Source organism: Macadamia integrifolia, chromosome 14 (genome assembly GCF_013358625.1).
Source record: "Macadamia integrifolia cultivar HAES 741 chromosome 14, SCU_Mint_v3, whole genome shotgun sequence".
NCBI classification, from domain to species: Eukaryota; Viridiplantae; Streptophyta; class Magnoliopsida; order Proteales; family Proteaceae; genus Macadamia; species Macadamia integrifolia.
Window position 1 is genome coordinate 12,128,724 of NC_056570.1, and position 124,878 is coordinate 12,253,601.

A 124,878-nucleotide genomic window follows, 5' to 3' on the forward strand; every position below is an offset into this window, starting at 1 on the left:
AATTTGTTATGTAAAGTGAAATTTATTTTTCTTCTTTTTCCGAAGAAAAATAAATTTAGATGTTTAATTGCAAGGGAAATATATTTTACATGTGAAAAAAATTTCACTTAAACATTAAAATTCCCTTTTATTGTTTCCCAACCAAAATAGGAAGAAAAATAAATACCCACTCTCACGATCTCTTTCTCTCACCCTCTCGCGACTCTCACCCTGCCCTGCTCGCTACTCACTTTCCATGGCCGAGTAGGAGGAGCAAAACTTCTCTGGTTTTATTAGGTTTAGGAGGGAAGAAAGACCTGAGACAGAGTGACAATCGGAGATGACTCCATGATAGCTTCTCAACATCCTTCTTTCTCACTACTACTATGAAGACTCGCTTCAGTTCCTTAGTCCTCAACGAGCACAGAACACAAATGACTCCATGATAGCGTCTCAACATTCTTCTTTCTCACTCCTACTGTGAAGACTCGCTTCAGTTCCTTAGTCCTCAACGAGCACAGAACATAGATTTGAATTGTTTTTGAGTTGGGTGGATTTTTAGGGCCAAAATATCTCTCCATTCTCACTTGGATAATGAAGCTTTAAATTTGATTTCTTTCTCTATTTGTTCCATATTCATTTTCTTCCATTTTATTTTGTTGTTTCACTTCCTTAGTCCTCAACAAGCACAAAACTCACCTCAAGTGTTTGATGAAATGTGTCATAGAGATATTATATTCTGTAATACTATATTAAGCATTTGTGATTCCTGTTATGGCATTCAAACTTCGATAATCAGATAATTAAGAATCAGAATTACTGTACGAAGTCTGAAATGTGTCATAGAGAGTAAAATTCAAGGATTATTATACCATCCAAATAAACACTAAAGAGGTAGGATCTTTAGGTTGCTGCAATCTTGTGCATAATCCATGATAAGCCATTGGCTCGATTATGAAGTAATGTATGTTTATTAAGCATTTGTGATTCCTGTTATGGCATTCAAACTTCGATAATCAGATAATTAAGAATCAGAATTACTGTACGAAGTCTGAAATGTGTCATAGAGAGTAAAATTCAAAGATTATTATACCATCCAAATAAACACTAATGAGGTAGGATCTTTAGGTTGCTGCAATATTGTGGTGTTCATAGCTTCTTCCAAGACGACCTCTGTTTAACTTTTCTATCGCAAAGGAAGTCCTTGCAGAGGCAAAAAGGTGATAAAATCTAATAATTTTCATTATATGCGATGAACCTCGATTGTTTTCGAAATGGGTCTCCTATTTTGAATGATCAATTAGCCTTGCTGACGGCTCAGGATGAATCACATGATTTTAGTATCTTCTGGTTTGTCTCTAGTCCAAACATCTGCCATCCATTTGATTTAATTGTTCAAATTTCATGGGATGCTTCCCATTATCTTTATAGCATTTCTGTGTCGTCCAAGTATTTGGGTCCTTATGACCCATCTTTTCACTGTGTCCTTTTACATCCAAGGAGCAAAGGCAGGGTCACTAATTTGGTGTAAATGAGCAGTTCTGTTTCAGTCTCTGTTTCATAGGCTCAAAATAACTGGTTCAGTTTGAATCCTCTCAAGTTCAATGCTTGCTTGCATTTGAAATTAAGAAATTCTTGTATTATATGATAATTAAAACATGAATATGTTATAATTAAAGGAGTGATGTGTGTCTTGATTCATCCATATATATGCTATATGTACTCTGTCCTGAGATGATTGAAATACTACTGTATATGCTTTCTTTCCCAGTTGCATGTTCAATGGGGTTTGAGTTTCTGATTGATTGTGCATTTGAATCAATTGTGTCAGTATCCATGAAATACTTACCTGCCTTGTAAAAAGAATTGGCTCTTTTAATTCAATCCAAGAAGTTTGTATGGGCAAGCACTGGCTTCATATTTGCCACATATGTTGCTACTTGTTTTTCATTGCTATAAGCAAAACCCCAAACTCTACGGAATAAGATCAACGTCATGGCCCCAATAATGACCATGACTAACACAACTAGCATTGCTAAACGTGCAGCTTGAGGATGCCCAGCACCAATTCATTGGAAACTCATACTGAGAAGGAAAGGATAAAATGTCGTAAAAATATTCGATGAATAAAGAAGGGTCACTCGTTTAGCTCAATGCCCTCTCTAGCTCAGTGGCAGGTCTGCTAGGCAGTTGGGTTATTCTCTAGATCAGAAAATATTTGATATGATCTTTCAGGGATTGTTAGGCTCTGTTTAGGACCCAAAAACGATTTACATTCTGATAGAGATGAAAGAACATTATTACATAATATTTGATCTGATCTTTCAGGGAATATATTCTACTGTTCTTGTGCCAGAAACATGAAAGGGGTATAACTGGTTAAAATTTAGTAAGTTAGGTTGGATTACTAGTTTTTTAAAATTTTACATCCAACCAAACAACTCTAGTAAATTAACTTCACTTCACTTCTGTTGCAACCAAATGACTCAAAAGGGAAAAAAAAATTTCCGTCACTTCCCTTCACTTCATTTCCCTTCCCTCCCCTTTCCCATTTCCCTTGCAACCAAATGTAGCCTAAGGGATTGTCCAATCCCATGAATTGTGCCGGCAGAGGCAACCAAACGTGGTGTGAGCGAGAACTTCCCATTCGTAATCTATGGGACGCATACAATGAGTGTGCGACACAACATATCAGGATGAGCTACCACATGACAAGTGAGATCTCTACGCAAGACCAATGAGATGGACACCGATGGGATCTTTATCTTCCAAGCCGATTCACCTAGTGCATGCTTGAGTTAACCACTCAATGGGGATCTGCGATCAACGGGTCTGAGATACATAACCCACCGAAAGCCAATTCACCTAGTGCACACTGGAGTTAACCGCTCAATGGGGATCTGCGATCATCGAATCTGAGATACATAACTCACTGAGAGGGGAACTTTTTTGGTCCTCCTTAGGGACATTTGATCAAACATGTCACAGCCACAAGTGCTTTAGTCACCAAAAGGCCAAAACCACATGCCCAAACCCCTACCTTGGCTGCACCTCTCGTGCAAGTGGTGTGCACATCAAGCCAGCCCTGGGTAGCTGTTGTTGCGGCTGCATGTGGGAATGGTTGCGTGCCTCATGCGGCACAGCAGGCCGTGTGGGCATAGCTGCTACTGTTGTGCTGCAGTCGTGGGCGGCCATTTGCAAGTCAACTATAATGGCTGCCTTGGCTATCACCCATGTGTGGCCAATGTTGGCTGCCACCTGTACTACCCTGTGGCACTCTCCCACATCATCAACCATGTTGATGTCATCAAATGCGTCCCACACTACCAAGTATTAAATGTAACCCCCATGAGACATTATTTGGGCATTTCGGATCATAATCGCAATTCCAAAGTCCTATCAATCCCTCAATCAACTAGACATCCTGATAGGGACATCAAGACGTACAGTCGAAGAAAGAAGAAGACCCATCCTTCTTTATGGTTGGAGGATTAGAAAAAAAAAAAAAGAGGAAGGCTCGGTGTAGCCTTCCCAGCGTTGGATTGAGTCCTCTCCTTCCTTTCTTTGTCAAGATTGTATGGCCCCCACCAAATCTGATATGTAATTTTAATTCTCAGTATTTTGCCAAGATTGTGTGGCCCCCACCAAATCTGATTTGTTAGTAGTTTTATTCCTAGGATTTTGTTTATTTAGGTCATTGAGTTAAGTAGGAAACTAAATAACATTCCTATTTGCTTTTTTTAGGAAGCTTCTTTATTTCTGAGATTATGTTCCTAGATTAGCCTTTTTCCTTTTAGTAACTATCCTATTATTTATGTAAGGCCATTGGCCACAATGAGAATTAATGAATGAAGAATATTGACGGCAAAACAACCCCCAAACCCCCCCCCCACGATTTCTCTCTCTCCCCTCTCCCTCTTCTCATCTCTCACTCTCGACCTCCCTCTGTTTCATGCCTCCTCTCTCTCTCACGGCTCTCTCTCTCTCATCCTCTGTCTCTCGGTTACTGCTCCTGCTGTATCCACTATTGTGAGCTATTGAAAGCCCCATCACTCACGCAAGCTCCATCGGCAACAACAAGGATCACTACACAGCAAGCTGGATTTTCTTCATCAACCAAGGTTGGACTGCAACTCTTTATTTTGGGAGGACTTATACTTCTTCTTTACTCCTCAGAGCAGGACAGCAACAAGGTAACTAATTAAACTAAACCCCTCCCCCACCTCCATATATCCCTATTACATGTTGCAGCCCGTTAACATTGAAACCAACCTATGCCCTTTTGCTTATGTCTATTTTTACCCATTGTTTTAAGACATTTCGTCACTGTTATGTTTCCAAAACCTTTGCTGAGTTTTCTATTTTAGTTGGCTGCTAGAGGACATTGATTGTTTGCATATCCTATTTGGTGTTTGGAATGATTTGTGTTGAACCTAACATTCGTATGACGTTTGTTCCCTTCCCCATGTCCCCACTTGAAGCTTAAGTAAGAGTTTATGTGTTTTTCTGCCTAGATTATTATTGTTTTTTGCTACTTTGTTTATTAGTCTCATTCTATTTCACATGCTTAATCTTGTTTGCTAAGTTTATTTTGTCCTATCTACCCAAGTCCCTTGAGTTAACCCTACCTAGTTAGTCAATCTTGTAGGAGACCTAGTCACACCTAGGAACCCCCTACATCACATCCTCTTGATGACATCAATTCTAGAGATTTCAGGTGCAAAATCGCAATGCCAATTCCTATCAATTCCCTCAATCAACTACTCGAATCAACAAAGAAGAAATCAAGGAGAATGACCAGAAACCAATGTTAAAGGTTTCCCCTAAATTTTGCAAAATTTCACGAAATACTTACAATTTGCATAATGTCAAAATGAAACTCCATGAGATACGTAAAAAGTGAAAGATTTCTGTTGAAATTTCAATAATTTGTGTAGTTTCGGTATCATTCCAACCATAATGATACAAACCTATAAAGTAAAATGAATAGTTTTGAATGGAAGTGAAAGATTTCCGTTGCAATTCCAATACATTGTGTAGTTTCGGTAACCTTGAAAATAAAATGTACAGTTTTGAATGAAAAAATAGGTTTCAACCCATTTTGTTGGTTTTGCTGGTTTCTTTACGGAAACTTGTTTTTTTGTGGTTTTGGCCAAATCATTCCCATACAAGCGTGGAATAACTGCCCAATAACTTCAAGCATTTCTTCTAACATAATATATGACAAAGCCAGCATTTCTTCGGAGGACTACTAGCTTCGGCAACAGAATAACATTCTGTTTTGATCCTCTGTGTAACTTGATGTGGTACACAGAATCTAAGATAGGGAGAGGGGTAACTTGCTTGTATTCTTTACTCTCATATCTTTCTCTTTGTAATGAATCATGCATAACATTTGATAATTATAAATGATTTATTATTTTATGTTTATTTATCTTTATGCATATTTTGTTGTTTTAATTGAATTATGTGTGTTTTTAGTAATAAATTGTATGTGGAATAGGCCATATTAGAGAATGTATACAACATACAACGTATCCTTGTTTCTCCTCAGGTATTGATCTTTTAATCCCTTAGTTTTTCTTCTTAACAAATCTCTATTCTCCTCTATTTTTCCTTATTCCCTGTTGTTTTTTTCTTTGCTTGAGGACTCTGTTTCTGGGTAACAATTGCAGCCCTAAATAGTGAGTTAAATCTTCTACGATCCTTCTTTCTCTCTCCAAAATTCAGGGATTTAGCTTCCTCCCCTAGGGAGATTCAAACCCTAGGAGCACAGATGCAAAAGTCACTTTTCCATAAGAGATCTGAACTAAGTTTTCAAATCCTGGATTGCATCAGGCAGTCATGTAAATTGCAGAATAGACAAGGAAACTTTTAAAGAGGTGAACAGGATTGGGGATAAAAAAGTAAGGAAGGAGGTTAGGTATGCCACCAGCATTCCTAGAGCTAGTGGCTCAACCAATGGGAAAGCTGGGATGGGAGGGGCATAGGGGACTTTTTCAATGGAAGGAGGAGGGAGAGACACAGATTTGGGTATACCGCTAGCATAGCCAGCCTTTTCCCAAAGAGTAATTAGATTAAATGAAAAGGCTAAGATGGAAACTCAGTATGACTAGGGACAGAATAGAACAAAACTCATAAAGTAAGGTATGGAAATTAATTTCAGACTTACATTGTTACATGCAAATAAGAAAAACCAGTATCCTTTTCTTCCTTTGATCAAATAGAACTCAAAATGGAAAGAACAACAGTCTAGGGCTCAGTTAGGACAAAAATCTGTAGCTCTCAAAACCAGAGCTTGGATGAAGCTGAAATTCCAGGAGAGTAGGGTTCCTAGTGGGTACCAACTATAGATGAAATTTCACGGAATACCACCCATAGATGTTGTTGCGACAAGCTTACAATAGGCTGCAGCAAGAACAGAGCAGGGTGTTAAGTTGGGTATAAAACCAGAACTGTAGATAAGGTTTAATTCTTGCAAATAGTAGTGAATAGTATTCAGTGAAAGCAGGCGAAGTTTGAAGACAGACAGAGAAGTATTTAAATGAAGTTATCAAGAAAACTTGCAGGATGGAAACAAGACCAAGAAATAAGGTATCCACAGGTGAGAGTATAACTAACCTCAGAAATGGATTTTGGTTGTGAAATCTGGTTCTGTTGGCTGCAGTAGATCACAGCTAGATAATGATAGAGGAAGAGGATCTGATTTAACAGAGAATGAAGAAGAAGGTTTCAGTTGACCAACACCAGGCCACAAGAAGTAGAAAATCAATTCTATTCATTCCGATCCAATTCTCCTTACATAGGTAACATCCAAATATGTAAAAGAGAAAGAAATACTCCAACCATAAGACAGGGAAGAGTTCACCTAGACTAGAACTCTTCAAAACAGAATTTAAAAAAGGTGTGGAATTGTTTGATGTCGATCCCCATCACGGGCTACACTATCGCAGGAGAAATAAGCAGCCATCGAACCAGCCATTGGGCTGAGTTCAACCCATCCCTATTGATGTAGCAACGCTACGATGGATCGACCCAAACCCGGTCCAGAATCCAAACCCAAAACCAAATCCAATTTGGGATCAAAGAAACTAATTTGGGTTCAAGATTATTAGGATATTCTAGGATTTTATTTTATTTGAGAATATTTGTTTCCTATATGAGTCCGTATCTGCTTCTAATTCTGTTAGCCTAGGTTTAGGAGCAAGGATAAAAGTATCGGTATCGATCGTCGTATCGGTCGGCCAAAATTTAGATACGTATCGGAGGGTATCGTATCGTATCGGAGATACGCTAAGATACGCTAAAGATACGCACATAAATAGATAGGAAACACTTTTTTATATACATTTGCATAAAAAAAATAGTTAAAAAAAGTTATATATAACATGTATTATGCATAAACAATAAATTGAGAGTATCGCACTAAGAATCCAAGGTTTGTAATTGTCCCATAAATGTAAAATCTTTGTTCCCAACCTTGATTTCCACTTTAGTTAGAGAGAAAAATGGTTGGCAGCAACTTTGGAACAAAAACACCTCAAAAAATTATGTTTTTCTAAAAAATTACCCATTTTGGCCATTTTATGACCGTATCGGTCGTAAGTACCGTAATACCGATAACTACCGATACATACCGAAACGTACATTTCACTTCAATTTTGAATTTTTCATAGAATATCGGTACGTATCGGTGAGTATCGGTGCGTATCAGTGGTGTATCAGTGCGTATCGGTGTGTATCGTAAGATACGTATCGATACATAAGGGTTTTAAAATTTTCATGATACGTATCGGTATGTATCGTGCCGATGCCTACCGATACAGATACGTATCGGCCGATACGGCATGATACACACCGATACTTAAAACCATGTTTAGGAGATTTTATTTCTATCTTAGTCTTTGACTTTAATTAGAAAGTTTTAATTTTATTTTATTATAAATTAGACATGTAATTCAAGGGAAGAGTTAGTTGATTAATGGACAAATGAATGAATGAATTGATTGGGAAACACCCCCACGTGGCTTTCTTCCCCCCCCCCTCTTTCTTCTTCCCTGCGATCTCCCTATCTCTCCTCTTCTCCTGTCTTTCTTTCTCCTTGTTCTCTCTTCTTTTTCTGGTTCTCTGTTACTGCATTCTTAGTAGTCCAGCAAGGTTCAGGTAAGCTTCCTCGGGTCATCAACAGAGGCCGATTGGACCTGAAATTGGAATCATTGGTTCCTTTTGCTGTAGAGATTCATACCTTATATTCCCTTTCCCCAGTTCCTTCCATCCAGCGAACAATAAACTTGCAACAGGTTCAGTTCTGAGCTTGCATACTACAGTTATTGCTCCCTGCTGAATACTTGATCTTAGACCTAAATTCCTTAAGCTCTTAAGTGGGCCCTCAGCCATCCTAGTTGGGTCTTTTGGGGCTCACCAGCCCTGCATCACCTATGCTGGCCCATCGGCCCAGCATAGGAAGTTCTAGTAGCTATTATTTGTTTCCTAAATTAGAAGTTAGAGTTAGTTTCTAATTTTTCTTGGTTACTATTTTGAAGTAGTTACTAATTTCATTAGTGTCCTAATTTGAGTCCAACTGCTATTCTTGTAGCTACAGACCTCTATATAAAGAGGATCTGTTGTAGACACAATTCAGACTTGAAATAATAAAGTTTATTGCAGTTTTTTCTTGCTCCGTCTCCTGAGAAAGTAAAAACCCAGGCTGAGATAGCCATTCCCACCCACATCTATCTTGTCGAACGTATTCTTCTCTTTCTTTTTTCTGTTTTCTGCTATTGCTTTCTGTTAGGGACGTGTGAGTGGACTAAAACAGATTTATATGAAGATATAACACCAGAATCAAAGCTGGTGGAAGATTAGAACAGATCCTCAAGATCGATTGCAGGTTAGTAGGGTTTTAATTCCAATCGGTTAGGGTTTTGAGTCCAACCGGTTAGGGTTTTCTTCTCCTAATCTGTCCAGCAGTTTCAAAGGGCCTTTGGAGGTTTTGAAGACCACCTCAGGGGAGGTCTTCGACCAGGGTTTCAGCCACTGGTTCTCGGTCAAGTTCCAGCCACAGGTTTTCTCCCATTCTGGCCAAAACCCAGCTGTGTCTGGGAATTGTTTCTGCTGTTGAGGATTTTACAGTTGGGTTATTTCCTGCTGCTATAATTAAGTTTGTTGGGTTATTTCTGGTTCTTTGGGGACAGGTTTGTTCTTCTGAATTTCTGGTTCTTTCTTCCCTTGTTTCTGCTCTTATTTCTGATTTCTGTTGAGGCTGGTTTGAGGGGTCAAGATTTGAATTGGTTTGTGCTTAAACATATAGGATGTTTGTTACCAAGTGTAACCTACTTCTACATTAAGTGGTATCAGAGTTATGGCTGAAGGGAGCTCCAACCAATACTCACTAGCTGATGTGATGAAATCCCTCCAACGTCTGAACACAAGGATGGACACTATGGACCAAAAGTTTGAAGAGTTGAAGGAGACTGCTGCCTAATCTAATGCTCATCCTATGGTAAATAATAATCCTAATGCACCATGAAGGTTTTCATTCCCTGCTCAAAGGAACGTACCAGCCGTACGTATGGTGGAAGTGAAGAGTTTAATAAACATGATGGACCCCAATTTCACCATGATGACACACATAAGGTGAATTTGGACTTAAAGGAGTATAATGAAAAACATGACCCTCTCTACTTCCATGACTGGCTGAATGCATTAGATTACTATTACCATGCTACCGCATGTTCGAAGAAAGGAAGGTCCAACTTGCTATCAATAAGCTTACAGGTGGTGCTAAGGATTGGTGGAAAACTGAAGAGAGCAGACTTATCCGGAGACGGAGACCCCTAACATACCGACGCCGTCTCTATAACATGCTCAATACTCTTCGACAAGGGACCATGACTGTAGAGGAATACATTGATAAGTTTAATGATTTACTCAACATACAGGTGCTTATCATGAGGATGAGGAACTGCTTATATCCCGATTCAAGTTGGGGCTACAACATGATATCCGTGACAAAATTGTGGTGGAACTTTCATCTTTGAATGTATATATTGAAAAATCCTTAGAGGTGGAAGATTTGATCAATTCAGCCCCTAGAAGGTATAATCAGCCCACTGAAAGTAAGAGGTCTTTTGCATGAAATAAACTAAGTGGCCTACCCGAGCTCCACAAGTCACACAAGATAAGGGTAAGAGTCCTATGGTTGGGGGAGAGACAGCGACTTTGAAGTGCTTTCATTGTGGTGGTATCGGACACTATGCCAAATTATGTCCTAAACGTGGAAGAGCCAATTCCATCATCACCGCAATTGAATCCAACCCGGATATGCAAGTCCATGAACCCCAAGATGATGATTGGGCTGTGAATGTCCTTGTTGAAGGAATGGAAGAAGAATATGAAGCTGAATATGCACAAGAAGATGAAGATCCATATGGTACTATTAATGTGGTCACAAAAATTCTGGTAGCTGAAGCAAAGGGAGAAGATTGGAGGAGGCACAATATCTTCTATACTTTGATGTCTAGCGGAGCTCACAAAGCTCAAATGATTGTGGACAACGGGAGTTGTGTGAATGTAGTATCTCAAACTTTTGTGATTAAGGAAAAGCTCAAGACTGAACCCCATCCACAACTCTGCAAGGTGTCACTTCTAGACTAACACCATGGCTGTAAATCAACGATGTTTTATGTGGTGTGAATGTGTGATGTCATCCCAATGGTGCTAACTGATGTGTTGCTTGGAAGACCGTGGATATATGACAATAATGTCTTGGTTGGTGGTACCAAGAACCAATGTTTCTTCGATTATAAAGGCAAGCCATTTACATTAAAATCACTCAACATACCTCAAGTTAAAGCTAAATTGAGGGTTGTTCAGGTAAGAAGACAACATGTTTTGAAGAATATTGAGAACACCCCTTTCCAAAGAAGCTATTGAACCAAAGAAGCAACCATACAAAGCAAACACAAACAAGAAACACATGGTGGACAAGAAATTGTGTGTGCTGCCCTATAGAGAGTTCTTGGCTACAAGTGAAAAAACCTGACTAATTTTAGCCCTAGTTACAAAGGAAGTTGAACCGATAAAAGAGGTGACACATCTCAACACATCAGAGACTTGCTAGCTAATTTTTCAGATTTGGTGCCCGATGAGCTGCCGGACGAGCTACCATCTATGCGGGACATACAACATGCTATTGATCCAGGAAAATCTGCCCACTTATCGTCTCAGCCCCACCGAGCATGCCGAGCTCAAGAGACAAGTGGATGAGCTTTTGCGAAAAGGATTTTTGTAAAAAGCATGAGCCCATATGCCGTACCAACCCTATTGATGTAGTACCGACAAGGGTCTACAAGAGAAGAACCAAGACCAAGGTCGACCCAAGTGGCTGACTAGGTAGACCAGATCTGGTCCAAGTCAGCCCACGATTTGGGTTGTTGATGGGGCCCACGATTTGGGCTGCTGATGGGGTTACTGATTAGTTATTTAGTTTTTATTTTTCAGTCCTAAATTAGTTTCTAATTTCAAGTCATTGCTAGTTTCTAATTTCTGTTTAAGTTAGTTTCTAATTTCTTTAGATTACAATTTTCTAATTTTAGTAACTAAATGTTAGTAGTTTAATCAGTCAATATTTAGAAGCTTTGATCTTCTATTCTTTGTAATTTAACACCCCATCATTATAAATAAAGTAGCAGCCCACGATTTTGACAATTAAAAAAAAAAAAAGGGCTTCATGCTGCTGCCGCTGGGTTTTCTCCATAGCTGTACCTTTGTGTTTGATCAAGGATTAAAGATTGGTGTGTGATCCGATCGATACTCTGCGGCGGGAAGTCCGGGTGGGTCTCTTTGTTATCTGGTTTTCTTATTGGATTCTCTTCTCCAAGAGTTCAGGTAAGTGCTCTAAACATTCTGCAGAAATTCTAAATTGCATTCTCTGTTCTTCTTCACTCTCGGCCTCTTCTGTTTGGGAAGTTTTGACGACCTGATGGTCCTGAGATTTTGATCAAGTGTTAGGCTGAACCAAAAGGGAATTCGATCCCAGTTTGGTGCTGATCAAACCATTTTCTGGTCTGTTTTCTGGGTTCTTATAATTCTAGCCGATAGGTTCTCTGCCCAGAATTTGATTTCTGTTTTTAAATCTGTGTTGAAGATTGACTGCTGCCTTTGTTCTCCAATGGACTGGGACTTATAATCATTAATTAGGTTTGCTATTAGTTCCTTAATACTGCTCTGTTGAAGTTCCTGAAGTGTTAGAATTGATTACCAGATTTCTGAACTTGCTGTCCAGATTTGAGTTCTGATTTCTGTTTTGTGTTGCTGTGAATTTCCGGACTGCTAGCATCTGTTGATCTGAACCTAATGGAGATCTTATATTGTTATTAAAGTTCCTGGTTTAGTCCTAAGACTGCTGCTGAATTATTTCAAATCTATGTTATTGTTCATTGAGATTGATTGTCAATTCTGGTTTGTTGTTGAAATCTGATTTTTTGCTATATGTTGCTGCTGAGTTTGGTTGTTCTTTGGTCTAAAAGTTCCTGCAGTTTTGGGTCTAGTTGGGTGTCTAATCTAGTCCTACATTAAGTGGTATCGGAGCTGCTGCGTTTTCTCCTTTGGAGTGTTTCTTTGTGTTGCTCTCCCCAACTTGAAAACATTCGACTCCGACGAATGGATAAGGGACACGTAGCACTCATACAAGTCGGGATCAAGCCTCTTGAAATCATCAGCAGAATCCAAGTATAATCACTACGGGGACGGCCTTTCCACTTGACAAGAAAAGTGTGATAACCAGTGCCACGGAGGGAGGTCTTGTAATTATCATCCAAGATGTCTTCAATAACTTCAGAGGTAGGTGGCTTCAGTTGGGTAACCTCAACATTTGCTTCATGTCTCAATCATCCGAATGGTGCCCAACATAAAGTGAAGATCAACCACATTAAACACGTTGCTTATGGTCATGTCATCAGGCAACTCAAGCACATAAGCATTAGGTCCTATATGTTTCAGCACCTTGTAGGGACCCATTTTCCGTGGATGTAACTTGGTATTGACACCCGTCTAAAACCGTTCATTTCTCAAATCATCACCATGTCCCCGGGTTTGAACTCCACATGACACCGATGACGATCAACAGAAGCCTTATACACCTCATTGTTCAAGGCAATATGTCGTCAGATGTTGGCATGCACCTCAATAATATGATGCAAGAACTCATCAGCCTCAATACTAACTCGACCTTGGGGTGGAAGTGACATAAGATCAATAGGCCGCTTAGGTTGAACTCCAAGCAAGATCTCAAAAGGAGTACAACCCGTTGTCTTATTCACTGAGCTGTTGTAGGCAAATTCTGCTATGTCAAGAATAGAAGGCCATGTCTTCTCATAGTCTCGAACCAGACACCTTAACAAGTTTCCCAAGCTACGGTTCACCACCTCTGTCTGTCCATCTGTCTGTGGATGGAATGCAATTGAAAAGTTCAGTTTTATGTTTGTCTTCAACCACAATGTCTTCCAAAAATAACTCATGAACTTAACATTATGGTTAGACACAATACTAGTTGGCAGCCCATGTAGTCGCACTACTTCCTTGAAGAATAGCTTTGCAACCTGATAAGCATCAAAAGTCTTTCGACAAGGTATGAAATGAGCCATCTTAGAGAAACGATCTACAACCACCATAATGGAATCATATCGCTCTCTAGTAGGGGGTAGTCCAAGAACAAAATCCATGCTAACATCAAGCCACGGTGCATGAGGAACAGATAGTGGAGAGTATAAACCTGTGTTCTGTTTTTTCCCTTTTGCCAACTGACATACACGGCATCTCTTGATCACATGATCCACATCCTCTGCTATGCATGGCCAATAATATCGATCAATTACCTATGCAAGAGTCTTATCTTTCCCAAAATGTCCTCCTAATTCTCCTCCATGTAACTCCCGCATGATGTGATGATATAGGGAAGAGTTTGAGATACAAAGCCATGTGCCAAAGAACAAGTACCCATCATGAATAGAGTACTTTAGGTGTTGTCCACCTTGTTGTAACTCCATAAAAACAGTGCTGAAATCAGAATCAGATGCGTACTCACCTCGTACCTGATTAATGTTAATAACATGTGCTGAAAATATGTTAAGTGTGAGCACTTTCCGGATAAGTGCATCAGCCATGTATTCTCTTTTCCCGCCTTATACTTCATAGATAATGCAAACTCCTGCAAGTAAGCTACCCATTTGGCATGCTTGAGGCTAATCGACTTCTGTGAGTGAAGGTGCTTCAAAGCCTCATGATCAGTGTATAAAATGAACCCCTTACCAATGAGGTAGTGTCTCCAATGGCGTAGCACTTGGACAACTGCATACAACTCCAGATCTTATGTCGAATAGCATTTCTTGGCCTCATTCAATTTCCCGCTATAGAAAGCAATGGGGTGTCCACCTTGCATTATCGCTCCTCCTAGCCCATCATGTCAAGCATTTGTAGCTACCTCAAAAACTTTGTCAAAATCTGGTAGGCGTACGATGGGTGCCCCTGTCATCTTCCTCTTCACAAGAGCGAAGGCTTTGGTCGCTGTATCTGTCCATTCGAACTTTCCTTTACTCGACTTCATACATTCAATGATGGGTGCCATAACTGCATTGAAATTCCGAATAAACCTCCTGTAGAAGGAAGCCAAGCCATAGAAACTACGGACTTCTGTTAGTGTCTTAGGTGTGGGCCAATCAATGATGCTCTTTATCTTCTCCAGATCAGCTTCAACCCCTTTTGATGACACTATGAATCCAAGGAATACAACCTTGGGCAGCATGAAGGAACACTTCTTGAGGTTAATATATAACTTCTCAGCTCGGAGTACTCTCAAAACTTGCCTCAAGTGATCCATATGTTCTTCTTGGTTCTTACTGTATATCAGAATATCATCAAAATAAACAACCAAAAAGCAACCAATAAAAGGATGAAGGACCTATGTCATAACCCTCATAAAGGTGCTAGGTGCATTCGTCAGACAAGGCATGACTTTCCACTCATATAAGCCATCATTGGTCTTAAAGTCGGTCTTCCACTCATCTCCGGAATGGATACGAATCAGATTATAGCCACTCCTCAGATTTAACTTGGAAAAGACCTTTGCCCCGGACAGCATATCCAACATATCATCTAGTCGTGGTATAGGGAACCTATACTAGACTATTATCTTGTTAATAGTGCGGTTGTCCACACACATAAGTCAAGAACCATCCTTCGGCATGAGTAAAGCTGGTACTACACAAGAACTTAAGCTCTCCTCAATGAAGCCCTTCTGTAATAACTCATCTACTTGCCATTTCAGCTCGGCATGCTCAGTAGGACTAAGTCTGTAAGCGGGAAGGTTGGGTAGAACCGAACCAGGTATAGCATGCTACATGTCTCGCATGGGAGGTAGTTCATCTAGGAGTTCATCAGGGACTAAGTCAGAAAAATCAGATAGGAGCTCTCTGATAGGTGCACACTGTGTTACCTCAGGTTGGGGAGTGACTTCCCTAGTAACAAGAGCCATAACCATTCCAGTCTCATGACTTGTGCATAAGAACTATTTACAGGAAATAGCTAGCAACTCCTTTGTGGGCATAGCTACTACCTTCTTCTCCTTGTCAATGTCCTTTTAATTTGACCTTATGGATCTCTTTTGCCATATCTCAGCCAGCACATTTACCAGATAGAAAGTCGTAAGAACACCCTTCTATTTGAAAGTACATAGATTTTTCTTCCCTCCAACCACGACATCATTGTCATACATCCACGGACGACCAAGCAAGACATCTGTGAGTTTCATTGGGATCACATCACACCAAACTTTCTCTTTATACCGGTAAATTTTTAGAGGAATTGAGCACCTCTTGTTTACCTCCATGGTGTTACCATTCAGCAAGGATACCTTATAAGGCTGAGGGTCAGGATTAGATTTCAAGATTGCTTTCTTCACAAAGGCTTCAGAAACAACGTTGACACAACTGCCACCATCAATGATAATCTCATAAGTATGCTCACCTGATTTCATATGGCTGTAGAATATGCAGTTACGTCGCCAATCCTCTCCTTTGGTTTCAGCCACCAATATGCTAGTAACAATGTTTATTCTATGAGTGCCATCCTCATTAGTGTCTTCCATGTCATAGTCATATCCACCATCATCATCGTCATCATCCAAAGGGTAGGGGTAAAGAGTTGATTCATCCTCATTGGAATCTTCAACCTCAGCTACTGCATTAACCATTTGCTTATGTGGGCAAGACTTAGTAAATATCCTACCTCTTGGCAATGGAAACATTGTAACTTATTACTACCTATCATGGGTGCCTTTCCTTTGTGATCAGCCCGTGGAGGAAAAGTGGACTTTGGGGGTGCAGAGTTACTAGGTTTGGTTGCTGAAAAATTTTTCTTGACCTCCCCAGCTTACCAAACCTTCTAACTGGTTGTGCTATAAGCTCCTCTGCTTGTAGGGCTTTGACTAAATACACATCAACCACTCCGATTCCCCTGTTGATTTCAGCTCGCAATCCCAATCGAAATCGAGATAACAGTTGCCTTTCATTCTCCCTTATGCCTATACGGGAATAAAGTGCATCAAACCTGTTCATGTACTCTACAACAGTCATAGACCCTTGATGAAAAGAATTCAGCTAGTCTTGTATACGAGTTCTGAAGTTGCGTGGCAAGTATTTATCAGATAGCTCAAGCTTCATCTCCTCCCAACTAGTAGGTTCTCTACCATGGTGAAGTTGCATGGCAAGTATTTATCTGATAGCTCAAGCTTCATCTCCTCCCAACTAGTAGATTCTCTACCACGGTCTTCCAGTTCATGTTCATACGTCCTCCACCAATCACGAGCAGCCTCAACTAGCTTAGCACGAGTTAGTTTCATCTTCCGTTCCTCAGGTAAATCATAATAATCAAAGTAGTCATCCAGTGCCACTACCCAATTATAGAATAGTTGGGGGTCATGTCTCCCATCAAACTCCTTCAGATCGAGCTTGACCTTCTGTGAATCTCCAGAGTACCTCTGATATGTAGGACGTTCCATCTTAAAGTAACCCCTTTTCCTTATGTTTGATCAAGGAAGAAGGGCTTAGTGTCTGATCCAGGTGACTCCTTGCGGCATGAAGTCCAGGAGGATCTTATTGTGCTCTTTTTTCTCTTCTTTACAATCTAAATTCAAGTCCATATTGCTGCTACAACCAGGTACTCATTCTTTTACTCTGCTGCCCGGAAATTCTGCAGTTTCTGCACCATTGGCTCCTGTGACTTGAAGCACTTCTGGTTTCTGGTTTGGACTACAATTTCGGTCAAGTCAACCACCCCTTGAGGCCATCCTTCAATCCAAATATAAGGTCATTCTGACCTATGGTTATGGAGATATAAGAAATCTCCATATTTTCGTCTTGTAGTGATTTTTTTCTGCATAGGAATCAGATCCGATAGGCCTGGTTTGGTTTCCTGTTTCTCTGATCTGGGGTGACTAACTGTGACTTGTTTTCTGTCATTAATCTGTTGCTGGTTAGTTCTGTTTGCTGGTATAATTTCTGTTTTCCGACATTCCAGAATTCTGGGTTTGATATTTCTGGTTTTCAAAGACTGTTGACTGGTTATTTCTAGATATTGTTGCTGTCTTTTGTTGGTGAATACTTGGTTGTTCTTTGGTTTACAAGATCCTGTTGTTTGGGTCTAGTTTGGCTTGTCAAAACTAGTTCTACATTACCTATTGACACCTAAGAAGGACAGATAATGGCATATGTGTATTGATAGCCATGGCATCAACAAGATCATGGTAAAGTACAGATTTTCCATTCCCCGTTTGGATTATATGTTGGATATGCTAATGGGAGCAACTATCTTTTCAAAGATTGATCTACGAAATGGGTATTATCAAATTAGGTTCCATCCTTGGGATGAATGGAAGACAACATTCAAGACAAAGGAAGGGCTATACAAATGGAAGGTTATGCCCTTTGGCCTTACCAATGCACCTAGTACCTTTTATGCGAGTGATGACTAATGTATTACGCACTTTTATGGGCAAGTTCCTTGTGGTATACTTTGATGACATATTAATTTACAGCAAGGCACAAGATGAGCATCCTGAACACTTAAGGCGTGTGATGAGGGTGCTACGAGAATAGAAGCTATACATCAATTTGAAGAAGTGTACCTTTGTATTGTCCAAGGTTGTATTCCTTGGCTTTATTGTGTCCTCTCAAGTATAGAAGCCGATCCCGAGAAGGTTAAGAGCTTGGTAGACTGGCCAATTCCTACAACTTTGACGGAGGTTCGAAGTTTCCACGGCCTTGCCTCTTTCTATAGATGGTTCACACGAAATTTCAGCGCTATTATGGCACCTATCACGGAGTGCACGAAAGGAGGGAAAACGCCAATCCAATAAACCCTGGCCACCACTAAAGCATTCAATTTGATCAAACAAAAGATGATGGAAGCCCCGTTACTTAGGCTACCAAATTTTGATCTCATGTTTGAAGTGGCCACCGATGCATCCCATGTTGGGATAGGAGGAGTGCTTATGCAAACTAGCCATCTGATTGCCTTCTACAGTGAAAAGTTGATGATGCAAAAAGAAGGTATTCTATATATGATATGGAACTCTATGCCGTTATTCAAATTCTCAAGCATCAGAGACACTATTTGATCAGCAAGGAGTTCTATTCGGATCACGAAGCACTCAAGTACTTGCATTCCCAAAAGTCCATTAGCAATTGGCATGCTAAATGGATCTCGTATCTGCAGGATTATGTATTTACCCTCAAGTACAAGGCTGGAAAAGAGAATCAAGTGGCTGATGCGCTTAGTCAGAAGGTGCTAATGATGAATACCTTTACCGTACAAAGCATAGGGGTGGAACATATCGAAGATTATCAAAGATGAGTATGCTAATGATGCTGATTTTGTGGAAGTGTTCAGAAAATTACAAGGAGGTCGAGATGACAAGTATTTCATTCATGATGAATACCTATTTAAGGGCACATGTCTTTGTATTCCGAATATCTCTTTAAGGCACCACTTGGTTCGAGAGCTACATGGAGGAGAAATGGGTGGACACAAAAGACAAGACATATTCTATGATGGTGGATTTGTCCTATTGGTCTCACTTGCAAAGGGATGTTCAGCATGTCATCCAACGGTGCCGTACTTGTCAACTTGCCAAATGAGAAAAGAAGAACGCGGGTTTGTACACACCGCTGCCCATTCCACATGCACCTTGGCTAGACATAAGCATGGACTTTGTCCTAGGCTAACCGCCTACACAGGAGAGGTATGACTATATTTGTTGTTGTCAATCGTTTTTCTAAGACGGCACATTTTATCCCGTACAGGAAGACACTTGATGCAAGTCACCTAGCCAAGCTCTTCTTTAAAGAGATAGTACGCATACATGGTTTATCACAGTCAATTGTCTCTGATACGGATGTGAAATCCATGAGTTATTTTTGGAAGACCCTTTGGCTGAAAACCAACACCAAGTTAAAATCTTCTATGGCATTCCATCCGCAAGCAGACGATCAGACCGAAATAGTGAATATTAGCCTTGGCAATTTGCTCCGTTGTCTGGTTCGTGACTATGAGAAGATATGGCCCTCTATTCTTGACATAGCTGAATTTGCATACAACAATTCTGTGAACGTACCACCGGTCGTACACCATTTGAGATTGTTCTTGGTCTTCAACCACAACGACCGGTTGACATGCTACCATTGCCACCTCATGCCCGTGTTAGTGTTGAAGCGGATGAGTTCCTTAGGCATATCACGGAGGTACATGCTGATATTCACCGTCACATAGCTATTATTAATGATGGATATTAGGAAAATGCTAACCGACATCACCATTACGTGGAGTTTCAGCCTGGTGATATGGTTATGGTTCGAATTCCACCTAGGCGTTTTCCTTCCGGTACTGTGCACAAGTTCCATCCTCGGAATATGGGTCCATACAAGATCTTGAAGCACATTGGTCCCAATGCCTACATGTTGGAGTTACCGAAGATTAAAAATGTCTTCTATGTTGCTGATCTTACACTCTATATGGGCCATCATTTTGATGACAGAGATACGAAACATACATTAAGACTTCCCCAATTTGTGACCCCTACGGATGATGTTGTTGAAGAAGTTCTTGACAACAAGTTCACTACGGTCCGTGGTAGTAAGGGTTACTGCTCATTCCTAGTCAAGTGGAAAGGACGACCTCAGAAAGATAGCACTTGGATCCATGCCAATGATTCTCAACGTCTTGATACAGATCTCTACGAGCGCTATATGTCCTTCATCCATTCTTCAGAGACAAATGATTTTAAGAGGAGTAGTTGATGTAGATCCCCAATCATGGGCTAAACTATTGCAGGAGAAAGAAGCAGCCATCGAACCAGCCATTGGGCTGAGTTCAACCCATCCCTATGCTGGCCCATCGGCCCAACATAGGAAGTTCTAGTAGCTACTATTTGTTTCCTAAATTAGAAGTTAGTTTATAATTTGTCTTAGTTACTATTTCGAATTAGTGACTAATTTCATTAGTGTCCTAATTTGAGTCCAACTGCTATTCTTATAACTACAAACCTCTATATAAAGAGAATCTGTTGTAGACATAATTCAGACTTGAAATAATAAAAATAATAAAGTTTATTGCAGTTTTTACTTGCTCCCTATCCTGAGAAAGTAAAAACCTAGGCTGAGATAGCCATTCCCACCCACATCTATCTTGTTGAACATCTTCTTCTCTTTCTTTTTCCTGTTTTCTGCTATTGCTTGCTGTTAGGGGCTTGTGAGTGGACTAAATCAGATTTATGTGAAGATATAACACCAGAATCAAAGCTTGTGGAAGATTAGAACAGATCCTCAAGATCGATTGCCAGTTAGTAGGGTTTTAATTCCAATCGGTTAGGGTTTTGAGTCCAATCGGTTAGGGTTTTCTTCTCCTAATATGTCCAGCAGTTTTGAAGGGCCTTAGGAGGTTCTGAAGACCACCTCAGGGGAGGTCTTCGACCAGGGTTACAGCCCCTGGTTCTCAGTCAAGTTCCAGCCACAGGTTTTCTCCTGTTCTGGCCGAAACCCAGCTCTGTCTGGGAATTGTTTCTGCTGTTGAGGTTTTTACTGTTGGATTATTTCCTGCTGCTATAAGTAAGTTTTCTGGGTTATTTCTGGTTCCTTGGGGACAGGTTTGATCTTCTGAATTTCTGGTTCTTGCTTCCGTTCTTTCTGCTCTTATTTCTGATCTCTGTTAAGGCTGGTTTGAGGGGTCAAGATTTCAATTGGTTTCGGCTTAAACATATTGGAAGTTTGTTACTAAGTGTAACCTCCTTCTACATTATTGTTACCAGAGCTTCCCACCCGTACAACAACAACAACAAACTCAACCTTACCAATCAATACAAGTAATCAATAAATAAAGGGGGGCCCGACCTCCCCCTCCCCACACACCCACCCGCCGCAACCGCGAGGACAGGATTTCCTAGATCCCTTCTTCCAATGGCTGCTTCTCCTCTGCCTCTGCCTGGAACCTTATTCGTACCTCTACCCCTAAAGTCCCTTGGCACAATGTTATTTAGTTCAAAGGTCACATCCCCCGCCAAAGCTTTACCACTTGGCACACCTTCACTGACTGCCTCCCAACCCAATCCTTCCTCATCCATCGCCACATCCAAGTCTCCTTTTCTTGTTGTCTCTGTTAGAACAACAATGAGGACACAAACCACCTCTTCTTCAACTATCCCTTCTCCTCCACCATCTAGAAAAAAGTCCTCTGTCATTGTTGGCCTTCCTAGAGACCTATTCTGCCTTTTAACTGAGAATTGATCTGAATCGACATGACCTTTTCTAGGTCCTCCATCAGCGACATAGTGGAAAGCTTGCTTTTTGTACCACTATCAATCATCTTTGGTGGAGCGGAATCTTCGTAAATGGACGTCCAAATCCCGGTCCTATGATCAGATTTGGAATGCCATCTATTTTGATTTTTGCTCTAAATTAGCTTCCCTTAAGCAGAAACCAATTAGGAACACCCCAAGGAAGGAGCTCATAGTTTTTTCCTGGGGTCTCTCGTCTTCTTTCATAGCTTCCCCCCACCGCCATAATGATCTGTGTCCCCCTTAAGCCTCCTTGTTTTCGGCTCCCCATGAGGTGCTAGTCTCATCTTGCTAGCTTTTGCTTTGCCCCGCCCCCCACACCTTGTCCCTCCCCTTTCATTTGATTTTGTTGTTTTGTTGTTTTTTCCCTTCAGGGCTTGGTTTACCCTTCCCGCCCCCCCCCTTCCCTTTGTATATTCGTTCCCTCCGTTTTAGTGCATTATTTATTCATCCAAAATAAATAAATATATAGATAAAGAAATAACCAAAAGATAAACCTAAGACTAACCCCCATGATGGAATAATAGTAGTGAACCACCACTGGTTCAAAACCAAACCAGAAAACTAGTTTAATAAAAAACATAGGCTAAGAATAAGCCTGTTTCTTCCACCTACGTTGGTACTTGAGGGAGTACCTTGCATCTACATAAACTCTCCCACTCCTAAAAGAACTTGGCTCCGTTGAGCTAGGACGTGAACCCAAGATTCCCTTGTAATGATCTTGACGCAAAGGTGGCACGTATCTCGGGGAAAACGGTCGAACCGCTACTCCAAGAGTTGAAAGAATAGGCTAGCTCATGGTTGGACGAGAAAATTATAACCTTCGAAGCACATCTGCCAATGCATGAGGCAACATCAGAAACATACGCCCTCCTTGTGTTACCTTGATTGTGTTTTATGAACTGTCGTATAGAACACCAACCTTATGTTTCCATGGTCGCCCAAAGAAAAATTACAGTACAATATGAGGCTGACTAGGTAAGGCACTTGATAGGAAGAGATCAATACCATAGGTCAACTCATACAACAGCATTGCGTCTTCTGTAGCTTTAGGCCAAGATTTTTTTTTTTTTTTTCAAAATCTACTTTTGTGGGAGCTTCAGTGCTTGAACTAAGTTTGCAGATATGAGGTTGGCTTCCGCTCTTGTATCAGCAATTGTATGCACTGTCGTGGAATCCTCATCATATAGTAGATTAACCTTCTACCGAAGAGAGGGGCTCTCTCTACTATCCCATTGGTGAATGGAGTACGACTGGATGAGTTCACTTCGACCTCATCATCAAAATCATGAGTGGTGTCATCACTTAGATTAGGAGGGTAAGGATAATAATCACAAACATCATTATTGCTACCTTTCTCTACCGTCTCAGCAACATTCACAGGGTGAGTCTTCTACCATGGGCCTTTCTCGCCACAATTGTGATACAAAATGTTTTACATCCACTTGTTACCTTTAGAGACCTTGGCTTCTTTCCATCAACATTACAAGGCCTCTATCTTCCTTTCTTTAGTCTTAGGTGCAGATCTGTAGGCTAAAGAAGTCTTGATCATTTCCTTCAGATGACTATACTTTTCTTCAACGATCTTGGCTTATGCACCTGCCACAGTCCCCGCTGGCAAACTCTAACTGGATCTCAGTGTTCAGCCCACTGATATACCACAGTACTCATTGTTGATCCATCTCCTGGAGTCTACATCTAGAGGAAAATTAATGGAACTCCTTGGTTGTCCACAGTTTTACTTCCTTGTTGGAAATTGACCATTCTATGGAATATCATCTTCTCAAAATTAGGAGGAACAAATTTTTCGTTCAGTATCCTCGCCTCCCAATTTGTCACGGGTTCAAGTAACTGATGAGCCTTGATTGTATCATATCATCTCACCACGAACAAGAAAATCTGGAAAGGACTTGTGAGGGAAAATCCTCTCGACTTTAGTCAACCAATCAAGAAAATTCTTAAGTCCCTTCTCCCTGTCAAATTCTAGGACCCCAACCTTCAATGTCATAATCCCTGTCTGACAACTACCGTGTGACGTACTGGGGAATAATTGGCTGAGGTTGCTATCTCGGAAGTGCATCCACAATCCATAAAGCACTAAACTGAGTAATTATTGTAGTCGGTACCAAACTAAGAAATTAGTGTAGGCGTTCCTGCTTGGTCTCTCCTTTCTATTTAGGCTCTCAAAAATTAGATCCATCTTGGAAGCAAGAGTTTCTTAGTTTTTCGAATGCTCCTGAAATCTGGACTCAATCTTGGCTCCAGTCTACTGCTAACTCTCAGCGAGCTCCTTACATAACTTGTGCAGCTCAAGATTGGTAAGGTGAGAGGAACCTATCATTGTTAGAACTAGAAGAAATTTGGATCTGATAGCAATTGATGCGATTTTGGGTTTAATAACCTTGATTATGGGTCGCTAAGGGCCCATGGAAGTGACAAAACCCCAAATCAGAAGTAGTGTCAGTCTTGTAAATTTCAGAATAGATAACGAATCTTTTAAAGAGTAATTAGTTTAAATGAAAAAGTGCTAACCTGGAAGTTCAGTATGACTAGGGACAGAATAGAAAGAAAAAAAACTCATAATGGCTGGAAAGTAATTAAATACCTATGTCCTTACTTGCAAATAAGGAAAACTAGTACCCCTTTCTTCCTTCAATTAAACAGAACTCATTAATAGAAGGAACAACAGTCTAGGGTTTGTAGTTAGGAGAAAAATTTATGGCTCTTAAACCAGAGCTCGGCTGAAGCTGAAACTTCAGTCGAGTAGGGTTCCTAATGGGTCCTAACTATAGCTGAATTTTCAAGTTAGAATACCCCATAGATGCTGGTGCAACAGGCCTGCAATAGGCTGTGGCAGAATAGTGGAGGGTATTAAGTTGGCCAGCTGGGTATGAGACAAGAACTGTAGACAGGCTTAATGATTGGAACCAGTAGGGAATAGTATCCAGTGATAGCAGGTGAAGTTTGAACAAACAGAGAAGGATTTATGAAATTATGAAGAAAACTTGCAAGCTGGAAAGAAGAGCAAAAACAGGGAAACCACCCAAATTTCGAACTTTAGAATTTTGTAATATTATAGGGAACCGAAGATACAAGGATTATTCGTTCGCAATAGCTATACAAGATCTGAGTGGCAGAGAGTGTCGAAGGTAAGCTCTTTATAATATTTTAATACTGTATGTATATAGTTTTACATGTACATTGATGTTATAATCTCTTATATGTATTTATAGATATATATATATATATATATATACACACACTTAGTTTTGATGTTATGATTTCATTGTATTTTATGACATGGTAGTACTTCATAATAATTTTATTTAGTTATATTTACATATTTAAGCATCAATGTGACACTTGGCATTGTAAGCATGAGGTGTTGGGATCAAACCTCGACTAGTGGAGAAAAGAGAACATATTTTTGTTTTGGTCTCAGTGGAAAAACAGTAATTTATGAGAATAGTGAAAGACAAAGAGGATGTATCACATTTATGTTACTATTGAAGGGGTACCTTAAATAGTGATTACACTATGTGCACGCAAGAGAGTTTAGTGCAGGTGGTTGAGGGAATTTTGGGCATTTCACCCATGTGGTCTGCCTTGTTATTATAATTAAATTTAGGGAGATAGGTGTGATTACATTAAATATGGGCAGTACCGATACCTTTTCTAGCGATGCCGCAAAATTTTATGTCCTGCTTCCAATTACCATCATATATCCTTCATAGCTTGGATTCTCAGAGCCAACAGTTTCTTTGGTCCAATGGAGACAAGTCCTTTGCTGACATAGTTAACTGAAATGACATCCGCAAGTCTAAAAAATCCAGGGGACTTAATCTCAAAAAAGCTGCCAATATGAACCAAGCATTGTTGATGAAGAAACCTAGGGAGCTTCCCCACCCCTCACAATCCTTGTGGTGTTGCACAATGAAATCAAAATATTTTCCAGATGCAAACTTCTTACATGACACATCCCCCCCCCTCCCGTCTCTTGGGCATGGAAATCCATTTTCCGCACAAGATCTACCCTCCTCAAGGGGAATTTTTCATCCAGGTTGGGCACAGTCATTCTATTAATGGATTCCTGGAATCACCAGTTCAGCAGCTCAATTCCCTTCTTCATAGGTTGGTCACATCCACTGTGGTCTACAGCCGAATTTTTATCCATCTTCCCTCAAGGCCGTGGAATGCTGGCCTCATCTATCATTGGTGGCCACCAGACATTTCCCTCACTATATTATCTATCCCACTACCCCTATTTGGTACTGATGATACATACATTTGGGCTCTCATGGCTAATGGGTTATTGGTGGCCCAGCTTATTGTCTTACTTTGGAGTCAGATGACACTGTTGTCAATCCTATCTGAGAGAAGATATGGCATCTCCCAACAGCCCCCAAGATTAGGAATTTGTTATAGAGGCTCCTCCTTGATTGAATACCCCACAGTGGCCTTCTTGCTTCTTGGGATTAAACCATCTTATCCATATGTCCAATCTGCAACTCCTCCCTGCTTACTACTGATCACCTCTTTATGCCATGCTCTATTTCTTCATCAGGGTGGAGCTTAGCTAGACAATTCCCCTTCTTCTCTCATAGGGGGGTTTCTGTCTCCTCTTAGATTGAACATACTCTAGCTCTCAGGATTAATCGAAAGCTCAAGAACTGGTTATGTGCCTTAATGGCTAGCCTTCTTTGGCATTTGTGGTCGAATTATCTAGAAGCTGCTTTTTGTAATTCACCCACTAATGCCTAATCTATTCTGTGTAATAGTATGTGTTTTGCTTCCGAGTATTTTCATTCTCAGTCCGCAAAACTCCCCATCTTTGAACTACAGTTTAGATTTCATGGTCCCTGACCCCTCTAAACTTCATCAAAATTAACAGGGACGGTTCATCCCTTGGCAATCCTGGTTATGCTGGTGTGGTTGGAGTCTTTAGGGACTCTGATGGATGATTTATCTGTGGATTCGCTGAGCATATTGGTCTTTTACATGCCTTCATTGCTGAAGCTATGGCGGTTAGATTGGCACTTCAAATTGCCATCTCCAGACTTCACTTCATCGTCATTGAATGGGATAATCTTATTTTAGAGAAATCAAATAACAGAAAGAAAATTCTGATCTGGCTATAATTCTGGTCGAAGATCTGTTAAAAGAATGAATAACAAAGCATCAAAATTAGGAAGCAACAACGGCCAAATTTAAAGATACGGAAGAATCCTTCTTAAGATAGGAAAGTGAAATTCTGACATAATTCAATATTGATTTAGGAAGCTCAAAACAGAATCAGTTATGGACCGGTATGTTGATTAGACTGTTAGCAGAATGCTTAACTGAAATCAGAAATCAAAATCGAAAGCTAGATCCAGAAAATAGGAGTTTGTGAAGAAGCAAAATAATAATAGAATAATACTTGAAAACGATAGGATTTTCTTTTGGTTATTTAAAACTGAAACTAAATAGAAGAAAAATATGATCAAGAATCGCCACCACTACCGCAACCTTGGAATCACCACAGAACTAAAGGCAACAAGCTAAATTCTTTACTCAAAATTCGTGTACATGGCACAGCCCTTACATATGCTTAAATAGAAAACTCAAAACAGGAAGCAAACTAGGCCTAAAACTCCTCCAGCCAATATCTTACCTTGGAGTTAGCTACTGCTACTGAAACTCAGACTAAAACAAAGGAAAACATCTTAAAACAAGGAAGGACTCATAGAGACCTAACCCAACCCAACTCAAAAACTTTAAATAACAATTATAAATAAACAAATAGGACTCGAACTAAACTAATAAAGGAAATAGTCTTCAACTCTTCCTAATTGAAATCAATACAGCAATTACACATTTTTACACCATAAGGCCAATTTAATACTAGTATATCACATTTCTGTGAGGTCTTCCAATAGAAGTGAGAGGCTTTCAGAGTCATCCTGTTGTACCAGGCCCATCTTCATGAATTACGTCCTCGACTCTTATTCGTACAAATTCCTACATAAAGTGATCTCCTAGTCCTAGTTTAACCTATTAAATAGTAGCAATTTCCATCCATAATTCACTGGCACAAATATCCTTCAAATAATCATAACCGATCATTAAGTAGACGATACATCTAGAAATGTAATATTAACAAAAAAAAAAAAAACTACATGATCAAGAATTCCCTTCAATGTCAAGCTTTCTGATAGCAGCTGTTGCTTATTTACACCAATGCCTGAATATCTCTCAGCCCATCAAAGCCCAATCTTACAGTAAACAACAAAACCAAAAAATATCAATCACATGCTGAACTAAAAGAAACTACTTGAATTGCACCTAATAAGGTGATGGATGATCCTAGGTGGAAAAGTAACATCTAAAGATCTTTCCAAACATTAAAATCTGTGCTAGAACTGTTATAGGTTACCACATTGTCTTGACAACCCAGAATGAAAGTTGTTCTTGACAGATCCACATTCACAATAGCATGGGCAATTCCACTCGGACTACCAGCTACTGCCACCTCTTCTGCTCCAATTGTAACCTCAGCAAAACCCTTACCCAATATGTGATTGTTCTCCAGCTGATAAAAACCAGGGAAATGGCAACAAAGAACCAGAAAGCCAAATCATTAATGGAATTTTATCACCATATTCACAGATAATTTACTTTCAGTGAACAAAGCAATTGACCAACCCTTTAATAGGAAAGGGACATAAACATGATGATATAAAATGTTGTCTCATTCCAAGAAGGGTAAGCATACCCTAAATTTTGTTTCAGCACCCCATATGACTAATGTCTCATTGCAAGTATGATGTCTGTGATTTCCCCTCATACCACCAGGTCGAATTTCACCCACATGCACTGAATTACAAGATATCGCTCCCTCTGCAGGACTCCAATAAAAATTCAGGTTATTAATAGATTTACACTAGAACGTTGAATTAAAGACAATATGAAGATGACTGCATTATAAAATAAGCGATTACTTAGCAAAAATATCAATATATAAAATGGGGATCTGGAAAATAGCCATTATTCCTTGATGCCTTTTCTCATTTCCAAAGTCCAGAAAATAATCCATTAAGTACGAAGCAAAGCACAATTTTGGAGAAACTAAATTAATAGTGAAACCAACATTTAAGTAATGATAGAAATATCCAGAAGAAGAACAATACGGAATCAAAGAAAACCATAATAAAGATTGGTCACACAGAGATATTTAGACATGAACCACATAACTCAAGAATGAATAAGGATATTTCCGTATAGAAGCAATATGACCGAAGAAGCAAACAGAGTTGGAAAGTGGAACTGACAGAATGCACCCAAAATTGCCCAAAAGGAAACCAACAAAATAAACGAAGAAATCAATAAATATAAGAGTAAAACATCAAAAGAAGGGAAATTTATTAAGCGAATAATAGCGGAAGAATGAAGAGAAAATGAAACCAAGGACCTGAAATCCCAGCTTCAATGGCCGCAGCGACAGGATCGAGCAACCATCCCCTCTTATCCTTAGAGATTTGTGAAGGGAAACCACTGCGAAACCGGACTAGGTTAGCCTGTTTATCGTCTTCTCTCCTCCATTTCTGTTCCTCTCTAGATTGGGTTTGCTGAGGAGAGGGAAATTGGTGGAGGTGTTGCAATCTGAGAAAGACCCAAGTGAGAAGAACAAAGATTGAGAGGAGAAAAGGGAAAGCATGGGGCCTCTTCAAGAAGAAGATAAAAGAAGAGAGAGAGGGGGTTTGGGTGTGGAGTGGATTTGCCATCAAAACAACATTCTATTCTCTGCTGTCTCTTGGTCCTCGGGTCCGTTTGTTGGGTCGAGATAAAATCTTTACCCTTTTCCTTATCTGACCGTTGCGTTTTGCCGTGTTCGTAACTGTAACGGCGTTTGCCCGTGTGAATTCATGGATTAAGGAATCGGAATTGGATCGAACGAATCGCTCAGTTCGAATTGGAATCGGCTCACCCAATCCCGATTTATAGGGATGCAAATGACCTCCGAGTGGAGTGGGAATCCGATCCGTGGCCACTTGAATCATATATAAAAAAATTAAAAAAAAAAAAAAAAAAAAAAACCTACAGACCATAATCCCATCTTCCAGCTTCACCTTTGCCTCTATTTTCACCATCACCTTTTTCCACTCCTTTGTATCCTCCTCCTTGCCTATCCTCCTTGCCTCCGTCAATATCTTTCTGAAAGATATGGAAATGATAGAGACCTAGGGTTTACCTCAATGATTATTCACTCACAGCGGAATAGATTTGGTTAATGTACGTGTCGTCCCTACACAAACCATGACGATCGAGGGTTTTCAGCGATCTCACTAGGTGAAGTTAAACTTCCAAATCCAATGATAGTAATGGAGATCCTTAGAGACATACACTCTCAATTAGGAGAGACAAAAAGAGAATAGGGAGTGAGTGAGAGCTTTGACATTAGGTCAAAAGTTATATTCTATAATGAGTAAAACATGAACACATAGGTGATGTAGTCCCACGTGCTCAAATAAAACAACCATTGAAGCAGCAGTCATCAAGCTAGAGTTGAACTCAATATATCATGTAAGCATCATTTGAAGATCAATGTTGAAGTTAGCGATCATAGTATACAAGCTTCATTGAGCCACTGTTATTCAAGAGTTGATGAGTGCCAATTACTTAGAAGAAGCTACACACATCAGAGGGATGAAGTTATCAAGACTAAGCTTTAAAGTGCTCATAGGATTAGGATTTAACCCGAGTATCTTTCCGTAATCTTATATAACATCTCAAACGACCTTAATAGCATGTATTAGGTCACTTAAGAAGAAGACATAGTCAACCAATCTCTTTAGAGACATGTTGGCGATCATATTGTGACTTAACAGAGACGATGGTCAATTGGATGTAATAGATAGTGACCGACAATGCTTGGCATGACTATCCTACGCAATTTTATTTAGATGGGCGACCAACCAGACATACCATAGCTTGGACAATTAATGCTTACTAGATGGTCGATCAGACATCCCTTGTTGTGATTGGAAAAACTTCTCAAGAGGAGGAGTCTAATTTTAAGCTGCTAGGGGTAAATAGGATGCCCAAACAGTCAATATAAACACCACATTTTGTCAACCTGGAGGGAATGCATGATGATGACAAATGAGTCCCAGCATAGACATGGTTTAGCTTTGTGAGGTAGCTTTAGTCTCTCCCAGGTCTAACATTTCATGCAGGAACTATGATGGCATTCGATGGCGATGCAAGTGTCACATGTCATCCACCTCACCCAACAAGAAAAGTTAATTTCATGACAGCCCATTGGTGACTAGTTGAACATTTGGTCTAAGTATGAGTTTTAAAATGGTCCATGGAAGTTGTTAGGCACCCTAATTTGCCGGATTAAATCGGTATCTCTATGTTAGGCCAAACTAATTGTAGCATAAATAATCTAATTTACAATGAGGAGCTACAATAAATGATAGGTAGCAATAAGAATCACTTTGTAGGTACTAGGGATTTTCATTCATACATCCTCTCTTCGGTGTTTGATAATATGGTGTTGGGAAAGAGGGATAAAGGGATAAAGATTCTCCTCAAGGAGTTACCACCTACATAAGGGTCTAGACTCATAAATGTCTCTTCCTTTTCGAGGGCAGAGAATGACTCGTAATAGATAAGGCAAAGGTCTTACCATATCTTTGGGTATGCTCAAAGTTACTCCTAAGAAAGTTTCCCACACCTAGTCCTGTCCGATTGAAGGCCGTCTCTTTCTATTTGGACTATTCCTATTCGTACTAATCCTACGAACTAGCAGGTATATAATAAGCGCAATAAATCTAACCTATTCTAGGTATCTAGGACAAAAGTAGTAAAGCATATACGAAAGCATGCAAATTAATGTAAGCATGGTATTGTTTATAAAATAAAGCTACATCATATGAGTATTTAGGGGGGGGGATAATATATATATATATATATATATACCAAACTTAAACATCAAGCTGCTAACGTACCTCACTATGTATTAGGTCAAATGTAGTTCCAATTCAATTTGGTAAATATATGAAATAACCTAGAGGGAGTGAATAGGTTGTACTAGTGGATTTTTAAAATTCTTTGATTGAAATCTCTAAGTAGATGATTGTGAATGAAAATACAGAATATAAAATTTAATCACAATCACACTACACAGAGAATTTATAGTGGTTCAACTCAACATGAGTCTAGTCCACTCTCTTACAAGTTCCACTTGTATGGTATTCCCACTAGTTCTTCCCTTTCAATACAGTAAGTGGGAGGAAAGCCTTTATAAATCTCTTTCACGGTAGAGAGCGACCTTTACAATCTCATTTACAAGGAGAGAGTAACATTTACAATCTTTTTAATGGATAAGAGATCCTACATTGGCTTAAGTGCAATCTAGACAAGTATAAATAAAAAATAAAATGGAATAAAATTTTTAAATTACCACTAGCGGTGCATGATATGATATGAAATGATGATTTAAGAACATAGACCTTAAGAGTCTCCCTTGTGAATGAGATGTAGTGGAAGACTTGTACTTTGACTTGAGTTCTTGAGAATTGGGTTTGACCACAAAAGTTGAACTCAAGATAATAATACTTTTCCTCATTGTTTAGCTTTTGATAATGATAGTCAAGGCCCAGTTAATTGTTAATTAAATAACCTAATAGTGGGGTATTTATATAGGTGATGATTAGTCCTAAACAAGGTAGGAGAATCACCAATTTTGGGAAGAAAATATGCCTTAACCGGCAAATTTTCCCTCTACCTGTAATTACTGGTAGGATCTAGTAGTTACAGGATCATGTGACCATTGGACAAAATAGATTTGTTGGACTTAAAAAATATAGCTGTTGGACAATCTTAGACCATCCAGAAGGCATCCAATAAGCCAGAGATCTTACCGGAAGGCATCCAGTAGGGTGCAAGCAAAATCCGGTAGTTACCAATTTGCCTTTGTTGGTCTGGGTCTGATAAGTTCTCTAATCACAAAACTCTACCAGTAGTTAGCAGTTCCTAGTGGTAGTTACTGGCAGACTTCTGTCTTCTGTTCTGACTGTCTGTTGGTATGCAAATGGCCATAACTTATTCATATGTGGGCCAATTGTCCTGATTTAAGTTGTGTTGATTTCACAACTTAATGGCCTACAAATTTTCAGTAAAGTCTATCCTTTAAATGTGTCATTTGGAATGATTAAAATACTCTCAATGATGAGTCTTAGGTAGTCTTGAGAAAGACTCGAGATTTGGCATTGCCAACACACTTAGGGTCCTTAGGTAATTAAAATTGAGTGCCTCTTGGAGTCTACCTAACTTATGCATGCATTTATGTAGTGTAGTGTGTGCAGTGTGTGCAGTGTGTGTTGTTACAACCTATTCTATAGACAGTTCTTCAAGTATTCAATGACTTCTCGTATCCATATCTTCTCGTTCTTCTTCCTTGTCATCCATTAGTATTTGATTTGCATTAAGGTCTTCATGGCTTCATGATACATGTCTTGAGGTTTAGCACCATGCATTGGGTCCATATGAAGCCAAAGTTTTTTCCTTCATATAGCACTTGGTAGATAATCATTAGAATGTCCACTTGTTTGTTATCATCAAAACCAATATGGAGTTTGGACTCCGTAGGTTAGTGGGTATTTCCAACAATAGAATCCAGTGACACTCTAATGCGTCATATCTATTCCTTAGGAAATGGAATAGTATTTTGGTCAAAATTTTATTTTAATAGCATAAGTATATAACAAAAATAAAGGGTGAAACTCAAATATAGAATATGAGTACATGCGTAGAGCTTGCTTTGTCACGTGAACGACACATAATAAAAGAGTAATGAATATGAGCATATGATATATGGAAAACCTTAATGCTAGACATTATGAACGAATTGACAAAATTAAAGGATTCATATGTAAGTTCTTTTTTTTTTTTTTTTTGAAATGAAATGAAATGGAAAGAGGGTGATCCAAGGTAGTGATCATAGCCCCCAGGCCAAAGTCCCATATGACAATAAGTGCTACCATAGGACCAATGAGCGATAGTGGGGCGTGCCGACTCGAGCGATAATGGGGCAAGGGCTTCCTTCCACTTGGCTACCAACCCTGTTGGCATTCACATGTTAAGTTCAACATTAGATAATATGCAAGATATTCCTATCCTAAGGATGCAAGGAAGAGCATGCTAAGACATCATGTATAACCTATGTATAACATCATATATGCAAAAACAACATCAATGAAGGAGAGGGGGTGTCCACTATCTAGAGATATACGATCACTCCAACATGAATGCATACAACGACTACCTATGGAGGCAAGATCAGGCACAACATGAGTTCAGACAACCTCTACTTATAGAGAAAGGATCATATACAACAAAAGTGTGCAACCACTACCCATGGAGGTGGGATTACACTGTTCTTACATTTCCAGAAAGAGAAACAAGAAAAAGGTGCACAAAAAGCAAGAATCAATGAAAAAAATTTCGGAGTACTCTCTACTTAGAGATGCCACCAGAGTTGGAGGGTACTCAGAATGTGTTTTGATGTGTACATACTAAAGAAATACATTCCTTATGCAACTCACGTCATGACACATGTACCCTTAGAACTTGACACTCATTCGAGATATATGGAACATCCTAAAATGATTATTGACTGAAAAGACCACATTATCCGCAACTAGACTATTTCATATGTCAAAGTCAAGTGGATAACTCACTCAGAACAAGAAGCATCAGAACGTGAAGATGAGATGAAAGAGATATACCTAAATGTTTGGATTTCCAGATATGTTCAATTTCGAAGATAAAATTTCTTGTAGGGGAATGTTATACCCGAGCCCTAACTCACTTGTGTGTATTAACTGCAGACGAACCACATGAGGATGCCAATACCAGTTGTTATTGGATAGCACCAGTTTTCTCCCGAAGAGGGAATGGTAAACATACATGTAAATGCTACTCATGTCTGAAGAACAGAAAGGGATTCAAGCCACCAACAAGGACAAGGTAGGTCTTTTGCCTTGGAGGGGACTCACTTGAACTTAGTAATGAACACACAGAGGTATGGCCTACCCCGGTGCAGAACTGCAAAAATTTGTCGGGCATTGTCCACCACCACCATATCTCTATTTGCTACCATAAGATATTACGTTGATTTCCATCGTCATGCTCTATTTAGTTATTAATAATCATGTGCACGTTATGTGATTGGAGCACATTAGCCACAAAGATGATTATCCTCCCTGATGATTTCATTTGGATCATTCTTATCAACGTTGTAAGCTAGAACAAAAACAGATTTTTAGGCAAAATGAAACTATTATCAATCAATGCACAAGATGTAACAAATAGCTCAGACGAGAAAGGATTAGAAGAAACACTATAACATACATCATAGCGATACGAGAAATAGAAGTTAAATTCTAGGAAATAAGAAAAAAATCTCAAAGGAGATGGTTGAATTGTACAACTAGAAAGAAAATGTAGCACCTCATATGCTCCAGAATGTTATGGTCTGAACAAATTACCTAAATGAAAACACCCCCAAGATAAATGAAACCAATAACCCGTTAATATGCTGCAGACTTTGCACACCAGCCCAGATGAAACAGTTACACCAAGATGTTCCAAGAAATGTGAACATCCCAGATCTATACAAAGGGGAAAATAACAATAATAAATACAATCAAACCTGAATGGGGCATCAAAATCTCCGAGAAGGGAGGCCTTTCAGACAGGACTAGGGAACCAAGTTAATGTTGACAGATGATTTACACAATCCCAATTCAGAACTCCATGAAATATTGAAAATGGCCTCGAGAACTCTTCATATTGGGGCTTACTTTATGAGCAAATTTAAGCAGTCATAAAAGATGATTCAAAGTTCCCCAGAGAAAAATACAGCACACCCAACTGGAAAAGAAATGAGCCATCCATGTGCCGGTGATTACTTTCCATAGACCTCTATGGTTGAAGCGAAACAATCAACAGGAATCTGGACAGCTTTGTTAACCAATCGGAAAAAAAAAACTCCAGCCTGAACAACACTGTTTAAATCACTTCTGGTTTCAGAGGCCTCATGAAAATCCAAACATGTCCCAAACATTGGGAACTGGCATTGAAGAAGTTCATGAGGACTCGGTCTGACACTATAGCTACTAGGGTAAAAATATATATATATATATATATATATTTTAAAGGGGGAAAAAAAAACTACCCTGATGGGTCAACCTCCTTACCATGATCTTCTTCATGAATATTTCTTCTCAACCTTCTCAACCATATCTCAAAGTCCATATGATAAGGTGTACCGCAAAGACTGTCAACATAATCAGCAAAGGCTTTCAGCACAGCTGAAATGTCGCCAAGCTTTTGCTGAATCAGTCTTCTCGACCAAGAGGTTTCCCTCCACTGGAGTGCTCCCTCCACAGAATCCAAGTCTGGCAAAACCCCACCAGACGAGAAATAGATCAAGTAGACCAGACTCTCTGCATCTGAAGCTGAGCATAACTTACCCTCCTGAAGAGCATAAGTTGAAGAGTAAAGAAGATTCATTGCTGGGCGATCCCTTTCTTCTAAAATAGCATGCCCCCACCCAATAAGGACATAATAAGGATGCCTGACACCAGTGCTTACACGAATCACATTCTCTGGGCGGATGTCTCCATGCCGAATTCCAGCAGAGGCTGCTGTTGACAGTGCAGATAAACAATCATGGCAACACCTAAGAGCCTCATCTGAATTAAATCGTCCTTCTCTGAGCAAGTCTGCAACTGACTCACCAACTGGACTGGTAACAAGGACTGGAGTTCCACACCATGGGTGGTCACAATTCCCACCAGAGCTTGGTCTCCTACATTGGCCAGGGTGAATTATCCTGCCGGATGCAACCAGCTGAGGCAAATACTTGTTAGAGAGGCCCCTCTGTTTCATAACAGTTAATATTTTGGTCTGCCTCTGAACCTGATACCACAAGTTCATATCTTCCCATGCCGGTTCCAGCTGAGAAGGATGAGACCCAACATACAAAAATAAATCCTTTCTTGGTTCTTCCAAAGAAGTTGCACTGTAGAACAAAAGTTCGCCATCACGCAAAACTTCATTGATCTGAAAACCTTTTTGCCAGTTTGAATCCTCCATCAACAGAACAGATCCCGCATCCAGCTTCATTACCTCTTCAGATTCAACATTGATGGATTCATCCTGAACTTCAACAATTTCAGAGGTACCACCGTGATGCTGAAACCTGAATAAACCATTTCCGTTCATTCTGTTATCCCCCAATTTCCTTTCTGCTCTTCGGGTTTGAAGGCGAGAACAATGTTCTGCTGCTAAATCATCTACTGAATGTTTTGGCATTCCAGCTACTTGAACAATACAATGGAACGTTGCCAGAAGCACCTGAAGAGCACCTACGTCCCCCCAGTTGGCATTCCCAAGCTTGTTCCAGATCCTATCAATGGGTGAAACTGCAATTCTTGAATGTTTTCTGATCCATTCAGCAGCACATTCATAGACACTGCTCACATCATAGTCCAATTTATTCAGATCTCCTTCAACTTTTAAAACTCCCCCATATTGCGAATCAACAATAAGTACAAAGACACAACTAGAATTATTAAGGATACTAGATCTGCTGAGGCTTCTCGATAGTAGTATACGCAAAGCAAAGAAGAGTGCTTCCCCTAGGACAGATTGTGAAGGAAGCTGGTTACTTTCAATTGCAAAACTCCCAACATCGGGCCTCATCAGTACTAATTGAAGAACGTGGTCCCATTTTCCATGTGAATGTCGGGTGCTCTTCAGCATTACAGCAGTGGCACAAAGGCCTTCAAGCTTTCCACTAGCAATTGCCTTTTCTGCAGCATAGAATTTCAAATTTTCACTGTGCAGACAGGAAATCGAGAAAGGCAGAGGCCCACCTTGACTCCAAAATGCCTCCCACAACCCCTTCACACCTGCATGTAGGAAATCTTCGATGGCAAGATAGGCAGTGGCTTCAACAGAATCTGACGTTGATGCATAAACAGCACTTGGCATCCGAATCAATTGCTGAAATGAAAACCCTTCCAGTGCATAATCCAACTTTTGAACTTCCGACAACTCAAAAGGGACATCAAACACAGGAGCTGTACATGCCGAATTTTCTGATATTGCTGAAAACCAGTCTTCAAGCTTTTCTGTCAGGAATTGATGGTGTACAAACTTTCTGAGGAACTCTTTACGACCTCGTGATCTCCCTCCTGATGATGCACTAGACCTCTTTGTTCCAGACTCGACAGAATCACGGTCAGGGGAGTCCCCTGTCAATCAGAAAAATCATAATATTCGTCAAATTGTTTACAAGACAATTTTTTTTTTTCCTACTGCCTGTAGATATCCCAAAGAAAGATAAATTCAAGAAACTTTGAAATGTAGTGAGAACATGACAACATAAAAGGTCAAGAGTTCATAAATGCATCAAATCATATCATCCAAAATAAAAATTACAGTGAAACAGAGGCATTTCTATGCCTTGGAAAAGAAGGGGAGGGGGGGAACTGGAGACGAGTTTTAAGAAAAATCAGACCATAACATAATCCCATGAAGAAAACAAATGGTTTTTCTAGAATAATTATTATCTAAGAAGGTTGTAAACTGTCATTTTATGTATATGGATTTTAACATACACAATTCAAGTGAAACAAAATACGTCCATACCTCCTACCCAAAAAAAAAAATACATCCACACCCATTTTTTGCAGATCACTTAGAAAATTTTCGTAGGTTAGTCATTTTCAATTTGATGATCATCTGTAGTAAAGCATTTTATTTTTCTTTCCTTTTAGTTAATTTGCTTCATCTTTTCATCTTATCCATTTTGTCATTATTCACAGTAAATATTTTTTCCATTATTTGACAGGAAACTAAAGATAAGTGTCTTTCCAAGTGTGAATTACCCCAAAAACCAAGGTAGGAATATGAAAGGCCAATTTCTTTCTTATTAGAGGCCGACAAATTAAACAGTTTAGAATTGAAAGGTCTTGGAGTGGAGATTTTCGAACGTAGAACAGAGATATAATTTTGACCCATTTTCTAATTAATTATAACAGAGAACAGTCATATAAGTACTGTGAAATGTTGAATGGTGAAACAGGATTTACATACACAAACACAAACTAACAAAAGCTTGTGAAATACTCTGCACAAAGACAATAGTTTAACATAGACTAGGACATAATGGGGGTGAAGCAATTTTTATGAGAAGATTGCTAGGAGCATAGTTGTGTTGGAGCCATAGTTCGAGGAATCAGAATTGGATCACCAATTTAAATCGGAAACAACTGGATCTATTCCAATTCCTACCGATTTGAATCAGGATGTTCATACTGGATTTCAGGGGTTCAGGCTGATTCCGACTTACTTGAAACTTTGTTGGAGCATGGAACAGAGCAGGTAAGCAACAGCTTCTCACTTATTAATTGTATTTTGGATAGCCTTACTTCTCGCTTCTCAATTTGGTAACAAGGTTTGGACCATAATTTACACAAGCAGAATTTATTTCCCAAACACAAAATCTTTTCTTCATGAAAAAATTATTCCACAATCTAGTGAGGTAACATTACCCAGCTAACCCCAACTAAGCCATGTCCCAACTATTTGAGGTCTGCCACAAGGATCCTGTTTCTCCATGCCACTCTATTTAGGCCTTGCATTCAATGATTACGCACCAAGATTCCTAACTTCATCCTACGTCCTTTCGGCCTTCCGCTTGTCCATTTAAAAAGCCTTCAAATTGCAGCATATCACTACTCATAAGTTCAGTTCTCTCTACAAAAAATATTCACTATAGACTGTTCCAAATTTAAACTGAAACACCAGATCAATCAAATCATTGGTGGAGGTTCATCATTAAAGGTTCTTTCTAGGAAACGATGTCTTGCAAACCCATAGATAATATGTTGATCCACTGTAGGATGATTTGGCATCAATATTTTCTGTTTTGAAGCTTATGAGAGTGATAGAGGACGTACTCTATCAAAAAGTGAAGTATGACTTACTTTAACAACTGATAACCAGTGGATTCAGCCCTAGAAGCAAAATATATTGAGAGTTTACTTTTGAAAGTCATTGGAATTTTTGGAATATGAGGAACAAATACACTTTCACTGAAAAGCTAGACAATATGTAAGATTTATTAGATGCAATTTCATTTCAAAATAATTGTAGTCTTCTGGCTGCCCATAATCCTCAATGGTAAGAACTAAGAAGAGAATGAAGAACTAGCCAACTAGGATTGTCAATGAGAGAAGATTTAAGATTAAGAATCAGACACCACTTGGACAGTTGTTTTCTATGAAATCCCTCCCCACCCACAGTACCAGAAGCACTTTCAAAGATCAGAAAGGCATAACTTTAGGCTCGTCAAGGGTTTACAAGGGAGGAGTGTTATAAGGTACATCAATTCTTAAGGGTTTGATGGCTTTCTCAGTAATTTTCAGAGCCCTCTTCACTAGTACAGCAACTCCTCCTATCTGATATACTGTGTTAAGATATGTACCATGATAGGGGGAGTGTCCTTATCGTGGTTTCCTTTATTGCTTTATGTCTTTAATTGTTAGTAATGAGTTAGGAGGAGTTAGTTGTCAGTTTCCTAGTCTAAGTAAGTTTCCTGTTTAGATTACGTTTAGTTTCCTAGCATAAGTTTCCTGTAAACGGGTTCTCTGCAGTTGTTCCTGGCTGGTTATTCCTTTCTCAAGAACCATGTCATCCACTTCCATTTCCAATTCCAATGGGGGTAATCAGAGGCACATCTTCGACAATACTAGGCTCCCCTTGAAGAGGTGTAGGTGCTGGATAATAAGCTTCTGATTCTTGGAACACAACTTCCATGGTGGTGTACATCCATCGAGTGGGAGGATGATAACAACGATACCCCTTTTGAGTGGGTGACTAGCCAAGAAATATGCAACGAACCCCACGAGGATCAAACCTCCCATGTAATTGGTGATCTCAAGCAAAAGCCACACACCCAAACACTTTGGGAGGAACGATAAAGGAGGAATAACCCATCAGAACCACAACTAGACATTGGGAGACTAAGACACGAGAGGGCAGCCAATTAATGAGATAGGCAGCAGAGAGGACAGCATCATTCCAAAATTGAGGGGGGGCATGTCTCAAACATCAGGGACCGGGCCACCTCTAACAGGTGGTGGTTCTTCCGTTCTGCGACACCATTCTGAGCAGGTGTAATCACACAACTACTTTGATGAATGATTCCTTAATCAGTCCAGTATACTTGGAATTCCCCAGCCGTGTATTCTGCACCATTATCAGTGCGAAGAATTTTAACCTTAGCATCAAATTGTGTTTGTATCATCCCATAAAATTGCTAAAAGCAAGGGAAAACATCACTCTTCCAACGCAGCAAATACACCCAAATAGGACAGCTATAACAGTCAATAAATGTCACAAACCACCGGTAGCATGTGATGGAAACACGACAAGAAGGACCCCACACATCAGAGTGAATTCAAACAAATGGAACCAAACTTCTATCATCTGAAATAGAGTACACATACCTAGTTTGCTTCGCAAAAACACAAGCATCACAAAAGAAATTGTTTGGATTACATTGTTCAAATAAAGCAAGAAAGAGCTTGGCTAAAATGCCTAAAGGAAGGTGACCCAAACAACAATGCCACCGATAAAGTTTAGTCAAAGCAAATGTAGAGGAGGCTGGAATAGCGACATGTGTATTAATGTTGTGGAAGACATGTCTAGCAAGTATAGACCACCCACCACTTTACCACTGCCAATCGTACATTCCGTTACCCAATCCTGAATTAGACAATGAGTAGGAAAAAATGTTACTTGGCAATGAATATCCCTAGTAATACTACTAATTGAAAGAAGGTTAGTAAAAAATTTGGGAGCATGCAAAACAGATGAGAGGGATAACAATGGAGTAGGTGTAATGGAACCCTTTCTAGAGACAAAGGAGAGGAAACCATTGGCAACACAGAATTTTTGGTTAACAGAGAAAGGAGTGTAACCATCAAAGTGTTTAGAAGATCCAGTCATACGGTCAGTGGCAACGGAGTCGATAATCCAAGAAGAGGATTCAATCGACACACGATGTCCACTAAACAGAATACCTGAATGTGGAGGAGGTGGATTGAATGATGCTGGCAGGGAGGTAGCCGATGCCGTCGAGGAAGAAGCAATGCCGAGCTTGGTCATCAGTTGGCACAGAGCCTATAACACCTACTAAGAAACCGAAGAACCCAAGGGAGTATCATCAAAAGCCTAATTTGCAGCTGCATTGGAGCGTCCTTGCCCATGGCCACGAGTATTGGCTGGTTTGCCATGTAGCTTACAACAACATTCCCTAGTATGGTGTTCCTTTCCACAATAATCACACTTCACAGGTTCCTTGTCAGTGGTCCAAGGGATAAAGAGCAGATCGATCCTCCAACAGGGGTACGTATAGCAGTGTGACGACTATCTTCATATTGCACCATGGCATAAGCCTACTCTAGAGATGGGAATGGATCCTGACTCATAATATGGGATCAAGTCTGATCAAACTCAACATTGAGTCCAGCAAAAAACACATGTACACAGTTTATCCTTCTTTTTCTGAATTATAACAGTATCAATTTCACAGGTAGCAGCACTATCTTCATAAGAATTTAGTTCTTGCCACATACCACATAGAGTAGAGTAACATTGGGACAAGGAGAGTTCCTTCAATTTAGTTTCATGAATCTTCTTTCTTCACTCATAACATTGGGCATCATCACCAACCTGAGAAAAGGATCCTGATAGCTTTCCATATCTTTGTAGAAGTATTCAATAAGAGATATCCCTGAGCAATAGTCGGATCCATGGAATTAATAAGGTATGACATTAAAGTAGTTGTCTGCCTCTCGTTTTTTCTGAGTTTGATCAGCAACAGGGGGCTTAGGTGTGACCCCAATAATGCAGCCAGAATAGCCACGGGAACCAATAGCCAAGAAGTAGGAATGAGACCACATCAGGTAGTAGATCCCATCAAGTTTGATGGAGCTAGTAGGGAACAAAGGAAAATCACAGTGAGTATATCCTTCATGTCCAATGGATGCAATGGTTACTTTAGACATGGTTGCTAAGGTGGGAACAACTCACGCCACCGAGGGTGGAGAAAGGCAACGAGAGGCACTAGCAGAGAGCAGCGAGCGGAGAAGGCAATGGTATGTGCTAGTGGCAAGTGACGAACACTCTAGCGGCTAGTGGTGAAGGCGACGTGAGGCGCTAACTGCAAGAGGCAGAAGGCAGCGGGAGGTAAGTGGAGTCGAGCAGTAGTAGGGAAGAGAAACAAGAGAGAACTAGGGTTTCTTTTCCTTAGTCAAGGCAGTAGTGATGCAGCAGCACTCTGACGGATTGACCCAAGCCTGGTCCAGAACCCAGACCAAGACCCAGATCCAATTTGGGCTTCAAGAATATTAGAATATGCTAAGATTTTATTTTATTTGAGAATATTTATTTCCTTTTATTTTATGTTATATTAGGGCAGCTATTAGGTAAGTAGAAATTTTCAGTTGAGTTTTATTTTGTTTCTATTTTACTAGACTTTAGTTTAGGAAGTAATTAGGATTTTCTATTTGAGATTTTATTTTGATTTAGTATAAGTAATGCATGTAACCAAGGAATTAATCAGTTGATGAATGAAAAAAAAGGAAAAATTGATTTGAGTAGTGCTTGGCTGCCTCTCTCCCTCCCCCACCCCTCTCTTCTTCTTTCTTCTTCTTCCTCTTCCTCTTCCTCTTCCCTGCGGTCTCTTTATCTCGCCTCTTCTCCTGTCTTTCCTTCTCTCTCTTCCTTGATTCTTCATCTTTCGTTTCTGGTCTTCTGCTATTGATCTTTCCTCACCTGTGAATCCCTTGTTCCGGGCATACATCACAGCCCAAGGGATCAAAGGGATCTTCCCTCAACACAAGTCCTCTCAGCTTCAAACTTGGGGGCTAGCTTCACCACATTAGGGCGACTCAACTGCAGGGTTTTCTTGGCCAGAAACAGCCTATGCCATGAGCTAATACTCCACGAACCAGACCTGCAACTAAAGCCAGATCTGAGGCTATCGCTAGGTTCAACTTCAGAGTTTCAATACTCCTTGTCAAGTGACTTTTGCAACCAGTTCTTTCTGGAATCAATCGGGATAGATGACTTGATTCCCCACCTGAAATTTCTGGCCTCGTTGAAGTATCTTAAGGTGAGCTATTCATTCCCGCAGTGGCTTGGTTTTCGACTTCTGGTTTCCAATCCGAAGTTGAAGACGACTCCAATCTCTCCCTTGAATCGTGGCATGAAACCCTCAGTTTTGACTCTTAAAATCATTGCCCTCCAAATGTGAAAGGTCTCCTTTTGTCCTTTAACCATCATTAATTCCCATTTAATCTACTACCCCTCTCACCCTTGGTAATTACTAGTTGCCATTATATCTTGTTCCCTTCCTAATTTACCCTTGAACCATAAACCACAATACCTGCTATGTCCTCTTTCCTTTGCTCATCTATTTAAACCTTGGGAACCCTAGTTTATTACCATATTGCTATTACTGGTTACTTTGCCTTCACAAGGTGCTTGACTGCCATTGAAATTACAAAACTGCCATTATGTTTCAAGTTTCAAGCTATTACACTTTTGCCATTCCATTTAATTACCAAGTTACCATTGTTTCTAATCTTTAGTTCCTAAGTGTTTAAGTGGGCCCACTTCCAATAGGCTTGGTTTTCTTGGGGCCCATCGGCCCCTCTCATTAATTAGGGTTAGGATCCCAATGTTGATCCTAGCTCTGACACCATGTTGAATTGAGGAATTGAGATTATGTCCATTAGACATCAGCCCCCCTTTATTTACAGTGCAAAGAGGATTGTTCTAGAATATTACAAGGACTAAAATACCCTTAAAGATTAAAACACCCTTAAAACCCATATTACAATAGTATCCATTGCCAATGAATCCTGAATTATAAAAGCGAAGGCAGGTACGAGGAATGTAGCTATTATGAGCCACAAACACAAGAATTTCTGCTCCCAAAACTAACAAAAAGAGAAGCATAGATTAAAAAAAAAAAAAATCTGAACTGATGCCTGACTATGGGTTTACACACACTATAGACCATAAAGATGAATGTATTGATGATATGCCCTCACTCCACACTCTTGAAATGGTTTTGATGATAACAGACAAATGAGAACACTTGACTTTTGATTCTAAGTACCTGTTCTGCTATAGCGATGAGCTAAGTGATGGCCAGAGTTGACAAGTCATGTGAAGCTATACAAAGCCATGAAGACATATGAAGACATGACAAGGGCTTGGAGATAAAGTCGAGAAAGGAAGACAAAAGAAAATTGAAGATTGGAAGTGCAAAAGAAGACATGTGTTGCCTAGTGTAGTATAGTACACTGCATACACTTGCACTGCATTGCATTTCATTACATCACAAAACCTTCTTTTATCACGTGTATCTCGTGACATAGATTGACCTTAAGCCCAATCATGTGCATAATAGCCCGAACAAATTGGCATAGATGTAATAGATCCAAGTTGGTCTAATGTAGACTAGGATAAGGAGTCTAACCAAGTCTCAACTGCAGGAACTTTTAAACCAAAGAACAACCATAATAACTAAGGTAGGACAGCAATACCACAAATCACAATAAAGGGGAAAAAACAGATCTGTAACTTAGAAATTCGAATCCAGAAACTGGAATTTATGAGATCAGAATATAACCCAGATTAAAGAACTAAATCAGATATAGGAATAGGGTCATAACAGATCATAAATTGTGAACAAACATCCACAGAAATCAGGAAAAACCATATGTATCTATCGATCTCAGAAAACAGAACAGATTAGGTCAAAATATCCAATAATAATTAGAACAGATTAGCAGCGACCAAATTGGAATGAATCGGCAGTAGTATTAGGATGATAACAGCTCCAAATCAACAATAGACACTACAGAAACAGAATAGGACTGCCCAGAACAATCGATTCTGGTTCTGTTCTGGTAAAGTCACTACAGGACAAGAAAAGAGAGATTTCTATTAACTTAAGAACCACAGCCCAGATGGGGACCAAAACTGGATCGAGTTGCTCTTTTAATGAGGGGAACCTCTGGTCCAAATATCAGCCAAAGTGACCAGGGGTTGAATCAGAACAGAAATCGATATTCCTGCCCAGAAAACCTATTGCCTGGACAGAACTGTTAAGGGAAAAGAGGTAAATACTTGTAGCAGCAGTAGACCTTGAAAGTAGACTTGAAAGAAGAAAGATAAGAAAGCTCGAAAAGACCACTCGGGCTTTGCACCGCAGAGTGTTGAATGGATCAAACACCACCCCCTTCCACTGTGATCAAACACACAATCTACCCAGAAGATGCATAATAGCAACCAGCACGCAAGTTTTTTTCATTAATCGAATTGTCTCCCTACTAATGACAGCTCTCCTTTATTTATAATAATGGTGGGGGTTTACAAATAATAGAAACTCACTTTAGTTTCCAAAACTGAAATAGGAAACTAAATAAAAGCAAGTCCTCTAGCTACTAAAATTAAAAATAGAAACTAGGAAATAAGAAATACCGAACTAACTAGTAATCCCGTACTCAATCTTAGAGCCCCCCTTTTAGACCCATAAAAGTGATCTATTACACTCAAAACACATGGGATCAAAGGCCCAACATGTATGGAACCCAACCCTAGGTTTAATCCTAATAAAATAAACCTTTTTTGGTAATTAATCTGCATCATGGTCAAAATAACCCAAATCATGTTGAAAAACCACCAACCGGTACGAACCAGTTCACAATGGTGTTGTAGGGTTACAAACAAAGGCAAACCAATACAAACTGGATCCAACCGGATTGAACCGGTCAAGGCATTCGACTGACCGGTCTACTACTGCTTTGCCAAAAATCCTATAATGGCTAGTTTTTAATGGTTATATTCTCCAAAGGCTCTTTGACCATTATGAACTGCAACTATACAGGTCTACCGATTCACCTAGAATATGACAATTTGAGCTTCAATTAATCACCATAATTAGCCCCTAATCACACCTATAAAAGCCATTATTGTGGCTTATTGATTATATAGCTATTGCTATAAATTGTGAGCATTAAATAAGTATTTAGGACATCATTATTGAGTTTGAAGGATACTCTAGGGGTGTCAAAACCTAGCCTAAAGCGATAAAACCAACCGAAAAAACTTAGACCGAACCAAACCGATCCTTATTGGATTGGTTCTGGATTGAGGTATGATCAGACCAACTAAAAATCGGACCAAACTGAACCGACCGATAACCAAACCAAAACCGAACCAAATGAAACCAATAAAAAAAAGTGACTAGGAGGTTATAAATAGGTGAATTGATTATCCATTTTTTACAATATTAATGAGAATATTTTTTGTTGGAAGGGGACTTTTTACAAATCAATGAAAATGAGGTTATAAATAGGAAATTGATTTGTAAATTGTAACAATGCTTCAATTGATCTCCATATTCACTATACAAAATTAGTTCGATAGTTAAATGAATGATTTGATATTAGGGTTTATTTTTTTATTTCAATACTAGTTATCTTCTTAGTAATTAGTTATTGGTTTCAATATTAGTTTTTTTGGATAAATAGAGAATATATAAAACAGGAAAAAAAAAAGGAAAAAAGGGGAGAGGGATATACAAACCGGATAGGCTGAATGATACAGCCCTACTGCAGGGGGGGGGGGGAGAACAAAATAGATTGAGATAAGCCCCATGAAACAACAATATGCCTATTCCTTGGGGAGTCCATAACAGTCCTATGGGGAAGGGAGCCACGTTTGGAGGATACGCCTAATTAGATGGCTTTCCAAATCTTGTTGAAAGACCTAGAGCTAGAAGTCCATCTAAGAAGGTTGCGCTCCATCTAGATATGGGAGATAGCATCCCCGAAAGCAATCCGTGTCACAAATAGATTTACCAGAGAAAGTCATATCTATCCAATTCCATTCTCTTGAAAGGGAGAGGGGGAGTCCCTGGGCAGGCCAGCATTTGGCGAGGACAAACTTCCAAATGCAGGAGAAGGGGTCATCAAAGAAAAAAATGATTGGTATCTTCAATACCATTCCAACAAAGGTAGCAAACAGGGGAGATAGGAATGTGGTGATAGATGAGGAAGGATTGGATATGGAAGCAGTTGGAGAGAGCTCTCCAGAAAGTAAGGCCACGACAAGGGATGTGAGTTTGAAACTAGACAATATTGTGCGAGGGGATGGTGGGTTTGGAGGATCAAGAGTGGCTCCAAGCCGAGGAGGGGAAGCATCCCTAAGGGGAGGGGGACCATCTAATTTGATCGGACTAAAAGAAGGGGGAGGAATGGAGTTGAAGGGTTACCAGATGTTCGAAATAGAGGAGATGTTGAGAGGGGTCCAAGGTCCATTGGAGATAATCAAGGAGACAGTGGCAAATCTAGGGAGACCAGAGGAATAGACCGATCTATGGCCCACAATCAAGGATAGCACACCAGCCGGGTGCCAATTGTTACGCCAGAAAGAAGTATTCATACCATTTCCAATAAGAGATTTGATAGCAGTCGAGGCCTAGGGTCTAGCAAGGAGGATATTACGCCAAACCCAAAATGAGTTGGGGTCCAAGGTCCAAGAAGGGAAGAGTAGACTCACGTCACCCAGATGCCTGGATGTTTGGAAACCACCTTCCAGGACAACATGTGGATGGCAATAGAGTTGACATCCTTAATTAGCCTAATGCCAAGACCTCCTTCGCTCTTGGGAAGTCAAATAGAGGACTAGCGGATGGGGTGAAGAAATTTGGGCGAATCGGAACCTTTCCACAAGGAGCAGAAGAGGGATTCAATGGATTTGGAGCACTAATTGAATGAGAACCAGGCAACCCGCATAAGACAGAACTTGCCTTTCCAGAGCTGGAGCCTCTTGTGAATTTGATTGAGCATAATGCGCAGTGATGAACAGTAAGCCTAGAGGAGATGAGAGGAAGACTAAGATATTTAACAGGAAGAGTGCCAAAGGGAGAATCTAGTGAGCTCAAGAAGACGCGCTTTAGAGGACTCAGAGGTACTAGCTAGAAAAAGACGGGATTTTAGCAGATTAATATGGAGGCCAGAGAAGGACTTGATGGTAGAAATGGAGCCCTCATCAGCTTTGGAGAAAATCATAAGGTCATCAGCAAAAGCTAAGTGGGTTAGATTAGAAGCTTTGCATTTAGGAATGGGAAAGATACGGAGGTTATCAGTATGGGATTGGATGGATCTGGCGAGGACCTCAAGAGCAAGGCTGAAAAGGAAGGGGGAAATGGGACATCCCTGACAAATGCCAACAGAAGAGGAGAAGAACTAACCAGGAGAGCAGTTTACGAGAACAGAGAACTTGGGGGAGGAGATGCATATGTGGATCCAGTTGACAAAGGATGGGGGGGAAAGACATGGAGAGGACTCTTGAGATGAAGTCCCAGATGATAGAGTCAAAATCCTTGTGGATATCAATCTTAAGGAGGGCAACAGGGGAGTGATATTTCTTATCAGAACCACGGACCATCTCATGACAGAGAATGATGTTGTCAGAAATGTTGTGTCCAACAATGAAGGAAGATTGGTTGGCAGTGACAAGAGAATGATGACCACCTGATGCAGATACAACTGCACTTGCATGGTTGGACTAACATTACTGGATTTAGAAGCCAAGGGCCAAGAAGAACTGGTCCAGCCCAGGGTTTTGGTCCAACAAGGGTTGGAATTAATTAGTAGCTTGTTGTCTTTTATTTCATGTCTTTTATTTCCAGATTTGAATGTAGGATTTAGGATTTATTTCCTTGCATTAGTTTATTTTATGGTTGCTTTCTAGCTAAGGCTAGATACTATTCTAGTAGAGTTTCTAATTTCATGGCTATAAACGATGGGCATGTTAGAATGTTTTGAATATTGAATGAAATTGGTTGGATCCATAGTTTTTAAGGCGGTAAGGCGACGGAGGCGTTTGAGGGTCTTTCGGAGCGCCTTAGCGATAAGGCGGGCATAAAGTGTCGCCTCATTGACTAAAGCGTTCTTGTGTAATTTTTTTTTATAAAACCAATCTATTTAGCTCAAATCCTAGTTGAATCCTATTACTCATATGTTAAATAAATATTAAAGGTTCATATTCATACCAATGTAAGATATTCATCAAGAAAACAAATCAATAAAGTGAATAAACTAAGTTCATCTTCATCAATCATCAATCATCAATCATCATAACATATTAACATATAATATAAATACATAATTATGAAACAAAATTATAAATATAAAGAAAAGAAGACATAAAAAATACAAGTATTTATTATACTTACCTCTATGATGCCAAAAATGAGTGCTAAGCCCTAAGGTCATCCACTATATTTTTACTCCTGTCAAAGAAGAATGAAGCTCACCACTGCCAGAGTAAAATGGTCGCCTGGATCAGTAGTTCTTCCTTGTTCTTTGATCCTTTCTCAAAGCCCTCTCTTAAAACCCTTGACAAAATCCAAACCCTGTTTGTGAATTGTATTTTTGTTTTGTTTGTTTTGGTTATTTTTGGTGAGTAAAGCTGATCCCATACATCTCAAGTGTTAACAAAACCATACACCTACCAATAAAAAAACTATATTTGGAATCTTCATCAAGTAATTTTAAAATGTGTTTAAAAAAAAAACCATAAGGCGCCACTTCACGTAAAGCAGAGCATTGCCTTACCATCTCTAGACCGCATCAGCGCCAAGGCGCCGGTAAGGCGACGCCTTAGCAGCGCCTTAAAAACTATGGACTTGGATCTATGCAATATGTGATTGTGTGATTCCCTTCCTTCCCCCTCTTTACTTGGACATTCCCTTTCTTCCCAAAGGCCCTCCATCAACTTGGTATCAGAGCCGAAGGATCCTTCCTTTGTTCTCTCCTTATTCCACTTCCTTTCCTAACCCATCTCTATTTTACCGTCTCCCTCCTTCCATTGCTTACTTCCCAACAACATCAACAAAGAGGGAAAAAAATAAAAAAATAAAATAAAATAAAATAAAAAATAAAAACTATCTTTGTTGCAAAATAGAGAAGGCGAAACCCTCCCTACTAGGGTCGAGTAACCGAAAAAAAAAAAAGCTTCCTCTACAAATGCTCACTGCACTTAATACAAGAGTAGGTTACAAGTAAGCTACCCCAGCAATTTATAATCCCAAACAAGACAATTAGGACTAGGAAATAAAGAAATAAGACTATCAAATAAACCCCCAAGGATGCAATACCAATACAGGAGCAAAACCAACCCAAAACCCAACCCGATAGGAGAGAGAAAGACCTGCTATAGAGCTGGAGAGAGAGATGCGGCCAAGACTGTAGAGCTCCAATTGAGCTGCAAATTTGGTCGATTGTAGGACCAGGGAGAGTACAAAAACCCCCAAAGTTGAGAGGATTTCGATGGCTGGCTGTGAAGTTATAAGCTTTCTTGATTTTCTGACCTAGGAGAGAGAAAACTTCAAGATTCGGCAAAACATCTACTTGACAAATCTGGACAGTTTCAAGAAGAGGACTAAGTAGTCCTACAATGCCTTCTAAACAATCCTTAACAGTAGCTCCTTGATTAGATTCATAATAGAGGAGAAGAGAGAGATCGTAGACTTCAAGAATGGGGAATTCTTGGCTATCAATTCTTGCTCTGAAGACTTGGACAGATCTGAATTCTTCTTACACTATACAATTAATAACAATAAATAATTTGCAGAAAAGTAAAGGAATGATAAGGGGAATGTCGGAGAGGAGTGGTTATCTCAGCCCAGGCTTCTCACCCACAGCTATACCGGCTGTTTAAGCAATTGACTGCAATCATTCATTATTCAAATCTGAGAATTGATAGTACATATGCTCCTTTATATGTAGAGGGTTGAATAGCAATCAAAACCTAACTAGGACTAAACAATACCTAATAGGATTTGGACTCCAAATAGAACTAGGACTAGAACTCCAACATGGAGTAGGTAACTAACTAGTTATTCACTAATTGGGAAACCTAAACTGACTAAAACTAAAATAACAAAGGAAATGACTTAAAATAGGACTCTAACTAAACTAATGAATTAAATCCTGTTTTTCCACTTTCTACCCATATTTTAGGCTCATTAAAGTGGCCCATTACAAAGAAAACTCATGGGATCAAAGGCCTAACCTAAGGCTTATTTGCAATAAAATAAGCCCATTAACCCATTAAGTGACTTATCTGCATCAATTCTCCATCTCTTAGAAAAAATTCGTCCTCAAATTTCGTAGAGTGTGAGGGTGATTATATCATGGTGTACGTCCCTCATCAAGCCGTAGAAAAATTTAGATAACTCTTTGATAATAAGGATGTAGTCTAGAATGTAAGGAGCTCGATCTTCAAGATACTTTAATGAGATGACAAACTCCACATGCTCAACTTCAACATCTTCATAGGTGTCCATGGGATCGTCTTCTAGCTCATCTTCTACTTGTTCTTCCTTGAACCTAAGCTCTTCAAGTCCTTTGTCCTTGTCGTTCACAGTCTCCTTAATGGTTTCTCCAACCATCACTTCAATCTCGAACCCTTTAGGATCTTCCACTTGGTTGTCCATAATCACTATAGTTATTGTAGCACTAATCTCTTTGGGTTCAATCTCTTTGTCCACCATTGTGACCATGTCGCTTTCGATTTTATCCACATGAATACCACTAATAAGAACATCAATGACCAACTCTTTCTCGACAATAGCAATCTTGTGACATGTGGGTGACTTTTGGGAATCTAGTGGAAAGAAGTACATGCTTCATTGATGCTTACATAGGTACTTTTTTTGCATCTCATCCCACGTTTTAGGATTACGTCCTTGAGCTTAAAATTGCCTTTCACAAACTCGCTATTGTATTCGAACACAATCACTCATCTGGGAACATGCATATTAGAGTTTTTGTGTCTCTGTTAAGATGTAGTTGTCAAAGCACACGTCCAATTCATACACCTATTCAAGGAATTTCCCACGAAAATAATGTGGTTGAGCATTAGATTGGGTAGCAGTAACCTCCTTCAACTCTACCATCTATTTCAGACTCTCATCACCTGTGGGTGTCTTTTGGAGAAGTGTAGATGTATTCTGATGGGAATGTTGCTGATAAAAGAGACTTCTTTGAACATATGCAGGGAGGTATTGGGTCGCCAACTCATACTTCATATCTTCCCAAGTCCTAGGCTCATGTCCTTGAACTTGAAGTTGCTTTTCATGGACTCTCCACCATTCTCTAGAACAACCAATTAATCGAGAGCAAGAAATCGAAGTTTTTGTGTCTGTCAAGTTATAGTAGTCAAAATACTCCTCCAAAGAATCTATCCAATCAAGGACTTTGCATATATCCCTTTGTCTAGCAAATTAATGGACTTCTAGAGCCATATTTGGTTAGGATCTGATACCACTGCAAGAGTAGGTTACAAGTAAACTACCCCAACAATTTATAACCCCAAACAAGACAAATAGGACTAGAAAACAAAAAAATAAGGCCATCAAATAAACCCCCAAAGGTGCAATACCAATACAGGAGCAAAACCAGCCCAAAACCCAACCCGATAAGAGAGAGAAAGACCTACTATAGAGTTAGAGAGAGAGAGAGAGAGGTGTGGCCAGGTTTGTAGGGCTCCAATTGAGCTGCAAATTTGGTAGATTGTAGGGCCCAGGGAGTATACAAAAACCCCCAAAGTTGAGAGGATTCTGATAGTTGGCTGTGAAGTTGCAAGCTTTCTTGATTTTCTGACTTAGGAGAGAGAAAACTTCAAGATTCTGCAGAACAACTACTGGACAGATCTAGACAGCTTTAAGAAGAGGACTGAGTAGTCCTACAATGCCTTCTAAACAACCCTTAACAGTAGCTCCTTGATCAGATTCATAATAAAGGAGGAGAGAGATCACAGACTTCAAGAATGGGGAATTCTTAATTCTGGCTCTGAAGACTTGAGCAAATATGAATTCTTCTTATACTAAACAATTAATAACAGTAAAAAATTTGCAAAAAAGTAAAGGAACGACAAGGGGAATGTGGGAGAGGAGTGGCTATCTCGGCCCGGGATTCTCACCCACATCTATCCCGGCTGTTAAGCAATTGACTGCAATCATTCATTATTCAAATCTGAGAATTGAGAGTACATATGCTCCTCTATATATAGAGGACTGAATAGCAATCACAACCTAACTAGGAGGTAGTCTTCAAGTAGGACTAGAAAATACCTAATAGGAGTTGGACTCCAAATAGAACTAGGACTAGAACTCCAACATGAAGTAGGACCATTGTTAGCAAAAACGGGAATAGCAAAAAAACAGAGATGTATGGTACGGGTTTTAAACAAATAAAAACGATGAACAGTAAGGTAAAAAAAAAAAGGGAACGACAAACGGATGGAAATGAACGGTACGGGTATTAAACGTGTAGTTTTCAAAAAAAAAGAAACCAAAAAAAGGGCAGTATACTCATGTAAATTGAGAGATTATTACCTGTATACTTGCATCTAATGTTCTAAACTACAACATCAAACACTCATGCATATATGATCCAAAATATAGCATCTAATGTAAATTCCAAATTAAAAATTAATACACCATAATAAAAAAAAACATGTCCACCAGTACAGGAAAGCTTGGGTTACTAATAAAATAGATAAAATGGGGTTGATGTGGACATAAAGATGATGGATAAGGAAAGCTTTAGATAAGATGGGGTTGTCCCACATATAGTTATGAGTCTTATGACTTCCACCAGTACTTGAAACAAACACATGTAGACGTCCAGTACTAAGTTCTGTATAAAGCAAATAGCCCAACAATATAAAATAACTATCTCAGAGAATAGCTGTTAAAAGTTTCATAACAAATGGGTTGTTTGACATACTCTTAACAAAGTTCTTGACAGCCATCAATATCAGAGATTCAGAGCAGGTACCTGAAACTCTTTCCTTATCAATGCTGGATCAAGATTTGGTAGAAAGACAATTTGATTAGGAGAGAAGCAGCAAGAAGCTTGGACTGACCGATTATTGATTAGGAGAAAAGCAAAAAGAAGCTTGGAGTTTCGACTTTAATGGAGGATGCCGCGGACCTCAAGGAACGTCTCCTTCCCCTGAGACCCAGTTCTTTTCAATCCTCCCCGAAAGAGAGAAGGCAAGCTTCAGCACATTCGTTTACCCATCTACGATTCTTGGAAGAGATAAGGCAAGCAGCGAGCTGCAACTCATTATGTAACTGAGCTTCAGCAGTTCAGCACTTCAGCGGCGTTTCAACACCTCTGCGGTAGGAGAGGACGAGAGGTTGGGCGGGGGGCAATTTAGTGGGTTTGAGACTCTAAGATGAGAAAAAGTGAAAAAACAAAACCCTAGTTACCCACTTACCCTACGATTGAGTTTTTTTCATTCTACTAAATATGAAAAATTCTTATTTTACCCTTAAAATACAGGTACACGTTTAAAACGTGTTTTAAACCGATTTTTTCGTCATTTCCGTTTTTTCCCATATTGTATAGTACCATACGGCAAAACGCGTTTTAAACGTACAAAAACGGCAACCGCATTTTAAACGCATATTTGCTAATAGTGAGTAGGACTAGAACTCTAACATGGAGTAGGTAACTAATTAGTCATTCACTAATAGGGAAACCTAAACTGACTAAAACTGAAATAATGAAGAAAATAGACTCAAAACAGGACTCTAACTAAACTAATGAATTAAATTCCGTTTTCCTACTTTCTACCCATATTTTAGGCCCATTAAAGTGGCTCATTACAAAGAAAACTCATGGGATTAAAGGCCCTACACATACATAACCCAACCCAAGGCTCATTTGTAATAAAATAAGCTCATTAAGTGACTTATCTGCATCAGCACTCCTCTGCTCCCTGTGTTACCTACGATTGACACACGACCTATCCTAGGGTTATGCCAGAGCAACAGAAAAGAGAGAAAAAAAAAAAGAAGCAAAGCAGTAAAGAGAGAAGAAACAGAATCAAAAGAAGAAGAGAATACATGAAGAGAGAAAAGGAGAACATACCTGATTTCGGAAGTTTCCGCCGTTGGTAGCCGAAGCTCCCTGGAGTTCCGCCACTGCTTCCTGCTGTTGAAGTCGCGAAGCTCCTTTCCTCCTCGCATCAGAGCACCCACAAACTCCCACCTTTGTTGGCGTCTTTGGTTTCCATCTCCAAAAAGGAGAAGAGAGTCTCCTTTCTCGGTAAAACCCACCCCCACGATCCCTCTTTTGTCTCCCTCTTTAATTATCTTTTGTTTCCTAAAATACCCCTCCCTTCCTCCATTATCTTTTTTTTGTCCCATTGTTTTACTTACATCCAAATATATCCTTGGCCATTTTCAAATATTATGTTACTGCCATTCACTTAGGAATTTCATATTAATTACCATTGTGCCATTATTCTTTAAACCTCCTTTATTTACTATTTTGCCATCATATTTGAGTGTAATCTCGTTTGTCTGCACCATGGTAGCCAATAGTGAAGTTATCCAACAGTTGAATTCCCATAAGGGAGAAACTAATGCGAAAATTGATGCCCTCACTACTATTGTCACTTCCCTTAAGGCAATGACAGAATCTATGCAAATTTCTATTAATCGATTGGTGTTACAGACATAGTTCAAAATCTCGGCAAAATTTCAAAATTTCAGTGGTTTTTTTTTTACCGAAATGAAACTACATAAGAAATAAGATATATGCAAAGTTTTGGTCAAAATTTCGGTACCATTTCGGTATCTTGCCGAAACGGTACAATCCCCTTGTTATAAATACTCCATCTCGACGAGACAGAGTCGAAATTTCGGTGATTTCAGTTCCAGGAGGCTATTTTGAAAGGAAAACACTCCTTCCATCCTCTAATTAGCCACATCATCACACTCTTTGACTTCCATTGGACTCCTACAAGAAGATCTATACATTCAAAACCTAAGGAAGGTAAAGTTCTTTCTCTGAAACCATTTTTTTTTAAATAGTACATAAATACTTGTTGGATGCTTGTAGATTTTTTATATGTTAGACATTAGAGACCGATCTATGACGTCACGGAGTTGAAATTTTTTTTTGGTACATAAATATTTTTTTATTTTTCTGGTTTAAAAATTCATTTTCCATTAACATAAATTGTTACTTTTAATGCTAAATATTGTTTTGATGGTTGTCAACTATATATATGTTAATCACCAATGGCTGTTCTATGACTCCATTAGAGTGAAATTTTTTCCAACTGGTATTTATTTATTTTAATTTTCGAAAAATATGAATAATAAATTGATAATTGAAAAATAATTTTAAAACTAGGGAAAATTTTCTGTTTTGATTTTAAAAATAAAAGAAAAATAGAAGATTAATATTAGAGTGTTTTGGAGTGTACTATAAGCTTGTTATGTTATAACAACTTTAATTTTGTTATATTATGTCATTAAATTTTTTTTTAAAATTGATTAAAAAATAATTTTATGTAAAAATAAAATATAAGAATCTACTATATACTTGTAAGTTAATAATGACATTATTTTTTCTATGCATCAGCATCAGGATGACATAAAATGGCTAGAGGAGGCGATGAGGAAGGTGGGAGAAGAGGGAGAGGACGTGGGAGACATGATAGTAGTCGTAATAGTGGAGAGATTGTATGGAAACATGGAGAGCTGATTGATGGCGATAAGATGCATACCAAATGCAACTATTGTCATAAGAGGTTCATGGGTGGTGGGGCCACCAGACTTAAGCAACATCTGGTTGGAAATTCCTTAGATGTGGCTAGATGCAGAGAAGTGCCTAATCATATTGTCATGGCCATAGCCATAGCTAAAGACATGAAGGGGGGAATAAGAGAAAAGCGGCAAAGGAGAAGACGATATAATGATGATAGTGATGAAGACAGTGATGACCCGGTGTATGTGCCTAATGACATAGAAACTGAGCAAGAGGCTAGAGATTGGCGGCAAGTGCAAGCATTGAGACGACAGAGTCTTCATGAGGATATGGAAAGGCGTAGAAGTGGAGGGGCTGGTCCAATTAGAGTAGGAGGTAGTGGATCTTCACAGATCGCTTTGCCCTTTAGGAGATCACAAAGTACAAGGGCAGCCCCACCTCCAGCTCCAGTGGTTCCACCTCGTGTGAACCCCCGTTCTATAACAGGATCCCCGTGCGTTCAGGAAAAAGGGTAGTAAGCAGCATAAGATAAAGGGGATGTGAGAAAACATGAAGGCTTATGTTGGGGAGGCAGTGTCTAAGTGGATGTTATTTCATAGCATCCTAGCAAACACCACCACAGGTCCCTATTACCAGCCGATGCTTGATGTTGTGGCTGAGGTCGGTCCAGGGATAAAAGGGCCGACTGCATATGAGGTGATGGATGTATATTTGCCTAAGGAGAAGGCTAACTTGAAAGCATATATTGATGAGTTAAAAGTTATGTGGAAGAGCTATGGGGTAACCATAATGTGTGATGGCTGGACAGAGCCCACGAGAAAGTCCATCATCAATTTTATGGTTTATTATGATGGTAGAACCATTTTCTTAAAGTCTATTGATGCATCCAAGGAAAAAAAGGATGCAAAATATATTTACAAGCTTTTAAAGGATGTTGTGGAAGAAGTTGGTATACAAAATGTTGTTCAGATTGTGACTAACAATAGAAGTAACTATAAGAAGACCGGAATTAAATGATAAACAACCCTAGATTCCAACTCTTTTGGACTCCTTGTGCAGCACACTGCATTGAGCTAATGTTAAAGGACATAAAAAAACTTAAAATTGTGCAGACTGTGGTTGAAAGGGCTAGGCAAGTGAGCACATTTGTCTATAATCATGAGTTTTCATTGAACCTATTGAGGGAGAAGTGCGGGGGTGACTTGGTCAAGCCCAGTCTCACAAGATTTGCTACCAACTATATTGCACTCAAAAGTTTTGAATCCAAGAAAGTTGGTCTTCGATCCATGTTCGCATCTAAGGAGTGGTTTGGTTGGAATGAAGCAGGATCAGCTGGTGGTCGGGGGGCACAGACAACCATTTCATCAGAGGAGTTTTGGACACAATTGGGTAAAGAGGTTAAAATCTTGGCACCAATTGTTGGCATGTTGAAGTTGGTGGATTCTGCTTTCAAACCCACCTTGCCAAGCATGTGGGCTGCTATTGCAATGATGAAGGAAAATGTTTATGCTACCAACCCACGGGGAAGTAGAAAATTTGTGGCAATAATATAAGACCATTGGGAGCGCCAGATTTCGCATCTGTTGCATAAGGTTGGTAAGCAAAGCTGAATACATTCTTTTATGTGATAAAAAAATGCATTAATGTTTACATTGACAATAATATGTTTTGTCACATTTCAGCATATTATTTAAACCCTAGGTATCAGTACAGCAAGAGACTTGCATTAGATCCGAATCTTCTTGAAGCAGTGAAGCAGGTGGTTGCCAAGTTACAATCAAACCCCGATCTACAAGCCAAAGCCAATACTAAGGTTAGTTTTGTACTACTATTACTATTATACTATAAGAATCTAAATTTCACTACAATGGTTGTTAACTAGGGTCCTATTTGTAAATTTGTTATAAACAAAAGAATTCAGTGATGCATTAGGCAGCTTCGGGTCTTCCGCCGCATATGCGGGTCGTACGAATACTGATCCTGGTATGAAATCCAAATTTTAGTATATTACTTATATAAGTGTTAAGTGTTTTGGAACATAAATAATCTTGTACACTTGTTGTAACTTATAATGCAGCTGAATGGTGGGTGTTGTAAGGGGTTCGTCTCTGGAATTAAGGAATATTGCCATCAAAGTACTCTCCCAGACATGTTCTGCATCTGGTTGTGAGAGAAATTGGAGCACATTTTCACTCATCCATTCGAAAAGACGGAATCAATTGGGTTCACAACAACTGAATGACTTGGTGTATGTGTATTATAATATGAGACTGAGGATACAGCACATACGCATGGGTCAGGATAATGATAGGGGCTAGATCGAGCTGGCTGATATTTTCCAGATCAACTCAGATGATGAGGATCCCCTAGTGGATTGGGTGAGGGATAGAGGCAAGCCATGGATGGATCAACCAGGAGGATGGTCAAACCCATATCTAGTGTAAGACATGGCGGTCGATGTTGATGATTATATAGCGTCAGATGGAAGGATACATTCACAGACCCCTCGACCATTCGAGCCTGCACCTGGTAGGGATGATGATGATGATGATGACGACGAAGAGGATTGGTCCATTTCATCGGGTGGTCGTACCCACACCCAGACTCAGACACAGACATATGGTGATGGTGATGGTGATGGTGATGGTGATGGTGATGGTGATGGTGATGGAGATGGAGATGGAGATGGAGATGGAGGAGGTGATGAAAAGGGTGATGATGGTGGCGACAATGATAGTGATGACGATGATGATGGTTATGGTGGTAATGGGGGAGGTGGTGGTGATAGATTTGAAGGAGTTCAAGAGCAGTATGAGCAAGCCGATCCACAGCTGGAGCTGGTGCGATTCACTGGGGAGAGTCAGTTTGAGTATGCCACACAAGATTCTCATCATGGTGCACGTCCATCAGGTGGAGGGAGGAGTTCAGGCTACAATAGAGGGCCTTGTCGCCGATTTGGTGAAGGGCAACAAGCTTGTATGGACATTAATAGTCAATCTACTTCTATTGGTAGAATGAGTTTGAGTGGAGGGGATAGTCATCCGGACAGTGAGAGTGAGAGGGAGTGGGCAATGGCATGTCCCATCATTTACTGGAGGGAGCACTTAGTCACACAATCATGGACCTTATGGTCAATTCACTGGGATAGGGCATAAATCTGGTTCATCTATTCCTAGTAGTGGTACTGACTATGGCTCCCAGACCCATTCACATGGTAATGGCTTTATGGACACTTTATTCTCATACCCAGCGGTCCCAACCAACCCGTACACGTTGCCGGATCCATCAGTTGACAGTAACTCAATGGTGGGTTCTTCTTCTTCATACTATGGTGGTAATATGTACCCTCGGATAGGTTACCTTCAGTATGTAAATGACTCAGTCTTTTTAGCAGTTGTGGAGAATTACGTTCGATTATTCTCTCAGACTATGACGTGGCATGCATTTGTGGCGCAGTCAGAGGAAAATGCACATCATTTCTTTCGTACTAAGCGCGGAATCCTGTCAGGCCGTCATAGTTCTTTCCAGTAGATAGTAGATACTACATAGTCATTATGATTACTGTTGTACACTTGTACTGTTATGTAAGTTACATGCTCAGTGTTTGACTTTTGTTGGGCCTTATGGATTAGGGAGTCGCATAGTATACTACTCTAATACTCTAAATATTAGCTAATTAATGTTGATGCATGGTTTAAAATGTATTATTTATTTGTTTTACTATCATATTACATCTTGTTCTAGCAATGAAGTAGGTACAATTTCCAAAACAGTTTGACGGTTGATGCCAAACAAAGGTACAACTCTAAAACAATAGCATGTTCTAATATTTTTGCATTTTTATGTTCTTTGCATGTTTATTAACCTTAAAATAGGTTATCCCCCAAGTTTCAGACCAAAATATCACTGTTTGACCACCGAAACAGCCAACCAAAAAAAAAAAATACATTGTTTCAAATCTCGCTGAAATTTCGATATTTCGGTGGTCATGAACCCACCAAGATACCGAAACGAAACGAGATTTTAAACCTTGGCTGCAGATAGAGTAAAGAGTCCCATTCAATTTGGGGATTCTTCCAACACCACTCCATGGGATCTGTCCCTACCACTACCACTACCACCACCACCACCACCACCACCACCACCACCACTATTACCACCACCACATCATATACACCTTCACCTCCACCTCCACCTCCACCTCCACCTCTACCACCATATGGAACTGATCGATATGATAATGGAGCAGAACGAGTAGCAAAATTGGATGTCCTTGATTTTTATGAAGATAATCAAGAACTGTATATTGACTAGATTCACAGTTTAGAGGCATTCTTCAGATGGTACGGGTCGACTGAGGTCCGAAAGATCCTATTTGCAAAGGCTAAATTGAAAGGCACGGCCCGAGTCTAGTGGGTCAAACAACAGCAACAAAACTGAACCCAAGGCATTAGTTTAGTCACTATTTTGGCTGAAATGCATGAAGTCATGAACCGGAGATTCTTACCTCCAGATTACAAGCAACACATGCATCTCAAGTTTGCACAGTTGAGATAGGAGAATTTGATTGTTGAAGAATATGTTGTTAGATTTTATTATTTGGCCACTCGTTCTGATTTTGAGTGGGATGAAGAAGTATTGGTGGCACAATTTCGCAATGGTTTGCACCCTCGACTTAGTGCTGCCCTTGCATCTAGTTGACTGCCTACAATAGAAGATGCCGTCCAAGCAGCGTATCATATTGAGGAAAGTCTGAAACACCCATATAGTCGGAGGAATTTTTCAGATACTTTCCCTCGAGGTAGTAGTTCCATTTTGCAACAGCCTCCTACCCAAGAAAGGTCATCTAGCAAACCACAGGCTAGTGCTACATCTATAGACTCTTCACAACCTAGTCGGCCATATTCTCCACCTTGGCATGCTTCTAAAATGTCATCTTCACGGCCTACTCGTCCATACCCCTTTGGCGTAGTTCAGATAAACCTTCTGATGCAACAAAGTTTACAGTTCAGTGCTACTCGTGCAATAGATTTGGACATATCAGTGTTCAATGTCCCAGCCATTTGGTTGCGTTTATTGATAAGGATTCTCCTATACCATATATATTCCCAAAGAGCAACTTGGTTCTGACACAGTTGATTTAAGAGAAGAGTGTCCGCCAAGTGAAGTCAATGACACTCTCAGTGATGAGGACCAACATCCCTTTTATGTCATTCGTCATATGTTGACCACTCAGAAAGTCACTAATAATAAAGATTGGCGCCGCAGTGGTATTTTTCAAACTCGTGTGAAGTGTAATAACCAGGTGTTAACCTTGGTCATTGATGGAGGTAGTTGCACTAATGTTTGTCTCTGAAGACGTTCGTAAGCTGGGATTAAAGACAAAGCCACATCCAAATCCTTACAAGGTTGCTTGGGTAAACATTAATCTCAAGATCACAGGTAAGTGTTTGGTCATATACTCTATTGGTGGATTTAAGGATACAGTCCAATGTGACGTCCTCCCTCTGATGGTGTACCATATCTTTATTGGTCGACCTTAGTTGTTTGATAAGAAAGTACAACATTGTGACTATGCCAACACCTATGCCTTCAAGCATGCCAACAAGACTATTAATTTTTATCTTGCCAAAGATCTCTCTGAAATTAAGCTCAAGAAGATGGTGGGATTGTTCCTCATTCAACGTATTCCTTCAGACGGTCTCCTCAGTTCTTTTCCTAACTCGACGGAGTCGAATACTTTTCAGAGGAGAATTGATGCAGGTACAGCTGCACTTGTATGGTTGGACCAGTATGACCAACGTTGGAAGCCAAGGGCCAAGAAGAACCGATCCAACTCAGGGTTTTGGTCTAACAAGGGTTGGAATTAATTAGTAGCTTATTTTGTCTTTTATTTCATGTCTTTTATTTCCAGATTTGAATGTAAGATTTAGGATTTATTTCCTTGCATTAGTTTCCTTTTATGGTTGCTAGATACTATTCTAGTAGAGTTTCTAATTTCATGTCTTTACTTTCCTATATATTGGTTGTAACCGATGGGCATGTTAGAATGTTTTGAATATTGAATGAAATTGGTTGGATTTGTGCAATATGTGATTGTGTGATTCCCTTCCTTCCCCCTCTTTACTTTAACATTCCCTTTCTTCCCTAAGGCCCTCCATCACCACCTAAATGTGATTGGCTTAGACTTTGGCAATGAACTTGTACAAGAGTTTGCACAAGGAGATGAGGCCAAAGTCAACTAAAGAGGAGGCGCCGTCTTTCTTAGAATGAGGCATAGGAAGGTATAGCTGATGCGATGGACTTGGGAAGTGTTGGAAAAGAAGCTCTTAATGGCATTGGTGAGATCCTCACCAATGATTTCCCAACAAGAGGTGAAAAACCCCATGCTGAAACCATCAAGGCTAGGAGCTTTGTTGGATTTGTGGGGGTGGACTGCCACATGGATTTCCTCATTGAGGGAACAGATTGGAGGGAAGGGTAAGATGGTTGGGGATCAATTTGTTGAGGAGGTGAGGTGAGGGGTGGGGCGGAAGAGGAAGAAGGGGCAGAAGACAACCTTGAAGTAAGACTCACATTCCTGTTTAATATCGGTAGGGGTTCTTCAAAGTGGATCCATTGTTATCCAAAAGAAGGGGAATGGAGTTGAAGTTGAATCTGGCTTTGAGGGATTTATGGAAATAGGAAGATTACGAATCCCCAAGGTCAAGCCATTTGATGCGGGACTTTTGCTTGAGAAAACTTTCTACCTGAGACAGGAGGGAAGCCAACTCCAGGGAGGTCTCCTCGTCCATGGCCAGGGAAGGGTTATGGAGATCGGATTGCAACTGAATTTGAATGGATTCAAGCTTGGACCTACAATCAAAGGCAATACAGTCCTCGAGGGAAAGGTTGACATTCTTAAGCTTATAAGCAAAAGAAGTAAGGGGTGAATGGCCAGAGGGAACACGTATTGTAGATTTAACAATAGGGAGGAAACCAGAATAAGAGGACCACATATCAAAGAATTTGAAGGGCTTGGGACCAAAGGATGAGCGGGTGGATGAACAAGGAGATGGGGCAATGGTCAGAAATGCTTGGGGGATCGAAGGTAGCGGGGAGAAGAGGAAGGAAGAAAGCCATGCTTCATTGACTTAGATGCCATCAGGCTTACAGGTGATGCGGTTGGGACCATATCTTTTGTTTCTCTAAGAAAGCTTAATGTTAGACCATTTAAGGTCATCAAAACTAGAGGTCTCGATACAGGATTTAAATGATTCAACAGAGGGGGAGTCAATGCCAGATCCACCACTCTTCTTATGGGCATGACGGACCACGTTAAAATCTCCCCCCAATCCCAAGGATGGGAGCCTACAATGGGAGCCAGCTGCCGAAGGTAGCCCTAGATGGGGACACAATCGAAGGATCAATTGAGACCATAAATGGTAGTGAAGAAGAAAGGGATACTATTAGAGGGATTGGAGATAGAGAGGTGAATGAGTTGAGAGGAGGAATAGATTAGGGAGGGCTAGATTTTGGTGGGGTCCCACAGGATCCATATTCTCCCAAGAGGACTGAAGGAGTAATTAGAGAGGAAGGACCAAGAGGGGGCAATGGAGGAAGCTATGTGCATAGCATTGACCTCGGGCACTCTGGCCTCCAAGAGACAGCAAAGGACGGCCCCTAAGGACTCAATATTAGTTATCTTTCCCTTATAATGATAAACCATGACTCCGTTACAAATTTAAAGTATTTTCGCTAAATTTTTCCTCACTACAGATTATGAATGTAAGATTTTATAATGGTTCAAGCCCACAAACAAACTGATCTAAACCGGTATTAACCCGATATTAAAAAACCAAAATGAACCGAAATCGTACTAGACCAAAATCGAAACCGACCGAAAACCAAAATTCTTTAATGGATTGGTTTTGGTCTGCCTCATTCCTGACCGAAACCGACCATTTCACATCCCTGGGATACTCTTCTTTCATGCATTCCAAGAAGAACTCAAGGAAGCTTTCTACTAGTCTTGTGTTGGTATCTACTCCAAGCAAAGCTTCAAAAGATAAAGGTGCAATCATTACATTTGCATATCATCATTGCACTCTTCTTCTAGGTAATATCCTACCTATACACTTATTTCCTGTATTTATTTGTTGGCCCAAGAGTTGGTTGAACTCTAGAATTGGGCTATGTACAGTGTATAGACTGTAATTAGACTTGTGTAGGACTCTCACAGCCTTAAGAGATTGAAAGGACCCTCTCATCCTATAAAGAGACTGTACGGATGCTCTTATTCTTAAAAGACTTGTAACATGTGAACTTTTCCTTACCTATTATATTAAAAGAGGAATAGCTAGTGAAATACCTCTCCAAGGGATCTTGTGGGGAGTGGACCAAACTTAAGTTAAGTTGAACCACTATAAATCTTGGTGTACAATGTGATTGAAATTATTAATTTAATTGTTTTTATATTTCCGCATGTAACTCAATCACTCAATTGAGCCAAAATCAGAAAAGGGCAAGTTTCAGTAGTTTAACCTATTCGCACCCCCTCTAGGTTAAATAATAAAATGTACTCACCTAAATGCATGCAGAGTTTAAAAATCAAAAGAAAAAAATGTGCACTTCAACAAACATTTCTAACTATATTGAGGAAGACAATGATGTCATCTGGCTTCAGTAAAATCCAACAACAACAACTCAACCATGTCCCAATTAAATGGGGTTGGCTACATACATCTTTGCCCTTCAATCAACTTTATTCGAGGCCATATTGATACAAGGCATGAACTATGCTTGTCTTCCCTCACCACATCTACTAGGGTCATTTTAGGTCTGCCTCTAGCTGTTTTAGTTCCTTCAACCTTAATCAAATCACTCTTATGTACTAGAGCATCCAAAGGCCTCCATTGAACATTGTCATATCACCTTAAACAACTTTCTCGTAGCTTATCAGATATCAAAACTACTCCCAAATCGGCTCTAATATGATTATTTCTTACTTTATCCTTCCTAGTTTTGCCATACATCCATCTCAACATCCTCATCTCCACTACATTGAATTTACGTACATGATGCTTTTTAATTGCCCAACATTCCGCACCATATATTACAGTCGATCATATGAATGTTCTAAAAAAATTTCCTTTAAGTTCTAAGGGAATACGTCGATCACACAATACTCAAGATACACCTCTCCACTTCATCATCTTATTTTAATTCTCTATGAAACATCACCCTCTATATCACCTTATGTATTTATGATTGAGCCCAAATATCTAAAATAATCACTTAGTGGAATCTCGGTCTCATTAATTTCACCACCTCATTATCCGTCCTACTGTAACTAAATTTATACACCAAGTACTGTCTTTGTTCTGCTTTAAACCTATTGATTCTAAGGTGGATCTCCATAACTCTAATTTGGTGTTAATCCCTGTTTTTGTCTCATCCACCAAAACAATATCACTGACAAAAAGCATAGAATAGGGAGCCTCATCTTGAATGTCTCTGGTTAATTCATCCATGATAAACATAAACAAATAGGTTCTTAGAGTTGATCCTTTATGTAACTCAATTGGTATAAGGAATTCATTTACCTTGACCCACTACACTTCTTACACTTGTCGCCACATTATCATACATATCTTTAATTATGTCCACATATTTAATTTAAACACTTCTCTTCTCTAGTACTTGCCAAATTAACTCTCTAGGGACTTTGTTATAAGCTTTTTCTAGGTTATTAATGACCATATGGAGATCTTTCTTACAATTTTTAAATCTTTCCATGAGTCTCCTAAGTTAGTAAATAGCTTATGTCGTGGATCTTTCTGCCATAAAACTAAATTGGTTCACCATAATAATAGTAGTCTCTTATCTCAGATGGGTTTCAGCAACCCCCTCTCATAATTTCATAGTAGGACTCACTTGTTATGTTTCTATAGTTATTGTAGCTTAGAATAGCACCTTTATTTTTGTAAATCGGAACATCTCAGTTGGGTTTCAATAACCCTCTCTAATGATTTCATAGCATGAGTCATTAATAACAATGTCTATAGTTATTGCAGCTCTGAATATCTCCTTTATTTTTAGAAATAGGAACCACAAAGCTTCTCCTTCATTCATCTGGCATATTCCTTATGGTCATAATCTTATTAAATAACTTGGTTAGCAAAGATAAATCACAAATTCCTAAGCTCTTCCACACTTCTGTTGGGACCTTATTTGGGTCTTGTGCCTTGCCTGCTTTCATCCTCTTTAAATCTTCTTTTACTTCAAACCCACTAATTTTTCTTACATATTTACAACATGTTGTGTCTTGATGGGTAATGCAATCTTCCGGGACACTATTACTCAAAATGTCTTCATTTAGTAGGCTGTTTCTCATCTTCACTTTTAATACATCTAATATGGTTGAGATCTCTACCCTTCTTTTCCTTCATTTTAGCTATCTTATAGATAGTTTTTTCCCCCTAATTTTGTGTTTAGATTGTTATAAAGATTTTCATGTTTCTTCAACCTTAATTTCCCATAATCTTCTTAGCTTCATTTCTAACAAAGTAAATAATGCCAACAGGTTTTGTGCACTAGTTTGAGTCCAAGTTCTGACGCAACTAATTGAGGAGCAAACTCCAACTGAAGTTATCATAGAAACTCTTGATGAAAGTTGCCCTAATACATAGAGTTTCACTTATTCGTCATATAATAGCATATTTGAACTATTGCACAGAAATTCTGCTAATCTGGCAATGCAAACAACTCAGGTCCACCAAATTTCCCCAACATTAAGGGAAAAGAAAGCCGAATTCACACAAGAAAAACCTAATACAGTTCCTAATTCCACTACGGGAGCCAAAATTCCTACAAAACAAATTTGGGTTTTCCAACACTCATCTTCATAACCCGACAACGATCCACAAAAACTCGCATATTCAGTTCCGATAACAGATTCTTACACTCTCCTGAGTTACAAGCAAGCTTCAGAGGATTACCAAATCTAACAGCTAAGAAAAACAATAAATAACCCATTTTTTAACTTCAAACAATAACCAAAACTCCAATTTCAGAAACTAAACGATAAAAAAAATTACTCAGCGGTACTTCAACTCAATCCAAGGGACAGAAGAAGAAGCAAAGAGAAGAAAAAGGAGAGTGAGAATTGAAGTTTATGGGTTTGAAAGAGTGAGTTTTTACCTTCCATTAGAGTGCGGGTTGTTCTACAAGTTGAGATCTTCGCCCGATAAAAAACATCCGAGTCGCCGTAGTCCGCAAATCTCCACAGCTTTCAGAGAAAGAAAATTAATAAAATAAAAAGGTGGGAAAAAACTGCCCTTTTTGTCTTCCATTCCCACTTTTTATTCTTAATAATTAAATCCCACACTTTAAAATGACTCATTTACAAGCTTAATGTCTCTGTTCTCATTATCGCGAGACAATGAGAAAGTGTTGGACTAATCATCACTAGGAAAAAGGGGCAGTGAACCCTTCACGATTTCACATGAATAAATGTATGGACAGAATTCTTGATGCTTCCATACGACATGACAGTACCGAGTGCCAGTACACACTTGAGGTGATATCTAGAGCTGTTAAACGATGCAGAGGTAAAAATTGAAAATAATCATTTATTAAACGATTGTACGGTTTCATAGTTTTTCTGCCGAGAGCGATCCTTAGTCCTTACACTCCCAAAGAGGTTACGATGATCATTGCGTGCCCTTTGAGTTAGGGTATCAAAACCTAATTTGAACCATCCAAATTGATCAAAATCGGTCCAAAATTTTCAGATTGAGCTAGAGATTCATATTGGATTGGTTTTGGACTAAGATATGTTGGATCGACCAAAAATTGAATCAAATCGAATCGATCAATAATCAAACCAAAACCTAATCGAATAAAAACGATGAAAAAAAGGTTATAAATAGATGAATTGATTGTCCATTTTTTACATATTAATGAGAATATCTTTTGTTGCAAGGGGAATCGTTACAAATCAATGAAGATGAGGTTATGAACAGGAAAATTGATTTGTGAATTGTAACAATATTTCCATTAATCTTCTTGTTCACTATACAAAATTAGTTGGATGGTTAGATTGATGATTGGATAGTAGGGGTTTATTTTGTGATTTCAATATTAGTTATCTTCTTAGTAATTAATTATCCATTGGTTTCAATATTAATTATCTTTTCCTTACTGATAAACCATAATTTCGTCACAAATTATAAGTGTTTTCGTCAAATCTTTTGTCACTACAGACTATGAATGTAAGATTTCAATATGGTTCAAGTCCGACAATAGACAGATCTAAATCGGTATTAACTCGGTATTCAAAAATCAAAACAAACCGGAACCAAATCGGACTGAAACCAAAACCAAAGTTCCTTAATAGATTGGTTTTAGACCGAAATCGATTCAGCCTGACCGAAACCAAGCCGAATCGACTATTTGACACCCCTACCTTGGGCACTAGACTCTTCCCCAAAGAATTATAAGCAATTATTTAATATGGGTTTAAGTTCCCCAAGAAGCAAGCTCAAAACCCAAACTACATTGTTGGCGTTGATGTCCCCACCAAAAACATTGTAACCCCCCCCCCTTTAAATGTCCTACATACCCCCTCCAACACCTAGAATTGCACACAGGCTTCAAAGGGAACCCTCACCCATTTAATATAAACCTGCTTTCACATAAAAAGACATAAACAATTATTTTAAGGGAAGAAGGAATGTCTAGCATTCCCCACGCCCAAACACAGACCTGTTTTCAAGCGGGCAGGGGCCTCTTTCCACAGTCCCCTAAAAATAAGGGCTCTGTGTGGGCGTGTGAACGCTAGACAGAGAAAGTTCTTTCTCTGTTATTTAATATGAACCTACTTTATCTTTTTAATTTTCAATGATCCCTTTCAGAAAAAAAAAAAAAAAAAAAAAAAAAAAGCATAAATAATTTCATCAATGTGGGGTGAAGCCATAAGGATGTCAAGGATTCGGGACGAAGTAATTTATTTAATATTTAAACCAAAACTTAATCGGTGTTAATAAGTTTAAACGATTTAAATGGTTAAAATTCAAGAACGAACCATTTATTATACTGCCTCAATTTTTTAACCAAAATCAAACCATTAATTAAGTGATTTTCTCGATTCAGAGTATATGGCGAAGTTTGGTCTTGATAAAGGGTTTTGGTTTTGTTTTGACACCCTTAGGCGTATCTGATGTACCATCTAGGGTGGCTAATGGGCTAGGTTGGGCCAAAATAGCGTGTGATGTAATGAACCATGCTCAGTTTGAACGAGACATTCCCATTTGCTCATGATATACCCATAAATCGATCGCCAATAAATAACTGACACATGGCATGGAGACAATTGTCTAAGATGGCACACAGAGGAAGGGAAACTGTTTAGATGATGGAGTCCCCAAAATCCCCAACTTCTGTTCATGACATACTCATACTCAACCTCGACCTCTCCTAGACATGGAAATGGGAGCATCCCATTTAGGGAAGAAAGCCCCCATGCCTAAGTAAGGAGACCCATCAGGGAGGGATCATGATCTGACTCTCTTGCCACCTTGGAAAATGAGCAATTTTATTTTGAGTAAGAACCATATACCATAACTAGAAGAAGACCCTAAGGTTCAAACACTTCACTATTTTGCACTCTATTGCTCTCTCTTCTCCCCTCTTTATAACTATTGCAAGGGAGAATGGCTTGACAATCAGAAAGTCCTGCCAGGGGTATGTTCCAGGCCTCTTTTGAGTTGGTCTACTTGTGCAGGACAGAGACATTATTCGTCGATCAGTTTTCTGATGCTATAGACTAGAATCATGTAGGGGTATCAACTTTGAGCCCGCACTGGTAGGCCCGACCAAACCCGGCATGTTTACGGCCCAACCTGGACCTACCCGATTAATAAACATGTTGGCTCACATGGGAGTTCACAATGTAGATAGCTAGCCCGTCGGGCCCCCTACCGAAGCGACACGTTTATACGCCCGGCTTGAACCAACTTGCTCTAGCCTGACCCAGCTCGACCCCCTTTAATACTACATAAAATTCCTATTTTGCCGCTGCTAGTAAGAAATTAAATATACTTTCTTACCCTTTGCTTTGTAATAGGATTTGATTTAATTAAGCTTTGTTTTGTAAGCTGTAATAGTCATAATCTCTTTTTTTTTTTGGTAAGAACAACCATAATATCATATCATTTCTCTTCTTTATTAAAGATATGCGTCACATATTTCTGGGCCTTCTACCCACTTAAGAAAATAATTTTAGGTTGGGCACGTTTAAAACCCGTTTTGGAGCTCATTTAGACTTAAAGAGGTCCATAGCCCAGTTAAGGCCCATATAAGGTAGACCGATTAAAGCCCGACACCGACCGGCCAAATTATAAACCGTGCTATGCCCCCAAAGCCAAGTGGCCAAACCCTTTTAGGTAGGATCAAGACCAGCCCAATCCAACCTGTTGATACCCCTAGCATTGTCCATCGGAAATGACACTAGCAATAGGCTTAATATGGCAAAAAATACTTACCATAAAAAGAAGACTACCACACAAGCATATAACATGAATGTGAGGATCCAGGCCCTTGATGGGGGGAGATCATGGGTCTCTGTATTGAACAAGAGTTTCCACCTAGAATAAGGTCTAGGACTTATTGATAATTGAAATTGAAATTGAAATAACTCCATTCGAACTGTCTAACTATGGGTTAGGGTTCATGTTAGGTTACAGTTTGAGAAAGGGGTTACGCACCTTAGTCCACCCGATGAAACTATTCTACATTAAGTATGTACACAGATTATTATATGGGCCTTCTATGTTTTGAACATATACAAACATCATAACCACACATATAGTGAAAATAAAATATGACCAAAATTTAAAGAGGTAGGTTCAAATCCGCATACCCGTATCCAGCTACTCTCCATGATTAGTATATGAAATGTAAAGAGACTATGTTGATAATGTTATAAGACCCTAAAATTTGAAGCAACTGAGCTTAAGGTTAGGGTCCAATTCGTAGAGGAAGTGGGCTACAGTGCCGTGGATTTAAGAAATACAGAAGCAAAAGAAAAGGGAATGAGACTGACCCATAGACCCAGGGAAGGAGTACAAGTGGTCAGAAGAGAGGTGGGACCAATCTGTATTGGCTAGACTTGTAGCTCAAGAGGTAGGACAACAACTGGATCATAGTAGAGAGATTCAATAGGTCTTACAAAGGCAAACCGGCCAGCCAGTTTGAGTGACAGGATACAAAAATTTAGGTTTTTCATTTATGGGCCCCACCCTTTGTAGTGTATTTCTGCCCACTCATACCATGTATAAAGGCATATTTAAGGATCCTAATGCACTAATTTCCATGATGGTTAGTGGGGTCTATATAAAGGTGTTAAGTTTGAACGTTGTAAAATTAATGGGTTAATTTTAAGGTGTTTAGCCAAATAGACCCTAAGGTCTAGTTTGGGCTAATAAATATGTCATGGGGCTGTCACTGTTCATCATTTTGCTGCTAAGTTTGGATGGAGCAGAGAAGGGAGAAAGAAGGGAAAGGAAAGAAGGAAAGGAAAAGAAGAAGAGAGAACGAAGAGGAAAGGAAGGGAGAGGTGTTGCTGCCTCTACCGCTGCTACAGCTTCTCTACCTCTGCTACTACTACTGCTTCTCTCATATGTTGCTAGAGGAAACCCTAGGGTTGTCAGTGGAGCTACCACAACTGGGAAGGCATGTGTGAACTGACCAACAACACCTGGGTACCCTCTACCATGCCTGCAAACCTCAGACATCAAAAGAGGTAAATTACACTAACTTGCCCCAGTGAATTTAGTTAGGGTAGAATTCAGCCAGTGGTAGGGTTTGTAATTAATTAAAATTTGCAGTGAAAAATTGAGGGACTCAATTCAGTCTCTCACAGCAAAAGGCCCAATTTTGGGACCTCAATTTGAACCCAATTGGCTGTAGGGTTGTCCCAGAAACCCTAGGTCATAGGGCTTTTACCAATTAAGCTAAATTGACAGTAATTGGAGGTGAGGTTAAGCCCTACATAACCATTGTGCTATCCAAAGAAGGGCATAATTCATAGTTGGGATGCCCAAGGCAGAAATTGGTAAGTTGGAACCCAACTAACTCTGTGCTTCGCACTGGAAACCCAAATTGGACCTGAATGGGATTTCCATAAATTATATTTCACTTAATTGGATGTGTAGAAGTGAGGAATTGATTAAGATAGGCCTCTGCCTACTCAGTTGAGCTGGAACCTCAGCTGGCTCCCTATAAACCTCATTGGGACCAACTCACCTACATTAGGGTTTAGGTGAATTGAATGGTAATTGGCCAAATTAACCCCTACCCATGTCTAGTATAATCGAAGGGCAATGTAGGAGAGACTTGGAAGCCCGGGACTTGAAAAATTGGCTCGGAAGAACTCTACCCAAGAGAAGGTAGAATTCTATTGTTAAAGGACCTATTATGTCAGGCGAACTGGCTAGGTGGTTTAGCCTTGACAGTACAACTAACTTAGCCCAGAATGTTGGCAGGATGTCCCGCAGTGCAGGTATGGCTCCAACTGCCCCTAAGGTGTGTGTGGTATAAAATTAAAATTAGTGACCCAAGATAAGGGAGAAAAATATCTCGGGTAAGAGAGATGGAATATGAAATATCAGTGTGTGCCTCATTGTGTTAGAAACCTCACTTAATCAAGTTAAGAAGCTGTGAAGGTTACAAACCATTTCAATTGGTATTAAGTGACCTAGTTGTTGAATATTGATTCCAAAAGGTCATATATGGAAGTGTTGGCTATGTGGGTTTGGTAGGGAACTTGCATAGGTATTGGAAGCTAAGCTGGAATACTAGCTTGGTCAGCTGGGAGAGATACTAATGTGAGATCAGTACCTTGCTTTCCAGTTAGGTATGGATTCCAATAAGAAATGCAGTTTGGTCGTAAGAAGTAAAGTCAACTATGATTAATAAAACGAATTAACTATGACTATGGAAGGCTCATTTAGGAACTTGCTATATCTAGTTAGGATACGTGTTGGCAGGAATTCAGCAAAAGAACATCAGATTTGGGTATCAAGGTGAGTGGGTGTTCAATTTATTTTGCGAAGTGTTTTATGTATTTTAAGTCTACATGCTCATGTGTAATGTGTAAAGAATCTATGTTATGGATGTATTTTATATAAAATTATATATATTTGCATATGTGGCATGGTTTTACCGAGATTGATGTGATCGTGGTTTTGTGATTGCGTAGTTATATAGTTGAGTGGTAATGATTGTAACATTGACAATCTAAGGTATGGCGTGGCCGATGGAGGATTCTGGTACCATAGGCTCAGAGGTCAGTTTTACAATTGTGACCACAAACGTATGCTATAGAAGTTATGGATGTATATGGTTAGGATTTATATCCCAGTGCTATAACCCCTTACCAGTAGGGGTAAGGTATTGGCTAATCCCACTTGGTGGTAGGTCATGGAGGACTACTACACCCGGATACAAATACTATATCTTGATAGGGCATAGCATGGTACGACGTATTGTACGTATGGCTGTCGGATAGCAGAAGAGTCCGATGATGGTATGGGATTCCGAGACCATGGTTGTCAAGGGTTACTATTTAGGGGTTGGCTGGGGGACTGTGGTTCTTTCCGGGACTAGTTGACTCTTACTTACAATTAGCTTGTATCTCTGAAGACTGACGTACTGTGAAGGAGATACCACCTACATTGCTTATAACACTTATACCCACATATGGAGACTTAGTAACTAGAATGAAAATTAAAATAATAAATGAATCATGTGGATTATGCATATGGAGCCTTTTGGTATGGCTTGTGTGTGAGCAAGTGGTTGTATCATGTTTGGATGTGTGTGCACTTGCTTGCTCACCCCTCATTGGCTTGTCAGCTCACCCCTCGTTGATTACTCTTTTTAAATGGTAGAATCGGAGTTGAGAAGGACAGGTGATCAGTACAGTTGTGAGGCTGTGTCTGCGAGACATTGGGAGCTGAATGAGATTTTTCTCCTGCTTATGTAATTATTTTTATTATTGGGTTGTAAGATTTAATTATTTACTATTGTAACCTATGAGAATTTTCCATATTGGGCTTGTATTATTTGTATCACAGTAGATATGATCACCATGTATATGCTTCTTATGGATTGTATATACATACTCTGATTTATGATCGATAATCTCGAGAGTTTGTGTAGATAGTAGACTGTGTCTGTGATTCTGGAGAAGGTAGGCTGACTGGGCTGGGGCATACCTTAGCCTATACGTGTGAGGCAGGGTGTGACAAATATAACGACGAAGCTAGCCCTAGAGTACATCTTATGGATCATGGCATATGTGAAATTAAACATTGGGTAGGGTCATTGTATACAACGTGACTAATTACGTATGCAATGTATTGAACACTGAATGAAAATAGGATGTAACATACAAATGCATTGAAAAAATAAGTGAAAACAAAGAGAAATCTATCAGTAGAAAAAAGAAAAAGAAAAAGGAAACTCAAATAAAATCAGGTTAGATAGAAGACTTTGATGTACAATTTTGAATGAGACAAAAAAAAAAAAAAAAAAAAAACCCTTTAGTAGGCCTGAAATCTGAGATTCTGTTGAAGGGAAATCTCAGGTTTTGCTTTCATTAGCATGAGAGAAAATCCAAAAGAAATATAAAATAAAATTAGAAAATTATAAACATTATACAATAGCTAGATCATGACCTAACCTACAATATTAAGAAGGGAGTTTACAAATGCCTACAAAAGATGAAGTAACTAGTTGCACTTCACTGCTACCCTATTAGGGAAATAGTGAGTCGTTCTCAATAGAAGTAAGATAACTTGGCACGTAAAATTCATAATAAAGATCTATAAAATGAAAAGGGGAGAAAACTTATCCCCTACAAATTCTGTGAAGGGTGCTTTATTGTTGGAAAGGCGTGTACTCAGGTATAGTCAGTGCAAGTTCAAATGATGCATGTTCAGCAGTAGTTCCTTACGATTTCCGTGCTCGAATCTCAGCAGCTTGAATTTTATTAGGTACATGAGATACATATATGTGTGTGGGACTGTGTAGGATCCCCAAAATGTGGGAGGTGTTATATATATTACACCTATAACCTAATCCGGTATAATATGAACTTTTGTGACAGATCTCAGACCAGAGATACGGAGTACCAACGGGTTTTGGCTCGCGGCAGCTCATTGCAAGAAGGGAAGGGATGACCCCACTTGCTTGTGCATTTCATGCCAATCTAAATGGAGAGGATTCAAGCCTTTCGACCCCAAGCAATAAGTGACCCAACACCTCCCTAATCGAGCCCCGACATGTACCAAAATTGCTAGAAGTACATACCCATAACATAGGGCAACTCCCAATAGAAGGACCAAGTGGGGACAACAAGCATTCAAGGCAAGACACTAACTTGACCACCAGAAACAAGGCCACCGAAAACAGCTTAGGCAAGATTCAGTGACCCTAAATCCGGTGGCTCACTGTGCTATCAAATGGTTTCCGATGCCCGTGGACCCCACCACCCGCATCGTGACCAGCTCCGGATGACCCCACACCCTTCCTCATGGCTTCTAAATCCTATGAGTCTAAGGAGGTGGACCCACGTGTCTCGAATGATGGAATAACCAACTTGGACCTGACAAGGACCAACCAAACAGGCCCTAAGCATTTCACTGACTATAAATAGGAGAAGTGAGCTCATTTCTCACATCTCACTTATCCAAAAACGTGGAAGGGAGAGAAGAGTAGACAGAAGGGAAGGGAAGAGAAGGAAGGAGAGGAAGGGAGAGGAGAAGAAGGAAGCTCGATGGAGCTCCCAGCTTCACATCTCGCTATGAAAACCTTGTTGGAGGTAGGTTCTACTCCTACTACTACTCTTTTTCCTCATTTTGAGCTTGTGCATATGAGCAAGGGAGTGAACCACCGGGTTGGAGGTGTAAGCCTCGGCCTCAGCACCTCCTGGAGGTTGGGTGAGTATACATTTCACTCTCCCATATGATTACTGAGCTCAAACCAAGTCGGGGTGAGCTCAGGCAACAACCTTAACTAAGTTACTAGTTAGGGTTTCGATCTTTGGATCGTCGTGTCTCCCAAATGGCTCGGTGGAATCGGGATTTATTTAGCTTAAAATGAAGGTGGGAAGATCCTCTACAAACTCCACGGAATAAACCCTAACAATCGGGCCCGAGCCGAAAAGCCCCAAATTCCATGTACCATTTTTGTAAAGCCACCGGAAACACCTATTGGAAACAGCCTTGGTAGGATCTAGTGGCCTATTTTCTGGTGAAGTCCAAGGTCTTGTGAGCTCTCTGTTGGGTACACCAGAAATATCAGTGGTGTTTTCGGTGGAACTCTTCCATGTTTCCAGTGACCTTCCCAAAATTTTCAAAGTTGACAGTACCTATGACCTTTGGGGGTAAGCTATATGGGTCACCTCTGATGTTTCCGGCATGCGCTAACACCTGACTTCCTTTATACATAGGACATAGACAAGCACGTACAATGAGGTCAGAAGTGAGTAAACACCGGTTGATACACTTGGAAACCCATCCAATCAAGTACAACCAAGGTAAGGGATGGTTGACTTTATTTTATGGAATGTTTAATATTTACAAATTGCTCATATGTGTTAGAAGTTTTAATTGATTATTAAATTGTTAACATGATTATGTTGATAGTTGTGAACATGCTATTTATGTCGATTCATTATGTTATGAAATGTGGATATTGGATATGTGATGGGATCTGGTGCGGCCAAGGTGGTTCCGGTACCGTGATCGCCGTGTGGATTTTGCATTTATGCATTGTATATATGCATTAAATTAGATATATTCATGGATTGCACTTTGTGGCCGATGGATAATTCCGGTATTGTGCACTATGGGACTATACTTGGAAATGGATATGCTTTGTGGCCGATGGTGATTCCAGTATTGTGTAGCGCATACTCAATTGCTTGTATGTTAGATAGTTACAAACCTCTGATAACCCTCTCCTGGAAGTCACGGCACTGGAATTACCATCGACTACGCTAGACTATTTCCCGCCTCTGGCAACAATTACATCGTACTACGGCTGTGGCTTTCTAGAAAGGTTCATCAAACATACCACTATTGGTTTATCCAACACCTTACCCCCTGTTGGCAAGGGGACGTAGCATAGGGAATGTCTCCTAACCACAGTTATCCTACATGCCTTGCATAATGATACAGTTAGTATAGACCACGCGATACTAGAATCACCATCGGCCACAAAGTGGGTCCATTTCCAAGTATAGTCCTGAGGTACACGATACCGAAATCACCATCGGCCACAAGGCGTAACCCACGACCATATACATATTCTAGCATACAAGCAGCTGAGTATGGACTATGCAACACCGAAATTATGATTAGCAACGAAGCGTATCCATTTCTAAATGCAGTCCCAGAGTACACGATACCAGAATCACCATTGACCATAAAAGTGTAATCCACGATTACATCTAATGTAATGCACACAATCAATGCATGAATGCAACATCCACACATCAATCATAGTACTGGAATCACCTTAGCCACACCAAATCCCGTCGCACATTCCAACAGACATCACATATCATAATTCTCATTTTCTTACCATAACAATTAAATAAGTAAACATGTTATCATACTCATATATACAATTAACAATTAAAGAGTGTTCATGAGTTCTAACGCATGTGAGCAATTTCTCTAATTTAAACACTCCACAAAATAAAAGTCAGTCGTCCCTCATCTCGGTTGTGTTTGAATGAATCGGGTTCCAAGTGTATCAACTGGGTGTTCAACTCGCTTTCAACCTCATTGTACATGCATGTCTCTATCATAGGCACAAATGTAATTGGGTGTTAATGTGTATCGAGAATAACGGAGAGGTCCCATAGGGGTTACACCCAAAGGGCGTAGGTACTGTCAACTTTGACAGTTCTGGGAAGTCCACTGGAAACAAGGGTGAATTCCACCAGGACTATGGAAAATTCCATAAGAAATATTAGTCATATTTTCGATGGCCTTGGCAGAGAGCTCCTAAGAGCCTGAGCTTCACCAAAAATATGCCATTGGATCCCAGGTTGTTTCTAGTGGCTATTTCCTGTGAGAACACAAAAAGGGCCCATGAGGTTTGGGGCTTTTCAACTCGGGCCCGGTCACCGGGATTTGTTCAATGGAGTTTGTAGAGGGTCTTCCCAATTTCATTTTAAGCTAAAGAAATCCCGATTCCACCGAGCCGTTTGGGAGATACGGCAATTAAATGGTGAAAACCCTAGATGGTCATGGTCAATATTGTTGTTAGAGCTCACCCAGCTTGGTTTGAGCTGGACAACCACACCGGGGAAGTGAAATGAACAATCCCTAAGCTCATGGAGGTGCCGGGGTCATGGTTCACCTCTATGCTCAACTATGCCAGGTCAAAATGAAGAGAGTGATTAGTAGGAGAAGATAGTAACTACCTTCGGCAAGGTTCCGACAGTGGGATACGAAGCCAGGAGTTAAGGTGAGCTCCTCCCCTCTCCTTCTTCCCCTTCATTTTCTTCCTTTCTCTCCTCTTCTTTCCTTCTCCCACATTTTGGACAAGTGTGGAGTGAGAAATGAACTCACTCCTCCTGTTATAGCAAGTTATGTCCTTAGGTCTGCTTGGTTGGCCCTTGTCCGGTCTAAGTAGGTTAATCAGGAATTCGGGACACGCAGGCCCAACTCCATAGACTTATAAGGTGTATAAGTCATGGGGGAAATGTGAGAGAGTATGTAGGGTCATCTGGAGTCGTTCACGATGCGGGTAGTGGGACCCACGGGCATCGAAACCCAACTTGTAGCCTAAAGGACTATGGAAAATATGCCACCGGATTTAGCTCAGACTGTTTTTGATGGTCAAGGGAGTACTGTGCCTTAACTACTTGTTGTCCTCACTTGCTCATTCCATTAGTTTTTACCCTAGGTTGTGTGTATGGTCCTTTGGCAATTTTGGTATGTGCTGAGATTCGGGAGTGGGAGTGTCGGGTCACTTATCGTCTGGGGTCGGACGGTTTGATCCCCTCCAATTGGACTGGCAAGAAATACACGAGCAAGTGGGGTCATCTCTCCCCCTTTTATAATGAGCTGCAGCAAACCAAATCTCAATGGTACTTTATCCTTTCGGTCCGAGACCTAGAACAGTAGTTCAAATTAGACTGGGTTAGGGTACAGGTGTAACATTCACCTCACCTTACAAGAATTTCGTCCTCGAAATTGAACGCACCTGGTAAATCAAATAACCCAGGATACTGCTTCTTCATCTCATCTTCTTACTCTAAGGAGGCTTTTGGCTCTAGGTGGTTTATCCACTTTACTTTGATGAATGAGACGGTACGATTGCGGAGGATGTGGTCCTCCGGTCAACAATCTTCTTTGGGAACTCTATGTAGGCATAATCCTTATCCAACACTTGGGGTATATAGGTAAGCACGTGAGTTGGGTTGGATATGTACTTCCTCAGCATGAATACATGGAAGACATTAGGGGTACCCTCCAACTCAGGTGGTAGAGCCATCCGGTATGCCACCAGCCTTATCCTCTCTAGTATATCATAAGGTCTCATATATCTAGGACTCAACTTTCCTTTCTTGCCGAACCGTATTACCCCTTTGACCGGGGAGATCTGCAAGAATACCTTATCTCCCACATCAAGCTCTAGATGCTTTCTCCTAACATCCGCATAACTCTTCTGCCTAAACTGAGCTACCTTGATTCTCTTTCTAATCACCTTCACCTTCTCACTACTGGCCTGTATCAAGTTTGGACCTAGAATGTGTCATTCACCAACTTCATCCCAATCTAAAGGAGTTCGGTATTTCCTACCATACTGTGCTTTGAATGGAGAAATTTGGATGGGGTCTGATAACTGTTGTTGTAGGAGAACTCAATAAGAGAAATGTGCTCATCCCAACTATAACTCATATCCAAGGTATATATGCAAAGTACGTCCTCCAAAGTCTAGATAGTCCTCTCCGACTATCCATCAGTCTGTGGGTGAAATGTCGTGCTAAAATTCTGTTGTGTGCCCATAGCCTTCTACACACATGTCCATAAATTGGAAGTAAATTTGGGATCTTGATCGGAGATGATGCTAATGGGTACACCATGCAATCAAATGATGTTGTCAATATACAACTTATCCAACTTGTCCATAGAGAAAGTGACCTTAATTGGGAGGAAGTGAGTTGCCTTCGTCAAGCGCTCCACAACTACCCAAATGGCATCCATACCCTTGCTGGTGCGGGGTAACCCTATGACGAAGTCCATGGTAATATTTTTTCATTTCCACTCCAGGATAGGCAATGATTCTAAACCATGGGGCTTCTGTCTCTCTGCCTTGACTTGCTAGCAAGTGAGGCACCATGACACATGTGTGGCCACGTCATTCTTCATTCCCTTCCACTAGTAGGAACCCTTTGGGTCCTTATATATTTTAGTGCTATCGGGGTGAATAGAGTATAGGGAACTGTGTGCCTCCTTCAAAACAATATCTTTTAAGTCACCATTACTAGGCACACACAACCTTCCTTTGAACTTAAGAATTCCCCCTTTCAGTTACAGAGAAATTCAGGTCTTTTTGGGTTCCTTCCTTACAGTCAGCTATTAAATTTTGTAACTCTACATCAGTACCCTGAGCTACAGTAATTCTATCCACTAGACTAGGTTGAACCATTAATGTCGATAGTGATAAGGTGACACCTTCTACTAGTAGTTCCAAATCCAATTTCTTGGCATCCTCTATGAGATGCTCATTGGTAGTCAGTGACTGAGATTTTCGACTAAGTGCATTGGCTACCACATTGGCATTTCCTGGGTGGTAGTGAGTCATAATCCGTCATCAATTTTAACCAACACCTTTGTCTCATGTTGAGCTCCTTTTGAATGAAGAAGTACTTGAGGCTCTTATGGTCACTGTGTATCTCACTCTTCTCACCATAGCTGCCAATTCCAAGTCATGGTTGGGGTAGTTCTTCTCATAGTATTTCAATTGGCAGGATGCATATGCAATGACCTTTCCATCCTACATCAACACACAACCCAATCTCAATTTGGAGGCATCACTATACACAACCATACTACCTGTACCGATCGGAATAGTCAATACCGGAGCTGATATCAACTTTTGCCTTAGCTCATTGAAGCTCTTCTCACTAGCATCGGACCACTCAAGTTTCACACCCTTACGTGTGAGTCGGGTCATTGATGTAGAAATGCAGGAGAAGTTCTCAATAAATCTCTTGTAGTATCCAGCCAATCCCAGAAAACTACGAATGTCTGCCACATTCTTGGGGGTTTGCCACTCTAGAACTGCCTTCACCTTACCTGGGTCAACCTCTATACCCTTATTTGAGACAATGTGGCCCAGGAAGGCCACTTATGAAAACCAGAACTCACAGTTGCTAAATTTGGCGTAGAGTTGCTTCTCTCTCAGACGTTGTAGTACTAGCCTCGGGTGAACAACATGTTCCTTTGCACCCTTGGAATATACTAAGATGTCATCAATGAACACAATCACAAACTTATCTAAGACATCCTGAAATACCTGGTTCATCAAATCCATGAATGCATCTGGTGCATTGGTCAACCCAAATGATATCACTTAGAACTTGTAATGTCCATACCAATATCTGAAAGCTGTCTTACTAACATCTCTATCCTTGATTCTGAGCTGGTAATAGCCCAATCTAAGGTCAATCTTGGAGAATACCTTAGCACCTTGTAGCCAATCAAACATGTCATTGATCCTTTGTAAAGGATACAGGTTCTTGATGGTTAGCTTGTTAAGCTCCCAATAATCAATGCAAAACCTCATACTTCCGTCCTTCTTCTTGACGAATAGTACCGGTGCTTCCCATGGAGACATACTAGGTTTAATGAATCCCTTCTTCAGAAGGTCCTGAAGTTGAACTTGAAATTCTTTTAATTCTATGGGGGCCATGCGGTAAGGGGCTTTTGACACTGGTGCGGAGTCGGGGAGTAGATCTATAACAAACTCTGTCTCTCGGTTCGAAGGCAATCCAATCAAGTCATCCAGAAATACATTGGGAAATTTCCTTACCACATCTAATTCAGTCAATGGTTTGACTTCTATCTCTGTATCTGCCATAGATGCTAACTAGCCTTGACATCCTTGGTCTAGTAGCTTCTTCATCTGAAAGGCTAACACAATAATCCTCTTGTGTTTCTTTGGCTTATCCCCTACAAAGTTAAATTCTCCCTCATCATGGGGTCTGAAAATTATCACCTTCTCTGCACATAGCACACTGGCTCTGCAAGCGAACAACCAGTCCATCCCTAAAATCACATTGAAGTTGGTCATGTCCAACTCAATCAGGTGTGCATTTATGTCATGTCCATTGATGGTTACCGAACATGATTCATACATATAATTCAAACCCACCACACTCCCTGTGGGTGTACTAATCTGATTCAAACTTTGGGGTGGAATTCCCATCTTCCTCACAATTATCAGTGACACAAATGAATGGGATGCTCCTGAATCAAATAACACATGTGCAGGCAATAATGATATTAATAAAGTACCTGTCACCACACCTAGTGTAGATTCTAGGTGGTGCGGGAGGTAGATTCCGGGCCTTTATAGCTGGTTGGATCCGGGTATCAATCCTGGCTATAAATTGATTTTAGAGAAAATTACACCACCACCCCCTGAACTTTGCCCTCAAATCAATGCCCTCCCCTGTACTCTTACAAATGACATGAACACCCCCTCTAGGTTTGAAAAATTACAAACACAACCACACCGTTAGTTTAATCCGTTGAGTGATGATGTAGCTGACCATTATTTTCATAAATGGCCAAAATACCCTCATTGAGTGTGACTTTACCCATGATCCCTGATTAAACCTTGAGAAAGAACCCTTCCTATCTGTTTACCGCTTTCCCTGCAAAAATGAATTGAGGAGCTCTTTATCTCTTTAGCTTCACTAAGCAATTCCATTCCAGCGCATCAGATCCTAGAAAACCCTTCCATTGATGCTCCTTTACAGTCTTCTCTAAACAAAAAATTGGAACTTAATAGAATCTGAAAGCGAAAAAAATCTAGATTTTAGTTGCAGAATTTGAATCCTATTTATTTACAGCCTATGAAAAATTTAGCCATTCTCAAACCTTAAGATGGTCGACGGCTACAATGGTTTTTAGTCACCCAAAACCTAATCTGGGCATCCTCTGGTCCTCCAAATATTGACGTTGAAACCCTAAGAGTTGCAGAATGATTGGCGCTTGCTATCGGTATGCAAAAGTCTGTGACGGCTCTATCGCCATCTCCATTATTGGTACCTCCGTCGAACAATCCTGCATCTTCTTCTTCAATGAGGTTGCCTTCTACTTCTCAACAATCCCAGTAGCAGCAACAACTCCCATAATCTCTCTCTCTCTCTCTCTCTTGGCTTGTTCTCTGTATTTCAATCGAGCTTGGCAACGATGGCCACTTCTCATAAGCCAGTATCGCTGGATCACCATGTAATGGGGCTGAAATCGATTGCTACAGTACAAGTGCCGGCCATTGCATGAACTTCAAAAAAAAAAATGATAAAACCCTTCAGAATTCAGAAATAAAATAATCCAAAGCTCATCCCCGTCAGTGGCAAAGAACTCCCAAACCCTACAATCTCACTTGGAAATTTTCATATTATTTTCTTCCATTCTTTCATTTATTCTTCTTTGTACAGAATTTCCTATTGATCCCATTCCCTCCCGGCCTGCACAATGTGGATTGATGCAAAGGGTGGGGGTGGAACCTGCTTGGGCGAGGTTGCAGAGGATGGGATGGGGCGAAGGTGTTACCGAAGAAGAAGAAGAAGAAGAAGATATGCAGATGGTGGGGGGTAGACCAGCTTGGGTGAGGTTTTAGAAGATGGGATAGGACAGTGGTGTTGCCGAAGAAGAAGAAGAAGGAGATCGGTAACAATTTTGGACATTGGGGAATATTTTATTGGATATTTGATGTGAGGGTATAATGGTCTTTTATATTTATAAGTAGCAGAATACTAACGGTGTGGGTGTATTTATAATTTTTCAAACAATTAGGGGGTGTTTGTGTCATTTTTTAAAGTAAAAGGGAGGGCGTTGATTTAAAGACAAAGTTCAGGGGGTGGCAATGTAATTTCTCTTGATTTTTCCTTTCTTCCGCTTCACACATCATGTTGCCCATTATGGAGGCTATATCTTGAGCCGTGAGAAAGGGTGGGGCCAGTGGCACATTACGTGGTCAACCTTGGTTCCGCGTAGGGGAAGCGAGAGGTAACGCATGGGAATGAGATCGAGTGTTCCATCGTGACATGATTCCTATTGGGGAATTCCGTTAGTTAATCAAATTTTTGCAAATAGCATGTTAATTCTTAAGATGCATATTGGGCCCATATGATAGCACACACGAGCACATGCTTTACTCAAACAACTAATAAAATAATAAGTGAAACAATAAAATAAAAAAATATCTCCACTACACCCTCACTGGAAATAGGGGTACAATTCATTGGAAACAGGGTTAGTTTACCAAAAATATCAGTCATATTTCTGGTGAACAAGATAGAGAGTAGAATTCAAGTTTTTTACTCACCAAAAACAGTCACTGGATTCAGCCCAATGTTTCCGATGGACTAAAACACAGGTTTATAAGGCTCGGGCTGCCTCTCTTTCTCATAAAACCCTATTTTTTGCTGTGAGAGAGAGAGAGAGAGAGAGAGAGAGAGAGAGAGAGAGAGAGAGCTTACCTCAGCCATTCCCCACCCTTGGCACCTGGTTCGCGATTGATTGCCACCATCTACGCATTCAAGGTAGGTTTCTCTTTTCTTTTAACCCAAATTTTAAGGTTTTTGATTGTTGCTTCTTCCTTTAACCTAGGTTTCAACCCTAGGTAATCTTCTTTTGCAACCATGTCTGGACGCCGTGCTCTTCCCCCTTGTGCTGCCGCTCAACAACGGGCTCTTCCTGCAGAGGAGCAATATGACCACTAGTTGTTTTGGTCTGTGGCTAAACAGGATCGTTGGGAGAGTTGAGTATCAGAATGTTGATCCTGGTAAGTACGTGCGTGTTATGGACTTTTAACAATTCCACATCCATCAACGTTTTGATGCCATAGGGTGGTACCATATATTGAAGCTGAACATGAAGTACTACCCACAACTTGTAAGGTATTTCTACTGCAACCTGTGATGCGAGAACCGTGATTCTAAGGAGATGAGGATCACCTCAAGAGTGAAGGGGGAGGACATATCATTTGGTATGGCAACTGGCTGATATCCTGATGGTCTCCAATGTGGGAGAACTAGCCTATTGTCCTCTTAGAACCCCATCCTACAAGTTCCAGAATTTCGACGTCCAGTAAGAGATGGACAATATGCTCACTAAGGAAGGATTTGGGTGGGACCGTACTGTCAACTATTGGGCTACACCAAAGGTCATGTGCCGGATTATTTAGTTGAACATCCTTCCCACTAATAGACACTTTGATGAGGTGTCTATCCTACAAGCCTATGTCACCTATTGTGTTTACATTGGGATGCCCGTTCGTCTTCCTTATTTATTGATGTGGACTATGGTGACAAAGGCTGAGGTGGGGGCATGTGGGGCTGAGAACCTCTACTATGGCTGGATCCTATCTGAGGTCTTCTGCCACTTTGGGGTGGAGTTGGATGACGAGGAGAGTTTGGGGGTTGATGTTCTTGACTTCAACCAGGAGTCCTTGAAGAAAATGACAATCAATATGGATGAGGTAATTGGTGATAAAGCAGAAGAGGGGCAATCGATGGTTGTAGAGGACTAGTAGGGAGGTGGTGATGGGGATGGTCAGGATGGTGCCGACCCTCTTGCTCCTCCATTTGTGCCTCCTCCTAGAGTGTTTTCCACCACCTAACCCATAGTCTATGGGTACTACTACTTCCTCCTCCTCTAGGGGCTCTACGGGATATGGTTTGAATGACATGATGTCCTGTTTGGATATCACCAACAACCTCCTGAGAAGAATGGACAACCAGCTAGGGAGTGTGGACCCCAAATATTGCCTCTTTGAGACTTAGGTGGGAACCATGGAGAGGCAGGTGAGAGTAATGGTCCGGTAGGTCCGGTACCTTAGAATTCTCGTGCTTAAAGCTAGAGCACAATAGCTGAACCAGGCTCAAGACTAGGTGCAGGATCCCAGCGACTCTCAGGAGTAGTGGCACATGCATGCCTTAATAGTTCTTTAGGATTTACATATTTTATGCTTTCTGTCATAGTCGGTTTATTTCCAGCTCTGATGTTCTAGGTTTAGTTATGCACTTTTATTTCTGTTATTTGCTTATTGTCATTTATGAATTCCTAGAGCTTAGGCTAGTTTAGGATTCCCTTCTTTCAGTCATTTTAATTTGAGAAAAGTGGTGTAAAGCTTATATATTCAAATTCCTTATGAAATGAAATGAATTTTTCACTTATACTTGTCTCCTACTTGTGCATTTCCAATTTTATTTTGTCTTGAGATTTTTATTTTAATCCTAATCCCCAAGAATTTAAGGTTTGGGTAGCTTATGAGTTAAGGCAAAGCATCTCGCTCTGATACCAAGCTTTCACACCCCACTTTAAATAATCCCAACTCACCATTAGGAATACCAGTGGTGTGAGTAAGACGCTTGCCTATCTTACCAACCTACTAGGATCTTTGATAATAGTACCTTAACATTCACAATCTTATAACCCAAGCCAAACCATTTGCAGCGGAATCAGAGTATAATAGCGGATCATAAATTTAAAATGGGAAATTTACCTAATGATATTACATAATCATCACCATGTTATCCCATTTCAAATATTCATGACTTATACATAATAAGCCCACAAAGAATACTAATGAATAGTTTGGTAGAAAATCACCAAAATATACTGTGCATCTCAGGGTGCTGCGTATGCACAGTGATCACAGGCACAGTCTTGGTCATGCTCTTTAGCATTTAGCATCCACCAGTGACCTACTCCGTACTCAGGACCGGAGGAAGTAGAGTCACCACCCAAGGGCACCACTGTACCTACATCATCATCTAAAAGTGGCATATACGTGGGGTGAGCTTCCAACTTGCACAGTGAGAGGTGGGGTTCATGCACAATCGAGCACAGACAATCATATATATAATAATCTATGAGGTATGAATACAAAAATTAAACACATAGTCCATGATGTGAATGATGCAATCCATTTGAATATTAAACCACCTAACATATAACTAAGTCTGGTAAATGCTATTACGAAACATTAGGCTATATCCTTGGTCCCGGCACTCCCACATCGGTCACCCAGCGATACAAGTCCTAGTCGTGATTAGGAGCCTACCAGTCTTGGAATACAACCATCGGTCACCTAGCAAACCCTTGATAACCCCTCCTGGCAGTCACCTAACTGAAATTACCACCGGCCACGCCAGACTATTTCTCGCCTCCAGTAACTATCACAGCGTACCACAGGTGTGATATTCCAAAATGGTTCATCGAACATACCACTATTGGGTTATCCAACACCTTACCCTCTATTGGCAAGGGGATGTAGCATAGGGAATATCTCCTAACCACAGTTATCCTACATGCCTTGTATAATTATACAATTAGTATGGATCATGCGATACCGGAATCACCATCGGCCACAAAGCGGGTCCATTTCCAAGTATAGTCCAAGGGTACATGATGCCGGAATCACCATCGTCCACAAGGTGTAATCCATGGCTATAAACCTATTCTAGCATACAAGCAGTTGAGCATAAACAATGCCACACCAGAATTACCATCGGCCATGAAGCGTATCCATTTCCAAATGCAGTCCTGGAGTACAATACCGGAATCACCATCGAACAGAAAGTGTGATCTATGATTACATCTAATCTAATGCACATGATCAATGCATGAATGCAACATCCACACAACGATCATGGTACCGAAACCACCTCGGCTACACTGGATCCCGTCACACATCCCAATAGACGTCACATATCATAATTCTCATTTTCATATCATAACAATTAAAAAAGTAAACATGTTATCATACTCATATATACAATTAACAATTAAAGAGTGTTCATGAGTTCTAACGCATGTGAGCAATTTCTATAATTTAAACACTTCACAAAATAAAAGTCACCCATCCCTCACCTCGGTTGTGTTTGACTGACTCGGGTTCCAAGTGTATCAATTGGGTGCTCAACTTACTTTCAACCGTGTTGTACGTGCACGTCTCTATCCTAGGTACAAAGGTAATTGGGTGTTAATGTGTGTCAGGAACATCGGAAAGGTCCCACAAGGGTTACACCAAAGGGCATAAGTACTATCAACTTTGATAGTTTTGGGAAGTCCATCAGAAATAAGGTGGAATTCCACCAAAAATATAAAAAATTCCACCGAAAATATTAGTCATATTTGTGTTGGCCTTGGCAGAGAGCTCATAAGAGCCTGGGCTTCACCAAAAATATGCCATCGGATTCAGCCCAGGTTGTTTCTGGTGAGAACACAGAAAGGGCCCATGAGGTTTGGGGCTTTCCGACTTTGGCCTGATCGCCAGGATTTGTTCCATGGATTTTGTAGAGGGTGTTCCCACCATCATTCTAAGCTAAAAAAATCCAGATTCCACCGAGCCATTTGGGATATATAGTAATCGAATAGTGGAAACCCTAGATGGTCATTTGGTCAATATTGTTGTTGAAGTTCACTCGGCTTGGTTTGAGTTTGACCACCACACCAGGGAAGTGAAATGAACAAACCCCAAGCTCCAGGAGTTGTTGGGGTCATGGTTCACCTCCATTATCAAATATGCTAGGTCAAAATGAAGAGAGAGAAGGGTAGGAGAAGATGGTACCTAACATCGGTAAGGTTCCAGCAACAAGATGCGAAGTCGACAGCTAAGGTGAGCTCCTTCCCTCTCCTTCTTCTTCTTTCCCTTCATTTTCTTCCTTTCTCTCCTCTTCTTTCCATCTCCCACGTTTTGCACAAGTGTGGAGTGAGAAATGAACTCACTCCTCCGTTTATAGTAAGTTATGTCCTTAGGGTCTGTGTGGTTGGTCCTTGTCCAGTCCAAGTAGGTTAATCTAGAATTCAGGACACACGAGCCCACCTCCGTAGACTTATAAGGTGTACAAGTCATGGGGGAGGTGTGGGAGAGTATGTGGGGTCATCCGAAGTTGTTCACGATGTAGGTGGTGGGACCCACAGGCATCGAAACCCAACCAGTAACCCAAAGGGCCACCAAAAATATGCCATCGGATTTAGCCCAGGCTATTTCCATTGGGCTTGTTTCTAGTGGTCAAGGTAGTGCTATGCCTTTACTGCCTGCTATCCTCACTTATTCATTCCATAGGTGTTTTCCCTAGGTATGTGTATGGTCCTCCAGCAATTTTGGTACATGCCGAGACTCGGGTGCAGGGTTGTTGGGTCACTTTTCATTTGGGGTCGGAAGGCTTGAATCCCCTCCGGTTGGATTGGCAAGACCTGATGTGCTGCCAAGTGGAGTCATCTCTCCCCCTCTTACAATGTGCTGCCATAAGCCAAAACCTGATGGAACTTTCCACTTCCGGTCTGAGACCTAGTACAATAGTTCAAATAAGATTGAGTTAGGGTACGGGTGTAACACATTTTGTGTATATGTGCATTATCATTTTTTATTCTGGAAATCTTTATTTTGGTGGACATGAAATTGAGAAAGGTAAGTCAGGTAAGCTGGGACACTAGTAGATGCCCAAGATGTGTGTATGAATGATTATGCATCATGTAGTATACTTGGTTATGTTTCATCACCCCAAGTGCTTCAACCCCTTGTCTGTAGGGGGATAGGTAAGGTCTAATCCCAACATATGTGGTTGCCTGATCAGAAGTACACTTTCTATAGTACGATGTACTATACCTGAGATAGATGAGGACATGATATGATGTACTATATACCTGATTTTAATTTACAGGGTTACTAATTAGGGGTTAGCTAGGGGACTGAGGCTCTGATCGGGACTAGCTGACTCCTACCTATAATGAGATTGTATTCTTGAGGCCTAAAGTACAAGTTAGGGAATACCACCTACTTTGCAGCACTATACCTATCATGATGAGACTTAGTAATGTACTAGCGAGTAGTGTAGTTTAATAAATGGATTCATGAGCATCATTTATTTGTGTGGAATATGCATTACATCATATATATTACGGGTGCTTGCTTGCCCCACCCCCTCACTGAGCATGACGTGCTTACCCCCCATTATTTTTTTCTTTCTAGATGATGAAGGAGGTATTTTGCTGACTCCCGATATTGATCATAAGGCAATGGCCTTGGATCACTTGGCCTATATTTAGGAAGATGAATTCGACCATGGACCTGCCTGTGACTGTGACCATGCTTACGGAGGCCAGCACTTTTGAGGAGTAGATTTATCTCTGCTTATTCTTTTGTGTACATACATGCTTCAGCGAATACTTCACTTTTTGGCTAGTTTGAGCTCATTGATGGATTGTACATGGGATTCATCATATTTTTTGTATATATTCTTTTAGTTATAATTTATTCTGGATGAATGTAAATTATGGATAACTGTAATTATGATATCACTTAAAGGCACCGGATGGCTATGGATTTTACTTTGCAACTCTGATATACATGAGATCTCTGATTTGTAGTTGGATGTTGTGGTGTTATGGATTACTCGGAATCTAGATCCTGGGGAAAAATTGGCTGACTGGATGCGATGAGGTGTCCAATGCCAGCATACTTGTGCCATATTGAGGGTAGGGTGTGACAAGGGTGATATCAGAGTAGGACTTTGAGAATGAAGTCTGACAACCCACAAGATTTTAGGACATCCAGTGTCATAGGAATTTAATGAATAAAAGCTTAAAGATAAAAACACTTTGTTGATGAATTATTGTGTGTAACTGATAGAAACATATGCTAGGATGAAATGTTTACTCTTGGGTAAATCCAAGATATTTAATAATGGAAAGCATATTGCATGACTCATCCTTGTTGCATATTTGTTGAGCATTGGGAATTAATATATTATTATTTTCATGAAAATTCCCAAAATGCCACTGAGACGTGCTCAACCTCAGTAAGAACCATAACACCGAAAGAGGGGTCAACCTACCAGAGCTACTCCTCACGTGTCTATGAATGATGAGAGAGAAAGTGATTTAGCATCAGGGACAAATGTACCTATTCCTGTATCTGCCCCTACAACAGCAACGCTTGTGCCACCTCCTGTACCATTAGTACTTATAGCATAAGATGTGGTGGCTATAATAACCAATATGGTCCAAGGTATACAAGAAGGGCTACAATAAAAAATACAACAAAGTGTACACCAACAACAATAGCAACAACAACAGAGAAAAAGGGTAATTGAGGAACTGGCCACAATGATACGTGCCAGAGAAACTCCACCTAAGCATGCATTTGTGGCACCATCTCTAGTTCCTACGGTCCTTGCCTTTTAGTTTGCTTTTGAAGCCCTAACTAAAGTACAGACCACCAGTGGGCAGGAAACTCAAGCAGTTCCAGCCGTAGGTACTCGACCGGACATCAGACATTAGAGACCCCTCCAGTAGTGCAGGTATGGATAGACACTAGTAAATTGATGGAAAAATTTCATAAATATCGGCCTCCATACTTCAGTGGTGTGAGTCATGACCCATTGGCACCTTCAAAATGGGTGGAGGGAGTTGAAAAGGCATTGGTAGTGTTAGGCTGTAATGATGAACATGAAATCATGTGTGCTACCTACCAGCTGCAAAATGAAGCTCATACCTAGTGGAGGGCTACTAGGCCTATATTACTAGCTACACACCCACAACCCACCTGTGATCAGTTTGTAGAGGTGTTTTATGGGAACTATTTCCCTATCAGTGTGAGAGATAGAGAAGAAACATAATTCATGGTATTGGTCCAAGAACCTAAGTCAGTATTGGAATATCAATAGTAGTTTGAAGCCTTGTACTATTTTGCTCCAGAGCATATGAAGAATGATATGCTAAGGCTAAGAAATTTGAGAAGGGTTTGAGGTCTGGCATTGGAACTATGTTAGTTGCACACCAGCTCCAGTCTTATGCTGAGGTGTTACAAATTGCCAAATCTATTGAGGACAAGCAGAGGGAGAGTTTTCAGACTCAGGCAGCAAGAAGGGCGACAACAGTCAATACAGGGAAACAGTTTGGAAGATTTGTAAAGGGAGCTTCTTCTTCTGCTATGGTATATAGATAGAGAGATATTAATCAAGCTTTTGCTCAGTCTCAACCATCCATTTCCATTACTTAGCCCATCACAGTGATGTGTTATGTATGCCAACAGTCGGGGCATTATGCAAGGTTTTGTCCTCAGAGAAAATTTGGAGAACTAAGGGTGATTTCTTCTTCTGCATCTACCAAGAGGCCATAGACATCTGGAAAAGTGTTTGCATTGATAGCTGAAGAAGCTGAAGTTACACCTGGAGTAGTGATGGGCACAGTACTTGTGATACCCTACTTTTTAAATCTGGTCTAATTACATGGTTGACCCGGTTTAACCATGCAGGACCCGAACTAGAGAGGGTTAAGGCAGATTCCTTATGGACCATGATGGCAAGGGTGACTTTGAACACAAGCTGGCTAGACAAGTCTGAGTCAATGCCAGAGGAGACGGGTGTACCCAAGCCGTGCACATGCACGTATCATAAGGCCATGTACGGATAATGCTAGTATGTAGCCATATCCTAAAGCACATACGTATAATATACCGTGTGCCGAGAGTCAAATTCCATCAAAATCCCACTTGTTGGCCAATTTTTGGCCCTCAGGTGGGCGGTCACAGGTGGGTGCATCCGCCCACCTGAGTGACCCACCCATGTGGTTACTAGTGGTTTTAAAAAGTATAAATAGTATTATTATGTTTTTCATTTTCTCATTTATTACATTAAGAGGTTTGGTGAGAAGAGTAAAGAGGAGAGGGGAAAGAAGGGAGAAAAGAGAACGTAGAAAAAGAAAGGGGAAGGAAGAGGAGGAAGGAAAGGATTTAAGTGGTGCCAAGGTTTGATCTTCCCACTCCGATGCCAGAAGAGTGACCCCCAACACGAGATCTACGATTGGAGGTGAGCAAAGGCTATGTTTCTAAATTTTCACCTAACCCAAGTAAAACCCTTGATTTGGGTAGAGTTCCTTGAGACCTTGTAAATCCCCCTTGAGATGATGAATCTAAGGTTTAATAGATGGTCTATGTGTTGATTTTGATGGATTTGAAGAAGTGTTTACAAGGTTGGAGAAGCATTGGTGATTTCTTGAGCAAGGAAGTGATTTTTAGGGTTTTGATAGAGCTCTTGAGCAAAGAAGGTAAGATGGATTTTCAATCCTTAAATCTAACTTAGATCTAGGTTAGAATCATCTTATAAGACTTTGAATGTGTGAAAAATGTGATTGGAAAAGTCCCATTTGATTCCCTAAAGGTTGGGAAAAGTTTCAGGGAAAAAGGGCATTTTCCGCCCTCTCAGGTGGGCTGAGACCGGTGGGCCTCACAGCCAGCTTGAGGGCACCCGCCTGAGAGGGCAAGCCCTCGATTGAGACTGGTGGGCCGATTGGTGGGCCGACTCACCTACCTGAGATGATCGGTGGGCCACGACAGGTGGGCTGTCCGACTCACCCGAGAAGGCCCCCAACGTGATTTTTGTGTCTGAATGGACCCAAAACGGACGTGCATCATTCTTTTATGATTCTAAACATGATTTTGTCATCAAATCTTGTTAGTTTTGACCCCAAAGTGGAGAAATTCTAACCCCATTCACTTATGATAGGTTCACCAAAATTTACGTTTCCCACGTCGGATCTCACCCGTATCGGGGGTGAGTCTTTGTACACGACAAGTAAGTGGGGAGAGGACGTTTGCTTTTACTTTAAGGCTTGTTTGGCATCATTCAATTGTATCTAGACTAGCCATGTCATCATGCAAATTATGTGTAGCTTAGTCATCCTCACATGATTATGACATGTGTGTTGTGTTTACTTTCTCAATGCTAAATGATTTATATGCTTATGTGATGAATGATGGAATCATTGTGCATGATGCATTATTAGACTAGATGCCGTTGTCATCTTCGAAATGAGTGCATTGATGGCCCGTGGAATGGGACGCGGTGGTACTATGCAATCGTACTATGTCATATAGGAGCATGTAGGTTAGGATTATCATCTTCCCTTGCTACGACCCTTCCCAACAGGGGTTGAGGTGTTGGGTTATCACTTGGGGGGAAGCAGTGGTCACGGGTGTCGGGTCACTGTGGCGGTTAGACATACGCCCGACTGGTCATTAGGATAATTGGCAACCTTGGTGGTATATTCAAGAGGGCCAATCGTACTGCTTTTAAATTGCTGGAGTCAGCACCTTTACTTTCTATCATTTACTTTTATGTTGAGAGCCGGTAGTCGGCATGCTTTACTTTTCTGAGTACTCACGGTGGGCCTTCTCTGACAGCCCTATGGGCATATCGCGGGATGGAGTTCGCGGCTCGTACCCGTAGTATACGCGCACTGTGGTTGTAGTAGCACTAAACCGAAGACTTAGTAATGTTTAGGTGGATGAGGTTTAAAATGAATTGCATAGCATGTAGTGTATATGGATGTGATTGCTGTGTGGATTGTTGTGTGGTTCTTTTTTTTACTTACTGAGCTAGTGAGCTCATCTCACGTGTACACCTCTTTTAGATGATTTTGCAGGTCACCCGCCTGAAGGTCAAGGGTCGGGTCCCACAGTTGAGTATCCCGATGAGGATTGGTGGGTCCCCAAGGAGTATGAGCACGGTATGGATTGCACGTGTGAGGGATGTGCTGCGGGATTGCAGTATTGACACCATATAGGGTTTTACTTTTTGATTCTTTGGTGACCCCTTTTTGTGTACTTGATACGTGAATTGTTATTATTTTTATGTAAATATCAAGCCTACTGGCCCACATGTATTTATCTATATACTACAATTTTGGTATCAAGTATATTGGGGGAATTTACAGACAAATTGAGTCTTCCGCTGGACTTTTGAACGATTATCTTAGTTGTGTGTATGCTGTGGCTGGGTACTGTATCAGATGATCCTGGCAGGTTTGGGTTAACCAGAGTTAACTCGGTCACCAGTCCGGTTCTGTGAGAACGAGGTGTGACAAGGGTGGTATCAGAGCGGGATGCTCTATTCACTTACAGCATGCCATTTAGACCCTGTAGAATCTATAATAAGAAATGGGATTGGGTAAATGTAAAAAACTTAAAGAGTTAAAAGCTAAAGAAAGAAAAAAAAATGGTTGCATTTAATTATTGCATTTCATGGCATGCATTAGAAAAAGTTTACTTGGAATAAATAAGAGATTATTTATTTGAGTTCATAACCCATCGAGTATGAATTTAACGAAATTTCGGCAGCATAATGACGCTAAAATAAGATTTCCCAAAATTTTCACACACAAGCACCTGATCGACAACATATATATATATACCAATAAGCATAATTGATAAAGGCTAACTAATGATGCTACAACTAAATTACAATAAGATATCAAGCATACAAAACTAACCACAAGTCACCAACAAAACATAACACCCCACAAGCGCAAGTCCAATCATAGAGAAAAGTACAAAAAAAAAAGAATATAATAATATAAACAACATAGAGACATGTGAAAAGCTGATGTAGACGGGCGAGCTAAGTCCTCAGAGACCCTCATCATCGTCTAACTCTACTACTCCATCCTTCCTAGGTCTCGATCTAACATTGAGCTGACGGTCGTAGTAATCAAACCTTGAGTTCACTAGTTGTACATCCCTCCAGAGTCGGGAAAAATCTGCTGAAATAGCATTGGCCGTTGTGTCCAAATCCTCGCCCAATCTTAGGAAGGAACTCTCTAATGTAGCCTGCCTTTCTAAGATGTTTTTCTCTCTGGTAGCACTCTCATCTTGTAATACCCTACTTCTTAAACCCGGTCTGATTACACGATTGACCTGGTTTAATTATGCAGGACCCGAACCGGAGAGAGTTAGAGCGGGCTCCTTATGGACTATGATGGCAAGGGTGACCTTAAACACTGGCTGGCCCGACAAGTCCGAGCCAGTGCCAGAAGAGACGGGAATACCCAAGTCTGTGTACATGCACCTATCATAAAGCTATGTACAGATAAAGTAGGTATGTAGCCGTATATTAAGGTGCATACGTATATTACATCGTATGCCAAGGGTGGGGTTCACGCCGAGGCCCGAATTCTGTCAAAAATTCCAAGTTTTGGCCCTCAGGTGGGCGGACAGGTGGGCGCACCCACCCACCTGAGTGACCCATCCATGTGAACTATTTAGTTATTTAAGAAGTATATATATAGCATTTATGATTTTATTTTCTTTTTCATTTATGACACTCATACGATGGTGAGGATAGTAAAGAGGAGAGAAAGGAAAGGAAAGAAGAAGAGAAGAGAAGGAAGAGGAAGAAGAGAGGGATTTCAGCGGCACCGAGGCTTGATCTCCCCATTCCGGCGCCGAAAGAGTGATCTTCAACACTAGATCTACATTTAGAGGTAAGCAAAGTTGGGTTCCTTAAACATTCACCATACCCAAGTATAAACCCTTGATTCGAGTAGGGTTTCTTGAGATCTTGTAAATCCCCTTTGAAATGATGAATCTAAGGTTTAATAGATGTTTTATGTGTTGATATTGAAGAATTTGAATAAGTATTTACAAGGTGGGAGAAGTATTGTGGGTTTGAAGTGATTTTGAGGGTTTGAAGGTGTTCTTGAGCAAAGAAGGTAAGATGGCTTCCCGTCACTTGAATCTAACCTAGATCTAGGTTAGAACCATCCTATAAGACATTGAAAGTGTGAAGAATGGGTTTGGAAAAGCCCCATTTGAATCCCCAAAGAATGGAGGAAGTTGGGAAGTAACAGCAGTTTTTCCGCCAAGACCGGTGGGCCATCTGGCCCGCCTGTGGGCACCCACCTGAGAGGGCAGGGCCTTCGGGCACAACCGGCGGGCCAGATCGGTGGGCTAACAGGCGGGCCACCTTGCCCGTCGGTCTTAGCAGACCCCCTGGCCCAACCGATAGGCCAACCGATGGGCCAATCGGTGGGCCAGCCTACCCACCGGTCCAGACCGGTGGGCCAACCGGTGGGCCAGACAGGTGGGCTGTCTGACCCACCTGTGGGGCCCCGAATATGATTTTTACGTCCGATTGGACCCAAATCGGACGTGCGACCTTCTTTTAACGTTCTAAACATGATTTTATCATCGGATCTCGTTAATTTTGATCCTAAGATGTTGAAATACTAACCCCACTCACTCATGTTAGGTTCACCAAATCCTACGCTTCTCGCACCGGATCTCACCTGTACCGAACGGGAATCCTTGTACACTACAGGTAAGTGGGGAGAGGACGTTTGGCCTTGTTTCAAGGAATTGTTTGGTATTCATTTAATTGTATCTAGTCTAGTCATGTCATCATGAAAATGCTATGTAGATTAGTCATCCTCACATTGTTATGCATGTGTGCTATGTTTACTTTCTAAATGCCAAGTGATAAGATGCTTATGTGATGAATGTTGACATTATTGTGCATAATGCATTAATAGACTAGATGTCGTAGTTGGCTTGGAAACGAGTGCATTAGTGGCTCGTGATATGGGACACGGTGGCACTATGCAATCGTACTATTGTCATATAGGAGCATGTGGTTTAGGATCTTCACCATCCCGTGCTACGATCCTTCCCAACAGGGGTTAAGGTGTTGGGTTACCATTTGGGGGGAAGCAGTGGTCGCGGTTGTCGGGTCACTATGGCAATTAGACATAACGCCCAGTGGGTTATTAGGACAGTCGGTAACCCCGGTGGTATATTCAAGAGGGCCAATCGTATTGCTCTTAAATTGCTGGAGTCAGCACCTTTAATTTTAGTCATTTACTTTTTTGTTGAGAGCCGATGGTCGGCATTGTTTTTACTTTTCGAGTACTCATGGTGGGTCTTCTCCGACAGCCCTATGGGTGTATCGCGGGATGGAGTTTGCGGCTCGTACCCAGAGTATACGCGCACTGTGGCTGTAGTAGCACTATACCAAAGACTTAGTAATGTTGCTTAGGTGGATGTGATTTAAAATGTATTGCATAGCATGTAGTGCATATGATTGTGATTGTTGTGTGGACTGTTGTGTGGTCCATCTTCCACTTACTGAGCTAGTGAGCTCATCCCACATGTGCACCTCTTTTTAGATGATTTTACAGGTCATCCATCTGAAGAGCACGGGTTGAGTCCCACGGTTGAGTTCCCTGAAGAGGACTGGTGGGCCCCTGAGGAGTTAGAGCATGGCACTGATTGCCCGTGCAAGAGTTATGCTGCGGGACCGCAGTTCTGATGCTGAGCTGAGCTCCACTTTTGAGGCTGGGCTGAGCTCTACCATGTGATGCCGAGCTGGGCTCAACCCTTGATGCCGAACTGAGCTCTAGCCTTTGATACTGAGCCGAGCTGTATACTCTGATTTTTTATGGTTTCTTTTATGTACTTGATATGTGAATTGTACTTTTATTGTGTAAATATCATGCCTTCGGGCCCACATGTATATAACTATTGTATCACAATTCGGGTATCAAGTATTATGGAAATATTCATAGGTAAACCTAGTCTTCTGCTGATCTGATAAGTTTTTATTAGTTGTGTGTATGCTATGGTGGAATACAGTATCAGATGATCCTGGCAGGTTTGGGTTAACCGGTGTTAACCCAGTCACTGGCCCGGTTTGGTGTGAACGGGGTGTGACAACGGTGGTATCAGAGCGTGATGCTCTGCTCCACTCACAACATACCATTAGAATCCCATAGAATCTATAATAGGAAAATGGGATTGGGTTAATGTAAAAGCTTTAAGGAGTTAAAAGCCAAATAAAGAAAGTATAAAAAGGGTTGCATTTAGGTATTGCATTCATGGCATGCGTGAGTGTAGATAAAAGGTAATTAAGTTGGTGTTATAACCTATCGCGTACTAGTTTGACGAAATTTCGGTAGCATAACGGTGTAAAATGGGATTTCCAAAAATTTACACACAAACATCTGATAAACAACAGATATATAATATAACAATGATAAAAAAGTAACAATAAACGTCACAACCAAACTACACAAGAATTCAACAAATAAATGCATCACAAACCACTATCAAAACATATTATCCCACAAATAATTCCAGTTACAGTGCAAATACAAGGAATGAGAAAAGAAATGAAATATACAACAAGGTCCAATAAAAAAAAAGGAAATAGATAAGAAGCTAGTGTGGGCGAGCTAAGCCCTCACTGATCATCATCGTCGTCATCTATGATCACTACGTTCGCCGGAGGTCTAAAGTTGACGTCGAGGCGATGGTCGTAGTAGTCAAACCTCATGTTCACCAGCCGCACCTCCCTCCATAGTCTGCCAAAATCTACTGACATGGCGTTGGCCGTGGTGCTCAAGTCCTGGCTCAGTTGGAGAAAGGAGTTCTCCAAAGTAGCCTGCCTCTCCAGGATGCATTCCTCCCTGGAAGCACTCTCGTCCAGCCTTCTCAGTAGCTGAACTTGGCCATCCTGCAAGGCCCGTATGGTGGATATCATGCCCTCAAAATTGTATGCACCACTCTCAGGGGGTGGGGCTCTATGCTGTGCGGCTGCAGCTATGGAGGAACTAGGGTCGGGACCTCTTGACTCCTGAGGCACCTCCTCAGGGATGTCATCACCCACCAGATCATCCTCCTCATCCTGAGGAACATAGTTCTCATCCTCCCCGCTGGACTCCTCCCCCATGTGGACATCCTCCATAGGGGTAGCCCTCCTATCCCTACCTCTCTGAGCTCCTGCTCTCGGAGGTGTATCCATAAGGGTATGGAGACCCATCCTCAAAAGGTTACCCCTGTCAAACCTATCCGCCGGAGTCTTCCCCTCCTCGCCGCTCAGGTCCACCCCGAAGAACTCGAAGATCCTAGTGAGGATCCTGCCATAGGGGAATCCTCCATCCTTAGGGTGGGAAGTATGGTGCTCCATCGTCTTGAGGATGATGTAGGGCAGGCACAAGTGCTCGACACCTCCCTCTACGACCGTGTATATGCAGAAAGTGATGAAGGTCGCCATGAAACCCACCTAGTTCCGATGACCTCCTCTGGGGGGCAGGTTAAACTGGACCAAACGGGCAAACACGCGAACCTCAGGATAGAAGGATGTCTCGGACTCCGGACTGGCACTACTGCCGCAGATGGTCTCGTAGATGTAGTCCGACGTCTCCAAACTCATGAATGGTTCCAGGGGCTTACTCCTGGGAGGACTGTAGTAACTGTGGCCGGCTACCGATATGCCCAAGATGCTGGCCAAGGTATCCACGGTCAGCTGGATGTCTACCCCCTTCACCAAGCTGACTATGGTGTACTCCCCGTACTGATAAGAAACCTCCAAGTTGCAGTAGAACCAGCAAACTAGCTGCTCGTAGCATGGACGGTCTATGTGGAGGATAGACTCCCAGCCTAGTGCTGAGAACCTCTCCTGAAGCCGAGCCTTGTGGAAGTCGTCGACTACCACGGTCTTCTCCATCATCACCGACCTCTTCAAGAAAGCCGTCCAGTTGGCTACTGCCTCTGCACTATGGAAGAGCTCCTCATCATAGTCCGAAGGGTCAAACCGGGCAGGTCCGGGTCTCCTTGTGCGGGGGGCTAGAGAGCTGGTTCCCGCACTCTTCCGCTTAGAAGCGGTAGTCTTACGTCACGCGCGAGAAGATGAGGGTCCCTTACCGGTGCGAGATGACATCCTGGCAAGAAAAGAGGAAAGCAGGGTGAGTAAGGAAAGGAAAAAAAATGACAGCAGTAAGGGGGAGCCCCAAAACTCAAATTTCTCGCAAAATAGAAAAGGCGACAAGCTAGGAATGATAGGGAGCCTATGGACAAGATGCACGGTAAGTGACAAAGCGGAGTCATGATAAAACAACAAAATGGTAGAAAGGGGCATATGTAACATGAGAGGATTCAATTTCAATGCGCAAGTTCATTCACAATGGAGTAAAACTTAAAACTATGGGTATAAGACGGAAATGCTATGGTAGCGAGATCATGAACATGCAAAAAACATACTCTAATTGACTATGGAGGTCCACAAATACCAAGTATGTGAAGGAGAAAAATCAAGGAAACCTAACACAAAAGAGGGGTTTTCATGGGAAGACATGGGGATTCCAAGCATAAGGGACATTTCATGAATTCTATAGCATATTAAGCACAAATCAAGTGTAATGCATCACAAATGAATCATAAATTGGAGAAAAAGAGCGAGAATTGAAGAAATCCCCAATTTGAGAAAACTAGGGCACGATTTGGGGTTTTTCTCAAAATGGGAAGATAAATCCTAATAAACTAGGAATGACCACAAGAAGAACATCACAATCACATGGCAACACTATTCTATGGAAAGAAATATGAAAAAAAGAACCTAGATTAAAGTCTACACATGGATTCTACCCCCAAAATTACAAATTCTGAGAAAAAGGGAAGAGAACTTACTTGGAAGTGGGAGATTTGAATCTTCTCAAAAAGCGCCGAGTGGATGAGTGGAGTCGCGAGTGGAATCACCACAGAGCCCTTCAAAATTGCCTGGAAGAGATAGAGAGAGAGAGAGAGGAGAATGGAAGGAAATAGGACAGAACAGGGCTTAATGCCCTGTTCACGGTTTTTACTTGGCCAGGACCGACGGGCCCTTGCCCGCCGGTGCAGCCCACCGGTTGAGGAAAATATGGAAAAATGAGAAATTTTGGTTTTTGTGTTAATTATTTATTTAATATTATTAATATAATAATTGGGATTATTGCTATTACTCTTAAAATTTCGTGTTATAGTCAAGTAGGACCATTGACATACTTATCGGAGCACCGGCCTTGTATCTTGGAATTAAGTTGCGGTTAATTGCAGACTATCACACACTACAATACCCTATGTGATGGCATATAATTGTGTGCCAAAATCAATTCTACGGTGTTTAACCAATATGGTGTGTGATATGTTCCAGGTACAGGGATACGATGGTGCGTACTAGATCCGGTAGCAATGCCCGAGGTACCTCGTGTGGTCCTCGTCCGGTCGGTCGACCAACGAATCCCGGGGGGTCCCACTCCATGGGGCAATCCTCACCTCCACCACCTTCAGAGACCCTTGGTCAGGGTGGGGCACATGGGGACCCACCTATGACTACACTCCCGGACCCTCCACCGGTTATTACTCCGGGAGATGTTGCTACCATAATTCAGCAGTCACAACAGGCTTTTCAGCAACAAATGCTTCAACGACAACAAGCATTTATGACTGCTATTCAGCAACAATTGGACCTTTCTCAATCGGGTCATCCTCCCCAGATACTTACTCCACAGGACCCGCCTGTAGGGTCAGGAACGGGACCACAAGTGGGAGGTACACCTTCAATCCCACCATTCAGTGTTCCTCAGTATGGGGTGCCTCCCCCATACTCTTACTATCCGGATTATGCTCCTAACTTCCCACCGACGAATAATATGTCAAAGATAGTGGAGTCATTCAAGAGGAACTTACCACCTGTATTCTCTAAGGTGGGGAGTGATCCTCTGGAACCGGACCAATGGATCCAGGAACTAGAGAAAATATTTGAGGTAATTGAGTGCACAGACGCACAGAAACTCATTTGTGCGGGGTTGCAACTCAAGAAGGAGGCCAACTCGTGGTGGTAAGCTTCTAAGCCCATATTGTTGGCTGCCCATCCAGAACCCACCTAGGAACAGTTCAAGGAGTTGTTCTTGGACAATCATTACCCGTGCAGCTTCAGAGACCGCAAAGAGACTAAGTTTATGGCTTTAACTCAAGGAGGTAAGACTGTCCTTGAGTACCAACAACAATTTGAGAGCTTGTTCCATTTTGCCCCAAGGCATATGAGGACGACTGAAGAGAAGGCTGCGAGGTTCCTAAAAGGCCTAAAAGCATCCATTGGGTCTATACTTGAGATCTTGGATTTGACTGACTATGGCCAGATTGTGTAGAAGGCCAAGACCATGGAGGATAAGCAAAAGGGAGAACAGTCCCTCACCCCTGGACTGTGGAAGAGAACGAACCTATTTCCGGATATGGGAAACTCCTCCAAGGCATACCGCGGATCGTACAGTTCTGGGCCTATGTATAGGCAGCCCTATAGGCCATCTGGCTACCCTCATTGACCAGCTGGTGGTTCGGGCTCCACATCTTTTTGCCCGACCACTAGTGCGGCAACTATAGCTCTAAGGCCACCCCGACCTCCATCTGCAACGGGTCAAGTGCAGAGGGGCCCCGCCCCAGTTCCGACATCTCAGATTTGTTGCTTTAACTACCATTCATATGGGCATTATGCAAAGACTGTCGGGTCAAACCAGCCTTACCCTCCAGTCAGCCCTCGGCGTACCGACCTCCCTTAACTCGGGGAAGTCAACCGCAGGGAAGGATGTATGCTCTATCAGCTGAGGAAGCTGAGGCCAGTACAGAAGTAGTAGTAGGTACATTTTAAATTAAGAATTTCCTTATGTTAAATATTGATGACCTGCTGAAATTAAATGCATTGTTACACTAGGTGTCCTACCCATATCAGGCATACCAGCCTATGTTTTATTCGATTCAGGAGCTACTCATTCATTTGCATCTAATAGATTTGCAGAGAAACTTGTGATGCCACCCAGGATCCTAGATCACGGAATGATTGTTAGTATGCCTGCTGGTAAAGTTACACAGTTGAAGGAGGTGTATGGGCCGTGCCCAGTGGAAATTAGTGGGAAGAACTTTGATGCACAACTCATTAAGTTTAATATGCAGAATTTTGATGTTATATTGGGTATGGATTGGTTATCGGCTCATCGAGCTAATGTGATGTGTGCTGAGAAGCTGATTAGGGTGACAGATGACGAAGGGAGAGAATTGGTATACCGAGCAGATAAAACGAAACGGGTGAGGAAGGTCCTTGTCTCCGCCCTTTAAGCGGTAAAATTGTTGGAAGGTGGATGTCAGGGTTACTTAGCATCGGTACTTGATGTTGATGCAAGGATTACACCTCTAGAAGAGGTAAAGGTGGTTAAAGAGTTTCCCGACGTTTTTCCAGATGATCTGATGCATTTACCACCTGATAGTTGGAGTTTGCCATAGATTTGACTCCTGGAGCAGCTCCAGTATCTAAGGCTCCATACAGAATGACACCAACTGAATTGAAGGAGTTGCAGATGCAGTTGCAGGAATTATTGGAAAAGGGGTTTATTCGCCCAAGTGTTTCACCTTGGGGTACCCCAGTGTTGTTTGTCAAGAAGAAAGATGGCAGCTTGTGTATGTGCATCGTTTATCGGGAATTAAATAAGCTAACCATTAAGAACCGGTATCCATTGCCACGCATTGATGATTTATTTGACCAATTGCAGGGAGCCAGGGTATTTTCAAAGATAGACCTTCGATCAGGCTATTATCAGCTCAAGATAAAGAGCAGCGATATACCCAAGACAGCATTTAGGGCTCGGTATGGTCACTATGAGTTCCTAGTATTATCTTTTGGGTTGACCAATGCACCTGTAGCATTCATGGATTTAATGAATCGAGTATTTCATGAAGTACTCGATAAGTGGGTAATTATTTTTATTGATGACATCTTGATCTACTCCAAGACAGAAGAGGAGCACACTCAACACTTGAGAATGGTGTTACAGAGGTTGAGAGAACAACAGTTGTTTGCCAAGTACAGCAAGTGTGAATTCTGGCTTGAACAAGTTGGATTCCTGGGGCACGTAGTGTCTAAGGCCGGAATCGAAGTAGAACCTGATAAGGTGAAAGCAGTAGTAGAATGGGAAAGCCCCAAGAATGTCACTGAAATTAGAAGCTTCTTGGGTTTGGCTGGATACTACTGGTGTTTCATTGAGAATTTCACCCGAATCTCAGCACCAATGACTAAATTAACCAAAAAGGATGTGAAATTTGACTGGGCAGAGGAATGTGAGAAGAGTTTTCAGGAATTGAAGAAGAGGTTGGTGTCAGCCCCTGTGTTGACCATCCCTGAAGGCACAGGTGGAATGACAGTCTACAATGATGCTTCCAAAGTTGGTTTGGGTTGCGTTCTCATGCAACGCGGCAAGGTAATAGCGTATGCATCCCGACAACTAAAGGAGTATGAGAAGAACTACCCCACTCATGACTTACAACTAGCCGCAGTCATTTTTGCCCTTAAGATATGGCGACATTATTTGTATGGGAGAAGTGTGAGATATACAGTGATCACAAAAGCCTGAAGTACTTCTTCACCCAGAAGGATTTGAACATGAGACAGAGGAGATGGCTTTGAGCTCATGAAGGATTATGACTGCGACATTCAGTATCATCCCGGCAAGGCAAATGTAGTGGCAGATGCGTTGAGTCAGAAGGCACAGACTGTGTCACTCTCATGCTTAGGAGTCAGCCCACCACTCGTGCAAGAGGCAATGCTAATGGATAAAGCCCTCTTATATGAAGGAGCAACCTTAGAATTGGAATGTCAACCAGAAAACCTTAAATGGTTGACTGTATCCTTGACGGCTCTACAAGTGCATTCGGCTATTAGGCAAGAGGTAATACTAAAACAACCTTTGGATCCTGAATTGCAGCAGATCAGAGTTAAGGTTCAAGATCAAACAATAAACGACCCAGATTTTGTTTTAGCCAGTGATGGGGCATTGATGTTTCGAGGCAGATTGTGTGTACCCAATGATTTGGATATACAAGACAAGATAGTGCGAGAAGCACATAGCTCCGAGTACTCACTTCACCCAGGAAGTACCAAGATGTACAAAGACCTCAAACAAAATTACTGGTGGCCAAGCATGAAGGTCACAATAGCTCTGTATGTGGTGACTTGTCTCACATGCCAGAAAGTAAAAGCTGTGAGGCATCAACCTTATGGTACTCTTCAGCCACTCCCAGTACCAGAATGGAAGTGGGAGAGGATTACAATGGACTTCATCACCGGACTACCATGTACATCTAAGGGAATGGACGTGATATGGGTGATCGTTGATTGGCTTACCAAGACTGCTCATTTCATTCCCATCAAGACCAAGTTCTCTATGGCCAAACTAGCACAACTTTACATGGACAACATAGTACACTTACATGGAGTGCCAGTGAGCATTGTATCAGATAGGGACCCAAGGTTCACTTCCAGATTTTGGAAAAGCTTACAGCGTGCCTTGGGATCACAATTGAATTTTAGTACTGCCTTCCACCCACAGACGGATGGTCAGTCAGAGCGAACCATATAGATATTAGAGGACATGCTTAGGGCATGTACAATGGAGATGAGTGGAAGTTGGGAAGAATATATACCTCTTATGAAGTTTTCCTATAACAATAGTTACCAAGCTACAATTGGGATTGCTCCGTATGAGGCATTATATGGCAGGAAGTGCAGAACTCCTTTGTATTGGGATGAGGTAGGTGAACGTCGAATGTTAGGACCTGAGATGATACAGATGACTTGTGACAAGGTCAACGTTATTCGAGAACAGATTAAAGCAGCCCAGTCCCGTCAAAAGAGCTATACGGACACCCGCAGAAAAGACATCAAATTTCAGCCAGGAGAAAAGGTATTTCTCAAGATCTCCCCTACTAAAGGGTTACAAAGGTTTCACAGAAAGGGGAAGTTGAGCCCAAGATACATTGGACCATTTGAGATCTTAGCCCGGGATGGCTCAGTAGCCTACATGCTTGCTCTGCCACCTTCACTTGGGGATGTTCATAATGTATTCCATGTATCCATGCTGAAGCGATACGTTCATGATCCCTCTCATGTATTACCCGTGGAGCCAGAATACCTTGAAGCTGACATGACCTATACAGAGCAGCCAGCTGAAATTTTGGACCGAAAGGTGAAGACCCTTCGCAACCGCTCCATTTCCTATGTAAAGGTGCGATGGGCTAATCATTCACTTGAGGAAGCGTCTTGGGAGAAAGAGGATGAAATGCAAGCCAAGTACCCTCATCTTTTTGATCAACCAGGTACGTAATTTCGAGGATGAAATTTTTCAAAAGGGGCGGTAAATGTAATACCCTACTTCTTAAACCCGGTCTGATTACACGGTTGACCCGATTTAACTATGCAGGACCCGAACCAGAGAGAGTTAGAGCGGGCTCCTTATGGACTATGATGGCAAGGGTGACCTTAAACACCGGCTGGCCCGACAAGTCCGAGCCAGTGCCAGAAGAGACGGGAATACCTAAGCCGTGTGCATGCACCTATCATAAGGCCATGTACGGATAAAGCAGGTATGTAGCCGTATATTAAGGTGCATACGTATATTACATCGTATGCCAAGGGTGGGGTTCGCGCCGAGGCTCGAACTCTGTAAAAAATTCTAAGTTTTGGCCCTCAGGTGGGCGGACAGGTGGGCACACCCACCCACCTGAGTGACCCATCCATGTGAACTATTTAGTTATTTAAGAAGTATATATATAGCATTTATGATTTTCTTTTCTTTTTCATTTATGACACTCGTACGTAGGTGAGGATAGTAAAGAGGAGAGAGAAAGGAAAGGAAAGAAGAAGAGAAGAGAAGGAAGAGGAAGAAGAGAGGGATTTCAGCGGCGCCGAGGCTTGATCTCCCCATTCCGGCGCCGGAAGAGTGATCTTCAACACTAGATCTACATTTAGAGGTAAGCAAAGTTGGGTTCCTTAAACATTCACCATACCCAAGCATAAACCCTTGATTTGAGTAGGGTTTCTTGAGATCTTGTAAATCCCCTTTGAAATGATGAATCTAAGGTTTAATAGATGATTTATGTGTTGATCTTGAAGGATTTGAAGAAGTATTTACAAGGTGGGAGAAGCATTGTGGGTTTGAAGTGATTTTGAGGGTTTGAAGGTGTTCTTGAGCAAAGAAGGTAAGATGGCTTCCCATCACTTGAATCTAACCTAGATCTAGGTTAGAACCATCCTATAAGACATTGAAAGTGTGAAGAATGGGTTTGGAAAAGCCCCATTTGAATCCCCAAAGAATGGAGGAAGTTGGGAAGAAACAGCAGTTTTCCCGCCAAGACCGATGGGCCATCTGGCCCGCCTGTGGGCACCCGCCTGAGAGGGCAAGGCCTTCGGGCACAACCGGTGGGCCAGACCGGTGGGCTAACCGGTGGGCCACCTTGCCCGTCGGTCTTAGCAGACCCCCTGGCCCAACCGGCAGGCCAACCGATGGGCCAGCCTACCCGTCGGTCCAGACTGGAGGGACAACCGGTGGGCCAGACAGGTGGGCTGTCTGACCCACCTGTGGGGCCCCGAATGTGATTTTTACGTCCGATTGGACCCAAATCGGATGTGCAACCTTATTTTAACGTTCTAAACATGATTTTATCATCGGATCTCATTAATTTTGATCCTAAGATGGTGAAATACTAACCCTGCTCACTCATGTTAGGTTCATCAAATCCTACGCTTCTCGCACTGGATCTCACCCGTACCGAACGGGAATCCTTGTACACTATAGGTAAGTGGGGAGAGGACGTTTGGCCTTGTTTCAAGGCATTGTTTGGCATTCATTTAATTGTATCTAGTCTAGTCATGCCATCATGAAAATGCTATGTAGATTAGTCATCCTCACATTGTTATGCATGTGTGCTATGTTTACTTTCTAAATGCCAAGTGATAAGATGCTTATGTGATGAATGTTGACATTATTGTGCATAATGCATTAATAGACTAGATGCCGTAGTCGGCTTGGAAACGAGTGCATTGGTGGCCCGTGGTATAGGATGCGGTGGCACTATGCAATCGTACTATTGTCATATAGGAGCTTGCGGTTTAGGATTTTCACCATCCCGTGCTACGACCCTTCCCAACAGGGGTTAAGGTGTTGGGTTACCATTTGGGGGGAAGCAGTGGTCGTGGTTGTCGGGTCACTGTGGCAGTTAGACATAACGCCCGGTGGGTCATTAGGACAGTCAGCAACCCTGGTGGTATATTCAAGGGGGCCAATCGTACTGCTTTTAAATTGCTGGAGTCAGCACCTTTAATTTCAGTCATTTACTTTTCTGTTGAGAGCCGGTGGTCGGCATTGTTTTTACTTTTCGAGTACTCACGGTGGGCCTTCTTCGACAGCCCTATGGGTGTATCGCGGGATGGAGTTCGCGGCTCGTACCCGGAGTATACGCGCACTGTGGCTATAGTAGCACTATACCAAAGGCTTAGTAATGTTGCTTAGGTGGATGTGATTTAAAATGTATTGCGTAGCATGTAGTGCATATGATTGTGATTGTTGTGTGGACTGTTGTGTGGTCCATCTTTCCACTTACTGAGCTAGTGAGCTCATCCCACGTGTGCACCTCTTTTTAAATGATTTTATAGGTCATCCATCTGAAGAGCACGGGTCGGGTCCCACAGTTAAGTTCCTTGAAGAGGACTGGTGGGCCCCTGAGGAGTTAGAGCACGACACTGATTGCCCATGCGAGAGTTGTGCTGCGGGACCACAATTCTGATGCCGAGCTGAGCTCCACTTTTGAGGCTGGGCTGAGCTCTACCATGTGATGCCGAGCTGGGCTCAACCCTTGATGCCGAGCTGAGCTCTAGCCTTTGATACCGAGCCGAGCTGTATACTCTGATTTTTTATGGTTTCCTTTATGTACTTGATATGTGAATTGTACTTTTATTGTGTAAATATCATGCCTTCGGGCCCATATATATATAACTATTGTATCACAATTCGGGTATCAAGTATTATGGGAATATTCACAGGTAAACCTAGTCTTCCGCTGATCTGGTAAGTTTTTATTAGTTTTGTGTATGCTGTGGAGGAATACAGTATCAGATGATCCAGGCAGGTTTGGGTTAACCGATGTTAACCCGATCACTGGCCTGGTTCGGTGTGAACGGGGTGTGACACATCTAGTCTTCTCAGAAGATGATCTTGCCCATCTTTCAAGGCCCTCATAGTAGCCATCATACTCTCAAAGTCAAAAGCACCACTCTCAGGTGGTGGGGCTCTATGCTGTGGGCTTGCAGCCCTCGCAAATTCAAGATCAGCGTCTCTTGAATCAAGAGGTTCCTCATTGAGGATATCCTCGTCCAGAAAGTCCTCTTCCTCGAACTGAGGAACATAATCCTCATCCTCCTCACTAATTTCCTCCTCCATGGAAACATCCTCCCTTTGCGCATTCCTCCTGTCCCTGCCTCTTTGAGCTCCTGCTCTCTGAGGTACATCCATAAGAGCTTAGAGACCCATCCTCAGTAGGTTTCCCCTGTCAAATTTGTCCGCTAGAGTCTTTCCCTCCTCACCACTCAGATCCACCCCAAAGAACTCAAAGATCCTGGTGAGGATCCTGCCATATGGGAAACCTTCGTCCTCGGGGTGTGAGGTATGATGCTCCATAGTCTTAAGTATGATGTAGGGCAAGCATAAGTGCTCAGCACCTCCCTCCAAGGCCTTATAGATGCAGAAGGCTATGTAGGCTGCCATGAAGCCTACTTGGTTCCGGTGACCTCCTCTGGGGAGTAAATTAAACTGAACCAAGCGAGCAAATACACGAATCTCTGGGTAAAATGTCGTCTTGGAATCCGGACGCTCCTTACTGCCACAACTGGTCTCATAAATGTGGTCTTGCGTCTTCGAACTTAAGGATGGGCCCATGGGCTTACTCCTTGGGGGACTGTAGAATTGCTGCCCAATTGACGATATGTCTAAAATACTAGCAAGGGTGTCCACAGTCAAGTGAATGTTCACCCCTTCACCATGCTAGTGATTGAATACTCCCCATACTGGTAAGAGGCCTCCAAATTGCAGTAGAATCTTCGAACCAATTGTTCATATCATGGACAATCTATGTTAAGGATGGACTGCCAACCTAGTGCAGTAAATCTCTCATAAAGTTGAACCTTGTGGAAATCACTGATTACCACGGTCTTCTCCATCATCACAGACCTCTTTAGAAAGGCCTGCCAGTTGGTTGCCGCCTCCAAACTTCGGAAGAGTCCCTTATCATAGTCTAAAGGATCGATGGGGGCATGTCCTTGTTGCCTTGTGCGAAGGGCTGGGGAACTAGTCCCTGCACTCTTCCGCTTAGAAGTTGTAACCCTACGTCGAGTGGAAGAGGATGCGGGTTCCTTGCCCTTGCGAGAAGACATCCTAGTAAGGAAAGAGATGAAATAATGATAAGTAAGGATGAAGAATAACAGAGGAAACAAATAGATGGGTGAGCAAGCACATGTAAATGCCCCTAAATACATAATGTGGATTATGATAGAAAGAGAAGTGGATAAATCATGGAGAAATGATGAGGGAGGAAGCCCCCAAAACATGATATCCACTAGCACATTGCAAAATAGAAACGTAACAAAGGTGCATAAAGCACGGCAAGTGAGAAATGATGGAAAACCCCAAATCTCAATGTGCAATTTCAATCTAAGAAAATGAAAAGTCCCATAATAGTGTAAAGCTTGAAGCTTACATGTCTATGAAGGAAATGCCTATCATTATACAATCAAGTTAATGCAAAGAAATTTTCTGACATTGAGGTGCGAGGAATGAAAGAGATTTAAGTTGTCCACAAGTATGAAATGATGTGAAGAGAATCATAGAAAACCAGAATTATTTTTCAAAGAAACCCAACACGAAAGAGATGGGTTTGCATGGAAAAGAGATGGATTTTCATGAGAAAGAGATGGGATTGCAAGCATATACAAGTTTTTATGATCTCTCCCACATTGTAAATGCAAATCAAGGATAAGAAATTTCATTTGAGTTGTTAGTTGGGGAGAAAAGGGTAGAGATAGAAGAAAACCCCAAATTAGAGAAATTAGGGCATGGTTTGGGATTTTCTCTCATGGATTGGGTAGTAGAGCCCAAAACTACGAATGAATCACAAAGAAAGTATCATATTCTTATGGAATGATTGTTCTATGAAGGAAACATGAAAGAGATCAAGTTTTTGGGAGCAGAAATGGATTCAACCTCTAAAATGCATGTTCCAAGAAGAGAAATGGAGAAGAAACTTACCTGAGAGTGAAAGGAGCTTGGATCTTCCAAAAATTTGGGAATTATTGAGTGAAATCGCGAGTGGACGCGCCAAGAACCTCCCAAAAATCGTACCAAATAGGCCAAGAGAAGGAATAGAAGAAAAAGGGAGAAAATAGGGGCTTAAAAGCCCTGTTCGTCTTTCGCCTGGGGTAGGACCGGCGGGCCGACCCGAGCTACCCGCCGGTGGGTAGCCTGCCAGTGGACAGCCCACCGATTGGGAGAAAAACACAAAAAAAAAAAGAAAAAAGTGGGGGGTATTATATATATGTATGATGTTGATGTGAAAAAAAAATCGAGTGGGACCATTGTCCTACTTGTCGATGCACTAGCACCACATTTTCGGTATTTAGTTGTGGCTAGTTGTAAGACATCATACACTATAATACCCTGTGTGTTGGCATATGATTATGTGCCGATATAAATTCTAAGATACTTAACCAATGTTTGTGTATGGTATGTTCCAGGTGCAAGGACACGATGGTACGTACTAGATCCGGTAGCAATGCACGAGGTACCTCACGTGGTCCTCGTTCAGTCGGTCGACCACCAAATCCTAGAAGGTCCCGCTTTGTGGGGCAAACCCCACTCCCACAACCTCAAGAAACCTTTGGTCAGGGTGTGGCACAAGGGGACCCACCTGTGACTACCCTTCTGGATCCTCCACCAGTTATCACTCCGGGTGATGTTACAACCATAATCCAGCAGTCACAACAAGCCTTCCAGCAACAAAAATGCTTCAGTAGCAGCAGACATTTATGGCTGCTATACAGCAACAGTTAGACCTTCCTCAACCCAATCAACATCCCCGGATAATCACTCCACAAGACCCACTTGTGGGGTCTGATATGGGGCCACAAGCTGGAGGTACACCCCTAATTCCACCGCTCAACATTCCTCCTTATATGGTGCCCCCTCCATACCCTTACTATACGGTGTATGCACCCAATTACCTGCCGACGAATAATACGTCAAGGGTAGTGGAATCTTTCAAGAGGAATTTGCCACTTGTATTCTCTAAGGTGGGAAGTGATCCTCTAGAGCCGGACTAGTGGATCCAAGAGCTAGAAAAGATATTTGAGGTAATTGAGTGCACTGAGGCACAAAAGCTTATTTGTGCGGGGCTACAACTCAAGAATGAAGCCAACTCTTGGTGGCACGCCTCTAAGCCTATATTGTTGGCCGCACATCTGGAACCCACATGGGAGCAGTTCAAGGAGTTATTTTTGGCCAACCATTACCCTCGTAGCTTCAGAGACCGTAAAGAGACGGAATTCATGGCCTTAACTCAAGGGAATAAGACTATCCTTGAGTATCAGCAGCAGTTTGAAAGCTTGTTCCATTTTGCCCCTAGGCATATGAGGTCAGCTGAAGAAAAGGCTACAAGATTTATGAAGGGATTAAAGGCATCTATTAGGTCGGTGCTCGAGGTCCTAGATTTGACAGATTATGGCCAGATTGTGCAAAAGGCTAAGACCATGGAAGATAAGCAGAAGGGAGAACATTCCCTCACACTTAGGTTGTGGAAGAGGACTAATCCATTTCTGGACATGGGCAACTCATCCAAGGTATACCGTGGGTCATATAGTTCTGGGCCTACATATAGATAGCCTTATAGGCCATCTGGCTACCTTCCTCGACCAGCTAGTGGTTCGGGCTCTACATCTTTTCGCCCAAACACTAGTACGGTGCCTACAGTCACAAGGCCACCTCGACCTCCATCTACAGCAAGTTAGGTACAAAGGGGCCCCGCCCCAGTTTCGATGTCACAGATCCGTTGTTTTAATTACCACTCCTATGGGCATTATGCTAAAGACTGTCGGGTCAGACCAGTCTTACCCTCCAGTCAGCCCTCTGCGTACAGATCTCCCTTAACTCAGGGGAATCAACCATAAGGAAGAATGTATGCCCTATCAGCTGAGGAAGCTGAGGTCAGCACGTAAGTGGTAGCAAGTACATTTTAATTTAAGATTTTCCTTGTGTTAAATATTGATGACCTGTTGTACTTATATGCATTGTTGCACTAGGTGTTCTACCTATATCGGGCGTACCAGCCTATGTCTTGTTTGATTTAGGAGCTACACATTCATTCATATCTAAGAGATTTGCTGAAAAACTTAGTATGTCACCCAGGACACTAGATCATGGGATGGTTGTTAGTATGCCTACTGGTAAAGTTACACAGTTGAAGGAGGTGTATAGGCCGTGCCCAGTGGAAATCAGTGGGAAGGAATTGGATGCACAACTCATTAAATTCAACATGCAGAATTTTGATGTTATACTGGGCATAGATTGGGTGTCGGCCCATCAAGCTAATGTGATGTGTGCTGAAAAATTAATTAGGGTGATAGATGATGAAGGAAAAGAATTGGTATAACAAGCAGATAAAATGAAACGGGCTAGAAAGGTCCTCGTCTCCGTTCTTCAAGCGGTAAAGTTGTTGGAAAATAGATGTCAAGGTTACTTAGCATCGGTACTTGATGTTGATGCAAATGTTACACATCTACAAAAGGTGAAGGTGGTTAAAGAATTTCCCGACGTCTTTCCAGATGATCTGATGCATCTACCGCCTGATAGAGAGTTGGAATTTGCCATAGACTTGATTCCTGGAGCAACTCTAGTGTCTAAAGCTCCATACAGGATGGAACCAGCTGAATTGAAGGAGTTACAGATGCAGTTGCAAGAATTATTGGAGAAGGGATTTATTCACCCAAGTGTTTCACCTTGGGGTGCCCCAGTATTGTTTGTCAAGAAGAAGGATGGCAGCTTGCGTATGTGCATCGATTACCAGGAATTGAATAAGCTAACCATTAAGAACCAGTATCCATTGCCACGCATTGATGATTTGTTTGACCAACTACAAGGTGCAAGGGTATTTTTGAAGATAGACATTAGATCAGGCTATTATCAACTCAAGATAAAGAGCGACGACATACCCAAGACAGCGTTCAGGACTCGGTATGGTCACTATGAGTTCCTAGTGTTATCTTTTAGGTTAACCAATGCACCGGCAGCATTCATGGATTTAATGAATCGAGTATTTCACGATGTCCTCGATAAATGGGTAATTATTTTTATTGATGAAATCTTGGTCTACTCTAAGATAGAAGATGAGCACACTCAACACTTAAGGATGGTGTTACAAAGGTTGAGAGAACAACAATTGTTTGCCAAATACAGTAAATGTGAATTTTGGCTTGAACAAGTTGGATTCCTGGGACATGTAGTGTCTAAGGCTAGAATTGAGGTGGATCCTGACAAGGTGAAAGCACTAGTAGAGTGGGAAAGCCCTAAGAACGTTACTGAAATTAGAAGTTTCTTGGGTTTGGCTGAATACTACCGGTGCTTCATTGAGAATTTTGCTCGGATCTCAGCACTAATGACTAAGTTAACCAAAAAGGGTGTGAAATTTGAATGGGTAGAGGAATGTGAGAAGAGTTTTCAGGAATTAAAGAAGAGGTTGGTGTCGGTCCCTGTGCTGACCATCCCTGAAGGCATAGGTGGAATGACAGTCTACACTGACACTTCCAAGGTTGGGTTGGGTTGTGTTCTCATGCAACGCGGTAAAGTGATAGCGTATGCATCCCGACAACTAAAGGAATATGCGAAGAACTACCCCACCCATGACTTGGAACTAGCTGCAGTCATTTTTGCCCTAAATATTTGGCGACATTATTTATATGGGGAGAAGTGTGAGATATACAGACCACAAGAGCCTTAAGTACTTTTTCACCCAAAGAGATTTAAACATGAGGCAGAGGAGATGGCTCGAACTCATGAAGGATTATGAATGTGACATTCAGTACCATCTTGGCAAGGCTAATGTAGTGGCAGATGCCCTGAGTTGGAAGGCACAGACTGTGTCACTCTCATACCTAGCAATCAGCCCACCACTCATACAGGAGGCGACGCTAATGGATGAAACCCTCTTATATGAAGGAGCAACCTTAGAGCTTGAACATCAACTAGAAAACCTTAAATGGTTGACTGTATCCCTGACGGCTCTACAGGTGCATCCGTCTATTAGGCAAGAGGTGATAATGAAACAACCTTTGGATCCTGAATTGTAGTGGATCAGAGTTAAGATTCAAGATCAAACAATGAACGGCCTTGATTTTGTTTTGGCCAGTGATGGGGCATTGTTGTTTTGAGGTAGATTATGTGTGCCCGATGATTTGGATATATAAGACAAGATAGTGCGGGAAGCACACAGCTCCGAGTACTCACTCCACCCAGGAAGTACAAAGATGTATAAAGACCTTAAACAAAATTATTGGTGGCCAAGCATGAGAATCACAATAGCCCTATATGTGGCGACTTGTCTTACATGCCAGAAAGTAAAAGCTTAGAGGCATCGACCTTATGGTACTCTTCAACCACTCCCAGTACCAGACTGGAAGTGGGATAGGATTACAATGGACTTTGTCACCGGACTACCATGCACACCTAAGGGGATGGATGCGATATGGGTGATAGTCGATCGGCTTACTAAGACTACTCATTTCATTCCCATCAAGATCAAGTTCTCTATGGCCAAGTTAGCACAACTTTATCTGGATAACATAGTGCACTTGCATGGAGTGCCAGTTAGCATTGTGTCAGATAGGGACCCAAGGTTCACTTCCAGATTTTTAAAAAGTTTTCATCATGCTTTGGGATCACAATTAAATTTGAGTATTGCTTTCCACCCACAGACTGATGGTCAGTCGGAGCGAACTATACAGATATTAGAAAATATGTTCAGGGCATGTGCAATGGATTAGTTGGGAAGAATATATACCCCTTATGGAGTTTTCCTATAACAACAGTTACCAAGCTACAATTGGGATGGCTCTATATAACGCTTTATATGGTAGGAAGTGTAGAACTCCTCTGTATTGGAATGAGGTAGGCGAACACTGAATGATAAGATGATAGGACCTGAACTGATCTAGATGACTAGTGACAAGGTCGACGTTATTCGGGAAAGGATTAAGGCAGCTCAGTCATGTCAAAAGAGCTATGCAGACAACCGCAGGAAAGACATTGAGTTCCAAGCAGGAGAAAAGGTGTTTCTCAGGATTTCTCCTATTAAAGGGTTGCAGATATTCCATAGAAAGGGTAAGTTGAGCCCAAGATACATTGGTCCATTTGAGATCTTAGCTCGGGTTGGCTCAGTAGCCTACATGCTTGCTCTGCCACCTTCTCTCGGGAATGCCCATAATATATTCCATGTATCTATGCAGAAGTGATACGTTCATGATCCATCGCATGTATTACCCGTGGAACCAGAATATCTAGAAGCTGATATGACCTATACAGAGCAGCCAACTGAAATCTTGGACCGAAAAGTGAAAACCCTTCGTAACCGCTCCATTTCCTTCGTGAAGGTACGATGGGCAAATTATTCACTTGAAGAAGCATCTTGGGAGAAAGAGGATGAAATCCAAGCCAAGTACCCTTATCTTTTCGAACAACCAGGTACGCCAATTTCGAGGACGAAATTTTCAAAAAGGGGGGGGGGTAAATGTGATACCCAACTTTTTAAACCCGATCTAATTACATAGTTGACCCGATTTAACCATGCAGGACCCGAATCAGAGAGGGTTAAGGCGGGTTCCCTATGGACCATGATGGTAAGGGGACTTTGAACACAGGCTGGCCTGATAAGTCCAAGTCAGTGCCAGAGCAAACGGGTGTACCCAAGCCATGCACATGCACGTATCATAAGGCCATGTATGGATAATGCTGGTATGTAGCCGTATCTTAAAGCACATACGTGTAATATACCGTGTGCCGAGAGTCAAATTGCATCAAAATCCCACTTGTTGGCCAATTTTTGGCCCTCAGGTGGGCCGTCACAGGTGGGCGCATCCACCCACCTGAGTGACCCACCCATGTGGTTACTAGTGGTTTTAAAAAGTATAAATAGTATTATTATGTTTTTCATTTTCTCATTTATTACATTAAGAGGTTTGGTGAGAAGAGTAAAGAGGAGAGAGAAAAGAAGGGAGAAAAGAGAACGTAGAAGAAGAAAGGGGAAGGAAGAGGAGGAAGGAAAGGATTTAAGCGGCGCCAAGGTTTGATCTTCCCATTTCGACGCCGGAAGAGTGACCCCCAACACGAGATCTACGATTGGAGGTGAGCAAAGGCTATGTTTCTAAGCTTTCACCAAACCCAAGTAAAACCCTTGATTTGGGTAGAGTTCCTTGAGATCTTATAAATCCCTCTTGAGATGATGAATCTAAGGTTTAATAGATGGTCTATGTGTTAATTTTGAAGGATTTGAAGAAGTGTTTACAAGGTTGGAGAAGCATTGGTGATTTCTTGAGCAAGGAAGTGATTTTTGGGATTTTGATAGAGCTCTTGAGCAAAGAAGGTAAGATGGCTTTTTAATCCTTAAATCTAACTTAGATCTAGGTTAGAATCATCTTATAAGACATTGAATGTGTGGAAAATGTGATTGAAAAAGTCTCATTTGATTCCCCAAAGGTTAGAAAAAGTTTCAGGGAAAAAGGGCATTTTCCACCCTCTCAGGTGGGCTGAGATCGGTGGGCCGCACAGCCTGCCTGAGGGCACTCACCTGATAGGGCAGGCCCTCGGCTGAGATCGGTGGGCTGATCGGCGGGCCGATCAGTGGGCTGACCTGCCCGTCGGTCATGATCGGCCCTCGGTCCCCACTGGTGGGCCAACCGATGGGTCGACCGGTGGGCCGACCCACCCACTTGAGATGACTGGTGGGCAACTACAGGTGGGTTGTCCGACCCACCTGAGAGGCCCCAAACATGATTTTTGTGTCCGAATGGACCCAAAACGGACGTGCAACCTTCTTTTATAATTCTAAACATGATTTTGTCATCAAATCTTGTTAGTTTTGACCCCAAAGTGGGAAAATACTAACCCCATTCACTTATGATAGGTTCACCAAAATTTACGTTTTCCGCGTCGGATCTCACCCGTACCGGGGGTGAGTCTTTGTACACGATAGGTAAGTGGGGAGAGGACGTTTGCTTTTACTTTAAGGCTTGTTTGGCATCATTCAATTGTATTTAGACTAGCCATGTCATCATGCAAATTATGTGTAGCTTAGTCATTCTCACATGATTATGACATGTGTGTTGTGTTTACTTTCTCAATGCTAAATGATCGATATGCTTATGTGATGAATGATGGAATTATTGTGCATGATGCATTATTAGACTAGATGCCGTAGTCGGCTTGGAAACGAGTGCATTGGTGGCCCGTGGAATGGGACGCGGTGGCACTATGCAATTGTACTATGTCATATAGGAGCATTCGGTTTAGGATTATCATCTTCTCGTGGTACGACCCTTCCCAACAGGGGTTGAGGTGTTGGGTTATCACTTAGGGGGAAGCAGTGGTCGCGGGTGTCGGGTCACTGTGGGGGTTAGACATACGCCCGACTAGTCATTAGGACAGTCGGCAACCTCGGTGGTATATTCAAGAGGGCCAATCGTACTGCTTTTAAATTGCTGGAGTCAGCACCTTTACTTTCTGTCATTTACTTTTATGTTAAGAGCCAGTAGTCGGCATGCCTTACTTTTTCGAGTACTCACGGTGGGCCTTCTCCGACAGCCCTATGGGCATATCGCGGGATGGAGTTCACGGCTCGTACTCGGAGTATACACACACTGTGGTTATAGTAGCACTAAACTGAAGACTTAGTAATGTTTAAGTGGATGAGGTTTAAAATGAATTGCATAGCATGTAGTGCATATGGATGTGATTGCTGTGTGGATTGTTGTGTGGTTCTTCTTTTCACTTACTAAGCTAGTGAGCTCATCTCACGTGTACACCTCTTTTAGATGATTTTGCAGGTCACCCGCCTAAAGGTTAAGGGTCGGGCCCCACAGTTGAGTTTCTCGATGAGGATTGGTGGGTCCCCAAGGAGTATGAGCACGATACGGATTGCACGTGTGAGAGCTATGCTGTGGGACTGCAGTATTGACGCCGTATAGGGTTTTACTTTTTGATTCTTTGGTGACCCCTTTTTGTGTACTTGATACGTGAATTGTTATTCTTTTTGTGTAAATGTCAAGCCTGCGGACCCACATGTATTTATCTATATACTACAATTTAGGTATCAAGTATATTGGGTGTATTTACAGACAAATTGAGTCTTCCGCTGGACTTTTGAACGATTATCTTAGTTGTGTGTATGTTATGGCTGGGTACTGTATCAGATGATTCTGGCAGGTTTGGGTTAACCGGAATTAACCCGGTCACAGGTCCGATTTTGTGAGAATGGGGTGTGACAGTACTTGTTTCTATGACACCAGCACATGTTTTATTTGATTCTTATGCATCTCACTCTTTCATGTCTTCTAGTGCCAAGATTGGGAATAGGACCCCAAAGGCTAGCATACAAGTTGATGGTTAGTACACCTTCTAGATTTATTGTAGATTTAGAGGATGTATATGAGCCTTGTACTATTTAGATATGTGGGTGAGATATGATAGCTCACCTAATCTGTATAGATATGAGGGATTTTGATGTAATATTGGGTATGGATTGGTTATCAGCATACCGGGCTTCTGTGCTTTGTGCGGAGAAGAAAATACTATTTAGACCTCGAGATGGAGAGGAATTTACATTTTAGGGGCACAAGAAGGATCAAGATAAGAAGTTATTGATTTCTTCTATCCAAGTACAAAAACTATTAGAGGAAGGATGTGAGGCATATTTGGCTTATGTCCAAGATACTACAAGGAAGACTGTAACATTAGAAGAATTGGAAGTGGTAAGAGAATTTCCCAATGTCTTTCCTGAGGATTTGTGCAGTGTACCCCTAGATAGGGAGACAGAGTTTTGCATTGGCTTAATACTTAGGGCAGCACGTATATCTAGGGCACCATATAGGATGGTCACTGCTAAATTGAAGGAGTTGAAAGAACAATTATAGGATTTGTTGAAGAAGGGTTTTATTAGCCCCAGTGTATCACCTTGGGGAGCTCCAGTCTTGTTTGTTAAGAAGAAAGACGGGAGTATGAAAATGTATATCGATTATCAGGAATTGAATAAGTTGACAATTAAGAACCGATATCCACTACCCTACATTGATGACTTGTTTGATCAGTTGCAAGGTGCTAGTACTTTCTTCAAGATTGACTTGAGGTCTGGGTATCATCAGTTGAAGTTCAAGGAGACTGACATAAAGAAGACAACATTCAAGACTAGGTATGGCCATTATGAATTTGTGGTTATGCCATTTGGACTGACCAATGCACCAACAACATTTATGGGATTGATGAATAGGGTGTTCAATGATATGCTAGATTAATATGTCATAGTGTTTATAGATGACATACTGATTTATTCCAAGAATAGAGAAGATCATGTAATACACTTGAGGTCTGTATCACAGGGGTTGAGGGAGAAGCAATTGTATGCTAAATTTGGCAAATGTTAATTCCGGTTATCACAGGTAAATTTCTTAGGACATATTGTATCTGCTAGAGGTATTGAGGTTGATCCTGGAAAGGTTAAAGCAATATTGGATTGGGGGTCACCAAGGAATGTTAATGAAATTCGAAGTTTTCTGGGTTTAGCAGGTTATTATAGAAGATTTATTGAGAACTTTGCTCAAATTTCTGCCCCTATGATTCAATTGACTAGAAAAGGAGTCAGGTTTGAATGGACAGAACAGTGTGAAAATAGTTTTCAGGAATTGAAGAAGCAACTGGTAACAACTCCAGTATTTGCTATTCCAGATGGTACTTCAGGCATGGTAGTATATATTGACGCATCCAAACAAGGTTTAGGATGTATGTTAATGCAAAATGGTAGAGTAATTGCATATGCTTCTAGGAAATTGTGGGACTATGAGAAGAATTATCCTACTCATGACCTAGAATTGATAGCAGTGATTTTTGCATTGAAGATTTGGCATCACTATCTGTATGGTGAAAAATGTGAAATCTATAGTGACCATAAGGGTCTTAAATATCTTTTCACCTAAAAAGGGCTAAATATGAGGTAACGAAGATGGTTGGAATTGTTAAAGGACTATGATTGTACTATCTATTACCATCTAGGGAAGGCTAATTGATGAGCACATTTATGTGTGAAATCTAGGGTAGTAAAACATGCATTTTACATATTTAGAATGGAGCTACCTTGGGTTTTACTCTCTTTTTGCAGGTTTTATATTTTCAAGGCCTTAAGGACTATCGGACACTATATCTCCAATTTTACACGTAAAGAGGTCCTATTTCCTTTCATGGTTGCAAAGAGGACAAAATTCTGAGCAAGATGGACGTGTCCAATTAAAAGTACGCATTCGTTTGGTTACTTATACAAGTGATTATTCTTTTCAGGCCAGAAAAAGAATAATGGATCAGAACTGAACCGAGATGCAGAACCAGCCCGTTTGCAATTATCTCAGTGGTACAAGGAATACTCCAAATGCCAACAAGGATCGATGGACCACATCCTTAAGTGATTGAAGATTCGTTTTTGGTAACAACAACTACCCAGAGTAGTTGGTGAGCTATGGTGTGCAAAATTCCCTTGCTCACCAAGCGGTCTCAAGTTCGAATCTCATGGTTGTTTTTTTTAGAGAATTTTGTTGAAGATTTTCTGCTTTTCACTCACTTAAAGCACTAAGGGCATGGAAGGGATTTCCACATCAAATTAGAAGCAAGGAAAATCGTGGAAGGGTTCCTGCTCAAGAAGAGAAGAAAAAAAAAAGGAAGAAATAAAGATTGTCCAAATCTTTTCTCTCCTCCACATCATCACCAAAATATTGTCCAAATCACACAAAGCAAGAAGAAAATTGTCCCTTGGAGGGAGAAAAAGAAGAGAAATAAATTATAAAAAAAGGAAAGAAAATAAGCAAAAAAATTATGGGAAATTTCTTCAAGTTTATTTCTCTCTTCTCTCTCCTCCATCTTAGCACTTTTGGACTCAAAAGATCTTACTATCAATTGTGGGTTTCTCTCTTTTAGGAAAGAGAAATTTGTTACCCTACCTCCCCATTCCCTATAAATACAACTCATGTAAGAGGAGGAGAGACAATTCATTCTTCTTCTAGTTTTTTTTTAGTTGCTCTCTCTCTCTCCTCTCTCACTCTTTAGTTTTAGTTCTTCTCTATTTTTGCTTTAATCACTTTTGTAATAGTTTTTTATGTCAATTAATGCAAGCACTCTTTTATTTTTATTCAACCTTTTTATGTTTATGATTTATGCAATTGAGTTGTAATTTTTTAAGTTATAGTTCTAGGCTTAGATCTAGGTGACAAGATCA

The 124,878-nt window shown here is 41.1% G+C and overlaps 2 protein-coding genes across 4 annotated transcripts; both read right to left on the minus strand.

Annotated features, from left to right (window-relative positions):
- Nucleotides 1–6,092: 6,092 nt before the first annotated feature.
- Nucleotides 6,093–29,686, minus strand: LOC122060439. 2 transcript variants are annotated; one of them, XM_042623528.1, is made up of 5 exons: nucleotides 29,313–29,686; nucleotides 28,617–28,741; nucleotides 28,278–28,433; nucleotides 6,601–6,681; nucleotides 6,093–6,387 (listed from the first exon to the last, which is right to left on the minus strand). In XM_042623528.1, exons 1-5 carry the CDS (start codon nucleotides 29,623–29,625, stop codon nucleotides 6,313–6,315), a joined length of 750 nt encoding a protein of 249 aa, XP_042479462.1. In that variant the 5' UTR covers nucleotides 29,626–29,686; the 3' UTR covers nucleotides 6,093–6,312. The 2 variants fall into 2 exon arrangements, with proteins under 2 accessions (XP_042479462.1, XP_042479463.1); XM_042623529.1 differs by lacking the exons at nucleotides 6,093–6,387; nucleotides 6,601–6,681 and having other exon boundaries at nucleotides 27,931–28,433; nucleotides 29,313–29,683.
- Nucleotides 29,687–33,308: 3,622 nt separating this feature from the next.
- Nucleotides 33,309–69,166, minus strand: LOC122061854. 2 transcript variants are annotated; one of them, XM_042625362.1, is made up of 3 exons: nucleotides 68,776–69,166; nucleotides 36,112–38,175; nucleotides 33,309–33,972 (listed from the first exon to the last, which is right to left on the minus strand). In XM_042625362.1, the coding sequence occupies exons 1-3, from the start codon at nucleotides 68,780–68,782 to the stop codon at nucleotides 33,635–33,637; spliced, it is 2,409 nt and encodes an 802-aa protein (XP_042481296.1). In that variant the 5' UTR covers nucleotides 68,783–69,166; the 3' UTR covers nucleotides 33,309–33,634. The 2 variants fall into 2 exon arrangements, with proteins under 2 accessions (XP_042481296.1, XP_042481297.1); XM_042625363.1 differs by lacking the exon at nucleotides 33,309–33,972 and having other exon boundaries at nucleotides 35,283–38,175; nucleotides 68,776–69,159.
- Between the last annotated feature and the right edge of the window lie 55,712 nt (nucleotides 69,167–124,878).

Coding starts and splice junctions, on each gene's coding strand:
- LOC122061854 (XM_042625362.1), bottom strand. Junction 33,973..36,111: donor TATTCATGAAGAAGATCATG/GTAAGGAGGTTG, acceptor GAATGCCAACAG/GGTTGGTAGCCAAGTGGAAG.
- LOC122060439 (XM_042623528.1), bottom strand. CDS start 29,625: ATGGCAAATCCACTCCACACCCAAACCCCCTCTCTCTCTTCTTTTATC. Junction 28,742..29,312: donor CATTGAAGCTGGGATTTCAG/GTCCTTGGTTTC, acceptor GGAGTCCTGCAG/AGGGAGCGATATCTTGTAAT. Junction 28,434..28,616: donor GTGCTGAAACAAAATTTAGG/GTATGCTTACCC, acceptor GGTTTTTATCAG/CTGGAGAACAATCACATATT.